Here is a 144,179-nt window from a genome sequence, read left to right as displayed (position 1 = left end):
CTGCTTCCATCTTCAAGTTGCCCTCTCTGCCAACACTGAAACTCCTGCCTCTCTTTTAACAAACACTTATGAGTTTACACTGGGTCTGCCTTGATAATCCATGGTAACTCACTATCCTTAATCTAATGATATCTGCAAAGTCCCTTTTGTCATGTAAGTAATTTACAGGTTCTGGGGATTAGGACATGGACATCTTTTAGGGAAACCATTATTCTTTCTACCATCACCCTATTGCCAGGTTGGACAAAACAGCTTAAAACAGGGGTGGATGGGGGGAGGATCATCTCTCTTACATTACAGGTAGAGTGATTTGAAACTGCGCTGTGCCTGTAGCTGCCCCCAATGGTGTGTGGACCAGTGATTTTCCACTTAGAGGACAACATCCATTAGTAACAGGATCTGTCACTGAGTCATTGGCAATAGCCAAAGGTTAACCAAAGAGGAGATGGTTTCTAGCTAGCCTGTTACTATTCAAGTCTAAGCATCACAAAAATGTAGATAAGGGGCAAAGTACACATAAATAGACACCAAAGAACCTGCATGTTTCCTTTCTATCACTGTCTCTTGGGCTGCTGCTTTGTAAATGGCAAATGAGCCAGAGATAGGAGATGATGGGCTCAAAAAAATTCAGAGGTTATTCTAACTTGTGTCTGTTTTTATTTCAGAACTTTTAAAGTTCCTCAAGTAATACCACATTGGGGAAAAAAAAAACATTTAGAAAATACAGTTAAGCAATAATAAAAAGAGTGTTATTTGTATGTCCCATCTGGTTCTCCAAAGCTAAATACAAAACAACTAGGTGCTAGGGTTTTTTTTTTTTTTTAAGAACTTTTTACTGAGTTGTGGAATTAGAAGATTAAAATTCACTTAAACAACTCAATTAAACTTCAAAGCAATAAAAACTTTTGGTTATGAGCTTAACTATCTCCATACCTACTGCTTTTGTTTTGTTTTAAATGCAAGAGTGTGCTATTTTTTAAAATGTAATTCCACTGAAATTATAGTCAGTTTTCTCCAGATTTGAGCAGACCCCTCTGTCCCCAAGCTTTTCTTTCATAGTCCAGGTCATGTTTTTCTTGCTTTCCTTCGAAACTGATAGATGAAGTAAAATGCCAGCATTCACAAGCCAATGAGACGTTTAATTCCTCTTTGTGGACAATAAAGATATGTGATTCTTTCCTGTCTGTCTCTTCATTTCCTTTAAACCATTTCTTCTCAAGCTATTACCCTGCCTGAAATATTCCAGCCTCCTCCCCACAAGCCTAATATCTGCCCATCTGCTCAGAGTGAAAGTGCTCAGTCATGTCCGACCCTTTCCGACGCTATGGACTATACCTCACCAGGCTCTCCATCAATGGAATTCTCCAGGCCAGAATAGTGGAGTGGGTAGCCATTCCCTTCTCCAGGGGATCCTCCCAACCTGGGGATCAGAACCCAGGTCTCCGGCATTGCAGGCAGACTCTTTACCATCTGAGCCACAAGGGCTTGCCTGGAGCCTGGCATTTTTGTCATCTTCTCCAGCTTACAGGACCTCCTTTCACAGAAGTTAGGTACCTGTTGCCGAGTCTCCTATGATGTTCAGCAACCAACCTAGACACTCCACTCATGTCTCCTGACCCTTTACAGGGCTGGAGCTCTCCTCCACCCTCACTGCCCCTTGTGCCATCATATTCCAAAAATAGACCTTTACATTTGTTGATGGGATTGACCTTTCAGATATGTGTATTCTTTTCACCCTAGAGGCATTATAAACTGCATGAAGGTAGAGATCATACTTATTTATGAAAAAATACAGCAAATGTATACTGAGCTCCTACTCTTTGCCAGGTACTAGGCCAAGGACTAGAAATGCAAGGGTAAATTAAGACAATTTTGTTGTAAATTTCTAAGAGTCTGGTGCAGAACACAGAAGTAAACCAACAATGACATGTTCATGTGAAAAGTGTCCTAAAATAGAAACATGTGGGATTGGCCCAGACAGCCTAGATATCGGGAAAGCCTTTGAAAAGGAAAAATCCTCCGACTGAGGCATGAAATGCAAGGAAAGCAGGAGGGAAGAAAATTGGTATACATTTAGCAGGCACTGAGCGCTTGACATGGACCAGGTGTCACTCTTATATCACTTCACTGGATCCTCACAGCAATCCTAGAAAATATGTGGGGTGGGCAGAAGACATCAGACAGGTATGATTCATTTACTGTCTCATCATCCATCGCTAATAGCAAAGTCCTGGGCAGCACTTCTCATGGTCTTTTTTTTTTTTTTTTTTTTTTGGGTTGTGCCAGGTCTTAGCTGCAGCATGCGAGATTTTCATTGCAGCACACAGAATCTTTAGTTGCAGCATGTGGGATCTAGTTCCCTGACATGGCCCCCTGTATTGGGAACGTGGAGTACCAACCATTAGACCACAAGGGAATTCCCCTATGCAGCACTTTTAATGTGCCAGCACTATTCCAAATACTTAATGTATGTCATTCATTTAATGATTACAATAAATAACTCTGCAAGATAAGTATTATAGTTACTCTTATTTTACAAATTAGCAGAGTAAGCACAGAAAAGTCAAGTAACTCACCCACAGTCACACAGCGAATAGGTGGGCAAGCTGGATTTAAACCAGACACTACAGAAATTCTACCAGACTATTTTTTCATCCCTTGAATATTTTTACCGGTGAAAGTAATGCATATCCCCCATGGTTCAGCAAGTAAAGAATCTGCCTGCAATGCAGGAGACACAAGAGATGCAGGTTTGATCCCTGGGTTGGGAAGATCCCCCAAAGAAGGAAATGGCAACCCACTCCAGTATTCTTGCCTGGGAAATCCCATGGACAGAGGAGCCTGGTGGACTACAGTCCAAAGGCTCACAAAGAGCTGGACATGACTACACATGCATGTATTCTTACTAGAGAGGCCAACAATATAAAGTTGTATAAAATGTAAGTCACTTCTTCACACATCCCCTGATTCCAATGCCAGGTTAAATTGATGAGTTTTGATGCTAGATTAATATTGAAAATTATCCCCATTTGACAGATGGAAAAAGTGAGTCTCATAAATGTTAAATAACTTGTCTGGGGTTACTGAGTTATCAGGTGGACATCTGGGATTCAGCACATTTCTGGGTCCATCTTCTAGGTGAAACTACCAGGCAAACTGGGGAGTCTGGGGAAAAGCCCCTGAGCTGACAACGAACACATGCTTTGTCAGCAAAGTAGAGAAAGGCTGCACCTGCCATGTTGATGAAATTGTTGGTGATGTGCAAAGGAGCACTGGAGTTGGATTACAAAGAAAGCTGAGAACACAAGAATTAATGCTTTCCAATTGTGGTCCTGGAAAAGACTCTTGAGAGTCCCTTGGACTGCAAGGAGATCAAATCAGTTAATTCTAAAGGAAATCAACCCTGAATATTCACTGGAAGGACTGATGCCAAACCTGAAGCTCCAATATTTCAGCCACCTGATGTGAAGCACTGTCTCACTGGAAAAGACCCTGATGCTGGGAAAGATTGAGGGCAGGAAGAGAAGGGGACGATAGAGGATGAGATGTTGGATGGCATCATCGATTCAGTGGACATGAATTTGAGCAAATTCTGAAGACAGTGGAGGACAGAGGAGCCGGGCATGCTGCAGTCCATGAGGTCACAAAGAGTTGGACACAACTTAGTGGCTGAACAACAACAGAGGGGGCACAGAACGCTACTGACCTTTTGGGAAGTTCTCCCAGGGGATGCTGTGGCAGGTGGAACATCAGAAACCAAAACCTGGGATGAAGCAGTTTGTGAGGACTGACACACACTCATGACACTGGTGGGATGGAGCATCACGACAGGAATTCATGACAGATTTGTTGGGGGCAGGAGGGAAAAGGACATTCTGTCATACATCCCTGGCTTCTGGTCTGGGTGATGGGGTGGGGAAGGGGGTGATGGGGTTGGGGAGGAGGTGTTGGGCACCTATGCCATCCCCAGAGGTAGGGAGGAAACTTCTTTCCCATTTGGAATTTGCTTGTGACAGGAAGCTGATGCTTGGTAAAATTTCAACAGTTGCTCAGTCCAGACAAAATGAAACAAAACAAAAAACTTTTGTCTTTGTTATACTGACTGTGGAATGGCTAGAAATTTTACTTTTCTAGACGTAGCCTCTCATTAAGAGTTCTAGAAACTCCTTCAGATAGTGCAGGCATTCTGAAGTTACTCTTCTGCTACTTTCTTTCTCTAGCTCCTCAGGGGAAAACTTTGCCAAGCCTGAAATTTTCCATCCACTGAGATTTCCTATCAACCCATCTCTGAGCAAACAACCTAATTCTAGGATACAGCTGACCAGCTGCATATGGTAATGTCCCATCTCTGGCCAGCAGCACCAACCTCAACAGCTGGACCAGAAAGCAAGGAAGCAGTAAAGAAAAGAGGGGCCATGGGGACTTCCCTTGTGATCCAGTGGTTAAGAATCCACCTTCCAATGCAGAGGACATGGATTTGATCCCTGGTCAGGAAGCTAAGATTCCAAATGCCTTGGGGCAACTAAGCCTGTGTGTCACAACTAGAGAGAAGCCTGCACACTAAGACCCAAAGCAGCCATAAATAAATCGATATATAAATGTTGTTTTAAAATTCAATACTATGTAACCACTTAAATTAAAAAATAGAAAGTGGTCACAGAGTGGGTGTGGAGGTTGATGATCAGTTTACGAGACCACAGCATGGCAAAAGCAAGCGAGTTTGCCACTAGGAGGCCAGGCCTGGGAAAAACTGCAGAAGTAATAGGTATTTGTTTCAGAGGTGAAAATCCTGACCAAGACACAGGACCAGGACAAGGGAACCCACTACAGCAATAATTCTGTAGAACTCTCTGGAACTCAGAGTCAGCAAGCAGACTCACTGCAGCATCTACTCTGTGGTTTCCAGACAATTTTTTCTGGCTTAACAGCTCAGATCTACCCTGCTAAGTCTGAACCTGACAGTTTCCTGGACTTGATGAGAATGCTGATAGGAGCAAAATCCAACAAACGATAAACAAAAGGAAGACAGCTGTTGGTGTTCAGTATAGAAGTCTTTGAGCCCTAAGGAAGTCACTTCAGTGAAAAACTGTAGTGTAGTAAGGGTGATGCCACAAACTATTTTATGTTTAATATTATCATTTTACCTGGCAGTGAAACAAAATGTTTATCCAAAAAATTTCCACCCAGATGCCTAGAAATTCTAATTTGTGTGCTTAATGGATAGATTTCAGGTCCTTGGAAAACTCACTCCTCACCTGCTAGGAATAGATGCTGGGAACTTGTCTATTTACCACTTTCTCCCAGTTCTTTTTCTTTTGGCTATACCCCCACTGTATGTAGAATATCTGTTCCCTGACCAGGGATCCAACCTGCATCCCCTGCATTGGAAGAATGGAGTCTTAACCACTGGACCACTAGTGAAGTTCTTTGTTTTCCTTTTTTTTTCTCTCCCAGTTCTGGCCCAAGGAGAGACCACCCATCTGAAACTGCAGAGAAATGTCCTTAGGGCAGAACAAGACTGTGGACTGGCCCAGGCCCCACCCAATGGCCTGCAGAGGAGAGGCTGGGCTGGAGGAAGTGGGCAGTACCTCCCGTGGTGCCCTGTGCACTCCTTGAGAAACCCAAGGCACTGGAAACTGGGGGTCCACAATCCTGACCCCCACCTGGATAGACACTAGAATATCTCTGCCCTCCCCTTCATCAGACAAGTCTCTGTTTCCTATGATTTCCTTCTGTCCCAAGCCTGCCCCTGGTACTCATTCATCCCATTTCACTGGGATAAATAGCACACAGAGGATGGTTTCTCAGACCTGCCCTTGATTAAAGAGGTAAACCACACCAGGAGTTCCAGACTCATAAGTGTGAAGCAGTCAGCTTCCAGTCAACATTTGGAAGTAGGGACATCCTGTAATCCTGGTCATTTCAGCTCAATGTTTGTTTCTTGGTGTCACCATCCTAGTCAAACAAAATATAGTTGATCCTCACTATTGCAGGATTCTGAATTTGCAAATTTGCCTATTCACTAAAATGTATATGTATTTGTAACCCCTAAAGCAATAACGGGTTCCTTCAGTAGTCACAGGTGAAAAAGTGAGTGTTTGTCACTCAGCCGTGTCTGACCCCATTGACTGTAGCCCACCAGCTGCCTCTGTCCACAGGATTCACCAGGCAAGAATAGTGGCTGCTACTGCTGCTAAGTCGCTTCAGTCATGTCCGACTCTCTGCGATCCCATAGATGGTAGCCCACTGGGCTCCCCTGTCCCTGGGATTCTCCAGGCAAGAACACTGGAGTGGGTTGACGTTTCCTTCTCCAATTCATGAAAGTGAAAAGTGAAAGTGAAGTCGCTCAGTTGTGTCCGACTCCTAGTGACAACATGGACTGGAGCCTACAAGGCTCCTCTGTCCATGGGATTTTCCAGGCAAGAGTACTGGAGTGGGTTGTCATTGCCTTCTCTGAAGAATAGTGGAGTGGGTTGCTATTCCCTTCTCCAGGGGATTTTCCCAACCCAGGGATCAAACCTGGGTCTCCTGCACTGCAGGCAGATTCTTTACCGTTTGAGCCACCAGGGAAGATAGTAGTCACAGGGGATTAGTTCAAAGACATCCCACCAGACACCAAATTCTATGGATGCTCAAATCCCTTTTATAAAATGGTGTAGTGTTTAAATGGAACCTACACACATCTTTCTGTATACTTTACATCATCTCTAGATTACCTATAATACCTAATACAATGAAAATGCTATATAAATAGTTGTCATTCCAAGTAAATTCAACTTTTGCTTTTTGGAACTTTCTGGAATTTTTTTTTTTTTTTGGTATTTTTCAACGACTGTTGGTTGAACCTGCAGATACAGAGGACTGACTGTATGTGCAGCACTTTTATAGTAATTTGTACATAAATGCAGAGTAGTGAGAAATTTGAGTCTCTGGGCACTTAGCTGAGATTAAATAATCTGATATTCTGCCTTCTTGTTTCAGCTCTCACACTGTAAACAGCATTATTTGCACAGGCTATTTAGTGCCACACTTTTCAAAATTTTGAGCTTTTTGTTGGTGACTTTGCTATTTAAGGGGGCTTCTCTGGTGGCTCAGATGGTAAAGAATCTGCCTACAATGCAGAAGACCCAGGTTCGATTCCTGGGTTGGGAAGATACAGTGGAGGACGGCATGGCAACCCACTCCACTATTCTTGCCTGGAGAATTCCCATGGACCGAGGAACCTGGTGGGCTATAATCCATGGGGTTGTGAAGAGTTGGAAATGACTGAGTGACTAACACTTCATACACTTGCTGTTTAAAATGACTCCCAAGCATAATGTTAAAGTGCTGTCTTTTCCTAAACTCAAAATGGCTGTGATGTGTCTTATGGAGAAAATATATCTGTTAGATTAGCTTCATTCGGGCATAAGTTTAGTGCTGCTGGCCATGAGTTCAATGTTAATGAGTCAAAAATATACATTAAGTAAGGTGTCTTCCCTGGTAGCTCAGGTGATAAAGAGTCTGCCTGCAGTGTGGGAGACCCAGGTTCGATCCCTGAGTCCAGCAGGTCCCCTGGAGAAGGAAATGGCAACCCACTCCAGTACTCTTGCCTGAAAAATCCCATAGACAGAGGAGCCTGGCAGGCTACAGTCCATGGGGTCACAAAGAGCAGGACACGACTGAATGACTAACTAGGTGGTTTTGAGTTTAGGAAAAGACAGCACTTCAACATTATGTTCGGGAGTCATTTTAAACAGCAAGTGTATGAAGTGTTAGTCACCAGTCATTTCCAACTCTTCACAACCCCATGGATTATAGCCCACCAGGTTCCTCTGTCCATGGGAATTCTCCAGGCAATTGTGTGGTAGCGAGGTTATGCTCAAAATCCTTCAAGCTAGGCTTCAGCAGCATGTGAACTGAGAACTTTCAGGTGTAGAAGCTGGGTTACGAGGAGGCAGATATCATATTGCCAACAACAATTTTTAATGTACACATACTAAATGCTCTGAAGGAAAAGAGCTTGATGTTCTGACCGCTTAGGACACAAGACCATGACCTGGACAGGGAGTGAGGGGAGGCTCCCCAAAAGGAAAGCTTAAGATAAGCCCTGAAAGACAAGTAAGAGGCAAGCATCCCAATTAGAACATGTACAAAGGCGCTGAGAAGGAAGGGGGCAGGATGCTCATAGAGAGCTGTTAACAAAAGTGTAAAACCTATAGTGTTTTGAGGGGAAATTTGGAAGTTCCTACAATAAATATATATATACTTTAGCCATGCCACTTGGCTTACAGGATCTTAATTACCTGACCAGGAAATAAACCTATGCCCCCTGCAGTAGAAGTGTGAAATCCTAACCACTGTGCTGCCAGGGTATTCCAGGAAGTTGCTATAATATTTTAAATGTGCACACTCCTCAACTCAGCAAACCTATTTGCACAAGTAGCATTAACCTGATGGTGAGGAGAGCCACGCTTGTTATAAAAAAAAACTCTGGAAACAGCCTAAGTTGAAAGTGCCTAGTGCAGTCCACGAGTTAGACAACAGTAAACTAAACTGCAGCCTGGAGTGCTGTAGTCCATGGGGTCACAAAGAGTCAGGCACAACTTAGCAACTGAACAACAAACTAAACAATAGAACATCCATTTCACAAAATTCCAGACAGCAATTAAAAAGAATAAAGTAGTGGAATTCTCTGATAGTCCAGTGGTTAGGACTCTGAGTTCTCAATGCCAAGGGCCCAGGTTCAATATCTACCTGGTAAGGGAACTATGATCCCACAAGCCACACGGCACACCCAAAAAATAAAATACAGTCTAATCTTGTAAAAAATAAATAGGACACATTTTTTTTAAAGGAATGAATTAGGCAAAGATACGGTAGCTTGGGAATACCACTAAAACATTTAGTGGTTAGAGAGAAGAAGATCATTGGCAGCTCTGTTCCAGTAGGTACTCGGCCCCTGAGCAAAGGCAATTGCAAACAAGGGCTAATCCTTCCTTGGCATGTTTTTCAAAAACTAAAGGTAAACTTTCATTGCTTTCATGACACATCAGGAAATCCACGGAGTTATACATTAGGGGAACCTGACATATTTATTTTCTATTAATAAATCTGAGCTTCTCTTGAGGCACCAAGGTAAGCTTGATTAAAGTTCTCTTTCAGATGATTCCCGAGTGGGAGCTTTCTCTCCTGTATTTCAATGTCTAGTGCAGCTCCTTGTCACACGGTTGCCAGGAGATAGCAGAAGAGCCAACTCCCCATCTCCTCTGCTATGGTAACACGCCACTATTTCCTGATCCCTCTTCTTTCAGAGGGAGTCCATATTTCTGAGAGTGGTATGCTACCCTTGATTATTCAGTTAATCTTGCGGAGAGAAAAGAATCCTTCTAACCCTCCTTCTGCACAAAGAAACCTCCTCATGTGGAAGCAGCCTGCCACTGACTGTTCCTTTGGGATCTTGCATTGCAGCTGCCATCATTCTGTCTTATCCTTCCAAGGTTTCCGTGAGACACTTCTGGAAACAGAAATAAACTTTGGACCCTTACAAGTACAGTAACTCACTTAATTGGTGACTTCTCGAATAGAAGGCAAGGTCTTCATAGGTTTTCCCTAACCTACGAGCAGAAAGTATGTTGAACACGGGCTTGATGGAAATGGGGCTCACCAAGTGTCTCAATTTCTTCATCAGCAAGATGGAGATGTAGCCCCTTATAGGCTCCTGTGAGGATTAAATGAATCAGTGTACACGATGCTCCTAGAACAGTGACTGGCACACAGAAGAGGCTCAGGAAACATCAGCTATTATCATCATTATAAGTAAAATGGACTCCCATTTGTTTCGACCAGGAATTTTAATCAAATTTATAGAAAAAAGAACTAAAATATAAATTATTAGGACTGTTTCATTCGTAAGTGACCAAGGCTTCTCTCATTATTGCACTTCACTTTATTGTACTTGGCAGATACTGTGCTTTTAACAAATGGAAGATTTTGTCAACCTGGCATTGTCAGATGATGGTTAGCATTTTTTTAGTAATAAAGTATTACTAAATTTTACTTATTTGTTTCTTTATTTTTGTCTGCCTTGGGTCTTCATTGCTGGCACTAGCTTTCTTTAGTTGTGGCGAGCGGGGGCTGCTCTCTAGTTGTTTTCTCATTGTGGTGGTTTCTCTTGTTCCAAAGCACAGGCTCTAGGCACACGGGTTCAGTAGTTGTGGCACATGGGTTTAGCTGAGCCAAGGTGTATGGAATCATCCCGGACCAGGGATCGAACCTGTGTCCCCTCCATTGGTGGGCAGATTCTTAACCACTGGCATCGAGCGAATCGGCAAGAAGAGTTACTGACTGGAGGAGGGAGAGGAGGTGGGAGATGGTAGAGCCGAAGGATTATCAGCAATAGGAGACAGAGGGCAAGCTGCAATTTCACTCGTGCCTGACACTGACAGCACAGGTTCTGGTTCCTTGTTGGATTCAGTTCTACCTAGCCTCTTGAAACAAACAGTCCAATGATGTCCAGGCAGTAGCTCCTTTTTTCTCATCGCAGATGACACGGTAGCACTGGGTTGCATTCTGAATGGCTGCTGCAACCTTTGTGTACTGTTCTCTGTTTGGGTCCTGTGCCTCCTCAAATAAAGAAAATCCCCTTGCCATTTCCTTGCATCATGCATCTCTTTGGTTCTTCAGTTACTTCTTCCTATTGTCTCTCACTGTCCTTTCTCTGAGCCAGTGCATTTTCCTCATCACTGCTGCTTTTTGCTTGCTTCCAGACGTTCTGGGCTTGATATAAAGATACTGTACTACTGTACTTTATACTGTACTCAGGCTCTTTAGTTCCTCTTCACTTTCTGATATTAGAGTGGTATTATCTGCAATGACTAGATTTGTCAGCCAATATTTGATATTAATTCCTCAACAAACACAGGAAAGAAAAATGATCAAATGAAGACTGCTTGTGAACAGGAGTGTCTAAACCTTGACATGATGCTGACTTTGGTTTCATTGGGCCTGCCATTGTTGTGAAAGGAGTACAACAAGGTTGTATATTGTCACCCTGCTTATTTAACTTCTATACAGAGTATATTATGCAAAATGCCAGGCTGAATAAATCACCATCTGGAATCAAGGTTGCCAGGAGGAATATCAACAACCTCAGATATGCAAATGATATCACTCTAATGGCAAAAAGTGAAAAGGAACTAAAGAGCCTTTTGATGAAGGTGAAAGAGGAGAGTGAAAAAGCTAGCTTATAATTCAACTTTCAAAAAACTAAGATCAGGGCATCTGGTCCCATCACTTCATGGCAGACAGATGCGTAAAAAGTGGAAGCAGTGGCAGATTTTATTTTCTTGGGCTCCAAAATTGCTGCAGACAGTGACTGCAGCCATATAGTCAAAGCTATGGTTCTTCCAGTAGTCATGTACAGATGAGTACATGTACAGAGAGTTGGACCATAAAGTAGGCTGAGCACCAAAGAACTGACGCTTTCTAACTGTGGTGCTGGAGAAGACTCTTGAGAGTCCCTTGGACTGCAAGGAGATCAAACCAGTCAATCCTAAAGGAAATCAGCCCTGAATATTCATTGGAAGGATTGGCTGAAGCTGAAGCTCGAATACTTTGGCTATCTGATGTGAAGAGCTGACTCAGTGGAAAAGACTCTGATGCTAGAAAAGATTGAAAGCAAAAGGAGAGGAGGGCAGCAGAGGATGAAATGGTTAGATAGCATCACTGACTCAAGGGACATGAATCTGAGCAAATTCCGGGAGATACTGAAGGACAGGGAAGCCTGCATGCTGTAGTCCATAAGATTGCAAAGAGTTGGACACAACTTAGGGACTGAACAACAACAGCCCTCCTTGTATGACTGTCTTTGGTTTTGAAGGCTGGACTTACACATTGACCAGAGGACCACTGACAGTGCCAAATCAAAGCTGAGAAGGAATAAATCTGTGTAGGTAGCTGCACACCAATATCAGTGGACAAGATTTGGAGTTTCAGCTTGTCGAAAATATGTAAAGACCTTGATACCCAGTTAAACCCATCAGGCCCCAGCTGAATTCCATTTGTTACTGTAGCTAAATATCCATTGATCCCACTGCCTTTTTTTTTTTTCTAGAGAAGTCAACAACTATTCTTTAATTGAAATACATCCCACTCATATCCTGAGGCCTGGTATGAAATTCTCACTGGCAGACCTGGCATGGGAGGCTAGGCATGGACAGTAGGAGTTTTGACCTTATTATGTTTCCAATTTGATTTTCCCCAAGAGAGTGATAAAAATAAAGGGATGGTCAGAACAAGAATATATTTAGACAATTACTTGCCTGCTAGTTTCTGGGTAAATTGATTATCTGCTCTGTTACCAATGTAGTCAACAACATATTATTTAAATGTATTATCTGAGAAAGTTTGCCCACTGATAATGAAATATAATTTTATTACAGCCTCTTCACTGACCCAAGTATGCCCTGACTTTCTGGGTTAGGGTTATGTTACCTATCTTGCATTATATTGTAATTCCCAAACTTTTTGGCCTCAGGATCTCTTTACATGCTTAAAAATTGTTGAGGACCTCAAGGAGTTTTTAGTTATGTGGGTTAAACCTATGAATATTTACCAATTCACATAGAAACAACAATTCCATATCATGTTAATATAACATTTTCTGAAAAATAAACATCTTTTCCAAAACCACAAGAGAGAGGGAGAGGGAGCGAGAGAGAGTTAATTTTTCAAAAATCTTTAGTACATGGCATAGTACAACACTACAGATTTTACATCTGTTTGTGTGCTAAATAAGTTGTGATGGCTTTGGTTGAAGGATATGAAGATTATCTGGGCTCATAAAGATACAGAGTTGGAAAAGAGAGGGCTGTTATAATAGCCTTTTCAGATAATTTTGGATATTCTTCTTTGATACTACACTAAAATTTGACAATTGGTACTTTCTTAAAAGGTTAGCTGCAGTATAAAATCTGAAATCACATCAATGACTTTTTTTGTACTCTGTGACATTAAAATCCATTGGTTTATCTTGCATTTGGAAAGATTTTGTATCATCATGCGTTCCAATACCCGGAAAATACTGGTTTTCTGAATTACGCAGGTCTCCCAAATGTTGACCCAATTCATTACACAATATTTAAAAAGTAACAGTCACCACCAGCTTCATCAGGAAAGCTGCTGATGGAAAGCTACTGAATTCATGGACATGGATGCAAGTTTTCCAAAGTTCTATTTCTGAAAAGTTTGAAAGCTAGAATTTTATCACTAGCAATAAATACTGCTCATTGTTTACATTAAAGTACCAAATCCATTTTGCTAATTTTCAAGAAACTGTCTGTCAGATATCCAGGTCTCACTAACCACAGATTGCCTGACAGTTATTCTTCCAGGTAAAAATGGCATTTCATAAGGACGGTGGCTAGTTTAGCTAATAACTCAGATAGCCACCTAAGATATGCATCCTTCAGGATATGCAGCCCCAGATCTTTATGAAGATATTTCATTTTGCCACACTGAATATTAAAAAGGTATATAATCAAGAGTTGAGGTGTAATAAAATTAATAACTTCTACAGTTTCACTGATGACATTCTTCAAGTTAAACTGACTTTTTTTTTTTTTTAATGCAAGGGTATAATGATGAAAATAAAATCACTGCTAACATAATTTTGTGCCCTTGCCTTGGTTCTTACTGACGTCTCAGCAGTTCTTCTTGTGATTACTTTGGCACTATCCGTGCATATTAACGGAATTCCTCAGTGTTTGTGTGTTTTAACTTTAGTCCAATCTGTTCTTTGATCCGTGGACTCAGTGACACAAGCTGAGAAAAAAAGTGGGACAGACTTTTTGCATGGACAGACTATCTGCATGTTAAGTTTAAACTGGAAAACTGAAAATCATTTTTTTTTTAGATATGGGCAGATATATTTTCTTCATTGAAAGATAAAACACATTTTGAATAAGTACAGGTTGTTTTACTGATTCACAAAATTTGACAAAATAATGGCTCAATAATTCATGGTGGTCTTTACCACCATTCTCTGTCTAGCAAGACAAGCTTTCTTTCCAAAGAATGGGATACAGATACTCTTTTAAAAAAATAATAATGGCTTTTTTGCATATGCTTTATATTTTTTCTAAGAATTTCATTCACTCTTTCATATATTATAACTTAAATATAATTATAAAATATAAAACAATTATACTGAAGCTCTGCTCAGTGACCACAGTGTCAAGCATAAACAGAGACTAAATAGTTGAACCAAAAGCACCTCCATTCTTACATTCCATTTGGGGAGATTAACAAGGAAACAGCAAATTTATAACTTTCTACAGGTAATTACTCTGTCTTGACTCTCCTGACATCTCCTGCAGTAGGTAACTGTAGTAGGCAGAATAATGCCTCCCCAAAGAAGTCTTAGAGAAGGAAATGGCAACCCACTCCAGTGTTCTTGCCTGGAGAATCCCAGGGATGGCGGAGCCTGGTGGGCTGCCATCTATGGGGTCACACAGAGTCAGACACGACTGAAGCGACTTAGCAGCAGCAAAGAAGTCTATCCTAATCCCCCAAATCTGTGAATATGTTACCTTACATGGCAAACAGTGATTAAGTTAAGGATCCTGAGATATGAAATCATCCTAGATTATCTGAGTGGGCTGAATGTAATAACAAAGGTCCATATAAGAGGGAGACAGAAAAGTTGGAGAAATGTGACAATGGAAGCAGAATTGGGAGTAATGCAGAGCCATGGGCCAAAAAACGTGGGAGCAAATTCTCTCCCATAGCCTCCACAAGGAATGCAATCCAGTCAATAGCTCACTGAGACCCAGCTTGGACTTTTGAGCTCTAGCAACTATAAGATAAGATTTGTGTTGTTCAACTGTAAGATTTGTGTTGTTCAAAGCAATTAAGTTTGTAAAAAACTAAATATAGAACTATCATATGATCCAACAATCTCACTCCTGGACATAATAACCAAAGAAAACCACAATTAGGAAAATACAGGCACCCCAAAGTCCATTGCAACACTATTTATAATAGCCAAGACATGGAAAAATCCTAAATGTCCAAAAAGAAGACGTGGTACATATATACAATGTGTTATTACTCAGCCATATAAAAGAACGAAATGATGCTATTTGCAGCAACATGGATGGACCTAAAGACTGTCATACTGAGTGAAGTAAGTCCGACAGAGAAAGGTAATATCATGATATTTATATGTGGAAACTAAAGAGAAAATGGACTTATTTATAAAACAGAGTCACAGATGTAGAAAACAAACGTGGTTTCCAGCAGGAAAAGGGGGAAGGGATAAATTGGAAGATTTGGATTGATATATACACACTGCTGCTGCTGCTGCTGCTAAGTCGTTTCAGTCTTGTCCGACTCTGTGCGACCCCATAGACGGCAGCCCACCAGGCTCCCCCGTCCCTGGAATTCTCCAGGCAAGAACACAGGAGTGGGGTTCCATTTCCTTCTCCAATGCACGAAAGTAAAAAGTGAAAGTGAAGCCGCTCAGTGGTGTCCGACTCCTCGTGACCCAATGGACTGCAGCCTACGAGGCTCCTCTGTCCATGGGATTTTCCAGGCAAGAGTACTGGAGTGGGGTGCCATTGCCTTCTCCTATATACGCACTACTATATATAAAATAACTAACAAGGACATACTGTATAGCACAAAGAACTCAATACTCTGTAATGATCTATATGGGGAAAGAGTCTAAAAAAGAGTGGATATATGCATATATATATTATATATATATTATACATAATATATATGTATATAACTGATTCACTTTGCTGTATATCTGGAACTAACAAAACATTGTAAATCAAATATACTCCAACAAAAATTATAGAAAAAATCAGCAACTCAGTTTATGGTAAGTTTTTTACAGCAGCAGGAAACTAATACAGTTGGACATCATTACTCGTCCTGTTTGACAGATGAAATAAATGAGTGAAATGTTCACATGACTTAAACCACATACATTGTGGAGAAAGTACAAAATGGTATAACTCCCGTGGAAGACATTTTACTATTATCTATCAAAATTATCAATGCATTTACTCCAGTTTCCTACCTAAGGCAGATATACCTACTTGCATGAAATGGCAAGTGTTCAAGTCCATTTACAGCAGCATCATTCATTAGAGCAAAATATCAGATACAATCCAATTAACAGAATAGAGAGCCCAGAAATAAACCCACACATCTACAGACAATTAATCTTTGACAAAGGAGGCAAAAATAAAGAATGGAGAAAAGACAGTCTCTTCAGCAAGTAATGTTGGGAAAGCTGGACAGACCTCACATCACACACAAAAATAAATTCAAAATGTCCTCTCAGTCTAAGTTCAGTTGCTCAGTCATGTCCGACTCTTTGTGACCCCATGAACAGCAGCACACCAGGCCTCCCTGTCCATCACCAACTCCTGGAGTTTACTCAAACTTATGTCCATTGAGTCAGTGTTGCCATCCAACCATCTCATCCTCTGTCGTCCCCTTCTCCTCTTACCTTCAATCTTTCCAGCATCAGGGTCTTTTCAAATGAGTCAGCTCTTCACATAAGGTGGCCAAATTATTAGAGTTTCAGCTTCATCATCAGTCCTTCGAATGAACACCCAGGACTTTAGGATGGACTGGTTGGGTCTCCTCACAGTCCAAGGGACTGTCAAGAGTCTTCTCCAACACCACAGTTCAAAAGCATCAATTCTTCAGCACTCAGCTTTCTTTACAGTCCAACTCTCACAACGATACATGACTACTGGAAAAACCATAGCCAAGACCTGATTGACCTTTGTTGGCAAACTAATGTCTCTGCTTTTTGATATGCTGTCTAGGTTGGTCATAACGTTTCTTCCAAGGAGTAAGCGTCTTTTAATTTCATGGCCGCAATCACCATCTGCAGTGATTTTGAAGCCCAGAAAAATAAAGTCAGCCACTGTTTTCACTGTTTTCCCACCTATTTGCCATGAAGTGATGGGACCAGATGCCATGATCTTAGTTTTCTGAATGTTGCGCTTTAAGCCAACTTTTTCACTCTCCTCTTTCACTTTCATCAAGAGGCTTTTTAGTTCCTCTTCACTTTCTGCCATCAGGGTGGTGTCATCTGCATATCTGAGGTTATTGATATTTCTCCCGGCAATCTTGATTCCAGCTTGTGCTTCTTGCAGCCCAGCATTTCTTATGATGTACTCTGCATATAAGTTAAATAAGCAGGGTGACAATATACAGCCTTGACGTACTCCTTTTCCTATTTGGAACCAGTCTGTTGTTCTATGTCCAGTTCTAACTGTTGCTTCCTGACCTGCATACAGGTTTCTCAAGAGGCAGGTCAGGTGGTCTGGTATTCCCATCTCTTTCAGAATTTTCCACAGTTTATTGTGATCCACACAGTCAAAGGCTTTGGCATGGTCAATAAAGCAGAAATAGATATTTCTCTGGAACTCTCTTGCTTTTTCCATGATCCAGTGGATGTTGGCAATTTGGTCTCTGGTTCCTCTGCCTTTTATAAAACCAGCTTGAACATCTGGAAGTTCACGGTTCATGTATTGCTGAAGCCTGGCTTGGAGAATTTTGAGCATTACTTTACTAGCATGTGCTGCTGCTGCTGCTGCTGCTGCTAAGTCGCTTCAGTCATGTCTGACTCTGTGGGACCCCATAGACGGCAGCCCACCAGGCTCCCCCATCCCTGGGATTCTCCAGGCAAGAACACAGGAGTGGGTTGCCATTTCCTTCTCCAATGCACGAAAGTGAAAATTGAAAGGGAAGCTGCTCAGTCGTGTCCGACTCTTAGTGACCCCATGGACTGCAGCCCACCAGGCTCCTCTGTCCATGGGATTTTCCAGGGAAGAGTACTGGAGCGGGGTGCCATTGCCGTCTCCGCATGTGAGATGAGTACGATTGTGTGGTAGTTTGAACATTCTTTGGCATTGCCTTTCTTTGGAATTGGAATAAAAACTGACCTTTTCCGGTCCTGTGGCCACTGCTGAGTTTTCCAAATTTGCTGGCATATAGAGTGCAGCACTTTCACAGCATCATCTTTCAGGATTTGAAATAGCTCAACTGGAATTTCATTACCTCCACTAGCTTTGTTCATAGTGATGCTTTCTAAGGCCCACTTGACTTCACATTCCAGGATGTCTGGCTCTAGGTGAGTGATCACACCATTGTGATTATCTGGGTCATGAAGATCTTTTTTGTGTAGTTCTTCTGTGTATTCTTGCCACCTCTTCTTAATATTTTCTGCTTCTGTTAGGTCCCTACCATTTCTGTCCTTTATTGAGCCCATCTTTGCATGAAATGTTCCCTTGGTATCTCTAATTTTCTTGAAGAGATCTCTAGTCTTTCCCATTCTATTGTTTTCCTGTATTTCTTTGCATTGATCACTGAGGAAGGCTTTCTTATCTCTCCTTGCTATTCTTTGGAACACTGCATTCAGATGCTTATATCTTTCCTTTTCTCCTTTGCTTTTCACTTCTCTTCTTTTCACAATTATTTGCAAGGTCTCCCCAGACAGCCATTTTGCTTTTTTGCATTTCTTTTCCATGGGGATGGTCTTGATCCCTGTCTCCTGTACAATGTCATGAACCTCATTCCATAGTTCATCAGGCACTCTATCTATCAGATCTAGGCCCTTAAATCTATTTCTCACTTCCACTGTATAATCATAAGGGATTGGATTTAGGTCATACCTGAGTGGTCTGGCAGTTTTCCCCACGTTCTTCAATTTAAGTCTGAATTTGGCAATAAGGAGTTCATGATCTGAGCCACCGTCAGCTCCTGGTCTTGTTTTTGCTGACTGTATAGAGCTTCTCTGTCTTTGGCTTAACGACTTTAATATAACACAGGACACCATAAAACTCCTAGAAGAGAACATAGACAAAACATTCTCTGACATAAATCATGGCAATGTTTTTCTAGGTCAGTCTCCCAAGGCAATAGCAATAAAAGCAAAAGTAACCAAATGGGACCTAATCAAATTTATAAGCTTTGGCACAGCAAAGGAAAACAAAGAACACTTATGAACTGGGGAAAAATATTTGCAAACGGTGTGACTGACAAAGGCTTAATTTCCAAAATACACAAATAGCTCATACAACTCAATAACAAAAAACAAACAAACAAATGTAAAATAATGAGCAGAAGACCTAAATAGACATTTTTCCAAAGAAAACTTACAGATGGACAATTGACACATGAAAAGAGGCTCATTATCCCTAATTATTTGAGAAATGCAAATAAAACTGTGTTGTGGTACCACTTTACATTGGTCAGAATGGCCATCATTAAAAAGTTTATAAACAATAAATGTTGGAGAGTGTAGCAAAATGTGAACCCTCCTACACTGTTGGTGGGAATGTAAATTGGTGCAGTCACAATGGAAAACATTATGGAGGTTCCTTAAAAACTAACAGTAAAGTTACCATATGATCTAGCAATCCCACTCTTGGGCATATATTTGGAGAAAACTCTTATTCAAAAAGATACAAGTATCCCAATATTCATAGCAGCACTATTTACAATAGCCAAGACATAGAAACAGCTTAAATGTCCATTGACAGATAAGTGGATAAAGATATGGAAAATATATACAATGGAATATTACTCAGCCATAAAAAGAATGAAATAACACCATTTGCAGCAACATGGATAGACCTAGAGATTGTCATATGAGTGAAGTGAGTCATAGAAAGAGAAATATCATATTTCTCTTATATCATATTCCATTTATATGTGGAATCTATGATGGAAATGAATTTATTTACAAAACAGAAATAGACTCACAGACATAGAAAACAAATTCATGGTTACCAAAGAGGAAAGGAGAGTGAGAGATAAATCAGGAGGTTTCAGATTAACAAACTACTATATATGAAACAGATAAACAACAAGGTCCTACTATAGAGCACAGGGAACTATATTTCATATCTTGCAGTAATCTATAATGGAAAAGAATATGAAAAAGCATATATACATAGCTGAATCACTTTGCTATACACCATAAACTAACACACTATAAATCAACTACACTTCAATAAGATTGCTTTTAAAAAGAAACAATCCAGTTGTTTATCTCTAGGGGAGTAAAAAGGCATAGGAACCAGAGATCAAATTGCCAACATCCGTTGGATCATCAAAAAAGCAAGAGAGTTCCAGAAAAACATCTATTTCTGCTTTATTGACTATGCCAAAGCCTTTGATTGTGTGGATCACAACAAACTGTGGGAAATTCTTAAAGAGATGGGAATACCAGACCACCTTATCTGCCTTCTGCAACCTTATCTATCTCCTTAAAAAGCAGAGACATTACTTTGCCAACAAAGGTCCGTCTTGTCAAAGCTATTTTTTTTTTCCAAGTAGTCATGTATGGATGTGAGAGTTGGACTATAAAGAAAGCTGAGCACCGAAGAATTGACGCTTTTGAACTGTGGTGTTGGAGAAGACTCTTGAGAGTCCCTTGGACTGCAAGGAGATCCAACCAGTCCATCCTAAAGGAAATCAGTCCTGAATATTCATTGGAAGGACTGATGCTGAAGCTGAAACTCCAATACTTTGGCCACCTGATACAAAGAGCTGACTCATTGGAAAAGACCCTGATGCTGGAAAAGATTGAAGGAGGGAGGAGAAGGGGACGACAGAGGATGAGATGGTTGGATGGCATCATTGACTCAATGGACCTGAGTCTGAGTAAACTCCGGGAGTTGGTAATGGACAGGGAGGCCTGGTATGTTGCAGTCCATGGGGTTGTAAAGAGTCAGATATGACCAAGCGACTGAACTGAACTGAGGGGAGTAAGGAAATAAACTTCACAGTAGAATAGCATGCAGCTATAGAAAAGAATGAGGAAGCTCTCTACATACTGATATGGAAAGATCTCTAAGATACACTGCTAAGTGAAAAAAATATATAGTGTGCTACCTTTTGTGTATGAAAAGGGAGAAAATAAGAATATATTATTTTTATTTGCTTATTTTTGAATAAAATACTGGAAGGACACACCCACAACTAACACAGAAAATAAGGCTGTGTGAAATGAGGAATGGATGGGGAGAGGGGTGGGGGAAAATTTTTTTCAATATATATATTTTTTTCATATCTGGTTTTAACTATGTGAATGTGCTATCCTATGTTTTTCTAATTAATTTTGAAGTGAGTTTAAATAACTAGCTGGTGGAAGGTTGTGCAATCAATTATAACAATAAAAGCAACAAAAACACAGTGGTACCAGTTACCCCTTACACACCAGGCACATTCAGGTGTGTCTTATTAAACCCTAACTATACCCATGTCAGGCAGGGAGCCTTATTCTATTTATAGACGGAGAAACTGAAGCTCAGAGAGGTTGATACTTGCTTGAGGTCACTCAGCTTGTAAGCAGAAGAGTTGACGTCCCAGCTTGTATCTCTCTGATTCCAAAGCCCACACTTTTGGCCACCAGGCTGCAGTGTCTAGAAACCATGTTTTTTAATTCTAGCACTAGTGCTCTCAATATGACAACATAGCTTGTTGTACACAAATTGTTGACAGATTAAAGTGGCTAAGTGAAATATAAGCATTTACCCTTTTTTTGCCAAGCTCTTTTGCGAGGCTTTGGAGAACCTGATTTGGGGACAACTCATTGTTTCTTAAATCTGTAAAATTTGATAGTCAAAGCAGATTCATCAGTATTTGCACCACAGAATTATACTGACAGGTGCTTCCTTACTGCCCCAGGCCGCGATCTGAGTCCTGACCGCCTGAGTTCTCCACCTGCCCTCCAGATCAGTCTCTAACATTTACAGGGTCTGGGGCAAGGGAATTCCCAGGCGGCGCTAGTATTGAAGAAGCCACCTGCCAATGGAGGAGACAGAGACTCAGGTCTGATCCCTGAGTCGGAAGATCTCCTGCAGCAGGGCACAGCAATCCACTCCAGTATTCTTGCTTGGAGAATCCCAAGGACAGAGGAGCCTGGAGGGCTACAGTCCATGGGGTCACCAAGAGTCAGACATGACTGAAGTGACTTAGCACACACTTAGCACACGGCAAGGATGTAAATGGAGACCTATGTGGATTTCCCTGCTGGTCCAGTGCTAAGACTCCACACTCCCAGTGGTACCCAGGGGGCCCAGTTTCCATCCCTGGTCAGGGAACTAGATCCCACATGCTGAAACTAAGAGTTCACATGCTGCAATTAAAAAAAAAAAAAATGGATTCTGAAAAAAAAAGATCCCATGTGCTGCAACTAAGACACAGTGCAACCTAAATAAATACATACATAAATAATTTTAAAATTAAAAAGATAAATGGAGATCTATGTGCCATAATTATGAATATTTATAAGGAAAACCAACCTAAGAAACTGTGGAATATATTCTATCCTAACTACTTTTACAAATAGACCTTCAGAACCATGTGGAAAGCCAAGTTTGTAGTTAAAATTCTTGGGTTCTTAAAGGTTCTGTGCCCAATCATGATACTGCAGAGAGCCCTGGCCCCAGACCATGAAATATGCCCCTTTCTCTTCTTATCTCTAGGTCCCCTCCTGGTCTCAGACTGCCAGCCCATATGCCCAGGCTCCATTTACACACCTCCAAATAGCCACTCCTTGGTCACACTTTGGGCCTAGAGGTATGCATGCAGTGGCACAATCTGTGCTACCCAAGACCCAAGAGGAGACCCACACAGAGCCTAGAAGCAAGCTCAGAACCCTTGGGAATTTCAGGGCTGTGTCTAAATGGTGAGAAGGAGGCCTACAGCGGGGCATGGCCCCTTGATCTCTGGGAGTCCTCACTCTGTAGGGGTGCTGAGACCAGAGGAGAGACAGGAGCCAAAGTCCATTAAAGCATGGAGCCCAGGGAAGGAAGCCCTCTTTCTTGAGCCCCAAAGAAATACTGCCTGCCCTAGAAGTGTCCACAGAAGCGATCCTAGGACTTGGACCAAATTCAGAACTCAAGCCCAATCAGACATTTACTGAACAGGAGACAGCAGTAAGGAAAAAGAATCACAGGTTTCACGATAAACTCATGTGTTAGACAAGCAAGCAGTGTGGGAAAACTCGGCAGACCCCAAATTTCACTGCAGTGGGGCTGTCTTGGACATGACTAAGCTTGATTTCAAAACATGAGCAGGTGAGCAATGATGAAAACTTACCTCTTTCCTTCTTGTTTTTAACGTTTTCAGAACAGTTAAGCCCTGCACACACATTGTTCACACTGGAAATCATTTACTCCTAGTATGAAAGTTCAATTTGTTTGGACTCTGTAAGTAAAAGGAGCTAGATGTCTGTCAGTTTCCTAAAATAATGGGGGTTTGTTGTAAGGTTTTGTTGGGTCAGATTATTAACGTAAGTGGATCTCTAAACCTTCCTCTCTTCCAACACCACACACGAGTCCAGCTGGGTCTGCTTACACAGATCCCCACCCCTGTATTGCTAAATCAGATTTTGGGGATTTCGAAATGCAGAATGGGGAGAAAAGGAAAAGAAGGGGAAAAAACTAGAAATCCAAAGACTGGATCTGGGGCAGAATTAGAGTTTTATGTAGGAAAAACATTTTTAAAAAAATTAATTGGGAGTTTGGGATTAACATGTACACACTGCTATATTTAAATTAGATAACCAACAAGCACTGGGAATTCTGCTCGATACTCAGCAATAACCTAAATGGGAAAAGAATTTGAAAGAATAGATACATATATACGAATAACTGAATCATTGCCATGCATCTGAAACTAACACAACATTGTTAATCAACTCTATTGCAAAATAAAATGAAAAATTTTTTGAAAAATTGGGATGTTTGTGGGCTTCCCCAGCGGCTCAGTGGTACAGAATCCGCCTGCAAACGCAGGAGATAATAGGTTTGATAACTGGCCTGCGAAGATCCCACAGGCCTCGGAGCAATTAAGCCCGTGTGCCAGAACTATGGAACCTGTGCTCTAGAGCCCAGGAGCCACAGCTACTGACGCTCACGTGCCCTAGAGCCTGTGTTCAAAACAAGAGAAGCCACGGCAATGAGAAGCCCATGCACCACAACTGGAGAGGAGCTCCCGCTCGCCACAACTAGAGAAAAGCCCATGCAGCAGCAAAGACCCAGCCCGGCCACAGATAAATAAATGAAACTATTTTTTAAAAATTAAGATGTTTCATTTTGGTCTACGTGTCCACTCCACAGTGTTTGAGATCTACAAGTTGCAGACTCAAGTCATGTTGAAATTAATTTAATTGCTGGGACACATTCTGTTGGTGGTGACTTGGTTATCTGATGAGACCCTGTGGGAGAAGGCTTTATGAGCTTACAGGTGTCTGTAGGAATAAGCATTTGGGACTCTCACATTGATGTGTGGGAACATCTATATTAATACATCCATGGTTATCAGAACATAATGCAACAATTTTAGAGGTGGTTTAGGATCAAAAGCAGCTTCAATAACTCTCATCAACCACTATATGACTCTATATACCCACATCTTGTCTCTAATCACCCCTGCCACTACCAGCTGACCAGCCAGGGTTTTCCTCAGTCCCTGGCTCTGATGATTTCATGCCTTCTGCATGCTAGTCTCTTTCTGTGTGTATTTTTTTGGTTCCAGCCATTGGTTGATAATTAAAGCAGTTTGCAAATCTTCTAGTTCTCTTCCTTCTAAGAAAATAAGATTGTGTTTACCAGCCCACTAGAAGTTATGTGGGGCCGTATGATTCTCTTTGGCCAGCGCAATTGAGTAGAAGTGACACATGTCAGCTCCAGGGGTAACTTTAAGACTCAGGGTGTGCTTCACCACGCACTCCCTGTGTCCTCTGCTGTGATCATGGCCAGGATGTCCCAGACAGTGGCTGCTCCATCAGGCTGAGTCTCAGAGTGACGAAGCTGACATTGACATTGGAAACTGAGCACCTAGACAACCTACAACAAACACGTGGCCCAAACAAGAAATAAACCTCTGTTTCCTTCAACCATGGAGATCTGGGGCTTGTTCGTTACTGCAGCAGAAGCTAGCCCAATTAGCCCTATAAATTATTCTAACGTTCACTGAAGTCTGAGCACCACTGACCCAACCTTATCCCGTTTGATTCTGCTTCCTTCCATTATCTGGCACTCTGTGTACAGAAATAAAACACAAGAGAGAATCTGTCTGGTCCAATTGAATCACCATCAATCTACTGGGCAGAACTCTTATACCACAATACTTTACAGGCCACTGTCCAGACCATAAACTGATTGTCTTGGGCTGTGTGTCTCCTCCAGGTTCAGCCAGCCCTGTTCCCAGAGGACACAGTTGGAGGGGGCAGAAATGATCAGTGACACAGAGCATGGCTGCACATGCCTACATAAACACCTAGAACTCCCCACTCAGCATCAGTCAAGGGTAGAGTAATCCAGAAGGGCCTGTATGTGTAGCATGAATGTCCTCCTCAGTAAATTATAACAAATATAGAATATGGGACAACAAAACAGAAGACTTCAAAGAAGTCGTGATGGATTCTATGGAGCTGTCTTAGCAATCATTTCCCATCTTCCTCTTTCCTATTTTAGTTTGCCTTCTGCCAACGGTCAGCTTCCAGAGTTTTACAGCTTAAACCTCTTAAGGTTTATTAGCCCAGTGTTTCTGAATCTTGGTGCACATTAGAATCACCTGAGGAACTGTTTAAACTACCAGACCTTTCACTTCTGAATCTTGTTTGGGGATTTGGGAGGAAGGGTATGTGTATGAAAGCTTTATCAAGGAAGAAGACAGGGTGTACAGCTAAATTTGAATTTCAGATAAATAATGAATTTTTTAGTATTAGTATGCCCCATGCAATATTTGAGAAATACCTATACTATAAACATTATAAATTCAAATTTAACTAGACCTCCCTGGACAGGGAAACCAGGGACAAGGGCAGCGGCTGGAGGGAGGTAGAGCAACATTTTTAAAGTTCCCCTAGTGATTACCACTTGGGAATTAAGATTGAGAATCTCTGGTCTTTCTCAATCCATCCTCAACCTCGTGGGATAAAAGTTATTATTTTCTATCATTAGAGCTCTGAGTAAGTCTAGAATGGAATTATTCTTTTTAAAATATACTTTAATGATGGATTTCACATTCATTCACTTCTGCTTCTCCCCTTCATAGCACTGTGAAAGCATGCAATGACTGACAGCCGTAGCCTTGACTTTATGAGTGAATAACACATAATCTCCCATTATGGAAATGCCTACCACCTCATTTCTGAATTAGGCATCAATTATGGCAATTGTGAATGAAGAGAGAGAGGAGAGCTGATCTCTGAGTCAAAGTCACAGTGGGGGAAAAAAAAAAGAATAAAATCCAAGTGTACCACTAGATTTTAGGTTGACACTCAATAAATCTAATTTAGAGTGAGCCAATCATTTTTCCTGACTTCCGTGAGACATAGCTCTCCATGAATGTAGAATCTTACTAGGTTACACTGATCGGGCAAAAGCTAATGTAATCAGAGGAGATCCTGGATTGAATCTTAATTTTTGGTCTCTGCAGTTGATTTGAAAAATAATTCAGGGGGCAACTGGAGTAGAACATACAGCACTGTGGGATTACTGACTCAGCCGTTTAAGGAAACAGGTAAGCTACATGCTAAGGTTATCAAAATGAGATGAAAATATTAGGTGACCTATGATAAAATTCCCTAGCTAGGACAAACCACTGTGATTCACAGAAAAAGATGACATTAGTTATAGTGACTTTTGAGACCACATTATAAATTCCTTTAAAATATATTTTTATAAACCTTTCCAATGATTAGAGTATTATAACTTCATTATGAGATATTTTGAAAATGCAGAAATTAAAAAAACAATTCAGAATTTCACTACTCTAATAGAACCACTTTGTGCATTTATATTTTTTCACCTTGAGGAGTATCTTTATTTGATCTAATGCCTTTTTTTTTTTTTTTTTGGCCATGCCACACGGCTTGTGGAATCTGTTCTCAGACTAGAAACTGAATCTGAGCCCCTAGCAGTAGAAGCTCAGAGTCCTGACCACTGGACCACCAGGGAATTCCCTCTAATGCTTTTTTTAAATCTTTTTTAATTATTTTAAAAGATTTTTATAATAGTTGATTTATGGGCTTCCCAGGTGGTGCTTGGAGAAGGTGATGGCACCTCACTCCAGTACTCTTGCCTGGAAAATCCCATGGACAGAGGAGCTTGGTAGGCTGCAGTCCATGGGGTCGCGAAGAGTCAGACATGACTGAGCAACTTCACTTTCACTTTTTACTTTCATGCATTGGAGAAGGAAATGGCAACCCACTCCAGTGTTCTTGCCTGGAGAATCCCAGGGACGGGGGAGCCTGGTGGGCTGCTGTCTATGGAGTCGCACAGAGTCGAACACGACTGAAGCGACTTAGCAGCAGCAGCAGCAGCAGGTAGTGCTAGTGGTAAAGAACCTGCCTGCTAATGCAGGAGCCACAGGAGATATGGGTTCAATCCCTGGGTCAGGGAGATCCTCTGGTGGAGGGCACAGCAACCCCCTCCATATTCTTGCCTGGATAATCCAGTGGATAGAGGAGTCTGGCGGGTTACAGTCCATAGGGTCCCAAAGAGTTGGAAACAACTGAAGCAGCTTAGCAAGCATGCACACATATTTGATTTTGAATGTTGTGTTAGTTTCTGCTATACAGCAAAGAGAATCAGTTATACCTATACCCACTCTTTTTTAGATCCTTTTCCCATATAGTTCATTACAGAATATTGAGAAGAGTTCCCTGCGCTATGCAGTCAGTTCTTATTAGTTATCTATTTTATATATAGCAGTGTGTATATGTCAATCCCAGTCTCCCAATCTATCCACCCACCTCACTGTGTGCATTTATAGCTGTATTTTCTTCCAGACTAAAAATTCCTTTGTGTGTTTTCAAGCTGTTTTCCATTAAATATTCTGAAGGTCCAACTTCACTATAGCCTCTATGCTGGTGTTCATCCCCTAGCAACAACTCAAATGCCATTTTAAAGCTGTTCCTTTCTTTTCTTTTCAAACTTCCAGCCCTGACTCAGTAGATGATCTCACTTCTCTCTTCAGAAAGACCAGGTATATTAGCAGCCCTTGATGGCTGAGGCTTTGGACATCACAGCCCCATTGTATCCCTTCCTATCTCCCTTCACCCTAAAAAGAAGGGATTCCCCATCTTCAAAGCTAACCCTCTACCTGTACTCTGGTCTTTATTTCTTCCTGTCCTCCTGAGCTAAACTTCCTCCTAAACTTTGATCTCCATTGCTCCAGGCCTCCTCAGGTGGCTGATGTGCTCAGTCACTAAGTTTTGTCTGACTCTTTGCGACCCCATGGACTGTGGCCCACCAGACTCCTCTGTCCATGGGATTTCCCAGGCAAGAATACTGGAGTGGGTTGACATTTCCTTCACCAGGGGATCTTCCTGACCCAGGGATTAAGCCCCTGTCTCCTGCTGCATCTCCTGCATTTCAGGCAGGTTGTTTACTGCTGAGCCACCAGGGAAGCTTGCATCCATTGATAATATGGCCTATAAATCAAGAGATTATCAACCCCATCTTGCATCCCAAAACCTCCCTTCACACATAACACCTGGAATTCTAAGGAGAACTTTCAAAAACTTCATGTGTCATCATATAAATATATGCAAAATGTGAGTTTCTCTACTTTTCTATAATCTCTCTCAGTTGTTAATACAAATCCTAATGCCATCAGATGGCAGAAACTTAATTACAGTTATTTCAGGTTTTCTCTTACCACACATTTTCCTTGAGGTTTTGTCTAAATTCTGAAGGGCTTATGTGATGACAATAATATGACAAATAACAACTAACAATTATATACCACTTATCTATGCTATGGAGAAGGCAATGGCACCCCCCTCCAGAACTCTTGCCTGGAAAATCCCATGGACAGAGGAGCCTGGTAGGCTGCAGTCCATGGGGTCGAGAAAGAGACGGATATGACTGAGCGACTTCACTTCCACTTTTCAATTTCATGCATTGGAGAAGGAAATGGCAACCACTCCAGTGTTCTTGCCTGGAAAATCTCAGGGACAGGGAAGCCTGGTGGGCTGCCGTCTATGGGGTCGCACAGAGTTGGACACGACTGAAGCAACTTAGCAGCAGCAGCAGCATGCTATAGTCCATGCTCTAAACCATTACCCCAGGCTCTCCTTACTCTCTTTTGTTGCCCAAGGCATTAGCAGGCAGAAGAGGTATTACCAAACCAAACTTGGGTCTGCTCACCTGCCAGGCAGAAGAGCCAATGTACTGACACTGGGTTTGGGCAAAGGAAAGTACAGAGTTTACTGTAGGACACCAAGCAAAGAAAATGGGCAGCTAATACTGAAAAGACCCGAACTCCCTGAAGGCTTTCAGGGAAGAATCTGTTGTCAGCCACACTGCGGGGCATGCAGGATCTTAGTTCCCCGACCAGGGACCAAACCTGTGCGCCTGCAGTGGAAACATGGGTGTCCTAACCACTGGACCACCAGGGAAGTCCCAGGGAAGAGTTGTTAAGAGCAAAATTAAGGATCAGGGTTGACTTTCTTCTGACTGATTGGTGGTGAGGTGACAGGGCAATGTTTTAATCATTAAAGTGTTTTAGTCACTTTCTGGTTCCAACCAATCTGGGTTCTATTTGTTTGTGATCAGCAGGCACCTGTGTGCAGTGATGATGGAAGGAATGTGTATCAATATACATTAGCATAAAGAGTGATCCAAATGACTCTTTGGAACTCAGGGGTGGCCTAGGAAGCTGAAGTCTTTTTCTACAAGAAACAGGGGACACAACAGGGGCTTTTGTAACAGGGAGTGCCCCACAGGGTACTCTTTGATACTGTTCAATCCTGAAGGGAACAGGCACAGGATAAGCAGGAGAGTAAAGTTTTGGATAGAGAGGTTAATTATAAACTCAGCAGGGGAACTCAGTTTCAGTGGTATTTCATTTGGGTCACTGTTCATGCTAATGTATATTGAAACATGTTCCATCGTCAGCACCCACAGGCGCCTGCTGACTCATCACCTCCCTCCCCCAGAGCCCCTTCAAGACTGGCTTGCTTTCAGCTACTTCCACCCTCCTCTTTGGTTCATTCTGCAGCTCTCTTGCTTTACGGAGCCTCAGGCACTCTGCTTACCTATATAACGCCTTCTCTGCTCAGCTACAACATTCTACCACATTTTCTTGCCGCCTTCCCAAGCAGTGCCTGGGAATCCCCTCTCCTACCAGATCAAGATCTCACAACCAATCTGAGATTTTTCCTCCTATCCCACTCCCAGGCTTGGCCATGGGAGGCAGGGCAAAGGGATGATCTCCTAAGGGACCCACAGTATCAATACACTCCCTTCTCCTTCTCTGATTCCCCTCTGCCTGCTCTGGGAGGTCTTTATTTCTCGGGGAGGAGGTCTTTATTAAATCAGAGGTGGGTGAAAATTTCATCTCAACCCCAGATCCTCCTAAGTCTATGGTTCAAAGTCAACCATTGAGGCTGAAGCTTTTAAAACTCAAAATCACATACACAAAGAACAGACTGGTGGTTGCCAAGGAGGAGAGGGTTGGGGGAAGGACAGGGTGGGAGGTTGGGGTTAATAGATGTAAGATTCTACATAGGATGGATAAACAACAAAGTCCTACTGTATAGCACAGAGAACCATAATCAATATCCTATGATATACCATAATGGAAAAGAATGTTTATAAAAAGAAAAGAATATATATATATATATATGCATATCTGAATCACTTTGCTGTACAGCAGAAATCAACACAACATTTTAAATCAACTATAATTTAAAGAAAAAGCTCCAAATCCAAGAGTTGGCTTCTGTTTTTACCCTTGAATACCTTCATTTTCCAAAAATAAAAAGTGCCAGAGAATTCACAGAAATACTGGAAATGATATCTGTTGCTGCATGTTATTGAATAAAGGCTGAAACCTTTCACATAACAGTTCATACTCATAACGTGAGGCTCAGACAGTAATGTTCCAGAAAAATACATCTTATCTACCTATTCATGTGTATTTAATTAATGATGAATTAGTTACTCAAATATTTAATGAGACACCTATAAAACACTGTATTTTTTGAGGTTTCTCCAAAGAAACAGAACCAACAAGATGTGTGTGTATGTATATATAGAGAGAGATTTATTTTAAGGAATTAACTTCATGTAATTGTGGAGGTTAGCAAATCCGAAATCTGCAGAGTAGGCCAATCCAATAGGTTAGAGAGCCAATAAAGAGTAGGTGCTGCAGTTCAAGTATGAAAACCATCTACTGGTGGAATTTCTTCCTCATCCAGGGTTGTCAGTCTTTTTATATTAAGGCCATCAAATGATTGGAAGGGCCCACCCCCATTATAGAGGGTACTCTGCTTTACTCAAGGCTATTGGTTCAAATGTTAATCCCATCCAAAAAAAAAAAAGAAACAAAAGAAACAAAACCTTCAAAGAAACTTCTAAAAAAAGTGTTCAATCAAATATTTGGGCACTGTGGCCAATCTGACACATAAAATTAATCATCACATCACCTACTCAGTTGCTTTTCACTGAGGTTGTAATAGAAAAGACAAACATGGTTCCTGACCCTATGGTATTTTCTCAAAAATTCATTAATTCAACAGTTCCACAATGTAGACAAATTCAAACTCAAGTGCAAAAGACTGAAGCCAGATCCTCTTCAAATAGCAAATATTGATAAGAAAGAAAAAGAGGTAAAAACTTCTCTGGGTGCCAGAAGCAAGAGGCTGGGTAAAAGATAGCAGAAAGGGATTCTGTTACCCTTGAAGATGAACTTTAAAACAGCCACAGCTTTATTGGGGTCATTTCTATTCACTCACTCCCTCAACTAACTAAGTCTTCCAGGAGTGGGTAGCCCTCCTTTACCACTTGTGGATTGGAGTAGTCTGGAGAGGCTTCATAGAGGAGTGGTGTTTAAGCTAAAAGTTCAGTGACCGCCAGAGAAGCCATACGTAAAGACAAAAATGGAAATGCATTCCATCTGGGGAGGCATAAAGTGCTCCCTAAGCCTAGGGCACAGAGAGCAGTGGCACAGTATAGGCACAAAAGAGGTAAAAAGTAGATATGGGACCTTGCTTCCATGCACACTTGAACTTAGAGTGAGAAACCATGGAAAACATTCAGCTGGAAGGAAATGAGATCACATAGAACTTTAGAAAGATCACACTGGCCAAGAGTCCCGGGGATGGATTACAGTGGGCCAAGACCGGAGTCAGAGACCATTAGTAGACGATTAAACTGTCCTGGAGAGAGATGATGAGGGCCTGAAAGTGACACTGGAGAGGAAGGAACAAGGTTGGGAGACCCATGGGGTTAGAATAAAAAGAGTTGAAGCCTTATTGATTGTGGGGAAGAGAAAGAGAGAGGCAAAGAGGGAGAAATTCGGTTTGGACAGTGTCATCCACGGAGAGGGGAAACACAAAGAAGAGCTAGTACAGGAAGAAAGAAGAATTCTAATTTGGAGCGGGAGCTTCCAGGAGAAGTCCTTTTCTACCAGTGGAGCTGCCTAACTTCAAGTGGATCACAGGCCTGGCCAAGGAGAAATACAATCAGGACCACCACAGAGAGGGTATTTCCACCCCACAGTCCTGCATCATATAAACCCAGGGTTTTCATATAATCCACCATCAGACTTCCTGTCATTCTGCATATGGTGGATTAAGAAACAATTGGATTACATGTCATCATCTAATTCATAGCTGACAGTTTTGTATTATTCAAGTTAATGCTTAACACAACTTTATGAATCAGTTCTTCTATAGTCACTAAGTCGTGTCCAACTCTTTGTAGCCCCATGGCCTGCAGCACACCAGGGTTCCCTGTCCTTCATTATCTCCCAGAGCTTGCTCAAACTCATGTCCACTGAGTCAGTGATGCCATCCAACCATCTTATGTTCTGTCACCCCCTTCTCCTTCTGCCCTCAATAATTCCCAGCATCAGGGTCTTTTCCAATGAGCCAGCTCTTTGCATCTGGCCAAAGTATTGGAGCTTCAGTTTCAGTATCAGTCTTTGTCATGTATATTCAGGGTTGATTTCCTTTAGGATTGACTGATTTGATCTCCTTGTGGTCCAACAGCTCTCAAGGGTCTTCTCCAGCACCACATTTCGAAAGCATCTACAGAGAGACTAAGTAAATTTCCCCAGTGATATCTGGCTAAAAATCAGTAGAGTCAGGAACTGAACCTTGGTAAGTATTTGAGATGATTCATAGCCATAAGATTAAGGCCAGGAGAAATCAACTACTCAGACTTGGTCTAAGCCATATTTTATTTTTAGACAATGAAACTACTGAATAATTTAAGGATCTCTTGCCTTCTTCCACAAAGTAATGCCAGTATAAAGCTCATCTGATTCATAATTCATTTTCTAGATGTGAGATGAGACGTTATACAATTTTCCTTTTGCTTTTTTTCCTTAGTGTTATAGTAGAAACTGAAAGAGTACTTTCTTTAGTTCATGAGGACACTGTGACCTCCTGCCCTTTTAAGCCAAAATGTTTGCTTGTCTTTATGAGCAGAAGTAAAAGCATTGCTCTTTTCTGAACCCCTGGTGGCCCAGTGGTTAAGAATCCACCTTGCAATGCAGGGGATATAGGTTCGATCCCTGGTCTGGGAAGATCCTACATGCCTTGAGCAACTAAGCCCATGTGCCACAACTACTAAGCCGGAGTGCCCAAAGCCCATGCTCCACAACAAGAGAAGCCTGCTCACTGCAACAAAGAATAGCCCTCATTGCAATGAAGAGTAGCCCCTGCCGCAACCACAGAAAGCCCGGGTACAGCAACAAAGACCCAGTGCAGCCAAAAATTAATTAATTAATTAATTTTAAAAAAATGTGTTGTTCTTTCCTTCTGTTACATGTATGCTGACAGGACTCACTGGATGTATTGCACATGCAATATTTTAAATCTCTTACGTTCCCTTCTGCTTGGGAAAGACTACTGCTTGGTAAAGATACTCTTTCTCCTCCCTCTGGATGAAAACCTAGGCAGTCTCCTTGACATTTCCACTCATTTTTAGCTAATAAAAATTCCTAAAGCCACTTTAAATTGCAAACCCATCCTTAGGTGAAGAAGTGAAAATGTCCAGTACAATATATTAATAATCTCTTCAATCCTTATTGAAAGATTTGCCTTCTCTTCCAGAAAGTGAACACATGGTCTTTTCTACTCCTTCCTAAACTGGCATTTCTGCTTCTCCTTGAGCTTGATCTCTTTGATTGGCAGAGTCAAATCGGAAAGATAAGTGGAAGCCCTCCCCAAACTGCTCTGACAACCCTCTATTTCTCCCAACACTTATACTCTGTACAAGTACCTATAACAATGTATGTATCATTCTAACTCTCATACAGCCTTATATCCTCAGCACACAGTAGTTCTCAATAAAAATTTATTAAACGAATGAATGAATAAATAAAAGAGGACTTCTCTGGTGGTCCAGTGGTTAAGACTCCGTCTTCCAATGCAGAGGACATGGGTTTGATCCCTGGTTGGGGAACTAATATCCCACATGCTACAAGGTGCGACCAAATAAATTAAAAAAAAAAAAAAGCAATGGAGGAAACTACATATACAAAGTATGAAGTTCTTTCTATGATTTAAAAGTAAATTATATTGGCTATACGCCAATAAAATATAAAAAGGGAGAAAAGGGAACCCTCCTACACTGTTGGTGGGAATGCAAACTAGTACAGCCACTTTGGAGAACAGTGTGGAGAGTCCTTAAAAAATTGCAAATAGAACTACCTTATGACCCAGCAATCCCACTGCTGGGCATACACACCGAGGAAACCAGAATTGAAAGAGACACGTGTACCCCAATGTTCATCGCAGCACTGTTTATAATAGCCAGGACACGGAAACAACCTAGATGTCCATCAGCAGATGAATGGATAAGAAAGCTGTGGTATACACAATGGAGTATTACTCAGCCATTAAAAAGAATACATTTGAATCAGTTCTGATGAGATGGATGAAACTGGAGCCGATTATACAGTGTGAAGTAAGCCAGAAAGAAAAACACCAATACAGTATACTAAAACATATATATGGAATTTAGAAAGATGGCAATGACGACCCTGTATGCAAGACAGCAAAAAAGACACAGATGTGTATAACGGACTTTTGGACTCAGAGGGAGAGGGAGAGGGTGGGATGATTTGGGAGAATGGCATTGTAACATGTATACTATCATGTAAGAATCGAATCACCAATCTATGTCCGACGCAGGATACAGCATGCTTGGGGCTGGTGCACGGTGATGACCCAGAGAGATGTTATGGGGAGGGAGGTGGGAGGGGGGTTCATGTTTGGGAACGCATGTACACCCACGGTGGATTCATGTCAAAAAAAAAAAAAAAAAAAGCTAAACAAAAACCCACATAATACACAACTCAAGGACTGGACCCTAATGTAAACTATGGATTTTAGTTAATAAAAATATATCAATATTGACTAATCAAGTATTAAAAAAAAGTAAAGATGAAACTTCCTCCACAACTTTTTGACATCCTAGATTATCATGAACAAGCCAATTGCTAAGTATGATTTAAAGACCTGGAGGTAACTATGGTACAAAAAGCAAAAGCATTACTTGGTTTCTTCTAAGGAATGAAACCAAGAATAAGAACACATGAGTCAGGGATCTATTAGTTTTCTTTAAAAGCCTTCTGATACTTGATTTCTAAATATGTATATCGTTATAAAAATTAAGATATTTAAAAACAAAGATTAGTCAGTTTTAGACCTCCTGTACTCAAAAGCAGCCTGCAAGTATGTTTGACCTCAGAGGCTTTAGTAGTTTGGTTTTTGTTTTTGTTTTTTTTTTCAAATTTTGTGCCCTGAGTCCTGATTACCAAAGAGTTGTTGACCCAAAGCCAAGTAGACAAACAGAGCTGTGGACTTTAAAAAGGCAGTTCCAGTGGCTCTAGACCAGTTAAGCAGGCATACTGAGTGGTGTGGCAGCCGTAAAAAGACTAACTAAATCAATTAACTCGATGGTTTTCATGAAGACCTCTTCATATCAAAACTTCTTTATTTATATGCATCTCCTCTGATCCTGTGGCAATGAAGATTGACATCCACACTCATATTCTACCAAGAGAATGGCCAGACCTAAAAAAGGTAATGGTGATTAATTTGCTGAATTATTTCTAAAGCTTCTCCTAGAATTATTTCTAGGGTTTCTCAATGCCTCTATTACAGAATGATGTCTTCTTTTGGGAATTAGATGTTAAATTTCTCTGCTTTAGGAAGTTTTTAAGTTATTTGGTAGCTCTTATTTCCTAGTTTTTTAGATTTCATATTTACTTTGAAAGAAACTTGATTTTAAAAGTAAATATTCTTTAAAAATCCCTTTTCCCCTCAAATGAAGCATTCTTTAAAACTTCTGGACAATATAAGTCAAGCAGTTTTACTTCCCTTTAAATCACATATTCAGTTGCTAGAAAATAGGTGCCACTTACAGAATTTAAAGTTACAGTTTCAAGTAGGAGACTATTAAAAACTAAATGTGATAGGTTCCCAGGACTTCTAAAACATATTTCCTTTCCAAGATGTTGAAAATAAGTTTTGGAAGCACCAAATAATAGCTTTGTAGAATTTTTTTTTTATCTATTTTAAAACACTGTCTAAAACCTTCCCTTTTTGATCTTTAAGCTGTAAATTCTTGTTATGAACTAGAGACTAGGAGCATAAAAAAAAAAAAAACTAGTGGAAATGACATGAAACCTTTGCACAATGAATGTCTCTCAAGACTTTTCTCTGTGTTTCTCAAAAGATGGCAATTTCCTTTTGCCATTAAAAACTTCTAAGTGAATACTAAAAAAGAAAGTGGAGAACACGAAAGAAATTTAAAATTGGTTTGAGTTTTACTCAGGCTAAGTATCAGATTTTACCCATTCAGCCTTCTCTAGTACTTTTAGATGACTCATAATGTTTCACCTATTTTTATCCCAAGTGAAGAAAAGTGAATGAACCCAAACTCTAATTAAAATGTGGTTTCACTGTTTCATTGTGCAGACAGACGAAACTCTTTTCTTCTCATAGTTGTCTCCTGGGAGAATGGTCATTTTAAGTGTTTCTTTGTCCATTGGTATTTTAGGTAAGATGGATAGTGGACATTATAGATCAAAAAACACAAGTGATGCTAAATCATCTTTGAAAGGTTTTCCTATTACAGTTAATGGTAAGAACTAACCCTATTGGCTCAGCGATAAAGAACTTGCCTGCCAGTGCAGAAGATACAGGTTCAATGCCTGGGTCGGGAAGATCCTCTGGAGAAGGAAATGGCAACTCACTCTAGTATTCTCACCTGGGATCTCCCATGGACAGAGGAGGGTTGCAAAAGAGTTGGACATGACTTAGTGACTAAACAATAACCCTATTGAACTGCTGCTGCTGCTGCTGCTGCTAAGTCGCTTCAGTCGTGTCTGACTCTGTGCGACCCCATAGACGGCAGCCCACCAGGCTCCCTCGTCCCTGGGATTCTCCAGGCAAGAACGCTGGAGTGGGTTGCCATTTCCTTCTCCACCCTATTGAACTAACCCCTCCAAAAGGAGCCTAAGTGCCTACATGGGAACTTGATGTTCTGAATGCTGTTGTCCTCGTTATATTTTATTATTAAAGTGTAGACATTGTTCACAATGTTAGTGATGATCAATTGTTAGTAGCCTAAAAAGGTACCTCTTTTTGCTGAGGGTAGAAAACTTTCTGCCTAGTATCCCATGTCATAACCCCACCTCCCATGACCTGCCTCCCACCAGAAGACTGCCTCCAGTTTCAGCCGAGAAGGCCCTGAAGGCACCGCCAAAACTGCTCCGGAAGCGCCAGGACGCAGAGCATGGAGAGGCTATAAGCACAAATGCATGCGCTGTAGGCTCCCCACACACAAGTTCCACTGTCTCTTGATGTTATGCCTTCCTATCTTCCAGTTATGCTTCAGAAGAGGGGAGGGGCGTTCTATACCCATAAACCAGGATTTTATCTAGCAGTCTTACATCCTGCAAGCAGATAACTGATGCACTTTTTAAAAAGTTACTGAAGTACAGTTGATTTACTAGGTGTTCATAGAGTTCAACAGTTCTAGCAGATTTTCCTTTGTCTTCAAATAGTTTCTTGTAGGTAAAATGTTATTTCAGAGCATCAATCTCTGATCTTTCCTTAGCATTTTTTCAAGCTTTCCAATAAAGAATGAAAAAAATAAGCCAGCCCTAGTTTCATTTTAGAAGATGAAGCCCCTCTGGAAGAACGGATATCTCTTTTCAAATCTGCCTTTTCTTGTTAAATATTAATAGACACGCTTCAAATACCTTGACCTCCTTAGTCAGTGAAGAAATAGAAAAGCAGAATCAAACGCTTGGCTTGACGATTAACCAATGATTACAAAGGACTAGGATTTGAGAACTTTTTTCATTTTCACTTTCTAATAATGAGTGTAGTCAGAGTTAGAGTTAAGATCCTTGGCGGGGGTGGTGGGTGGAATCCGAGGTGGAGAGAGAGCAGATTCAGGAGGGCGCACTTGATTAAATTGTTCCTGATGAATCAGGGACCACACTCTGGCCCAAGAAACCTGTGTAAAAGTTATTTGGGGTTGATGCACAATGATATTATTCCTAACAACAAGAAGGATAATAAGATTTCAGCTTTTTCCTTCAGCAAGGCTTTACTGCCCACCTACTCTGTGCCTGACAGTAGGGCTTGCAAAGATTCTTTTAATTTTAAGGGGGCCTTTACTTAAAAATTACATATTTACATCTGCTTTCATTAGTAATGATTCAATTGCACTCAATCACTGTAATGTTTTTAGGAGAGAAAATCCCAGACAAAACTTGACTTTTAAATATCTCCTCTGAGAAAATAGAGATCATCACCCGGGAATTCATTAGTCACCTCATGAGTGTGAGGTTCCCCAAGACATTAAAAGTGTCATTCAGTTCACCAGCCTCTGATTCACATCTAGCCACTTCAGAAACACAATTCTTGTATATAGAACTTAATTTCCTTGAATTTAAATTTTTTTTTTTTTGTCATGGCCATAAATGCCCATGGGACATTGTTCAGACTCAACATTTTCAGATGGTACATGCCTCCTTGTCATTTGCTCTGACAAAAACTACTCCCAAGGTCATAAATTTCAACTTTAGCCTCTTTCAACCTAGGATGAGACTTGGGGGATTGTGTGCAGCCCAGATTTGGAACAGATAAAGTTGCCCCAAGTAGATTAGGCCTTTGTAAAGTTCAAGGGAAGTATAAAGTGTTCCAAGTGCTTTCCAAGACAGGGAAGGGAGGAACGCAGAGTGACAAAGGGCTCCTTCTTTCCCTCCTTAGTGGAGAGTGTGCCTTATTTCAGAACCTCAGGATGGAACAGGCTGCCACCACGCCACCCCCACTGCCATCGTCGCCTGTCACCACCACCACCATCATCACTGGTGCCACCACTGCTACCAAATTCACCTCCACAACCATCACCACTGCCGTGCCATGCCTCCAGTACCGCCATGCCTGCCGTGACCACTGCCACGACCTCTGCCTCCCCCTGCCACCACCACGGTTGCCGCCATTATCATTGTCGCCATCATTATCACTGTTAGCATCGATGAGGCCCTTTCTATAAGCCAGGTCTGGTGTCGATAGCTTTCTCTGAATTGTTTCAGTTACTTCCCATAAAACCTTATGTCACTAAGACTCCCGTTAGCCTCATTTTACATCTAAGAAAACAGTGACTTCAAGACGGTAAGTTGCTCCAAGAAAGTAAAGGATCTTGTAAGAGGAGGGTTGCATGTGTGACAAGGTCCCCCCATTCTGCCTCTGCCTGCCATTCTGCCCTTCCCCAATGCAATGTCTCTCTCACCTGTGAACTAACGGGTTAACATTTCACAGGGAATGAAGGAAAAGTAAGAGAGTGAGGAAGGAGGGAAAAAAGGAAGGAAAGAAAGAAGGAAATAAAATCTTTTCTTTCACATTAAAGTAAGCTTTCAATGGCAAATTTCCAGTTCCAGAGTGTATTTAAGTTTACTCTAAAGTGTAACTGATTGAGGCCATTCCAGCCCTTCCTCCAACACATTCTGGGCAGCTTTATCCAAGACAGAAGTAAAACACAAGGGGACCAAATGCATGAACAGAGTGGGAATGCACCACAAAGGAGAAACGGGGTGCAGGAAGGAGACATGCAAGGGGTCCAAGGTAGACAGGGCCCCTTGTATGCCCAGCCTACTAAGCCAGCTCCTCCTGTGGCACTTGGGAAGCAGCAGGTAGATTTCCACAGCTAATGTGATTATTTGGAGCTAAAATTCAAGAACAGACCTTCTACCCAGGTAGAATAAAGTTGGTAGAGAATTGACCAAATCTGAAGTCTCCTGGGGAAGAATCCAGGGACAGACTCAGAAACACATGAATGCCTCTGTGCTTCAAGCCCAGACCTCCCCTCTCAGTCTGGAGGTGAGAGGGAAGCCAGGAAGGAAGAGATCTGTCAAAACCTGGCTCCCTCTGTACACAACCTCCCTGCACCCTGACATAAGAACCAAACTATCGTCACCAGTTCTCATCCAACTACAGCAAGCTAGGATCCTTGTGGAGTTCATTAACTCTGCCCGTTTTTGCTGACAGGAGCTGTTGACTAAGCCCTTTACATCATGGTCGCTGGCCTCCATGCCCTCCCTGTGACCTCACTCTTTGGGAACCATTGCGTTAGAGCATGGAGATACTGCACACTGGAGGTTACACTCCAATCCAATCCCAGATTTCCTTTCCAGGCCCCCTCCCATGACACTGCCTGACCCAGGCTGAGTGTTAGCATTCTCCTCCAGGCTCCCAGGGCACTTGTGTGTCGCTCTGGTACTGCAGGTCTCACACATGATGAGGCTCTTCAGTCATCCGCCCAGCCCACCCCAGCCCAGTGTTGGCCTCTCAAGACTGTGTTCCCTTCTGTTTTATTTTCTCTGCCCTAGAAAGGCTGGTCATGGTGGGACTCCATGAGGGTTTGACGAATGAATGAATGAATGAACACACAGAATGAGATTTTAAAACATATCATTAACATGAGTCATATATACCTATGTTCTTAGGCAAAGTTTTTCAGATTTTTTTTATTCATGACCCCCAAGAAAAAATATATTTCATATTGTGACTCAGTACAAAGATTCATATACATAATGGAAATAAGAGTTTCCAAAACTAATAGGCATAGAAGGCATTCTATCCTATCCTATTTTATCCTATTCTGTGCTATTGTATCCTACTTTATTCTATTCTATTTCATTATATTCCACTGTTTACTATCTTAGCTTGAGTTTTCCAAGAAGCAGACCTTGAGATAAGGGTTTAAATGCAGTTAGTTTACTTTGGAGGTGATCCCAGGAAACACCAGTAGAGTGGGGAGATGAGACAGAGAAAGCAACATAGCTCATGAAAGTGTAGAATGTGTGCCTCATCTCAGAGCCACCCTGCCCAAGGGGCTGAGAAACAGTGTATGCTGTTTATATACAGATGCCCTCAGTCATGACTGAGGGATCTGGGGGACAGGCAAGAAAGTGGTCACTAATTTCCTAGTATTTCTGATCCTCTAGAAGTTGGTTAATCAAAGTTGGCTCCAATGGCAAAAGGAAAAATCTTGTCCAAAAAATGTGAGTGCTTTTGCTTGAAAGAGGGCTGGTGTTCATAGAAGCACTACAGGGAAGGAATATGGGTAGGACACCAGTGGCATCTGTTACACATACTGTTTCATGTTTTCAGAACATCTGGGTTATTAACCACTAAATTGATTTCATGAGCTACTCACAGATTGCATCCCACAGTTTGAAGAGCAGGATTAATGTTCTAAGATGGTATTTCCTGAAGAGTGGTCCTTCCAGCCTGTACTGCTAGTGGTCTGAAAAGGATTTTAGATGGTACACAAGCAAATATTTTTTAATGTTCATCCTTATTCAGAAATTGCAGGGACTTCCCTGGTGGTCCAGTGGTTAAGACTCCACATTTCTACTGCAGGGGGCATGGGTATGATCCCTGATTGAGTAACTAAAATCCCACATGCCGCATGGCCAAAAAAATAAAATAATGTGTATAGACCAACCTAGATAGCATATTCAAAAGCAGAGACATTACTTTGCCGACTAAGGTCCGTCTAGTCAAGGCTATGGTTTTCCAGGAGTCATGTATGGATGTGAGAGTTGGACTGTGAAGAAGGCTGAGTGCCGAAGAATTGATGCTTTTGAACGGTGGTGTTGGAGAAGACTCTTGAGAGTTCCTTGGACTGCAAGGAGATCCAACCAGTCCATTCTGAAGGAGATCAACCCTGGGATTTCTTTGGAAGGAATGATGCTGAAGCTGAAACTCCAGTACTTTGCCCACTTCATGCGAGGTGACTCATTGGAAAAGACTTTGATGCTGGGAGTGATTGGGGGCAGGAGAAGAAGGGGACGACCAAGGATGAGATGGCTGCATGGCATCATGGACTCAATGGATGTCAATCTGAGTGAACTCTGGGAGTTGGTGATGGACAGGGAGACCTGGCGTGCTGCAATTCATGGGGTTGCAAAGAGTCGGACATGACTGAGCGACTGAACTGAACTGAACTGAACTGATAGATGAATTAAAATTTTTAACAAATAAAACTAATTTTTAACATGCTGTAACATGCATTAGGGGAAAAAAATAAAACTAGCACTTCTGTGATAAGGGATTTTCTTCCTGAAAATTTCAGGAAACAATCACCTGATCTGAATATAAACATGGAATAAGTGGTCATGGGCATGGGGAAGGAAACGGGAAGTTGTTTGGAAGGATGGCACTTGGATGCTCTGGCCCAGGGACTCCGCTCTCTTGCAGGCCTCTCTGCTGTGGTCTTCTAGTCTGATTGTTCTCCCCTTTCCCCACAGAGATTCGGTTATGGAGGCTGGGTGCAGCTCCAACACCATGGCAAGGTGAGTGTCTCCCAAAGAACCACTGTGCCTCAGACCCCTGGACAAACTGAGTCTGAGACCTTCTTGCACTCAGTCCTCCAGGGACCCCCAACTCTTTTGCCCTCCGACTGAGCTTTATAGTAGGCAGCACTGAGGTTTCCCAAAGTATTTTGAAAAATGGGTGTAACTTCAAAGTGCAGCATTTAGAAAGACAAAATTGAAATTGGAGAAGCCATGAAGAAATCTCCCTCTCTCTCTTTTCTTTTTTAATTTTTTGCCCTGGAACCAATTTTAGCATTGCTCTGCCTCAAGTAAGCGACCTAGCTCTCTCCACAGTTATGACAGTATATTAAGGCCGACCAAATAAATGGAAGAGTTTAGGTTTGAGCACAGGTGGAGAAATTAAACATGGAGACAAAAGCAAGAAGAAGCCACTGTTATTAAGGGTGGAGTTTAGCCTGAGGAAAGAGCAAGAGGAGGAAGGCTTGGGGCAAAACATTTAGCACATAATGAGGCCTGAGAGTGAGCTGCCAACTAGGGGTCCAGGCCAACTTCATTCTCAGAGGCATCACATGCCCTCGTGGAGGGCAGGGGAAACCTTCCTGAGCTTCCGACAAAGCACAAACTTGACTAAGTCAGCCCTGAAGGACTGCAGGTATGGGAAGACCAGGGGTAAGGCGCTGTGACAAGATAAGGATCAGGTACTGGAGGATATAGATTTGGGCACCAAAGATTTGGAGAAGGCCTCCTGGAAGAAGTGATGCTCTTTCTGAGTCTGGAAGCAGAGGTGAAGATTTGCCAAAGGAATAAAGGGAAAAAGAAAACAAAGACAGGGAGCAAAGGCATAGGGATATTAAACATCTGTAAGCTCAGAACTCAAGCACTTGGCTAGGGCTGGTATCAGCATTTCTCAAAGTATGGGCTGCAGTCCAGCAAATGTGTCACCTGGGAACTTGGGAGAAAGGCCAGTTCTTGGGCCTCATCTCAGACCTACAAAATCAGGAGGGCTGAGGATTGGGCCAGCAATTTGTATTTCAACAAGTCTCCAGGTGATTCTGATATTCACTCAAGCTTGAAAACCACTGGCTCTATCCACTCATTCACTGATTTTTATTGACACCTATTTGATGCCAGGCCCACCAGGTTAGACACGTGGAATATGCTGGTGAACAAGACAGACATGCTCCCTGCTCAAATTCTAGGGGCAGCAAACAAACATAATCGCTTCAGCGGATGGAATAAAAAGCAGTGCTGGAACAAAGGGTGACTGGGAGATTTATCTGGACTGGCTGGTTGGGGAGGTAGCAAAGACTTAAGATGATGAGAAGGAAAACCCTGGAAGAGTGTCCCTGGATGAGGAAATAGCAGTTGCAAAGGCTGCCATGTGAGGAAGGGCTGTATTCAAAGAACAAAAAGGAGGGCAGTTTGGCTAAGATGTAGTGCAAGGGGGAAATGGCAGGAAAAGAGGCAGGCAGGGACCAGATCATGGACAGACTTGAAGCGCATGCTAAGGAGGCCAGATTTTCGTCTCAAGGCAATGCAAATTCCTTGAAAGTTCTTAATGGCTTAAACAGGTCCCCTGGGGACTTCCCTGGTGGTCCAGAGGCTAAGACTCTGCACTTCCAATATGGGGAGTGCAGGTTCGATCCCTGGTCAGGGAACTAAGATCCCTCATGCCATGCAACATGGCCAAAAAAAGAAAAGCATTAAAAGGCCACCTAGTGTACTCTGTAGGGGTCAGATAGAGTCATATAAGAGTTTGGGGTGCAAGGTGGTAGGAAGAAGCTGGAGAGGTAGGCAGAAGCCTCATCAAACAGGGCCTTGGGGGATGGGCTAAGGCCTTTGTACTTGATCCTGAAGGCAGTGAGGAATCATTAAAGAGTTTTTTGTACATCAGAATCTCTGGGGCAGCTCATTCTCACCTTCATCAAAGACTGCCCACTAAGTGCCAGTTTAGACACCAGACTGCACTTCTCCCATGAAAAGTGCCAGTTCCTAGCCTGGGAGCTGGTGATCTAAGCTGGCTTTCTGCTCATGCTCAGTCATCAAGTCATGTCCAGCTCTTTGCAACCCAATAAACTATAGCCACTAGTCTCCTCTGTCCATGGGATTTTCCAGACAAGAATACTGGAGTGGGTTTTCATTTCTTCCTCAAGGGGATCTTCTCAACTTAGGGATGGAACCTGTGTCTCCAGCATCTCCTACATTGGCAGGTGGATTCTTTACCACTGAGCCACCCGAGAAGCCCTAAGCTGGATCTCAAGTCTGCCCAAAAGAGAAAATAAGCTGAGTGGAGATGATGACAAGGCCACTAGGAAGCCCCAAGTGAAGGATGAGCAGCCTGTAACTTATTTTTTTTTCACTCCATGTCCCAGGCTGCAGTTTCTACCCTTCATAACTAGATCTGAATGGCCTTCATTTCGTTTTTGTGTCAAGAAAAGTTTAGTAAACATAACAGCAAATCTCAAAACAAAAACAAACAAAAAAACCTCAAACAAACAACAAGAAACCCAAGAATGAAAATATTTCAAATCAAATCTTCCACTTGCATAGTTCCAGCAAAATCTGATACAACAGTAGTCTAATCAAAGTGATATTCTCCTTTCCTCCATTTCAAAAACAAAACAAATCAAACCAAAGCAGAATTAAATTGGTATTTTTTTTTATAATTACAGTGGTCAGGGATCACAGTCACTGGAAAATAACATATAAATACATACAAATTGCAAATTCAGCTTAGAGCAATTCCTTTTTATTTGCCTACATTCCTTTTGTGAATAATATTTTCTGTCCCCCATCCCATGACTGATTTACCTCAGAGATTCCTATTTCCTGAAAGGTATTTCCCAAACACATCTTTGGGCTGCCCTATTTGTTTCTCTTCTTAACCTTTGATTTTTCAATGCTTTTGGAATGAATCAAGGGGTATTGTTTGCCATGGTAAAGCCTTGTTCAGAACTGAAAAAACATCATTTGTCCTTGGGTTGAAATATTTGGTTGAAAATTTCTAAAACTATGCACACCCTCCTCTCAGGAGCAGCATGGGGCAGGGTAGAATTAAGTGCTGATGGCAGGAACACCCCGCAGCGTTTCAGGGAGGCCAGATCCACGGCCCAGTTCAAATACATGGGCCATCAATGTCTGAGCGTTTTTCAGGCCCTTGAAATACAAACACACACACCATTGCGACCACACTTAGTATTTTCACCCACACTATTCTGTGTGATCTTCAATCATCAGGTTCCTGCTCTCAAAATGATTTCCCTCTCACTGGGGAGCCAAGAAGACACTCAAATGAATAAAGAACATACATACAGACAGTGACAATATTGTGCTGTGTAAAAGAGTGAGGGAATTCAGGGGTGGGAAGGGCAAGACAGCGGGCAACTTTCATGAAGATTAAAAAACCATAGGACTGTAGGCCTAGGGATCGTCTAGTCCAGTGTTTAACGGGTTGCAACCCAACAATGAATAATAATATGAATTCAGTGGGTTAGGACAGCTTTTAAAATAAAATACATTACAAAAGAAAATAGCAGAATGTATTGTTCACGGTGAGGGTAAGTGTTGTTTCACTTTTGTCTCAAGTTTGTATCTTTATAAATAGATATATACAGATGTACTGGGTCACTTTGGAAAATATATTCCTTATAATATGGGGTTCTCAGCTAAAATCGACTGAAAGCCATTCATTTTTCCCAATGTCCTTATTTCATGTTTTTATTTTTAAGGTTAATTTTCCATTACAAAAGTAGAATCTGAGTAATTTCTCCTTCTTAAATTTAAGCTGTTGAAGATAAAGCTATAGTTTTGTTGGATCACCATTCCCCATCCTCAAAAGTAATTCCTATTAACAGTTTGGTGGGTATCTTTCCAGACATTTTCCTATGATTTTACTTATATATATATGCATCTATATAAAAGGACATAGGATTATTTAATATGTTTACATATATATATTTTAGCTAAGTCAATCAGGTTCCAAACAGAAAACAAACAAAATACTTAGGGTATTTTGAATGGAGTTAACAAAGAGCCTATTTATAAAGGTGTAGACACATGATTAAGTTGTGGGGACAAGCAGGGGTTAGATGATGAACCTACTTAGGTCAGGTTAAGGGCTTTGCGTTTTATCTTCAGGACAATAGAAATCCATTCAAGAGTTTCCAGTGGGGAACTAGGAAGATCTGATTTAGGGTGTTAAGAGTTTATTCTGCTGCTTTGTGGAGACTGGGTTAGAGAGGAACAAGAGTGAAAGCAGAAAGAGATCAGGCCTGAGGCTGCAGAGTCATTCAGATGAGAGAAGATAGGGCTTGGACCAAGGCTGGAGCAGTGGAGATGGAGAAATGTGGATCACTGCAGGGTCTGTTTTGGAGACGTATTGGGAAATGGATGGGATGGTGATATGTCAAGCAGAGGGAAGTGAAAAACATGATGTGGTCTCAGAGGGGTGAGAAAGATAATGCTGACATCAAGGAGAGATGCAACAGAGCCAGGAGGACAAGCAGATCTGAGCAAGAGGTGAGCAGCAGCAGGTTGAGTGAATACAGCTGGAAGTGGTTGTAACATAGCTTCCCATGGAGCTGCCCTTCAGAAACTTTAAAGGGACAGCTGCAGTGATTACGGAGGCTGCTTCCCGGTGACACTGTCTGGGTTATTTCTGCCAGCTCTGCACCTCAAGCCCAACCAGTCTAGCAGCCTGCATGGTCTACAGGTAGAGCTTGAGTGGGCACCTGGGGAAGCGGGAAGAGAATGGAAATCTGTTGATAAAAGACTGAATTTTAAAATACATATGTGTTTCTTTTTTCCCCTGTGCTAATATTTTCCTTCTTGTCCACTGATTCTATAGGTAATAGTTTGCAGCTCCTAAACCCAAACTCCCAGGCCATCCCTCCTCCATTGTCCTCCCCCTTGGCAACCACCAGTCTGATCTCTATGTCTTTTAGTGTGTTTCTGTTTCATACGTAGGTTCGTTGGTGCCAAATCTTAGATTCCACATATAAATTATATTATATGGTATTTCTCACTCTCTTTCTTACTGTACCTAGTATGATAATCTCTAGTTGAATGCATGCTGCTGCAAATGGCATGATCTCATTCTTTTCATGACCGAGTAGTATTTCGTTGTACTACATCTTCTTTATCCATTCATCTGTCAATGAACATTTAGGCTGTTTCTATGTCTTGGCTATTGTGGGTAGTGCTGCTATGAACATAGGGGTGCTTGTATCATTTTGAATTGAAGTTTTGTCTGGATATGCGCCCAGGAGTGGGATTGCTGGATAACATGGTCATTCTTTAAAATACACTTTTTAGTGATACACAATACCAGACATTTGAAATATCAGCTATATTTGGACTCATTTGTAGACAGTATTACAACTAGAACTTAAGAATCAGAAGCATCACAGGTGAGGTTCTGAGGTTCCTTGGGAATCAGACTCTGAGATGGAGATGAACATGCAGAAGGCTTAATAGGAAGTGCTCTCAGAATGGACATCAGCAGAACGGGAAAGGAGGAAGTAGGATAAAACAGGGCAATGTTGAGCTGTGATGTTTTCAACAGAGGTCTAAGCTGACCCTATAAGAAGCTCTAGAGCCAACCTCCACAGGGGTCCCAAGTTGGGGCTGGGGGACAAAGAAGAGGGGCCTTTTGCTCCATAGTAATCAGTATTTGGAAATGGGCTTCCCTGGAAATGAGGCAGGACTTTGAGGGAAGCGGTTCTCTTCACCCAAGGCTATCTTCCTATTTTCCCCATAGGGACTGACAACTGAGAGCTGTCTGCCTGCAATACTCCCTGGCAATTCTCAGAAGCTAGGAGAAGAAATCTTCTTTTTTTTTTTGGCCATGTTGCACAACTTGAGGGATCTTAGTTCCCTAACCAGGGATTGAACCCAGACCCCCGCAGTGAAAACAGAGTCCTAGCCACTGGACCACCAGGGAACTCCCAAATCCTCCATTCTTGAAGGAGGATCTTCGTGGCACATTATACCATCTTGGGAAGGATAGCTGAATCACTTTGCTGTATAGTAGAAATTAATAAACACTGTAAATCAACTATATTTCAATAAAACACATTTTTAAATAATAAACTACTAATATCTACAAAAATAGTAGGCTTATGGAACCTCTGCCCAATCAACTCAAGTAGTCTGTTCTTCGTCTCCATGGGTGGGAATCTGTGCCTTAATTTCTTCCTTTTCTCAATCCTTCCAGTCTCCATGCTTATAACCTAAATTTTAGTGGTAGATTATTAACTTGTCTTTTTTCCTCAACTGTATAAACATGTTTTATAATGAAAAAAAGAGCAAACAAACAATAAAAAAAAGAGCAAACTGAGGTTCAAAAATGTTTAACTTGCTTATGGCTACACAACAAATTGCAGAATAATGATTTGAACCTGAGCAGTCTGATTTTAGGGACCTGATCAGAACTTTTCCCTTTCTTTAGGAATCAGCAACCCGAAGCTCAATTTAGAGCCTACTGCCATACTTTGAGAAGCCATTTAGTTTGGCCCCCCTTCCCTGAGTATTAAAAGGTAGTGTACAAGGTAGGCATGATGCCTGGGAGAAGCAGCAGCTCAGCACCAAACTTCACATGCGCTTCTAGACTGAGTCACCGCATGGCCTGCCTCCCCCTGCAGGTGCTGACATCAGCGGGCCCTGCTCTGCCAGACAAATTATTTCCTCTCACTATCCATCTGTTGCTCCTTTATAAAACAAGAAGTTGGGGCTTCCCTGATGGTCCAGTGGTTAAGAATCCACCTGCCAATGCAGCGGACATGGGTTCAATCCCTGCTCTGGGAAATCCTACACACGATGGAGCAACTAAGCCCATGTGCCACAGCTTCTGAGCCTGCACGCCTAGAGCCCGTGCTCTGCAACGAGAGGCCACTGCAATAAGAAGAGTCACTCCCACTCACTGCAACTAGAGAAAACCTGAGCGCAGCAACAAAGCCCCAACACAGCCAAAAATAAATCCGTGAATAAATATTATTTAAAAAAACAGGGTTGGACAACATGGCCTATCTCAGAGGTCCTTACCAGTTCTAAAATGTTATAAATCTAGAGTTTTCCAGATCCTGGGCCATCCTCTCAGCTTTTGGAGCCAGCAGTTTAGAATGGCAAGGTAACTAACCTACACAATCCTCAGTTGTATAGTCCCAAAAGGTCAAGACCACGACCTGGTTCTCTCTGTATCCAGCCTCTGACACCCACAGAGCACACCCCTTCAAATCCAAGTCAATATTAAGGCAGGGGGAAAACAAGTTGAGTTCTGCTAAACAAACAGATTTGTACTTCTTCAAGGATTAAGGAAAAATGCCTAGAAAGATTAGGGGAGAACCACATTCCCAAGCATACAAGGAAGAATTAATCTAAGTAAGCTTGTGTATGTGCGTGTGTGTGTTAGTCGCTCAGTCATGTCTGACTCTTTACAACCCCATGGACTGTAGCCCACCACGCTTCTCTGTCCATGGGATTCTCCAGGTAAGAATACTGGAGTGGATTACCGTTCCCTTCTCCAGCTAAGTAAGCTTAGGTCACCTTTTGCTGATGTGAGTTTTCTGTCCTAGGGAGAAGCAAAGATGCTGAAAGATGGGAAGGTCTTCAGAGTGGTCCAAGAGAACTGCTGGGATCTAGAAGCTCGTCTTAGAGAAATGGACCAAGCAGGTATTTACAATGAGAAAAGGTATTAATGTTTTCATCTGATGTTAGAGGCAAGACTTCCCTTTGATTACCTTACATGTTTTATGTGATGGCACCCCCGATCCCATTTTCTCCACTGTTCCAGCTTCACTGGGGGACGGATGGCACCCCCCACTATAATGTTTTTGGAGTGTGGATTTAAAATTTAGGTATGTGTGTGCTCAGTTATGTTTGACTCTTTGAGGCCCCATGGACTGTAGCCCACCAGGCTCCCCTGTCCATGGGATTTCCCAGGCAAGAATATTGAAGAGGGTAGCCATTTCCTTCTCCAGAGGAATCTTCCCAATCCAGGGATTGAACCCAGGTCTCCTGCATTGCAGGCAGATTCTTTACCATATGAGCCACCAGGGAAGCCCCCAAATTAGGTACACTTGTTTTAAAGTAGAATGCTGTGTTATAGGGGCTTTCTAGGTGGTGCTAGTGGTAAGAACCCTCTTGCACAATACAGAAGACATAAGAGACTCAGGTTCAATCCCAGGGTCGGGAAGATCCCCTGGAGGCAGGCATGGCAACCCATTACAGTATTCTTGCCTGGAAAATCCCATGGACAGAGGAGCCTGGAGGGCTGCCATCTACATGGTCGCAAAGAGTCAGACACGACTGAAGCAATGTAGCACACATGCTATATTATCGAAAAGATAAAAGTAGTATTTTATTCTTTTAAAAATTTTAAATTCAAATGCATAGTATTTACTTATAGAGCCAATTAAAACAGTAAGAATTAGGGATTTCCCTGGTTACCCAGTGGCTAGGACTCTGGGTTTCCAGTGCAGGGGTCCTGGGTTCCATTCCTGGTCAGGGAATTAAGATCCCACATGATATGGCATGGCCACACACACACACAAACAAAAACAATAAATATTAGAATTCACAGATTAAAGATGCCAACTGCTTTCTTAGTTAGAGTCAGGATCCAACTTGTTTCTGCAGTTTGCTTTAGCACAGTACACAGAACATCCCCACGGACACACAGAGGGTGGAAACAGGAGCAGCTACCAAAAAGTAATCATATAGTCCCACTATACTCTACAATAAAACCAGTCCAGACATTTGAAAGGGGAGAGTTAGGAAATTTTTATTTCCTAGCTAAATCAATAACAATTTCTAATAACTGCTTGCATTCCTTATCTTATATTTAAAAATCAAACAAAAATCCCCCCAGTTTAAAAGAATTGCGAAAGCCTGTCTAAAATATGACATGATGGACAGGGATGAAGAATAAATAAAATTTAATTTTTTAAGTATGGTATGACAGCCACATTGTGCTTTCACTTGTTATTACCTGGCTGGCTGTGCCACCAAGGAGAGCATGCTCCAACAAGGGCACCCAGCCTTCTGGACACCCATGGGCCATGCCCAGGGGCTGTGATGAGGAACCCCCACAATAACACTGTCAGGCCTAAATTTTAACATTAGTGGTCTAGATTTAATCCAGAAAACAAACAGTTCATACACACAAACCAAAGAGTTTGTATCTACCACCTTTATAACCAAAGACAAATGCATGAGAAGTTCAAATATGTACACAGAGATAGCAAGAGATATTTTATTCTAAGGTCTACACAAATTGAGTTGAACTATCAGCCCCCAAATGAGCAGGCGGTCTCTGGCAACTCTAAGCTAGATGGGCTTCCCCGGTGGCGCTAGTGGTAAAGCACTCATCTGCCAATGCAGGAGACATAAGAGATCCCTGGTTTGGGAAGATCTCCTGGAGGAAGGCATGGCAACCCACTCCAGTGTTCTTGCCTGGAGAATCTCATGGACAGGGGAGCTTGGCAGGCTACAGTTCATTGGGTTGCAAAGCACACAACTAAAGCAACTTAGCATGCACACACACAGGCACGCACTCTAGGCCAGATATTGCTTTATAGTTTTTTTAAATAATTTAAAGTATGTCTAAATTGCACTGACATTGAACTTTGTGGAAAGCCTGAAGCACCTCTATAGGCCATTCCAGAGAAAATGGTACATATGCCCCTGTTCTAGAACAGGGATGGGAGGGGCACTGGAGAGAGAACTGGCTTCCCAGACTGATAGCAGAGCCCAAGCTGAGCCAGAGCTCCCACCTCTCAAGGGGAAAACTATTGGAAATGATGACTAGTGTCAGAACCATTGTTTAAGACTGCAGTTTAGATAAAGAATGTCCTCTTTGGCTTTGGGTGTGTGTTTCATTCCATGGCTATCCTTAAGAGAACAGTCATGGCTAACCCTTGCTGAGCATTTATTTTGTTTCCAGGCATTGTTCTCAGCACTCAACATGTATTAAGTCAATTTCTATAACAACCATAGGAGGTAGCAACTATTATTATACCCATTTTACAGATGAAGAAACTTAGGGACAGAGGTTAAGCAATCTGTCCAAGATTACATAACTTATAGGGGGCAAAACAGGGATTTGAACCCAGGCAGTCTGGCCATAAGGGCTTAACAGTGTATCCTTCTGCCTCCACCAAGGTAAGAAAATACGATGATAAAGACACAACACAGAAGATTTCAGCATACCATGCCATTTTCACAAGGAATTGAAATTGGTAGCTCCTGGGTTACTTCATCACATTATGTGGCAGGCATTATTGTACCTAATCCCACCTGAGGGATGCAAGGAGTTTAAATGACTTGCTTTGGAACACACAACAGTAAATGGTAGAGCTGGGACTGCACTTGGGACTGTCTCTCTTTCCATCACTCTTCCAAGAGAGCTTTTCCCAAGCCTCCCTCAGGATAAGAATTGCCTGGGGTGCTTACTAGGAATTTTTTTCAGGCCCCATCCACTGAGTCAGATTTTCTAAGGGAAGGCCTCTGAATTTGTTTTTATGATGTCACTTCTCTCCACCCCTGGCCTCTGCCCACTTTACTCAAGCTAAAGTGGTAAATTTGGGGAACACTTGGCAACCCACTCCAGTGTTCTTGCCTGGAGAATCCCAGGGACGGGGGAGCCTGGTGGGCTGCTGTCTATGGGGTCACACAGAGTCGGACACAACTGAAGCAACTTAGCAGCAGTAGCAGTGCTATGCCAAACTATGTTTTTTAAATATCAGCTCTAATTGCTTTTTCCCCTCTCAATTCCCAGAGACTAAAGAATAGCTATCCAAATAAACCAGCACATAAATAATGCAACTTACTATGTTAATATGAAATACAGAGACAAGTGATGGCCACTGGGGTGTAGGGAAGGAGCCAAGCTGGACAGGAGCCTCATCCCACCACTGGCAGGCCATGTGACCTTAGATCCAATCTATAAAGTGGAGAAATTAAACAGAATAATGTAAGCAAAAGCATTTGTGTAAAATGTGAAGATTTTACAGTTGAAAGGGACTTGTCTGTTGCAAACTAATCAATGGACACAAATCCTGATCTGTGGCAATGTTTAACAATACTCTGTAATCAAAAGCTGTAGGGTCTAGTCCTCACTAAACAATGATTTATTTTTTCATATATGGGTATGTTCAACACGCCAGGCACTATTCTGGACGCTAGGAATGGGATATAGACAGACAGGCTCATGTGGTGTTTATGATCAAGTAAGGAATGGCACAGAATAAACAACTAACTACAGTCATGACAGACTATAATAAGTAGCAGAACATTAAAAGAACAGAACGGTGAGAGAGAGAATGCATGGAGTTAGGGAAAGCCTCTCCAAGGATCTGATGCTTGAACGGAGATCTTGGGGTGAAAAGGTGAAAAGGAGCGCATCCTGTGATGAGCCAAAAGAAGAGCATTCCAGGCAGATGGAATAGCCGTGCAAAGCCCCTGGGGCAGGAAAGAGCTCCAAAGAACAGGCAGGAGGCAAATGAAGCTCAGTGTGAGCAGGAAAGACTGTGTGGAGCCTTATACCATGTTCAAGTCTGGATTTTACTCTAAGTGTGATTACTCTAAAAGTACTTGGAAGTTTTGAATAATAGAGTGACTTGATCTAAGTTTTAACACTTACTCTGGCTTCCAAGTGGAGAACAAACTGTAAGAGGACAAGAGTGATGGTAGGAGACCAGCTTGGAGGCTTCTGCAGCAGTCCCCATAGGAAATGCTGGTGGCTTGGACCAGGCAGTGGCAAGAGATGGGGAGAGGTGAGTGCATAAAAGGAACTGGAGCAGAGCAAACAGGACTTGCTGTTGGGTTGGAAGTGGGTATGAGGGAAAGAGGGCCCATCCTTGGCTTGGCAGCATCTCTCCCAATACCGCAGCTCCAGGAGTGTGACTATCAGACAGTTTAGGCTTGCTGGATGCTGGAATCTGGAACCACACTCAGGGCCTCATTCTGGGCATTCCAGACAGTGGGACTCTACCCAGACTCACTTAGATGAATTATAGGGCCAGGAAGGTGACTGAGAAATATACTCTGTCATGCATGACCTAAGATGAAACACCTTAAAAAAACTGATGGGGAAATGCCTTGCTTAAATACAACTTCACAGTTGCTGAAATATCCTTTGAAAAATGGGCATTTTAGTTTTTCTTCAATGATCTCATTTTTGTCCAGCCTTTCCTCCTCCTCTTAGAACTGAGGCTGAGGGATGAGGGAAGCCTAGGCCAGAGGCCCTGAGAGAAGGAGACAGGGAAGACACAGTGAGGGAGGGGAGAGCAGAAGGAAGCTGGGACGGAGACTTGCTTGGCTCCAAGGCCCTGGGAAATGCAGAGGTGCCTGGGTCATTCTTCTCACCGGCTTTGCTTTTTCTGTGTCTAGGAGTGACTGTGCAAGCCCTTTCCACGGTTCCCGTCATGTTTAGCTACTGGGTGAGTGTGAAATCTCAATCCATCTCCTTGGTGAGCAAAGGCTCACATCCAGTTCCCTAGCAAGTAGACAGATGCCTCGTCTTGACATTGCCCACCCAACCCTCCTTTAGAGATCAGCAAGGCGCCTCACACTCGCACTGTTCTCTCCCAGGCCTGTCTTCCTAGTCACGTCCTTGCTCTAGGACTCCATAGTCCAGTATGGTAGCCAATAGCTGCATGTTACCATGTAATTGAATTGTATTTCCACTCGACAGCACAGTTCTAGACTCAATCTTAATCTCCATCAGAATGACCTATTGACTCATTCCTGCCAAGCGAGGCTCAGTAACTGACAAGACAGTCTATTCTAAAGTGATAAAGATTTTGAGGTGATAGGAGTGATGGTGATGGCCTAATATGTTGCCTCTCCCATGGAAATATACACAATTCGAAACAGGATTCCTTGAGTTGAATGTCTTTCTCCAAGTGATTAAATCTTGAGTGCTAAAAGTTTCAGGCATGATGGCAAGCCTGCAAAAGGACACTTTTGTAAGTAGTTGGAGGTACACCAAGTACCCACTCAACCAAATATATATTCAAGCATGTGGTGATTTAAGGAACATTGGAAATACCACCTATTCTCACCTCCTCCACCTATGCTCATAATTCCAATATTAGTGATTCAATACTTATCTGTTCCTATGATGAAATTTACTGCTTAAAATAAAAATACCCTAAGACCTCAAGATACCTGAATTTACCTGATTGGGTGCTGTTCTAACTGGACAATTGGCATTGCTGGAGAGTACCAAATTCTTAGCAGTGGGGTGGGATGTTGAAAAGAAAGACAGAAAGGAAGGAGGGAGAGTTAGGAGAACAGACAGCAAACTTTGTCTGCATCAGCATCTTGCTAATAAGGTAACTGTTTGAGTGTCACCGCCAACAGGAAGGACAAGGAGAAAGACAGGGACAAGAGAGGTTCATGAGCAGCCTGACATCCCCAAGGAGGTGTGACAAGGAGGTGCCCTGATATCCGGCTCAGTTCCTGGTGTGGGTAGGGGGGAGCCCTGCAGGCTCCTATCTGGGTTGCTGGATGGTCTGCCCTCATTCTATGTCTAGTGTAGGATTCCAGGCCCTGATTACATCAGTTTTCTAATTAATCAGCAATATCCTAGCAGTTTTCTTTACCTTGGTAATGACTGGCCTCTGGGTCTTCTGTGGCCAAGTGCCTGTCTCAAACTGTGCTTCAGGTTTACGAGGTGTAAAGCCACTGGGAGGGACAAGTGACTGAGCCTAGAGGAGGTGCTGAGCAGAGTAGATATCTAAAGTAGGTTTTGAACCATGTGCTTTCCCTTGCCTGTCTCCACCAGGCCAAACCTCAGGACACTTTAGACCTGTGCCAGCTCCTGAACAACGATCTAGCTGCCACCATTGCGAGCCACCCCAGGAGGTTTGTGGGTCTGGGGACATTGCCCATGCAGGCCCCTGAGCTGGCGGTTAAGGAGATGGAGCGCTGTGTGAAGAAGTTGGGCTTTCCTGGGGTTCAGATCGGCTCTCACATCAACGAGTGGGACCTGAACGCACGCGAACTCTTCCCAGTGTACGCGGTGAGTACGAGGTGCCCACTCAGCCAGCGTGGAGCAGGCACCGTGCTGGGTGTCCCTGGGTTGGAGAAATGCCTGATGACTTGCTGGATGCAGGGGGACTGTGGAAAGAGCTCCCCGCCAGGAAGGGCCATCCTACTAGAAAAGGGACAAGCGCAAATGCTTCCCAGGTCAGCCTTAAGTTAACTCAGTGAAATCTCTCTTCTTTTGAGCCCTCTTGCTCTCCTTTTAAAGTTTAATTTGGAAATAAAATAGATAACCAACAAGGACCTACTATAAAGCACAGGGAACTCTGCTCAATATTCTGTAATAACCCAAATGGGGAAAGAATTTGAAAAAGAATAGACACAAGTATATTTGTAAACAAATCACTTTGCTATACACTTGAAATACAACATAGTTAATCAACTGTGCTCCAATAGAAAATAAAAATTTTTTTTTAATTTAAATAAAGAGGTTTCATTTGGAAGCCAAATTATTATCCACATCACAGCCACTGTGCAAAAGGATCGGGTTAATGACAGGCCCCAAAGTATTCACTTTTGCTTTGGAAAAAAATTCTTATCATTTTTCAAAATTATGAAGTAATCCAATTGTGGAAAATATAAAAAAGCATAAGGAGAAAAATAGCTATACATAAAATTTAAAAAGCAACAAGGATTTACTGTACAGCACAGGGAATTAAACCCAATACCTTGTAATAACCCATAATGGAATATAATCTGCAAAAAAAAAAAAAAATCACTATGCTGTACATCTGAAACTAACACAATATTGTGAATCAACTATATTTTAACTAAAGAGGAAAACAAAAATAACCCATAATTCTGCCACCCAAAGATGATTAACCATGGTTAATAGTACATTTATCTTTTCATATGCATACATCTGCATATTTTATATTTTAATGGAATTGGAATTCTATTATACATGTGATTTTATATTCTAATTGAGAATTTCTAACCTAAGTGAAAATTCTTTCAATGCGTGACTTAAAATAACTGCATAGTATTGCAATATGTCTTGTTTTATTTAACCGACTCGCAGTTAAGATACTTTTAAAACCATTTTTTTAAATGTAGTGTAATAAAAATATGCAACAAAAATATACCATCACAATGTTAATATTTGATGATACTAGATAGTAAATGTATAGCTGTTCATTGTACTATTGTTTATAACTTTCTATACTTGAAACACTGCATAATAAAATATATTTTCAAAAATGCAGTGCCAGTCATTTCTGAAATATACAGCAGAAGAGTCCACAATCCCACGGTCCTCTCTACCTTGGGAGGTTCTTTCTGTACCTAAATCTGCTTTCCTTAATTCCAGAATTCAAGATGTGTAATTCTTTATTCCATTGCATTTTTTAAAAATGTCTTCTCTCCTAGAATTATAATAGTATCATTTTTGGTTATTTTCATTGTAAATGCAAAATCTTCAGTAATGAATTAAGTAGATGTTGGTGGCCCCATCAGGTACTATAATCACTGATAATTTATTTCACTTATTATTTATTAAGCTCTGACTACATGTAGGATGTTTTCCATGTCTGTGCCTATGGACACTGCCCACCAGTTGGGGGACTGCCTGTTAAACTGCCTCCTAATAACCTGAAAGATTTAATGCTCCTCTAAATACTGACCTCCCAGAAGATTATTGGCTGCAGTGGCTGAACTGATCCAGCAAATGTTTTCTAGAAACTTTAATGAGCTCTGAAAAGAGGATTTATTTACTTGTGTATAAAATTGTTTCAGCACAGTGTGAGCAAGCCTTCAGCTATAAGTCATTTTATTATTCATTGGACTTAGCTTTATGAATTACTAAGGTGCTCAGAAAGCAACAGCAGCCAGTTGGGGTCCAAATACATATTTTCATTTATGTGATCAGTTCAATTAATCATTCTAACTAGGCTGTTTTGGGGTCTGCCAGTCTCTGTGGGGATTCAAGAAAGCATCCTGGCCCCATTTGACTTGTGATGTCCTGGGGTTGACAGCACGTTTGTTTGGTTAGCAAGACTTGCCAGCCTCACCACTAACTTGCTGAAACGAATGAGAGGAGTTTCTGTGAGCCAAATTGGCTTTGTCATTGCGAGGTCAGCCAGAGCTCCAGAGCACCTGGTTGTCCCCCTAATCTCCTAGACCTCTATTCTCAGTGAAGGAACCCAACAACATGCTCATATCAGTTTTCAGGTATAAAAATGACTTTGTTGTATGAAGCAGAGTGGCAGTGGAAAACTGCCTACCATTTATTAGCCAGAAGACCTCAGTAACTTACTTAGCCTCTATCTGCCTTAGTTTCCCTCTCTGTAGAATGAGAATAATAAAAAGTACTCATCTCCTAAAGGATTAAACTAGTTAACAATTGTGAAATTGATATATATATAATACCTACATATATGCATGTGTGATAAGTCATATCAGTCATGTCCGACTCTATGCGACCCTATCGACTATAGCCCACCAGGCTCCTCTGTCCATGGGATTCTCCAGGCAAGAATACTGGAGTGGGTAGCCATTCCCTTTTCCAGGGGATATTCCCAACCCAGAGATCAAACCCACGTCTCTTACGACTCCTGCCTTGGCAGGCGGGTTCTTTACCACTAGCGCCACCTGGAAGCCCATATATAATATATATTATATACATCTACATATACATAACAGCTTTGGCACACAGTCAGTCAGTTCAGTCGCTCAGTTGTGTCCGACTCTTTGTGACCCGATGAACCACAGCAAGCCAGGCCTCCCCATCCATCACCAACTCCCGGAGTCCACCCAAACTCATGTCCATCGAGTCGGTGATGCCATCCAACCATCTCATCTTCTGTTGTCCCCTTCTCCTCCTACCCTCAATCTTTCCCAGCATCAGTGTCTTTTCAAATGAGTCAGCTCTTCACATAAGGTGGCCAAATTATTAGAGTTTCAGCTTCATCATTAGTCCTTCGAATGAACACCCAGGACTTTAGGATGGACTGGTTGGATCTCCTTGCAGTCCAAGGGACTCTCAAGAGTCTTCTCCAACACCACAGTTCAAAAGCATCAATTCTTCGGTGCTCAGCTTTCTTTACAGTCCAACTCTCACATCCATACATGACCACTGGAAAAACCATAGCCTTGACTAGACAGACCTTTGTTGACAATATAATGTCTCTGCTTTTTAATATGCTGTCTAGGTTGGTTATAACTTGCCTTCCAAGGAGTAAGTGTCTTAATTTCATGGCTGCAATCACCATCTGCAGTGATTTTGGAGCCCAGAAAAATAAAGTCTGACACTATTTCCATTGTTTCTCCATCTATTTGCCATGAAGTGATGGGACCAGATGCCATGATCTTCGTTTTCTGAATGTTGAGCTTTAAGCCAACTTTTTCACTCTCCTCTTTCACTTTCATCAAGAGACTCTTTAGTTCCTCTTCACTTTCTGCCATAAGGGTGGTGTCATCTGCATATCTGAGGTTATTGATATTTCTCCTGGCAATCTTGATTCCAGCTTGTGCTTCCTCCAGCCCCACGTTTCTCATGATGTACTCTGCATAGAAGTTAAATAAGCAGGGTGACAATATACAGCCTTGACGTACTCCTTTTCCTATTTGGAACCAGTCTGTTGTTCTGTGTCCAGTTCTAACTGTTGCTTCGTGACCTGCATACAGGTTTCTCAAGAGGCAGGTCAAGTGGTCTGATATTCCCATCTCTTTCAGAATTTTCCAGTTTCTTGTGATCCATTAGCACACAGTAAGTGCTCAATAAATTTAGAGTTATCATGATTTTGAAGGTGTGACTTATTTTCATATTCTCTACAATATCTCATATACCAAAGGTGATCAAAAATATTTGTTAATTTTAACTGAAATGAGCCATCACAATTACACAAAATGAAGTTTTATCCTCATGAAGAGTGAAATCCCACCAAGATACCATGATCATGTGCCTCTATCAAGCACAAACCATCCCAAGAAGTTGATACTCTCCAGCCTGCATCCACTAGTAAAAACCAACTAGCTCCTCTCCCTTCAAAAGATTTATATCTCTTCCACTCTCTGGAACCTGTTGAATTAGAAGTCCTTTCTTCAATCTATACTTTGCCTGCCACTTTCAGAATCACCTGTTGTCCCAGGACTATTTCTCCATTTTGAAAATGCTTATGCACACAAGTCACATTGCATCAGCCTGGTTGGCCCAAATGTTTATATGTAGACATAGGATGAATCATCCCAGCACCTTAATATATTTGGAAAAGAAATGCTCCAAGGAAATTTGTTTTGAACCATGACAAGCCACTAATATAAAAAAACCTGTTGAGAGGACTTTTTCTAATTAAACATTGTGTTAAGTAAAGGTCATGCCCTCCAGATGGTATTTCCAGTTCCCAAAAGGTCCTGGAGCAGTTGTGCTCATGACATTCTTTTCAGTACCTGCTTCGCTGCAGCACTGAGAGCTCTTCCCTTTCTCAAGTCATCTTGCTCACAGCAGCTCAGCTGTGGTCCTGAGGCCTTGTGAGTGCCTGTAGAGCCCATAAATTCCCACCTAATGTCAGACTCAGAGAGGCCAGATGATATAGGTCAGGCCAACTTGCTCCAGGACAGTCATGAGCCCCTGGCTCCCAGCCCATCAATTCCTTACTTTCCACATCATTGGGTTTCCAGGAGGGGCAGAGGAGGGAACACGCCAACTATGACTCCAATGACACACTCTGAGCAATCCTTCTGAAAGAGTGGACCAAACAGGAACCAGCAGGTGAAATTTCCTTTGCATTTGAGGTGTGAGATCAATCCCTGAGCATTTTGCCAATGCTATTTTTGATTCTAACCAACACCCTTGTTAATTCTAAGTGTTCTTTTTTAGTTAGTTTTTCAATGATTCTGTTATATAGATCAGATAAAACTTCAAAAATAGTTCATTTATTCACATCAATATAGACCCAGAGAAAAGCAATACCCTAAAAGAGTACCCTATATTTGCTGGCTCATCCCAATAACCCCCTCACCCTCTGATTGCTTCTTTGAAGGAGGCTGAAAGGCTGAACTGTTCCCTATTTGTGCACCCCTGGGACATGCAGATGGATGGACGGATGGCCAAATACTGGTTCCCTTGGCTCATAGGTTTGTGTCAGCTTGTGATCTGGAAAAGAGAGTCAAGCCTTGGTGTTTTCCAATTATCTATGGATGCTATTATGTCAAAGAGAGAAAATATGAATAATTGACAGGATTGTGAGTTATTGAGTTCTTATTGCTGTATGTATTATCTCATTTAATTTTTTAAAATTGAAGTACAGTTGATTTATAATGTTCCAAGTACACAGCAGAGTGATTTAGTTAGGTTACTTCATTTAATTTTAATCTTATTCACACAAAACTTTATGAGGTTGACATTATAATAGCCTTTTTTTGCCATGCCACATAGCTTGAGGGATCTTAGTTCCCCAACCAGGGATCAAACTCATGCTCCTTGCAGTGGAAACTCAGGATCCTAACCACTGAACCACCAGAGAATTCCCTAAAATATCTGTTTTAAAGATGAAGAAACTGAAGTGGTTAGGTAAGCTGTGCAAGTCACATGGTTAAAAAGCGAAAAGCAAATCTGTCTGACTCCCAAGCTACCTCACTACACGGACTCCCAGAAAGTCTCTGAAGAAAAGTAGCCACGCCTATCTAATAGATTTTTTAGAAGCCAGTGATAGCATCAGCCTTTACAAATGAGAACCCTGGAACTGTGAGTAGAAGGTCAACTTCCCGCATCGAAGGACCAGGCTTTCAAGTTCCCTGTTACATGCTCTTCCCCACCTGCACTGTTCACCCATGGTTCCACCTGAGGATAAGAGGAGAGACCACTACTAGGAAAAGGAGGTGAGATCTCTACTAGGCCTACCAGACTCAGAATAAGAGTTGGTCTGGATTCTCTTTCTGCCCTGACATTTTATGCCCCTGTTACTGCTTTTGGAGACCAACGAATTTAGTAAGGCAGCTTCCTCCCCATCCCCTACCAAATTCTTGAGCAGCAGTTAGAAGAGATAACCTAAGACGCCCCAGTGCTCTGCAGCTTCAAAGAAAATCTCTTCGCAATTCACACAACACACTTTGACAAGTCCCACAAACATATTTGTATTGCAACTTCCCACAGGAAAAACAAAGGAAAGCATTTACACAGAGGATCATCTCATAACTTATTTTGCAACACAAATATATATTGATCCTTTCCAGCATGTCAGGCCCTGTATCTGGCACTAAGGATATACCAGGCATGGACAAAGCCTCTGCCCTTCTGAAGCCAGAGGTGACAAACAAGTCCACAGATCATAAACAAGCAGACTACTTTCAGTATTTTATTCTGGATGTAAAGGCAGTCTTTAACAGATTGGAGAATTCCCAGCAGGGGAGGGTCATGATCCAATTCACATTATAAATATTCCACTTTGGCTCCTATATGGACAATGTACATGGGGTTACTGCCCACTTATGATGCTACTCATCCCCCCACTGGAGGGAAACTCTGCCCACAAACCACTCCCAAATAGAGATGAATAACATCATACTTCCAGAATTCTCAAGAGGCTAAGGATTGAGGGAGCCAGAGGCCTCTCTGTCCATGGAACAGTGATAGACCTAAGGCAGGATGAGCAACCAGTAATGCCCCATTCGGCAGCCAGAGTCAGCTTTTCCAGAAGGCCCAGGGCTCATTCACGGAGCCCCCAGAGAGCCCTTTCTTTTTTTTTTTTTTTTACATGAAACATGCTCTTTACTAATGATCCCATAGACTGTAGCCTACCAGGCTCCTCTGTCCATGGGATTTTCCAAGCAAGAACACTGGAGTGGGTTGCCATTTACTTCTACACCCCAGAGAGTTCTTAATCACAGACTGAAAAACAGTCATCTGGAAATATTGCCCAGATTGACTCCATGGAGAGGAAAGCATCAGGTGTGGACCAGCTGCCTCTTCTAGAAGCACAAAGCACTTGAAATCACTCATTTTAATCCAGTTACTTTCAACCTCAGCTCTAAGGGGGCAGCAAAGATTTGGCAGGAATATTAATATTAGTTGATACTTTCTGAGCACTCACTAACTGGCAAGAACTAACCATTATGATCCCCATTTTACAGATGAGGAAAACTGAAACACAGGGAGGCAATTCATATTTGTTGAGCACCTGTCATGTGAAGTTCTGGCCAAGAACTGCCCCAATATCATCTTTGCAAGGCCTTGCATACCCTTGCAAGATGGGCAGTACTGTCCCCATTTCACAGGTGAAGAACCCTAGACTCAAGGGCATTATATCAGTTTCAAAGGCCAAGAAGCAAAAAAAGTGAAAAAAGAAGGGTTTAGCCTAGACTCATTCTACTCTACATGACCCACTGAATCCAAAATGGAAGCTGGAAGAATCAGGACAAAAGCCAGGTCCTCTCGCTCCTTGACTGTTCTAGCCATTAGATGACTTCACTTGCAAGTGGCAAATAGGGAGTGTCCCACGGTTTCTGCTTGCCAAAGTCAGGCCTGCATAAAACCAAGCCATGCTGGGGCACAGGGAAACTGTGTTTCTCAGCACTGACAATTACAGTAAGGTGTTATTCCCCTGCCATTAGCATCACTGAACTTCTTGCTTGTGGTGACAATCCCTATACATCATGACTGCTTCCTCTTCCAGGAATGCCAGCTGAGACCACTGCAGCCATCTGTTCCATGATCATGGGTGGAGTGTTTGAGAAGTTTCCTAAACTGAAAGTGTGCTTTGCACATGGAGGTAAGACCCTATCTGTATTGGTCAGCTTGGGCTGCCAGAACAAAATACGACCACAGTCTAGGCAGCTTAAACCACAGAAATGTGTTTTCTCAGAGTTGTGGATTTCCAGGATCATGGTGCCAGCACAGTTAGTTTTTGGTGAGATCCTTTTCCTGGATTATAGAAGGCTGCCTTACTGTGTCCTCACCTGTCCTTTTCTGTGTGTGTTCACAGGAAGAGAGAGAGAGAGAGTTTAGGTGTGTCTTCCTCTTCTTATGAGGACCAGTCCAAGCTTATGACCTCATTTAACCTTAATTATCTCAGTAAAGGCCTTATCTACAGATACAGTCACACTGGGGATCAGGGACAAAATTTTGGAGGGATACAATTTGGTCCTTCTAGTCACTCGTCTAGTTATAAAATATATGATGTTTCAAGGACCAAATCCCACTTTTGCAGACAAATTTAGTTTGACTGGCACAGTTTACTTGATTTTGCTTTGGTTTTTATTTAAATGTCTGTTAGACCATAAGCTCTCCAGTTTGCAATAGTCTTTACCATTCACTATTGTTTAGAAATAGGCCTGTTTCATTCCTTTACATTTCCTGCTTGGTCCCTATAGGTAAATGAGTTTGGAACTCTTGGTTACATACACACAATATCCAACTGTACATGCTGTTCTCTAATCTGTTTTTCCTTCTCATCAGCATATAGAGACACCTTTCAATGTCAGTGAGTACAGACCATCATCATTTTTGATGGTTGTATGTATAGCACTATGTTTTATGGATATGCCATCATTATTTAAATAATATTTCCCAACTGATAGGTTGCCTCTGTGTTTTTCTATCATAAGACACTTCATTTTTAAAATCTTGACCACATATCTTTACACACTTGGCTTCTCTCCCTAGGATGCATTCCTTAAATCTGAATTTCTAGATGAGTTAACTTCATTCTATATTCTCGCTCCTTTATTCTGGGTCATCTCTCAGCATTTGGAACCCAGTAGTTCTTCTGTAAATACAGTTAACTAACTGGGCTATAGGAACTTCTCCTTGCATACAACATGAGGATTGAAAAGAATCCTTTTCAAGTAACACTAGCCTCTCAGGAATGCGTTTTACTTGCAGGTGGTTCCTTCCCCTTCACAGTTGGAAGAATCTCCCATGGATTCAGCATGCGTCCTGATTTGTGTGCACAGGACAATCCAACCAACCCAAAGAAATACCTTGGTTCCTTTTATACAGACTCCTTGGTTCATGATCCTCTGGCCCTCAAGCTGTTAACAGATGTCATAGGAAAGGTAAGCCAGAACTGCTATTCAGATAACTTATGGGGAGTAGAGTGCAGGATCAGCAACCAGTTGCCTGGTCTCTCTCCATAAAAGGGGTATGGGAGAAGAGGCATTAGAAGAAAAAAAGGGACATTAAAGTATGGAATTAAGTTTGCTCACACGGGGTATCCTATCCAGAATCTCCTTCAACACAGACCATGTGTCACCAGAAAACCATCATGGATGTATGCCAGGGAAAGCCCAGATAACCCACATGGCTAATAGCTCCCATGTGAGTTCCTCTTCCTACGGTCACCTGTGCAGGGGTCCTGAGCAAGTGACACATCATGATGAGGTAAGCAGGAAAAAGCCACCAGTTTGAAGTCAAATACACCTGAATTAAAATCCTGGCTCCACGTCTTACGAATTAGGTAAAGTGTGACTCTGCCAGGTGGTGCTGATGGTAAGGAATCCTCATGCTAATTCAGGAAACATAAGAGATGTGGGTTCAGTCTCTGGGTTGGGAAGATCCCCTGCAGGAGGGCATGGCAACCCACTCCAATATTCTTGCCTGGAGAATCCCATGGAGAGAGGGATCTGGCAGGCTACAAGTCCACGGGGTCGCAAAGAGTCAGACATGACTGAAGTGACTTAGCATTCATGCAGAGGACTCTTAACTGTCCTCATCCGCTAAATGAAGGAAACTGGAACATTAAAGGGAGGGGATGGCACTGGTCAGGGAGGCAAGGGAAGATGCTGAAGGGTCTTAGGCACTATTTGAAATGTTTCTCTGGCCTTTGTTTTGAAAATAATTCTCTCATTTGGCCAAAAAGATCAGCAAGGTAGTGCTTTACATCTCACAAGAGAAAGTCCTTCCTCTGTTGTGGTCTGCTAGCAGCTCTCCTGTTGAGAGCATCTACATATTTGAAGGCTGGCAATGTGGTACTTGGATTGAGAGTAGATTCCGAGGCATTTACAATCTTGTTTAGCAGAGAAAGAGGTCCACTATTTGAAAGTTGCAAGTAGTGTTCTATCTCCAGAATGGAGACTACATCTCACTTTAAAGCTGACTGTTTCTCTGGCTTGAGAAGCTCACTAGAATAAAAATGTTGAACATTCTGGTTTGGGAATAAATTATGTGACTGAGCTCTGTTTCTGAGCCTTCTGGCTTTTGCGTTGCCCCTTCTGAAATGGAAACTTAGCTAGTTGTGACTTCTGATTATTACTGGTTTGGACAAAGGGGCTATGGACAGGTGTATAAGTAGGAAATTACAGGAGAAACTGAAAGATAATGTGAGCTCTGAACTTCAGGCAACAAAGGACAGGGACTAGGAAATTGATGCGGAATTGGGGAAAGGGTCATTCTCACTACCTCCCATCAAGTGTAGTATCCCTGGTATTCCTGACAATGGCAACGTCAGGAAAAAACACCCTCAGCAAATATTAATACAACAACCATCTTATGAGTAATATCATTAGCACCTTTAAACAGAATTCAGGGCAATATACATTGGCCAGGAGGTCACAGCAGAAGAGGAAGAATATGGAAAGTGCCTTGTGGTAACCAGTGGATAGACTAGTTAGTAAGTACATCCCTTTTATGGACTCTTAGAAAAACTCATAGGGGACTTTGCAAAACTGCAAAGGTGCATTCACACTGTGAAGACTTGAGCCACAGAAATGTGGGCGTCAAAAGCAAATGTGACCTCATTTTATGTGACTTCACATGCTGGTGAATCTAGGACACAGAGGCAGTGTATATTAATAATTTAGGATTCTCTTTAAAATATTAATGTTTCTTCATTTTGGTTATATTCACATTATCAAAATCTTTCAAAAACAATCCCCAAACCAGAACAGCTAAGGAAAGTCTTAGCATGACAGCCAGTCTAGACAGAAACTGTCCAAATTAGAGCTAGAGGAGGGAGGTTAGAGCTATCGAGCTGTGGAGGGAGGTCCAGGACAGATAAAATGAAATGGATGGATTATTTGACATGTTTGAATTTGAAACAATGATCACCAGCCAGGCATTCAACAGATCTATTTATGCATTAGGAACAAACAAGCTGTACGTATATAGAAAATATAGCAGTTGAAACAAAAGGAAAGAATGGATGGATTATTTGACATGTTTGAATTTGAAACAATGATCATCAGCCAGGCATTCAACAGATCTATTAATGCATTAGGAACAAACAAGCTGTACATATATAAAAAATATAGCAAATGAAACAAAGGAAATAACTCCAAGAAAACAAACATCCATACAAAGAGAGATAATCACTGCATACTACTTGACTCAACAGGGAACAATATTTGTATTTCTAGTGTAAATATTAAGCATTAACTTAACTGAAAATTGTAATTCTGCTAGGAAAATGGAGGAGGGAAGTTGGGGTAAGAAATTCTCCACGATCATAACAGGAAGTCAGTAAATACTCTCTAAAGCTAATAAACCAAGAAACAATATTATAATCTTATTATCTGGGTCTATGAGGGTGATTATCAGAAGATTCATGTTAAAAGGTAAAAGAGGCTGCTTTCAGCAACAAGAGCTGGGAAAGTGGACCCAGGACTGTATTTTATAAGAAAGACATTAGTAATAGTTAATTGTTTAACTATGTATTAAACATAGTTAAAAAACCTTCTTTGGTGGCTCAGACAATAAAGAATCTGCCTGCAATGCAGGAGACCCAGGTTCGATTCCTGGGTCCAGAAGATCCCCTTGAGAAGGAAATGGCAACCCACTCCAGTATTCTTGCCTGGAAAATCCCATGGACAGAGAAGCCTGGCGGACTACAGTCCAGGGAGTCGAAAAGAATGAGACATGACTGAGCGACTAATACTTTCACTTTCACTTAACTATGTATAGGTGTTATTTTGATAAATCAAAATTCTAAATAATACCTTAAAGATAAATAGATATATGTCATATATACACCAAAACCATTTATTGCACCCCAAAGGAAATGGCAACCCACTCCAGTGTTCTTGCCTGGAGAATCCCAGGGACGGGGGAGCCTGGTGGGCTGCCATCTATGGGGTCACACAGAGTCAGACATGACTGAAGCGACTTAGCAGCAGCAGCAGCAACTACTTCTAAAGTTCCCTCCAAACAGAAGACTTAAATTATATAATCTCTTAGCTTCCTCCCATCTCTAAAATTCTTTGCTTTTTCTCTGTCTACTTATTTTTAAAGACAGATGCAAAGAATACTGGTTACATTTTACTGGTCTATCACTGTGAAAAATATGAAAAAAATTATTGCTTCCCAGTTTTATCATGATCAGGGCTTCCCTTGTGGCTCAGCTGGTAAAGAATCTGCCTGCAATGTGGAAGACCTGGGTTCAATCCCCGGGTTGGGAAGATCCCCTGGAGAAGGGAACAGCTACCCACTCCAGTATTCTGGCCTGGTGAACTCCATGGTCTGTATAGTCTATGCGGTAGCAAAGAGTCAGACACGACTGAGCGACTTTCACTTTCACTTTAACATAATCATAGAAAATTCACTTTATATATTTAGGTAGATAGATTTTGAGAGGTCTGTTATCCTCCCCTTATGATTGCATCATAATTTTGGCTAGATCCAGTGCTAAGCTCTTTGCTGCAAAAGAAATTGCCCCAACTCAGTGGATCAAAACAACAGTAAACATTTACTATCTCATAAGGTCTCTCTGTGTCTGGCATTTAGGAACAGCTGAGCAGTCTCAGAATTTCTCACAAGGTTGCAGGCAAGTTGTCAGTCAGAGCTGCAGTCACCTGAAGGCTCAACTGGGGATGACAGATTTATTTTCTAGGTGACTTTTATACATTACTGGCACATGGGTGCTGGACTTTGGCAAGAGGCCTCACTTCCTCCTCATCTGGGTCCCTCTAACTCTCCTTAAGTATCCTCACAACGTGGCACCTGACTTTCCTAAAGAATGAATGATCTAAGAGAGAAACGGGTATAGGACAGGAAAAGAGAGCAAGAGAGACATATGTACCAGGCAGAAGCTGCCCTTTTATGACCTACCCTCAGAAGCAAGTCACTAAATCTGGCCCACATTCAAAGGGAGTGGAATTCAGCTCCACCTTTTGAAGGGAGGAGTAGCAAAGAATTTGAAGACATATTTTTAAACTACCACACTATACACTCTGGTGACAAATTATTTACGAACTAAGTAATTCCTCCTAAATGCAAAATATCTTTAGTCTTCCCACAACCACCTCAAAGTCTCATCCGTTTATAGCATAAGCTTAAACTGTAGTATCTCAGCATTTAAAGTAACTTGTGGATGGCACTCCTCATGTGGAGTTTCTCTCAGTCTGAGAGTACAGAGCTAACTTCTTTGCCAGCACATACTCAACTATAAAATGGTGAGACAGGCGAAGGGTAGGTGCTTCACACCCTCCTTTCCAAAAGGGGGAAATCAGGAGATTTAGAGGAGTTACTCGTCACCAGCAAATCTGAAATCTATCAGGCATGTGTTGACAATTCCTTGATTAGAACTCAGAGGGTAGAATGATTCTCCAGTCTTGGTTCTACTCTCTGAGTCATCCCTCCTTTTCCATGAAAGGTAGCCCATGTTTGTGGCTGAGTAGTTTCTACAGACTGCTTTATGCTCTCCACAACTTTTGAGGCCCAAAGGCTTCATTTAGTTCTAGCTGTTCCTTTAAATCCAAGTTGGTGGTGTTTCTGCAAATACAGTTCTCTTTGCAGGTCTTTTATGAATCTTATTAGGCTTCAGGTGTGTGTGTGTTAGTCACTCAGTCATGTCTGATTCTTTGCAATCTCATGGACTATAGCCCACCAGGCTCTTCTGTCCATGGGAATATCCCAGCAAGAATACTGGAATGGGTTGCCATTTCCTTTTCCAACATTAAGCTTCATACCATTGCGCAAAAGCCTTACCCACAAATTTCTGAGAAAAGCCTTTCTCTACATTTTCTGCAAAGGCTGCTGAAGGACAACACTCTTAAGCTACGTAGAAGCCTTTATTGTCTGATGGTTGTTCTTTGAGGCACTGTCTTAAATCTTTTGAAGTCATAACAAACATATTGTAGTTACATCTTGGCTTCATTTTTAGACTCTATCTTTCAGATTGCACCCTGCTCTTAATGTTTGCTGGAAAGCTACCTCTAATTTTAGCATCATTTGCCATCAGAGGGGCTGAGAAATTTCAAACCCAACAATTCCTTTATAATGGTGTTGGTTTAGTTGCTAAGTCATGTCTGACTCTTGTGACTCCCTGGACTGTAGCCCTCCAAACTACTGTCCATAGGATTTTCCAGGCAAGAATACTGGAGTGGGTTGCCACTTCCTTCTCCAGGGGATCTTCCCAACCAGGGATCACCTGCACTGCAGACAGATTCTTTACTGACTGAGCTATCATTCCTTCCTTTAAGGCACTCCGCTTTGCATTTTACTATAGGCAGCGAGAAGCAGGCATGCAGCACTTCCAGCACTGTCTGGAAATTTCGTTTGTAATGTCACCCAGTTGATAAATATAATTTCTACTTTGCATATTACTGTTGGTAACAATATTGCTTTTTTTTTTTTTTTTGGCCACAACATAACAAGGATTCCTTTCCTCTAGTTTCCAATAACATTTTCCTTATTCTCCCAAAATCCCTGCTGGTAACTTTCTCACAAGTTATCACGCTTTTAATAACAGTCTTAACAAGAGTCTTCAGTCTTTTCACTATCTCAAGATCTTTACAACTTCCTCCGACCAATCTGTTCCAAAACCACTCCCATGTTTTTAAGTTTTCATTATGGCAATGGCCTACTTCCAGGTACCAAAATCTATAGTTATCTATTGCTACATACTACATTAACCTAAAACTTAGATTAGGTTTGGGGCTTCCCTGTTGGCACAGTGATAAAGAATCCACCTGCCAATGCAGGCGATGCAGGAAATGTCAGTTTGATTCCTGGGTAGGGAAGATGCCCAGGAGAAGGAAATGACAACCCATTCCAGTATTCATGCCTGGAAAATTCCATGGACAGAGGAGCCTGGTGGGCTACAGTCCATGAGGTCTCAAAGAGTCAGACACAACTGAGTACGCACAACCAACCAACTAGGTCAGGTTTAAAACCACAATGAACATTTATTATCTCATTCATTTCCTCTGAGTCAGGAATCCAGGAATTCCATGGCTGGGCAATTTGGATTCAGGCTTTCTTATGAGGTTCAATGAGACAACTACAGCCCAACAATATCTGTCTTTCATTCTTTTACCTTTTAATTTTTTTTTGCCCACTACTTTTTACACTAAATTAACCCCAAACTCTCCACCAATTTTGTAACTTTCTTCTCAGAACATTTAAACACATTAGATACGGTAAGTCTATTAATTCTTTCTTTTTGGAAAAATATCTCAGGAGTTTCTGACTTGCTCAAATATGGACTGGGTTGCTATTTAGACCTGTTGCTCAGCTGCCATCTTGAGATCCCCCCTTTGCATGCCTCATGTTCTCTCTCTCTCTCTCTCTCTCTCTCTCTCTCTCTCTCTCTCTCTCTCTCTCTCACTGGATTCCCAGCTTCCTGAGACCGACAATTTTCCAATTTCTTGCTCTAGTCCTTCATCTTGGTAGAGAACATCTTCTAATAACTTTCTAAGAAAGAGAGTATGGGAGATAAAATTTTTGAAGCCTTGATTATCTCAATATTTCTTTCTTCTTCCCCTGTTATTCGGTTGCCAAGCCATATCTGACTCTGCAACCCCATGGACTGTAGCACTCCAGGCCTCCCTGTCCCTCACTATCTCCTGGAGTTTGCCCAAGTTCGTGTCCAATGAATTGGTGATACCATCCAACCATCTCATCCTCTGTCACCCTGTTCTCCTTCTGCCTTCAATCTTTCCCAGCATCAGGGTGTTTTTCCAGTGAGTCAGCTGTTTGCACCAGGTCGCCAAAGTGTTGAAGCTTCAGCTTCAGCATCAGTCTTTCCAATGAGTATTTAGGATGGATCGGTTTAATCTCCTTGCTGTCCAAAGGACTCTCAAAAGTCTTCTCCAGCACCACAGCTCGAAAAATCAATTCTTTGACACTCTGTTTTCCTTATGGTCCAACTCTCATATCTGTACATGACTACTGGAAAGACCATAGCCTTCACTATACAGACTTTAGTCAGCAAAGCGATGTCTTTGCTTTTTAATAAACTGTCTAGGTTTGTCATAGCTTTCCTTCCAAGAAGCAATCATCTTCTAATTTCAGGGTTGTAGTCAACATCCACAGTGATTTCTGAGCCCAGGAAGAGAAAATCTGTCACTGCTTCTACTTTTTCTTCTTTCATTTGCCATGAAGTGATGGGGCTCAATGTAAGTTACTCTTCACTTTCTGCTATTAGAATGGTATCATCTGCACATCTGAGGTTATTTCTCCCAGCAATCTTTATTCCAGCTTGTGATGTGCTCTGCATATAAGTTAAATAAACAGGTGACAATATACAGCCTTGTACTCATTTCTCAATTTTGAACCAGTCAGTTGTTCCATATAAGGTTCTAACTCGCTTCTTGATCCGCATACAGGTTTCGCAGCAAACACGTAAGATGGTCTAGTATTCCCACCTCTTTAAGAGTTTTTCACAGTTTGCTGATTCACATAGTCAAAGGCTTTAGCATAGTCAATGAAATGGTAGATGTTTTTATGGAATTCTCTTGCTTTCTCTATGATCCAGCGAATGACAGCAGTTAGATCTCTGCCTTTTCTAAACCCAGCTTGTACATCTGGAAGTTCTTGATTCAGGTACTTGCTGAAGCCTAGTCTCAAGGATTTTGAGCATATTCTTCCCTTACAAAGAGTTAATTGTTTAGCTAAGTATATAATTCTAGCTTGGAACCTGTTTTCCTGATGAATTTTAAATACATTTTCACATTATATTTTGACTTCTAGAGTTGTTATTGAATAATAAAATGCAAGTCTAATCTCTGAAACTTCATATAAAACATACTTCTCTCTCCTTCACTCTCTGTTTCAAAGACTATAAGATTTTCTTTTTGTCCTGAAATTTCTTAGTAATGAACTGTTTCTGCCTATTATGTTAGCCATTTGGTGAGTCCTTTTATTCTGTAAATTTTCTTAATTTACTTCTTTAATGACTTCCTTCCCCCCCTCACCCCACCCCCTGTTTTCTCTTTCTGGAGTTCCTATTCTAAAGTTGAATCTTTTTTTTTTTCCATCTTATATCTCCCCTTTTTGAGCTTTTGTTTTACTTTATGGGAGATTTCCTCAACTTTATTAATAAATCCTTCTATGTAATTGGCTTTTAATGTTTAATTTGCAAGATCTTGATGTTGCTGTTCTTGTTCTGTAAACTTTTTCCAAACATCCTGTTACTGTTGAGTGAGTGCCATACCTTTTAACACTCTAAAAATATTAATAATTTTGGGAAATATACTTCTCCCCACAAGTCTTCCTGCAATTAGTTTTTTGTCTTTTAAGTCTCAGTATTTCATATTAAATGCTTTCCTTAAATGTCCATAATCCCTGGCTATCTACTTATACTTAAGAGTGGTCACTAAAAAGATGATTGGAAGTCTCTGCATATGGATGGCACCTGTCAAGTGGGGCTTTCTCTAGAGTAATCCAACTGGGCCATGTCCTTTGGAAATTCTAGATATTTGGTCTTTCCTTTTTGATTTATCACATTCCCAGAGAAGTTCTTTCAATTTCTTACCTGAATGGTAAAGTCCTCAGTCACTCAGTCATATCCGACTCTTTGCGACCCCATGGACTGTAGCCCATGAGGCTCCTCTGTCCATGGAATTTCCCAGGCAAGAATACTGGAGTGGGTTGTCATGTCCTACTCCAGGCAATCCTGATCTAAGGATTGAACCTACATCTTCTGCATCTCCTGCGTTGAAAGGCAGATTCTTTACCACTAGCGCCACATGGGTTAAAACCAGTAAAGGCCTGGTTGCCAGTATTCTAGGAACTGAGAGGAGAATAAGGGCTGGGATGCTCAATTTTTAATAAACTTTTGCTTTCAGAACATGCCATGCTTTCAACTGTGCCTGGTATCTTCCAATTTAGAGACTCTCTCTTTCACCCCCTTTTGAGACTAACTGACCGATCTTTTGTCAGAATGAGGGGAAAGCAGACACTGGACTAAGCAGTGAGGGAGGTGGTCTAGGGTCTAACTGCTTCTGCAACAGGCTTGCAATGAATCCTCCTGTTGTTAGTTCAGTCTTTGTCTTGACTTCCAGAGGTACCTGATGCTGTCTCTTACAAATATTTGGGGGCTTGCTGATATAAGCCAGATTACTTTTTGGCCGATCTCATACTAGCTAGGAATTTCTCTTTCTTGGTCTTCTAAAGTTAGTTATTGTCCAACAGCTTTCCAGTTTCTGAAATTTTCTTATTTCTTCTGTCTTGTTCTCTTTGTCCTTGTGGGTGTACACTTTTTAAAATCCACTTTACCATCTATTTCATAGGGTTTCAAATTGTGATTCTTAGATCAATTCCAGGCCACAAAGATTTTGTTACCAGTCTATGATAAGAGGAAGAATTTGTGCCAGAATGTAAACTGATTTACTAATGACACAGTTTAGTTTAACTGACTTTTGGTTTTTTTTAATATTTTATTTATTTTTAATTAATTATTATTTATTTTTAACTGCACTGGGGCTTTGTTGCTACACTTGGCTTTCTTTAGTTGTGGTGAGCCAAGGGCTACTCTCTAGTTGTGATGCATGATCTTCTCATTGCAGTGGCTTCTTATTGCAAAGCACAGGCTCTAGGCCAAGTGGGCTTCTGTAGTTGCAGCACTAAGGCTCAGTACTGTGGCTCTTGTGTTCTAGCACACAGGCTCAGCAGTTGTGGTACATGGGATTAGCTGCCCTGCAGCATGTGGGATCTTCCTGGACCAGGGATACAAACAGTAACCCCTGCGTTACAAGGCAGATTCTTAACCACTGGACCATTAGGGAAGTCCTGATTTTGTTTCTAACAGCAAGACTTTTTCAGTAAAGGAAGTGGTGCATTGATTTACATTCTAGGGTAAGTGCCTTATGTCATCATGCACAAGTGGAAGACCAGTTTGGATACATGTAATAATACTAGTCTTGAGCTTTCCTCCTTTTCTCTAACGAAATTTATCTTACCTATATCTCATCCTCCTATGGCCCAGCTTCCAGTTCTCTGAAGTCATATTCATGGTTACATGCAGTAATAGGTTAGCAGAAACTACAGTTATAGAAAGAGTCTGGCCAGATTTTCAGAATTTAAAGAATATTCTAGTACTCTCTCTGGCTTAGATTGAAGGTAGAAGGAAGAAAGATGATATGCCTCTTTCTGAAGTAATGATGTAAAATAAGGCTTGGATCTTCTCTGGCAACATCATCAAAAATGAAGAGGGAACAAGATAAAAATAAGGAAGAACCTAGAAAGTCAAGCACATGCCCAGAGCAGGATGCTTTCTCAGAAAAGACACAATAGGGCCCTATGCTTTAATCTCCCCCTGATCTTTAGGTTCAGCATCAGCAGCAAGTAAATGCCAAGGCGAGGTTGTAAATGGCCTGGCCAGGTTTTCAAGGAAGGCCCATCACGGAGCCAATCTACAAAGACCGGGAGAGGTTTTTTCCTTGTCTTTTTTTCATTCTCTTTTTGTTCTGGGAATTTAAATAACTCTTTGTCCAAACATGAGCTGACACAAGCTTAAGTAACAGAGACTTCAGAGAGCATATATAACAAAGAATGTCTTTCAAAATAGTTTGAAAAGTCACTAACTAAACAATACAAAGCACACAAAGAAACAACAATGAACCCTGAGAAGAAGGAAGAATCTGCTTACCAAAGTTACCATATCACGATATTCAGAATGTCTAGTTTTCAGCAAAAAAATTAAGAGGCATGCAAAGAAAAAAGAAATTGTGGCCCATTCCTGTGGGGAAAAAAAAGAAACTAACAAACTGTCATTGGAGAAACATTGGACTTACTAGACAATGATTTTAAATCAACATCCTTAAATATGATCAAGAAATAAAGAAAAATCATAGACCAAGAACTAAAGAAAACCAGGAGACTAATGTCTGAACAAAAAGAGACTAACAATAAATATATAAAAATTATGAAAAGAAAACAAACAGAAATTTTGAACCTGAAAAGTACAATAATTTTAACGAAAAACTCACACAAAGGTCATACACCCAACAAGAGACTTGTATTCAAATATATAATAATCTCATATATCTCAAATTCAAATATCCCATAATTCAATAATAAAAAGGCACATCACTCAATTAAATTGAGCAAAGGATCTGAATAAATATTTCTCAAAAAAAGATATTAGTATCTAAATGGCTAACAAGCACTGGTAAAGATGTTCAACATTACTGGTTATTCAGTTCAGTTCAGTTCAGTCACTCAGTCGTGTCCAACTCTTTGTGACCCCATGAATCACAGCACGCCAGGCATCCTTGTCCATAACCAACTCCCAGAGTTCACTCACACTCATGTCCATTGAATCAGTGATGCTATCCAGCCATCTCATCCTCTGTCATCCCCTTCTCCTCCTGCCCCTAATCCCTCCCGGCATCAGAGTCTTTTCCAATGAGTCAACTCTTCTCATGAGGTGGCCAAAGTATCGGAGTTTCAGCCTTAGCATCATTCCTTCCAAAGAACACCCAAGACTGATCTTCTTTAGAATGGACTGGTTGGAATCTCCTTGCAGTCCAAGGGACTCTCAAGAGTCTTCTCCAACACCACAGTTCAAAAGCCTCAATTCTTCGGCACTTAGCTTTCTTCACAGTCCAACTCTCACATCCATACCTGACCACTGGAAAAACCATAGCCTTGACTAGATGGACCTTTGTTATTAGGGAAAGGCAAATCAAAACATAATGAGATAACCTTCATCCTCATCAAAATTATGGTCATTTTTTTGAAATGAAAAATATTGACAAGAATGTGAAGACATTGCACACTGATGGTTGGAAGATAAAATGGTTATCTTCCATAAGCTGCTGTGGAAAACAGTTTTGTAGGTCTACAGAAAGTTAACCATAGAATTAGTATGCCCCAACAATGCCATTCCTGGGTAGATATTGAAAAAGACTTGAGACCAAGTATTCAAACAAATTCTTGTATACAAATGTTGGTAGTAGCATTATTACAAGAGCCAAGAGGTAGAAACAAATGTCCATTGACAAATGAATGAATAAACAAAATGTTGTATATCCATACAATGGGATATTATATTCAGCCATAAAAAGAAATGAATTACCGATATAAGCTACAACATGGATCTTGAAAACATGCTAAGTGAAAGAAGTCAGACGCAGAGGTCATGTATTGTATGATTCCATTTCTTTGAAGAATCTAGGATAGATAAACCCACAGAGACAGAAAGCAGAATAGTGGTTGCCAGGGGGTGGGTAGGAATGGAGAGTGACTTCTTAATATGTACAAGGTCTCCTTTGAGGGTGTAAAAATATCTTAGCACAGGATAGAGATGGTGGTTGTACATCACAAGAAAACATCAGAGTGGAAACGTACTAGATATGAATGTACTAGATGTCATCACAGTATACACTTTAAAATGGTTAATTCTATGTTTGCAAAGTTCCCCTCAATTTTTTTTTTTATGAAGAGGACTCTGTCTGCAAGAGAGACTTTCAATCACCCAAACTAAAGCATCTATTTATATGTTATTTTGTATATTTTTAAAAGAGAAACGAGAAACACCTGTTCTGCAAAATAGAAAGTATTTTATCTGACAGCAAAATAAATGGCTCATTTATAGAAATAAAATGTTATTTGGGGGCATTTTACAGACCAGTTTTTACAGTGAGTATACGTGTGATCTTGTCTTGGGCATTTGAATCTATGGGTTAAAAAATGGACCTAAAACTAGAGACCAGTCAGGTGCAAAAGCCAAAGCTTTTTCTTCATTCATTTTCTAGGTCTTCTGACTAACATTCGGCACTGCTCCATTTTAGGATTCTAAAGCAATGAGAAGGTCCTGTATCACCAAAGATGTGATTATATCCATTGTAGGTGGTGGAGTACACCATATGTATTAGAAATGTTTCCACTCTGACTTGAAAATTAACTGTATTTTAATACTTCTGTCTGTAAGTATTCTGGATAAGTGATGTTTTCTTGTGCACTGCAGTCCTCAGTAGAGTGGAACCCTTTTTGATGCCTGTAAGCTTCCCAAGAACAAGAGTATAACTTACTACCTTCTCAAGAAGTTATGGTAAGTGAGAGACAGTTCAAGTCCTGGCTCTACTGCATGTTAGCTGGGTGAACTTCAGTATCAGGTCACTGATTGCCCTCAACCTCAGTTTCCTCAACTGTAAAACACAGATGATAGCCAGACAGAGTTGATGTGAGGAGCTAATATAACACAATGCCAAAGGACTCTCCAAATGTCAGTGCTTTTTTTGCACAGTGGGTATAAAGTTAATATTTGTTTAACTGAGTTGTGTAATGATCTTGTGGATATAATCTTGCTTTGCACTGATTGAATTAAATCAGGCCATTTCTCTAGGAAATTATGTCTCAGGAAACAAAGTGAATCCTTGATAAACTAGGATTTTTGTAATAAGCTATGTCGTAATAGAGGTGTGTTGTAATTACCGCAAATGCTACTAATGAAATACGTTAATGAGAAGAGAGTTAATTGTTCCTTTTCCAGAAGACAAATGAATTCTCTTCCACTATTTGAGTTTCTTTAGTAAGTCACATCTTTCAGTGTTCACAGCATTCCCTGAGAATGTGAAAAGTTAATGCATCCCAGCAGGTGAGCAGTTTATTTCTTTTCCCTGGCAGGAATATTAATCACTATTATTATCGCTCAGTAAGTCTTTGACTTCATAGGGAACATGTGCCACTAACTTTGGGGAGGGCAATTATGTTGGGGCAGTGTTGGTGTGGAGAAATCAATCAGGATTAGCCACTGCTTTCCTGCCTAATAAAGAAAGCCAGTACCTGTTGAGAAGGTTTAATTTTAGAATCCTAGAAGAGTTAGCCACACTACCCAAAATATCAACTATTAGAATTATTCCTTTGAGTTTAGTAGAGTCTTTAGAAAGGGCCCACTAAAATGTAGATGTTAATAAACATTACTGTAGCAAATATCACAGATATCCTTAAAAAAATGGTTCATAATTATGGCCAGTCCCAAAGAACTAGAAGTCTAGATCACAGACAAGAAGGAAAAAGAAAGAACAAAGTTCTAGCTTTTGGAAGGCTAGGACCAGGTATGTTACTTGCAAGCCTGAGATATCACGAGAACCTTGGATATCCCACAGAGCTTATATCAATGGGAAACAAGGCAACAGTCATCCAAGACCATATCCTATGCTTCCTTAACCAGACTGTGCATCCATTTAGAACACAATCAATTTGCGGTTTTAGTAGGTGATAGCAATAGCAATAGGGGCTGTCCTGGTGGCTCAGTGGTAATGAAAGTGCCTGCCAATGCAGGAGACGTGGGTTCAATACCTGGGTCAGGAAAATCCCCTGGAGAAGGAAATGGCAACCCACTCCATTATTCTTGCCTGGGAAATCCCACGGATGAAGGAGCCTGGAGGACTAGAGCCCACAGGGTCATAGAAGAGTTGGACACAACTTAGGGAACAAAACAAGAAATAGCAATACAAAAACTATTTTTAACTCAATAAGTATTTATTAAGCATCTATCAAGCAGAGACTGGTATCAAGCAATGGAGCAAGTGACCTTCATCCTACAGGACCATTTGACTCTGAAGGAATCTCTTCTCCCCATCTCTTCCCTGTACTATCCCTTCTCTGAATAAGAAATCCAATTAACAAGAACTTTACCTCCAGTTTTTTTATGCCTACTTCCCTCTCCCTTAAGAAATCACTAACAAGTTAGAAATGGTCAAAAGTTTATCAGAAGGTATCAATAAAAGGTGTTTAAATGGATAATAAGTATGAAACATTTACAAACTAGATTATCACAAATGGATAATTAATCACCTATAGAGAGGAATTGTGAGCAATAGCTATTAAATAATAATTAAATACTGCCAAACCATAAGTTATACCTTCCCTGGTGACTCACACAGTAAAGAATCTGCCTGCAATATGGGAGACTCAGGTTCGATCCCTGGGTCAGGAAGATTTCCTGGAGAAGGGAAAGGCTACCCACTCCAGTATTCTTGCCTGGAGAATTCCACAGCCAGAAGAGCCTGGCAGGCTTCAATCCATGAGTCTCAAAGAGTCAAGACACGATTGAGCGACTAACACAGCAAACCGTAAGTCTGGTGTTCTGCAACAGGCTTCCAAAATCAAGTTAGGCAGGAGAACAAAGAAGTGCCTTAACCAGGAAGAATGAATTGTAGAGGAGTGATTCATTTCTGCTTTAAAATCATTTGCTTCCTTTGCCATAGAACAGAACAGACTCCTCCGTGCTTAAACCATATTTATATCTGAGAAGGCCGTAATACTTGGAATGGAAGAATTCCTGACTAGAATGAAAAATCATTCTCTAGGTTTCAATTTCATGTTAATGTGGTTGACAAATGTAATATAAGCATGGGACTTTTTAAAATTATGTTATGTTTTGCAATTGTAAACAACTTTAGCAAAAGGAGTAGAGATAAGGATGAATGAACCTCCAGTGAATACCAAGCTGGCAGTTCAGAACAAGATCAGCTGTTGGCACAGATGTGAGGAGACATAGCTTTGGGTCTTTAGGGTTTCTACCAGCAGGTGTATTTATTTGCTTGGTTTTATATAGTACATGAATACAGGAATCTAGAGATAGAATTGTGAGTCTATCAAGGCCTTCCTCTAAACTTTAGTATATACTTCTCCACATTATTTCATGTAAATGTAATCATAAAACCTAGGAAAATCTTTTTTCTGGTAGAAATCAAAGTGTCATTTATCCTCACAATAACTCAACGTGAGAGTACTTAAAATACATTTAATATATTCTGTATGAATAGTGGTGGACAGATGTCACGACATTTTTGTCAAAACCCACAGAATGTACAACACAAAGAGTGAGCCTTAAAAAAAAAAAAAAGAGTGAGCCTTACTGTAGAGTACAGACTTTAGTTAATATTAATAATAATATTTAACTATGGACTCATGGGAAAAACACATTTAATATTTAGGCCTTGTAACAATCTGACTTCCCTCTTTCATATATTCAAGCCTTCATCCCTTCAACACACAAAACCACTCTCAAGACTGATTATAAGCATAGGTCAGAGTTTTATTTCAAATGAAGAGGTTTTCTGAAAACCCCAATTCAAAGATTCTATCTTGGCAGAGTCATTTTATAGGGGAAAAATGGTTAGACAGTTATTATTAGACTATATTTTAAAAATGGAGATGATTATCTAGTTAAGGACAATTAGCCTCTTTGCCTCTTTTTATTGGTTAAAGTTCTTAGATTAGTTTCAAGACTAATAGTCATCTGAATGGATTTCCTAGCAGGGGATTTTGGCTTCTTTGGTGGCTCAGTGGTAAAGAATCTGCCTGCCAGTGCAGAAGACCCGGGTTCAATCCCTGGGTCAGGAAAATCCCCTGGAGAAGAAATAGCAAACCACTCTAGTATTCTTGCCTGGAAAATCCCATTGACAGAGGAGCCTAGAGGGCTATAGTCTATGGGGTCACAAAAGAGTCAGACACAAATTCACAATTAAACAGCAGCAAACAGCAGCAGGAGGGGCTTTTAAGCTAGATAAAGTCTATCAGAAAATTGCTCAAGTAGTTTATCAAGAATACTAAACTATATATGTAGAAAAAGCACTCAACAAACTCCAACAGTCTTTCATGAAGAATACACTCAAAAACTGGTAGAAAGGAAGTTCCACTATCTGATAAAGGACATCTATGAAAAATCCACAACTGACATCATCAGTTCAGTTGCTCAGTCGTGTCTGACTCTTTGTGACCCCATGAACGGCAGCACGCCAGGCCTCCCTGTCTATTACCAACTCCCAGAGTTCACTCAGACTCACGTCCATCGAGTCAGTGATGTGATGCCATCCAGCCATCTCATCCTCTGTCGTCCCCTTCTCCTCCTGCCCCCAATCCCTCCCAGCATCTGAGTCTTTTCCAATGAGTCAACTCTTAGCATGAGGTGGCCAAAGTATTGGAGTTTCAGCTTCAGCATCATTCTCTCCAAAGAAATCCCAGGGCTGATCTCCTTCAGAATGGATTGGTTGGATCTCCTTGCCATCCAAGGGACTCTCAAGAGTCTTCTCCAACACCACAGTTCAAAAGCATCAATTCTTCGGTGCTCAGCTTTCTTCACAGTCCAATTCTCACATCCATACATGACCACTAGTAAAACCATAGCCTTGACTAGATGGACCTTTGTTGGCAAAGTAATGTCTCTGCTTTTGAATATGCTATCTAGGTTGGTCATAACTTTCCTTCCAAGGAGAAAGCGTCTTTTAATTTCATGGCTGCAGTCACCATCTGCAGTAATTTTGGAGCCCCCAAAAATAAAGTCTGACACTGTTTCCACTGTTTCCCCATCTATTTCCCATGAAGTGATGGGACAAGATGCCATGATCTTAGTTTTATGAATGTTGAGCTTTAAGCCAACTTTTTCACTCTCCTCTTTCACTTTCATCAAGAGGCTTTTTAGTTCCTCTTCACTTTCTGCCATAAGGGTGGGTTCATCTGCATATCTCAGGTTATTGATATTTCTCCCAGCAATCTTGATTCCAGCTTGTGCTTCCTCCAGCCCAGTGTTTCTCATGATGTACTCTGCATAGTAGTTAAATAAGCAGGGTGACAATATACAGCCTTGACGTACTCCTTTTCCTATTTGGAACCAGTCTGTTGTTCCATGTCCAGTTGTAACTGTTGCTTCCTGACCTGCATATACGTTTCTCAAGAGACAGGTCAGGTGGTCTGGTATTCCCATCTCTTTCAGAATTTTCCACAGTTTATTGTGATCCACACGGTCAAAGGAGAAGCTGAAGCTGAATGGTTCTATGAAGACCTACAAGACCTTTTAGAACTAACACCCAAAAAAGATGTCCTTTTCATTATAGGGGACTGGAATGCAAAAGTAGGAAGTCAAGAAACACCTGGAGTAACAGGCAAATTTGGCCTTGGAATGCAGAATGAAGCAGGGCAAAGACTAATAGAGTTTTGCCAAGAGAATGCACTGGTCATAGCAAACACCCTCTTCCAACAACACAAGAGAAGACTCTACACATGGACATCACCAGATGGTCAACACTGAAATCAGATTGATTATATTCTTTGCAGCCAAAGATGGAGAAGCTCTATACAGTCAAGAAAAAAAAGACCAGGAGCTGACTGTGGCTCAGATCATGAACTCCTTATTGCCAAATTCAGACTTAAATGAAAGAAAGTAGGGAAAACCACTAGACCATTCAGGTATGACCTAAATCAAATCTCTTATGATTATACAGTGGAAGTGAGAAATAGATTTGAGGGCCTAGATCTGATAGATAGAGTGCCTGATGAATTATGGATGGAGGTTCGTGACACTGTACAAGAGACAGGGATCAAGACCATCCCCATGGAAAACAAATGCAAGAAAGCAAAATGGCTGTCTGAGGAGGCCTTACAAATAGCTGTGAAAAGAAGAAAAGCGAAAAACTAACATCATACTTAATGGCAAAAGATTGAAAAGTTCTGCTCTCACCACTTCCATTCAACATTGTACTAGAGATTGTAGCCAGGGAAATTAGGCAAGAAAAATAAATAAAAGGCATAAAAATTGGAAAGAAAGAAGCAAAATTGTTTGCAGATGACATGACTTTGTATATACAAAATCTAGAGAACCCATAAATAAAGCATCAGGGCTAATAAAGAGATTCAGCAAGGTTCCAGAATAAATACATAAAATATATACAAATATATAAGATAAATATACAAAAATTACCCACGTTTCTAAATACTAGCATTGAATAATCCATAAATGAAATTGAGGAGACAATTCCATTTACAATAGTATCAATAAGAATAAAAATACTTAGCAGTAAATTCAACTAAAGAAGTGAAGACTCGGACACTAAATTACAAAATACTGTTGAAGAAAATTATAGAAGACCTAAATAAATGAAAAGACATCCCATGTTCATCTGTTGGAAAACTTAATGGTAAACGACCATACTCCTCACATTGATCTACAGATTGAATGCAATCCCTATCAAAAATCCAGGGTTTGTTTTGTTTGTCTTCACAGGAATTGACAAGTTGATGCTAAAATTCATACAAGGGACCCAGAATGGACAAAATGATTTTAAAAAAGAACAGAACTGGAGGACTCACACTCTCAATTTCAAAAGTTTCTACATAGATATATAGGATAATCAAAACTGAGTGATGGTGGCTTAAAAACAGACATAAAGATAACTTATTCTGAACAAAAGTTCAGATACAATACAAGTCAATAAAGAAAGAATAGTATTTTCAATATATTGTAGTGGCATAATGGAATAACCACATGCATAAAAAGAATAAGTTGGATCTCTTCTTCACACTCAAAATACACAAAAGTTAACTCAAAATGGACCAAAGTCCTAGAGGGAAGAGCTAAAACTACAAGCTCTTAAAAGAAAACTTAGTTGCAAATCTTCATGATGTTTAGGCAATAATTTCTTGACTATGACACCAAAAACAAAAGCAACCAAAGAAAATAATTAAATTCATCACAATTCTAAAATTTGGGCTTCAAAAGATACAACCAATGAAGTGAAAAGACAAGCCACAGAATGAAGAAAATATCTGTAAATCATACATCTGGTAAATCTCTAGTATTTAGAAAATATAAAGAACTCTGGCAACTCAACAATAAAAAGGAAACACGTGGGCTTGAATAGACACAAAGGACATATAGATATTCCTTCAAAGACATACAAATGGCCAATGAGCACATGGAAAGTTGTTCAACATAATTTGTCGTTCAGTTCAGTTCAGTTCAGTCGCTCAGTTGTGTCCGACTCTTTGTGACCCCATGAATCACAGCATGCCAGGCCTCCCTGTCCATCACTAACTCCCGGAGTTCACTCAGACTCACGTCCATCAAGTCAGTGATGCCATCCAGCCATCTCATCCTCTGTCATCCCCTTCTCCTCATGCCCCTAATCCTTTCCAGCATCGGAGTCTTTTCCAATGAGTCAACTCTTCACATGAGGTGGCCAAAGTACTGGAGTTTCAGCTTCAGCATCATTCCCTTCAAAGAAATCCCAAAGATGGGCTCAATAAAGGACAGAAATGGTATGGACCTAACAGAAGCAGAAGATATTAAGAGGTGGCAAGAATACACAGAAGAACTATACAAAAAAGATCTTCACGACCAAGATAATCATGATGATGTGATCACTAATCTAGAGCCAGACATCCTGGAATGTGAAGTCAAGTGCGCCTTAGAAAGCAACACTACGAACAAAGCTAGTGGAGGTGATGGAATTCCAGTTGAGCTATTTCAAATCCTGAAAGATGATGCTGTGAAAGTGCTGCACTCAATATGCCAGAAAATTTGGAAAACTCAGCAGTGGCCACAAGACTGGAAAAGGTCAGTTTTTATTCCAATCCCAAAGAAAGGCAATGCCGAAGAATGCTCAAACTACCGCACAATTGCACTCATCTCACACACTAGTAAAGTAATTTGTCGTTACAGAAATGCAAATTGAAACCACAGTGAGATATCACTTTACACCTACCATGATAGCTATAGTTAAAAAAAAATGGACAATAACAAGCGTTGGTAAGGATTTGGAGAAATTGGGACCTTAACGCATTGCTGTTGAGAATGTCGAATGCTGCAGCCACTGCGAAAAACCATTTCTCTAAATGTTAAATATGGACTTATCATATGATCCAGCAACTCCACTCTAGGTATACCCAGGAGAAGGAAAAAGGTTTTCATATGAAAACACTTGTTCAGAGAAGCATTACCATAATGGCCAAAAAGTAGAAACCACCACATATCCATCATCTGATGAATGGATAAACACAATGTGGTATATCTATTCAATGGAATATTATTTGGCCCAAAACAGAATGAAGTACTGATTCAGGCTATAGCATGGATGAATCTTGAAAATGATATTCTAAATGAAGGTGACATACCGCATGATTCTATTTACATGAAATGTCAGAAGAAGCAATTCCATAGACACAGAAGATAAATTAGTGTTTACAGGGGCTAGAAGCAGGAGGTAACAAGGAGTGCCTGCTAATGAGTATGCAGATTACTTTAAGGTAATAAAAATGTTCTGAAATTAGTGGAAATGAGAACACAAATTCGTGAATATACTAAAACACACTGAACTGTACAGTTTTAAAGAGTGAATTTTGTGGTATGTGAATTATATCCCCAAAAGAGAAAAAGGGGCATCTCCTACAGCCCTGAGTCCTAGTCTTCATTTGTGGAGACACCTAATATTAGTTGTTTTTTGGCTGCTGTTGCTGTTGTTGTTCAGTTGCCCAGTCATGTCCAACTCTTTGTGACCCCGTGAACTGTAGCACAGCAGGCATCCTTGTTCCTCACCATCTTGTTTCTCAAGAAACTATCTTGTTTCTTGGCTACCATTTGTGAAATAGACTTTACCATACAAATATATTTGTGTTTCTATAGGTTCCTTATTAGAAACAGAAATATGAGTATAGCAAATACATTGTCCTAGACTTTGTTTTCCCCTCTTTATAACTTTCTCTTTTTTCTTATTAATTATTTTTATAGGAGTATAGTTGCTTTACAATGTTATGTTAGTTTCCACTGTATATTAAGTGAATCATATTTCATCATATACATATACATTATTCATCATACATATACCTATATCCATTCTTTTCTAGATTCTGTTCCCATATAGGTCATTACAATACAGAGTAATGAAAGGAGTTTTCATTCCAATCCCAAAGAAAGTCAATGCCAAAGAATGTTCAAACTACTGCATAAATGCACTCACACACTAGCAAAGTAATGCTCAAAATTCTCCAAGCTAGGCTTCAACAGTACGTGAACCATGAGCTTCCAGATGTTCAAGCTGGATTTGGAAAAGGCAAGGAACCAGAGATCAAACTGCCAACATCTGTTGAATCACTGACAAAGCAAGAGAGTTCCAGAAAAACATCTACTTTTGCTTTACTGACTATGCCAACTGACTATATGGATCACAACAAACTGGAAAATTCTTCAAGAGATGGGAATACCAGACCACCAGACCTGCCTCCTGAGAAATCTGTATGCAGGTTAGGAAGCAACAGTTAGAACTGTACATGGAACAAGATTGGTTCCAAATCGGGAAAGGAGTACATCAAGGCTATATATTGTTACCCTGCTTGTTTAACTTTTATGGAGAGTACATCATGTGATATGCTGAGCTGCATGAAGCACAAGCTGCAATCAAGATTGCTGGGAGAAATACCAATAACCTCAGATATGCAGATGACACCACCCTTATGGCAGAAAGCAAAGAACTAAAGAGCCTCTTGATGAAACTCAACATTCTAAAAACTAAGATCATGGCATCTGGTCCCATCACTTCATGGCAAATAGACAGGGAAACAATGGAAACAGTGAGAGACTTTTGGTTTTTTGAGCTCCAAAATCACTGCAGATGGTGACTGCAGACATGAAATTAAAAGATACTTGCTCCTTGGAAGAAAAGCTATGACAAACCTAGACAGCATATTAAAAAGTAGACATTACTTTGCCAACAAAGGTCTCTATAGTCAAAGCTATGGTTTTTCCGGTAGTCATGTACAGATGTGAGAGTTGGACTATAAAGAAAGCTGAGCCCCAAAGAATTGATGCTTTTGAACTGTGGTGTTGGAGAAGACTCTTGAGAGTCTCTTGGACTGCAAGAAGATCCAACCAGTCAATCCTAAAGTAAATCCGTCCTGAATATTCCCTGGGAGGACTGATGCTGAAGCTGAAACTCCAATACTTTGGCCACCCGATCCAAAGAACTGACTCATTTGAAAAGACCCTGATGCTGGGAAAGATTGAAGGTGGGAAAAGAGGATGACAGAGGATGATATGGTTGGATGGCATGACCAACTTGATGGACATGAGTTTGAGTAAGCTCCCGGAGTTGGTGATAGACAGGGAAGCCTGGCATGCTTCAGTCCATGGGGTCGCAGAGTTGGACACGACTGAGAGACTGAACTGAATGGAATGTGTATATGCCAATCCCAATCTCCTTGTCTTCTACATCTGTGACTCAATTTCTGTTTTGTAAAAAGGTTCATTTGTACCATTTAGATTACACATATAAGTGGTATCATATGATATTTGAATTAACTTTAGTAAATTCCATTTGACAGCTATTACACTGTATTTTCTCATTACAAGATTCATTCACAATGTAGTGTTAAGTGTCTGCTGTGAAGATCGTTCCTCTTTACAATATAACTTGGTGATTATTTCATTTCAGCATATGCAATTATCCTTCATTCCTTTTTATTTTGGGATATGCTATAATTTAATTTGATAGTGTTTTGCTACTACAATAATCTTGCAATTAATTTCCTTGAAATATTTCTATTACATGCATATGAGTGGGATACTTACCAGAAGTAAAATTTCTAGTTGAAAATATGTTCCTCTTATTTTATTTCAATAGATGGATTTGTTATTGATTATTAATTTAGTGTCTCTCTTACTAGATCATGAGGTTTCTGAGGAGAGGGATTATTTCTGTCTTTTTCTCCAAAATTTGTTCATTGAACACTGTATACTATGCCATTACACAAATATATCATATTCTTATCCATTGTATTTTTAAAAATTAAACTACAGTTGACTTACAATGCTATATTCATCTCAGGAATACCTTTCATCACTTTAATTACATCATGCCATTCTTTTCCGGCCTGCAGATTTTCTGCTGAAAAATCAGCTGATAGCCTTATGGGATCCCCATGTATGTGACTAATTGATTTCCTTTTGTTGCCCTCAAAATTCTTTCTTAACTTTTGCCATTTTAATTATGTCTTGGTATGGATTTCTTTGGGTTCATCTTGTTTTGGACTCTTTATGTTACCTGGAAAATCCCATGGATGGAGGAGCCTGGTAGGCTGCAGTCCCTGGAGTCACTAAGAGTCGGACACGACTGAGTGACTTCACTTTCACTTTTCACGTTCATGCATTGGAGAAGAAAATGGCAACCCACTCCAGTATTCTTGCCTAGAGAATCCCAGGGACGGGGGAGCCTGGTGGGCTGCTGTCTATGGGGTCGCACAGAGTCGGACATGACTGAAGCGACTTAGCAGCAACAGCAGCAGCATGTTACCTGGACCTGGATGCTTGTTCCCTTCTTAGGGAAGTTTACAGCTATTATTTCTTCAAATGCTACTTCTATCCTTTCTCTCTTCTCCTTCTGGGACACCTATAATGCAAATGTTAGTACACTTCATGTTGTCCCAAACGTCCCTTAAACTATCCTCATTTTTTTAAATTATTTTTATTTTTCCTGTTTGGCTTAGGTGATTATTACTACTCTGTCTTCCATATCACTTACCCATTCTTCAGTATCATCTACTCTACCAGTGACTCCCTCCAATGTATACTTCATTGCTGTTATTGTATTCTTCAACTCTTATTGGTTCCTTTTTATAATTTCTAACTCTTTGTTCAAGTTCTCATTTGTTCATCCATTCTTAGCCTGAGTTTGGTAAGCATCTTTACAATCATTACCTTAAACTCTTTCTCGGGTAGATTGCTTATCTTCATTTCATTTAGGTCTTTTTCTTCAGTTTTGTCATGTTCTTTTGTTTGAAACATACTCCTCTGTCTCCTGAATTTGCCTAAATCTCTAAGTTTATTCCTATGTATTATGTAGTTGGTTACAACTCCCAATCTTGGAGAAGTGACTTGTCCTAAGGAAGCCCAGCAGCATGTTCCCCTTTGATCACCAGGGTCAGATTCTCCAAGAGTGTCCCCTATATGGGCTACATGAGCCCTTTTATTGTAGCAAGGCTGGGTGTTGCAGATGTGCCGGTACTTGGGGCTAACCCGCTAACAGGCTAGAGGGAGAATTCCAAAAAAGCAACCACCAGGGCCAGCGTCAGCATGGTAGAGAGAGATAATGAAAACAGCTGCCACAAGCATGTGAGTTCCCAAGGGGAGTCCCAGCTGCCCCCTGTTTCTCCACAAGACTCTCTAAGATCAGCAAGTATGTCTGACCCAGACTCCTTTCAAACTGCAGCTTCTGCATAGGGACTTGGAGCAAGTAAGTTTTTGCACATGCCCTTTAAGGATGGCCCTCCAGCCTCTAGTTCTAAACATAGGCCCCACTGGTTTTCAAAGCCAGACATTCTGGGTGCTCATCTTCCCAGTGCAGGACCAGGCTGGTGACCTCAGTGTGGGACTTGGACACCTGGCTCCTCAGGTAGGACCTCCACACTTGATTTTCCTCCTGCTTGTGAGTCACCATGCCAAGAATGTGAATCCTGACAGCCAGTGTCTCCACCCTTCTACCTGTCAAGTTGTGGTTCTTTATGTCTTTTCTACTAGCCTTCAGGTCATTCTCAGAGATAGTTGCCCTGTTCAGCAGTGTAATTCAGGTGTGACAGGGGGTGAACTCAGGATCTTCCTATTCTGCCATCTTGATCCCTCTCTGTCCCCATTTCTGTTTTGTTGACCAGGGCAATCTAGATTTTAGCACATTACTTGACATACTGCTTTATGTATTTGTAGACAGACAAGCCTGTGTGCTTTCTCATACAAAGTATCAAATAGAACTTCAAAGCTACATCATTAAAAAACACAATCTAGTTTACAGAGATAGTAATTGTTTGGGGGAGGGTGGGAACTGGTTAGTTTTTGTTTCTTTTCTTTTCATTCATTTCATCCAGTTATTAGTTTTTTATGTTTTCCTTTCTAACCCTAGCATATTTTCAAGAATTGTGGAGTCAATTGCAATGCATCATTTTAAGAAACATAGAATCATTAATTTCATCTGAAGACATTAGCATGTTTTATTAAATAAATGCCTGCTTCTTAGATTTGAGTATTCTGCAATTCAGTTCCTTAGGAAAAACAGGGAGGATAGAGGTTTATTTGCAGTTTTAAGAGACCTAATAACGCCACCTGCTGGACAAAATGTCAGAATACGATTTGAAGCCGTTAAATCCTAAAGCTTCAAAATCAATTTGCTTCCATTAATCAGGGAAAATTTTGTTATTTTACCATAGGAGTGTTTGTAAATATAATTAAGTTTATAAGAGGTTCTTTGATGCTTTTAAAAAAAAGTAGGGATAAAATTTTTCTTTTTTTAGGATAAAGTCATTTTGGGAACTGATTACCCCTTCCCACTAGGTGAGTTGGAACCTGGGAAACTGATAGAATCCATGGGAGAATTTGATGCAGAAACCAAGGTATGTGCCTTTTACTTCATGATCTTATTCCTGAATTTTCCTGATCTAACTGTGTTTGGTTTCAGAGCACTTTGATACAGAATAGCAAAGGACAGAGAAATTGTTGCACTTAGTATTTCTAGAACTGTTGCTTGATCTTTAGAATCGGCTGATCTATTAAAGAACAAAGGAAAGTTAAAAAGCTGAAAGTGAACCTAGTACAATTAAATTCATAAAGACAAGAAAGAAAACGGTAAAGAAGCATATTATAATAATATATTTAGATTTGCATGTTAGATGAATAAGAAAACATGTTTCTATTATAAATCTACCAATCTCCAAAGTTGTAATGATTCTAGTAATTTGGATATCTAGACTCAAGTCTTGATTAACAGGACTCAATCATGCAGAACCCTCAAGCAACTGGATTTTGTTTTTCTTTCAGCATGTGACTTTTAGGGTGGCTAAATGTGTCTTAATGCTGATACTTCCTATTCTGCCCCTTAGGTTCCTGAAACAAAATGAGCTTAAAATGAGGCACTGTGTCCCCAAATTTCCTCTCTTTTGCCATCCCCTTCACATCCCATGGGCTTCTCTGGTGGCTCAGACGGTAAAGAGCCCACCTTCAATGCTGGTTTGATCCCTGGGTCAGGAAGAACCTCTGAAGAAGGAAATTTCTACCCACTCCAGTATTCTTGTCTGGAGAATTCCATGGATGGAGGAGCCTAGCAGGCTACAATCCATGGAGTTGCAAAGAGTCACACATGAGTGAGCAACTAACATTTTGACTTTCCCATCCTACAGTGGTAAAGAATCCACCTGCCAATGCAGGAGACAAAGGAGACAAGAATCAGACCGACTGAGTGACTGAGCATGCAAATTCCATTCCACACCCGCTCACAATGAAACAAGTTCTTCCTAAGACTTCACCACTAGGGGCCAGGGATGCCAAAATGAAAACACGGAGATGTAAATTCTTAAAAAATTTTACAAAAGTCTCAGTCATAACCCTTTTGTATGAGATTTGACTCTCTTCTAAACTAGGATCCAAAAGTTCTCTTCATCTCTAATTCTCTACTCTAATTGTTGGGATACAGCTCATCACATCTTCTTAGACACTTGAAGCACATTAACAGATGCCAAGAAGAGTACATTTTGATATATACTAGTCACAAGTTATTAACTGGGAAACCTTGGACTGCTTTAAACAGGAAGTGTCTCCTTTGGCACTTACCCACCTTAAGGAACTAAAAATCCTGAATTGTTAAATGGTAGTGGTGGTTTAGTCACTAAGTCGTGTCCTACTCTTGCAACCCCATGGACTGTAGCCCGCCAGGCTCCTCTGTCCATGGGATTCTCCAGGCAAGAATACTGGAATGGGTTGCCATTTCCTTCTCCAGGGGATCTTCCTGACCCAGGAAATTAACCCAGGTCTCCTGCATTGCAGGCAGATTCTTTACTGACTGAGCTCATATAATTGTTAAATATATACTTATTAAAGTAGAAAGCAATACTAAGATTTTCTCTACTTTTTATATCAAAAGTTGAAAATGAAAAACTTCCTATAACATTAATGAAAATTAAACTAAAACCAGACTACCCCAAGTGTCCTGTTGTTATTGTTCAGTTGCAAAGTCGTGTCCGACTCTGCGACCCATGAACTGCAGCATGCCAGGCTTCCCTGTCCTTCACTATTTCACAGAGTTTACTCAAACTCCATGTCAAATATCCTGATTAAGACTTTAGTGGAATAATAATAATTACTATTATATGCCTTTTGTTATTTAATTTTATGTCTATCACTTTCAAGTTTTCAGAAAATCTTGAATAAAAATTTTATGCAGTCATAAATACACGATATTCTGTAACATTACATGTTACTCATCATAACATTGTAATAAAGACTAAAAACAACCTACAGGGGAATAGTTAAATAAATAATAGTATGTCTATACAATGGAGTCTATATAGCCATTCAGTTCAGTTCAGTTCAGTTACTCAGTCGTGTCTGACTCTTTGCGACCCCATGAATAGCAGCACGCCAGGCCTCCCTGTCCATCACCAACTCCTGGAGTTTACTCAAACTCATGTCCATCAGGTCGGTATAGCCATTAAAAAGTATTAAAAATCAATTTCTAAGATATATTAAGAAAGGTACCAAAAATGCACATACTTTCATTTGTAAATAGCTCACTATCCATTTGTGAAAAAAAATTATAAACCTACATATAAGAATTTGCTTATATATGAATAAAATATCTCTGGAAGAACAGATAAGAAACTGATAAGTCTGGGAAGAAAAAGTAGCAGTTGGGCAGTACTAGTAAAAGGAAATATACATTTCTTATCTTTTGAATTTTGAGCCACATGAAGGTAAAATTTCACTTAAAAATTTTTTTAATGAAAGAAATAAATCCATTTGATGAGCAAAACAACACTGGGAGATAGGCAAATGCATTCCACCAGGCAGATGCAGAGGAGGAAAATGAGACTTGGGTGTTAAGTGATTTGCCAAAGGGATATAATTGCTGGATTATAGCACATAAACTCAACTCCAAATCTCCTAACTCCAGGATCAGGTCTCTAGCCAATACACCAAAATGTATCACCTTCAAAGGATACTTGGTACCAACATATTTTAAAAAGTAAAGCAAATAGTTTTTCAGAGCAGCAGCCATTATTTCTGAAGTCTTCCTTTACAGAAGGATGACCCAGGGTGAATCACAGAAGAACCCCAAGTAAGAGCTCCTTGCCTCAAATTACCCGCTCTGCAAGCCTATGTGAGAACCCTGACGTGGTCATGATACACAGATAGACATTAATGGTATGGATGTTACACAACCCCATACATGTTTCCTTCCACTCTCAGCTGCATGCCTGTCCTTTGCAAGCTAGACATATATCAATTAGGGTATCACAAAGTTAACTCTCAAATCACAGCTTTTTCTGTGGAGCAGATCTAATCTATAGCTGGGGAGAAGGTGAAAAAAACTTGGCAGTCTTTTTCTCATGTGAAATTTATCAATGTACATAGTTGTACAATATTCTGAGACTCTTATTCAGGGTCATGTGAAAGGACAACACATATATGGAGAAGGTAGTGGTACCTAAGCTGTACCTTTTCTCTGTATTTGACTCCAAGTAATTCTTAAAACTCATTGAAGGGTCCTGTAGAAGTTACCAAAGAAGTCATTTTCCTAGGAGGGTTTTCCTTGTTAAAAGTCTCCTCCCCTCCTTCTACAACCAAATTTCAAAGTTAGATTTCAAATAAAGGGACAAAGGGGGAATTAGAGAAGGCAGTCAAAAGGTACGCATTTCCAGTTACAAGATAAATAAGTACTAGGATTGTAATCTTCTTATGCTCATTCAGTCGTGTCCGACTCTTTTGTGACCTCATGTACTGCAGCCCACCAGGCTCCTCTGCCCATGGGATTTCCCAGGCAAGAATACAAGAGTGGGTCGCCATTTCCTTCTTCAGTGGCTCTTCCAAATCCAGGGATCGAACCCATATATTCTGCATTGACAGGCAAATTCTCTACCACTGAGCCACCAGGACTGTAATGTACAACAGGATAAATATAATTAACACTGTTATATGTTACATATGAAAGTTATTAAGAGACTAAATACTAAGACTTCTTATCCCAAGAGAAAAAATATTTTTTCTATTTCTTTCATGTTGTGTCCATATGAGATGATGGATACCCACTAAACTTATTATGGTATTCATTTCATGATGTATACAAGTCAGATCATTATGTTGTACTTTTTTTTTTTACTTTTATGTTATTTTATTTTTAAACCTTTGTCATAATTTTTAAAATTTATTTTTTAATTGAAGGATAACTTGTACATCTTAAACTTATATAGTGTTGTATATTAATCATATCTCAATAAAACCAAAAGAAAAAAAGAACATTCCTTTAGGGGGCTGAATATTCCATTTATGTGTATACTGCGTTTAAAAGCCTACTCATCTGTTGATGTATACTTGTGCTGTTTCTTTCAGCTGCTATGCAGAGTACTATTATGAACACTCCCTTTCAAGTATCTATTTGATACTTTAAAAATTCTGTTGGATATATTTAGGAGTGGAATTGTTGGGTCATCCCATAATTCTGTTTATAATATGCTTAAACTTATCATTGTACTTACTATTTAATATAAAATGCATTTGCAGAAATATTTCATTAGAAACTGCTACTATTAAAAAATATCAAATTATACATTTTCTACATTAGCTATAATGTAAATAATACATTATTTACATGTTCAAAAATTTAAAACCTCTACCATGTTTTGTCTATGATTGTCAACATATTTGAGAAGTAGAGGAAATAATTAAAGCACAAATATACCACCCATCATTCATTTTTTGCTTTTAAAATATTGTTCAATACAAATATATGAGTATAATTTTTAAAATAGTGTGGCAAAACATGGGTCAAGAGATCATTGTTTAAACACCTAGTATTCTTCTCTCACATTGGGGAACTGAGTTTTTAAAAACCTGAAGACAGTTAGTAAGTACTTTAAAACAGCCATTAAATAATGCTTTAAAGTAAAACCTTTTCTTTTCTTTTTCAGGATAAACTCAAAGCTGGCAATGCCCTAGAATTTTTGGGTCTTGAAAAGAAACAATTTGAATGACTGAATTTATTACAAAGGCAAATTTCAAGAAGACATTTTACTTTTGCTTTTAAATACGTATCACATATGCATTATTGAAATCCTATTTTGAACTCTTTTATCCAGAAATAGAATATATCCAAATACCCTAAACTATTCATAACAAAAAAGATTCTCATGTTTTTATTCTGAAAAACAGTACATTATTTCATGTGCAAATCAAACATTATTTTCCTACAGCCTTTAAAATTAATGGCAGAAATAAAAAGCAAAATGCCATTAATGATTCATATGAAAAAAATAACAGATTCATCCTAGAGGGTTCATGTAGGTTCTCTACCTTGAGCAAATATTTGTTCAGTTCAGTTCAGTTCAGTCGCTCAGTCGTGTCCGACTCTTTGCGACCCCATGAATCCCAGCACTCCAGGCCTCCCTATCCATCACCAACTCCCAGAGTTCAACTCTCAGACTCACGTCCATCGAGTCGGTGATGCCATCCAGCCGTCTCATCCTCGGTCGACCCCTTCTTCTCCTGCCCCCAATCCCTCCCAGCATCTGAGTCTTTTCCAATGAGTCAACTCTTCACATGAGGTGGCCAAAGTACTGGAGTTTCAGCTTTAGCATCATTCCTTCCAAAGAAATCCCAGGGCTGATCTTCTTCAGAATGGACTGGTTAATAGGTCCCAAATAACCTATTTTTATTCACTTTAAATACCTTCCATTAGCTCAGAAGTGGGCTGGGAATGCTTTAGAGTCCAAAAAATACATATATATATACACATTTTCCATAATCTCTAGGAACTTACAGCCCTATTAAGGAGGCAAAATACATGTTTGTGGAATAATTACTAAGCAATAAAAAACGCATGTCACAGAATTTCAGTTAAGAAAAATTCATTTGATTCCAACTTTGGGCACATCTTCACAGAAGCTGGAACTCGAGATGAGTCAATAAAAATGAATAAACCATGTTAAGAGTTGGAAGATGGTAAATAGGAAGGCAAAACAATGGGAACATAGTTTCCATATGAATAAGAACTTATCTATTCTGGAGAGAAGTTTCAGTATGTAATTTATTTTTACCAGAAACTCTTTCCATTTGAAATGCTGAGCAGACTGTGTAAAGCAAGCTGTGGAGGTTGAGCAGGGCAATACCAGGGTAGCCTGTTACACTGACTGCATTTCTATTCGTTCCACCTGGTCTGCTGAAGATGAACTTGGTTCTGGGAGGGGTGATGAACATCTGTGGTTCATGTACCTCTGGCTGAATTCTAAAACATAATTTTTCAAAACTACCCGCTTGCTCTAATTGTGGTTTTCTGGCTTGTTTTTTGTTTTTGTGTGGGGTTGTTTGGCCTCGCCATGGCATGGGGGATCTTAGTTTCCTGACAAGGGGTTGAATCCATGCCCCGTGCAGTGGAAACACAGTCTTAACCACTGGACCAGCAGGGAAGTCCCATCCTGTTGATTCATTCATACTTCTTTTCCCTCCTATTAGTCAAGAGTTGAGTATGACATGTAAGTTGTACTGATTTAATCTTTGCTAACCTACACTCATCTTATTATTTTCTTTATTTTAGCCTATAACTCGATCTCCTTCTTGCTTCTCCTGTTGCTTTCTAAGACTTTACCCACCCAACACTTTGCTTGTTACTCCAGTCTGCTTTAAAAGAAAAAGTTGAGTCAAACAGCAACATGAAGCATATGTTATTATTTTTTACTTCCCCATTCTTTAGGGGAAAATGTCTTCTTTTTAAATATTCTGTATTTGAGCACTTTAAACATAGTGTTTGATGACTGCTTTATTATGAAAAGCAACCATAAATACATAGTTTAAATAGATTTGGGGTATATTCATATTCACAGAGTATTTATGTGATATGCCAGGGTTGTAAGGCAGTTCCACACACTGGGGACATAGAAAGTTAACAAAAAGGATAAAATCTGTTCTCTGATGAAACCTACAACCTGTAGGTAAGAAACTGTAAATAAATAAAGGAGGGAGGACAAAGAAAGGAGAAATGGAGAGCAAGAGGGAAGGAGGAGGGAGGGAAGGAAAGGAGGAAGGGAGGAAACTTTTCTTATACTGATAAACATTATGCAGAAATTAAAACAAGAAGATGTATAGAATGACTCGGGGAAGGATGGGAGATAAAACATTAAGTTGTAGGGCCAGAGAATACCTGTTTAAAGAGGACTTTGAACTAAGACTTGAGTAACAGAAAGAAATGGCCATGGAGAGAGTATTCTGGGGAAGGGCTAGAGCAGCAAAGGCTCTGAGGCAGAAAAGAGCTGGGGCAGAGCTTGTGAGCAAGGGAGAAACAGGGATGAAACTGAAAAGCTGGCCAGAGAAGTAAGCTGTGGTCGAGAGTTTAGATTTTCATATTAAGTTTTTTAGTAAGCCAGTGGAGTTTTTAAAATAGGTTTGTGACATGCTCTGTCTTATGTTTTTGGAAAATCCCATGGATGGAGGAGCCTGGTAGGCTGCAGTCCATGGGGTCGCTAAGAGTCGGACACGACTGAGCGACTTCACTTTCACTTTTCACTTTCATGCATTGGAGAAGGACATGGCAACCCACTCCAGTGTTCTTGCCTGGAGAATCCCAGGGACGGGGGAGCCTGGTGGGCTGCCGTCTATGGGGTCGCACAGAGTCGGACACGACTGAAGCGACTTAGGAGCAGCAGCAGCAGCAGAGAATAATTTTAAGGTGTCAAGAAACGATGGTGACTTGGGCAAGAGTAGTAGAACAGGGACAGTGACATGGGGTTGTAGGGAGAAGTAACAGCACTTGATAAATGTGAGGACAAGGGCAAATGGGAAGAAAAAAATCAAGGCTGATTCCCAGATGTCTGTGTGTGTGTGCACCATAGTTTGTTCAGTCTCTTACATTTGAACATTATATGTAATTTCCAATATTTTGCAATTACAAATAATGCTGCAATAAAATTAGGTACATTTGTCATATCGCACATAAGGATAACTCCAACATAGATCCGATCAAAGATTTAACTCTAAGATAAGGTGAAACTATGCAGACACTAGAAAAGATGAGAAACTTCCTCTTGAAACCAAATATAAAGAAGGGCTTTCTAATGATGTCCTTTCTGTGCAGTAATTCTAGGGACATTTAGCCTCTGTGATGTAGCCAAGGCTATTAAACTCATCCATACTTTAGACAGGTGCCTTGACTCCTAGTTTTTTTCACTTGAGCATCTGGGTTGATTTCTTTTACCATCGTGAGAAAGACTGACAAAAACAGGTTTGGGAAGAAAGAGAATCAATAGCTCTGCTGTTGGCTGCTGCTGCTGCTGCTGCTAAGTCACTTCAGTCGTGTCCGACTCTGTGTGACCCCATAGACGGCAGCCCACCAGGCTCCCCCGTCCCTGGGATTCTCCAGGCAAGAACACTGGAGTGGGTTGCCATCCTTCTCCAATGCATGAAAGTGAAAAGTGAAACGGAAGTCGCTCAGTCATGTCTGACTCTTCACGACCCCATGGACCGCAGCCTACCAGGCTCCTCTGTCCATGGGATTTTCCAGGCAAGAGCACTGGAGTCGGGTGCCATCGCCTTCTCCGTCTGCTGTTGGACTTACTATATTTCAGGTGTGTCTTAGACATTTGAGTAGGAATGTCCATAAGCAGTTAGGTACACTATTTTGGGGAGTTAAAGAGGGAAGTTGGGAAAAGGGTATCAGTGTATAGAAAGTATTTAAAGAAATGAGACTGGATGAAATCACCAGGAGAAAAAGTAAAGCAGAGAACCAAAAGAACCTAAGACTAATTACTAGGATTCACCAGCACTGGAAACTAAGTAGTGCTCAGTGAAGTAGGAAGAAAACCAGAAAAAAATGTATTCAGAAGTAAGGGGGAGACAATGTTTCAAGAAGGCCTAATAGCTTTAGGCATTAAAAAAGAAAAAATATAAAATACTATGGTACTTGGCTTCTTTGGTGGTACAGGAGCTAAGAATCTACCTTGCAATGCAGGGGACACAGGTTGGATACCTAGTCTGGAAAGATCTCAATGCTTCAGAGCAACTAAGCCCACGAGTCACAACTACTGAAGCCCTTGCACCTTAGAGCCCATGCTCCACAACAAGAGAAGTCACTACAATGAGAAGACCATGCACCACAGCAAAGAGTAGCCCCCGCTCGCCACAACTAGAGAAAGCCCATGCACAACAATGAAGACCCAGTGCAGCCAAAACTAAGGTTTTAAAAAAATCTTTTCACTACTTGGTACTTCGTACTTGGGGGCAGAATCATACGCTCTCAGTATAACTCAATCCCTTTATCTCAAAATAGTTCCAGTTCCTATAGTCCCAATACTGATCAGTGGCATCACCCAGTCACTTAAATTTTCTCCTTCACCCATATCAAACTTGACATTAAGTCTGATAGATTCTGCCATTTTTATCTTTCACTTCTTATCTATTCTGTCTTCCCTAATGCTTCCAACTAGATTCAGGTCCTCAACTCTCATCAAGATTATTGATATTATCTCTTATGTATATTCCTGTTTCTTGGCTTAGTCTGGCATAATCCACTTTCCACCCTATGGCCAGAAAAAAATTTCCAAGTATGTATCTGATAGCATTGCTCTTTCTCTAGCTATCTTTAAAATTCCTCAGGACCTAGAATGATGGTTTTCTAGGCTTTGAGATGTCATTAATCAGTATCATCCACTTTTAAAAGTTGTACTGATATTGCTAATAGCAGACACTTCTCAATTTGAATTGCATTTGCTATCTTCCCACTAGACTGGAACTTTCTTGAGAGCAGAAACTATGACCTAATTTATTTGCATTCAATAGTATTTACTGAGGGTGCACTATGTACACTAGCTGCTGGGATAATGTAAGTAAAAACAAACATGGTTCCTGCCCTCAACTGCGCTTATAATCTAGTTAGGGAGACAGGTATCAAAAAAGCCACAAATTAATGTAAAATTGCTACTGTGACAAGAGCTAGGAAGGAGACACACATAGTGTATAGAGAGCTTAAAATACGGGACATGAGCCCATTAGAGCTAGGGAGAGAATTTTCAGAACTGTTGCTTCAGCTGGGTTCTGAAGACCAGACAACAGCTGAAAAGTAGAGAGGCAAAGAGGAAAGGGAAGAGCAGGGAAGGAAGAGCATAGATGAAAGCCTTGTGGCAGGAGAGAGCACAGCAGGAAAGGATACCCCTGGGGCTGGAGGTGAGAAAGCAAGCCCTTCTTGATACAAAGAGACAAGATCACATGGGGCCATACACTGGTTTGAGGAATTTGATCTATCAAAAGGCTGTGAGGTTTTTAATTAGGATATGTCAGGGAAAGTTTAACAGTAGGATTCCTGTGTGCTGTTTCCTGTCTCTCTTGAGCCCTCTGTTCCTTATCCGTTCCTGTCAGGAACAAGCGGAGTGGCAAGCCGCTCCCAGGACTGAGATCAAAGAGATGGGATGCTTGCATAGGATTTCCTTCATTAGCTTTTCCATATGGCAAAAGGGATGATTTATGATCCTCTTTTGATATGGACTGTCTTTTGGCTTTATGGCCTCTGTTACTCCTTGTTCCCTTGGTAACTTGTAAAGTCTGGTCTTTTGATCTTTATCTGAAGAAGCTACCTTGTAATAAGGTATATATACTCACACAGAGTTCAATAAAGGACCCTTGTTCCACTAGAGACTTGGGTCCCCGTGTCCTTCTTTATCTCTTTCTCTTTCTCTGTCTCTCTTTCTGGCTGATTCTCTGGAGCGTGGAGCCTGCCAAGCTCATTTTCCTGCCCGGGCTTTCAAGACCTCTCAAGACCTTTTGAGAGGGTGCCCTGTGCCTATGTGAACAGTACAAGCCTTGTCCTAGGGTTTTATTGGCTTTCTGCATAACCCAGGGAATATTAGCCTCTTTCTTTCTTTTACTTTCTTATCATTGACTCCAGACCACCAGGTTCCGGTCCATTAAAGGACCGCAACAAGAATATAACTAGTTGAAATTTGAAAAGACCCTCCTGGTCCTAAAATGGCACTTCAGTTCAGTTCAGTTGCTCAGTCGTGTCCGACTCTCTGCGACCCCATGAACTGCAGCACGCCAGGCCTCCCTCAGTTCAGTTCAGTTCAGTCGCTCAGTAGTGTCCAACTCTTTACAACCCCATAGGCAGCACGCCAGGCCTCCCTGTCTATCACCAACTCCGGGAGTTCACTCAGACTCACATCCATCGAGTCAGTGATGCCATCCAGCCATCTCATCCTCTGTCGTCCCTTTCTCCTCCTGCCCCCAATCCCTCCCAGCATCAGAGTCTTTTCCAAAGAGTCAACTCTTCGCATGAGGTGGCCAAAGTACTGGAGTTTCAGCTTCAGCATCATTCCCTCCAAAGAAATCCCAGGGCTGATCTCCTTCAGAATGGATTGGTTTGATCTCCTTGCAGTCCAAGGGACTCTCAAGAGTCTTCTCCAACACCACAGTGCAAAAGCATCAATTCTTCGGCACTTATCACACCCAAAATCTCAAAAATCTCTCAAGTAAATCCCCCTTTTAGGCTTTTATCTCCCTTCTTATCTAGTATATGTACTTCGCCAAAACATACCCATGGAGGGAAAAAAAAAATCCCACCACCATCAGATTCCAAAGGACAACTCTTCATAGTCATCCAACTATTTCTCTTCCTTGGACTGGACCCTTCTCCAAATTTTCTATCTCCCCTATAAAGGAAGCCAGTTCTAATTCAACCCAATATTTATTACCCAACCAGCAAACTTACACCTATATTCATCGAAAAGAATTACACAAATGATTTTACAAAACAGAAACTCACAGACCTAGAAAACAAACTTATGGTTACCAAAGGGGAGAGGGATAGGTTGGGAGATCGGGGCTGACACATACACACTACTGTATACTAAACAGATAACCAACAAAGACCTACTGTATAGCACAGGAAACTATATTCAATATTTTGTAATACTCTATAAGGGAAAATAATATGAAAATGAATATATAAATAAAATATTATATATAAATAAAATGTTGTTGTTTAGTTGCAACATTGTATTTTACTTAGGACTCTTTTGCAGCCCCATGGACTGTAGCCTGCCAGTCTCCTCTGTCCATGTGATTTCCCAGGCAAGAATACTGGAGTGGGTTGCCATGCCCTTCTCCAGAGGATCTTCCTGACCCAGGGATCAAACCCCTGTCTCCTGCATTGGCAGGCACATTCTTTACCCGGGAGGCCCAAAATAAATACATACAAACATAAATAAATATTTATTTATTTAAATGTGATTGGGTAGACCAAAGTTTGTTCAGGTTTTTCCATAACATCTTATGGGAAAATCTGAACAAATATTTTGGCCAACCCAATATATAGCTGAATCACTGTGATGGACACTTGAAACTAATCAACTAACTAATCAGCTATAGTTGATATCATAAATCAACTATACTTCCATTTAAAATATATATATTCAATTACTTAAGATGAATTTAATTAAAATCAATACCAACTTCATATTTGCTTAGCTTACAACAATTCTGAGACTTTTTCCAAATCAAAATTGAACAAAAGTGAATAGGTTTCCATTTCTGAATGTAAAACACTGCTCACTTTTATCAGATACCTAATAAAGAATTTTAAGTTCATTTTTGAGAAGTCAATCCACAAACATGGTAGAAGAGTCCAAAAGCATTAAATTCAATGTATGTCACCCAGAGGGAGCCAATTTTATCTGTTGCCTGTATATATGTATTCTCATAAAGGTAATCTATAATTATACAAGTACTGACTATGCCAAAGCCTTTGACTGTGTGGATCACAATAAACTGGGGAAAATTCTGAAAGAGATGGGAATACCAGACCACTTGACCTGCCTCTTGAGAAACCTGTATGCAGGTCAGGAAGCAACAGTTAGAACTGGACATGCAACAACACACTGGTTCCAAATAGGAAAAGGAGTACATCAAGGCTGTATATTGTCATCCTGCTTATTTAACTTATATGCAGAGAACATCATGAGAAACGATGGGCTGGAAGAAATACAAGCTGGAATCAGGATTGCCAGGAGAAATATCAATAACCTCAGATATGCAGATGACACCACCCTTATGGCAGAAAGTAAAGAGGAACTAAAAAGCCTCTTGATGAAAATGAAAGAGGAGAGTGAAAAAGTTGGCTTAAAGCTCAACATTCAGAAAACTAAGATCATGGCATCTGGTTCCATCACTTCATGGGAAATAGATGGGGAAACAGTGTCAGACTTTATTTTTCTGGGCTCCAAAATCACTGCAAATGGTGACTGCAGCCATGAAATTAAAAGACGCTTACTCCTTGGAAGGAAAGAGTAACCCAGTAAGTAGTAAGTTATGACCAACCTAGATAGCATATTCAAAAGCAGAGACATTACTTTGCCAACAAAGGTCTGTCTAGTCAAGGCTATGGTTTTTCCAGTGGTCATGTATGGATGTTAGAGGTGGACTGTGAAGAAAGCTGAGCACTGAAGAATTGATGCTTTTGAACTGTGGTGTTGGAGAAGACTCTTGAGAGTCCCTTGGACTGCAAGAAGATCCAACCAGTCCATCCTAAAGGAGATCAGTCCTGGGTGTTCATTGGAAGGACTGATGCTAAAGCTGAAACTCCAATACTTGGGCCACCTCATGCGAAGAGTTGACTCGCTGGAAAAGACCCTGATGCTGGGAGGGATTGGGGGCAGGAGGAGAAGGGGACAACAGAGGATGAGATGGCTGGATGGTATCACTGACTCGATGGACATGAGTTTGGGTAAACTCCAGGAGTTGGTGACGGACAGGGAGGCCTGGAGTGCTGCGATTCATGGGGTCGTAAAGAGTCGGACACAACTGAGCAACTGAACTGAACTGAACTGAACTGAAGCTAGCTTAGGGCTTCCCAGATGGCGCTAGTGGTAAAGAACCCATCTGTAAATGCAAGAGACTTAAAAAGTGTGGGTTCAATCACTAGGTTGGGAAGATTCTCTGGAGGAGGGCGTGTTAGCAACCCACTCTAGTATTCTTGCATGGAGAATCCCATGGACACAGGAGCCTGGAGGGCTCCAGTCTGGTCCACAGGGTCACAAAGAATTGGATATGACTTCAGTGACTTAGCAAGCAAGCGAACTTCAGTTTGGATGCATTATAAAACTCTGTAGTTATATTCCCTTCCCCACCGATGTTGTATGTTTTTGATGTCACAATTTACATATTTTTATCTTGCATGTCTCTTAACAAGTTTTTGTAGTTATAGTTATTTTTACTACTTTGTCTTTTAATCTTCAAACTTTGAAAGTAATTAACCTATCACTTTTAAAACTTTATTCTGATTTTTCCTACATAACTTACCAGTGGTATTTATCCTCTTTTCCTGCAGCCAATTAACACTCTTTTGTTTCAGCCTAAAGAAGTCCTTTTAACATTTCCTGTAAGGCCAGTCTAGTGGGAATGAACTCCATTACCTTTTGCTTGTCTGGAAAACTCTCTCCTTCAACTCCTAAGGATGGATTTTCTGGTAGAGTATTCTTGATTGGCAGCTTTTCTTCTTTCAGCATTTGATACCTTCTTTTTAATAGGGGACTAGTATTTCATTATTTAGATATATCAAACTATTCAATCCTCAAATCATGAATGGTCAGTCTTTTAAAATTGCAAACTACTACTTAAATGATGTTGAAGTGAAGTGAAGTTGCTCAGTTGTGTCCGACTCTTTGCGACCCCACGGACTGTAACCGACCAGGCTCCTCTGTCCATGGGATTTTCCAGGCAATAGTACTGGAGTGGATTGCCATTTCCTTCTCCAGGGGATCTTCCCAACCCAGGGATCAAACCCGGGTCTCCTGCATTGTAGATAGACGCTTTACTGTCTGAGCCACCAGGGAAGTCCTTAAATGATGTTGAACATCTTTTCAAATGTTTATTTGCCATCTGTATCACTTCTTTGTTAAGTATCTGTTCAGATCCTTTGCTCTTTTTTTTTTTTTTTAAGCCACTTAGCATGTGGGATCCTAGTTACCTGATGAGAAATGGCACTCATGTCCTCCTGCATTGGAAGTGCAGAGTCTTAACCACTGGACCACCAGGGAAGACCCCTCCTCCCTTTGCCCGTTTAAAAATTGGGTTCTTTGTTTCCTTATTGAGCTTTAAGAGTTATTTGCATATTTGGAACACAAGTTCTTTATTAGAAAGTGTTTTGCAAAGACGTTTTCCTTGTATTTTCACTCTCTTAACTGTCTTTCATAGAGCAGAAGTCTTTAATTTTAAAAGTCCAACTTAAATTTTTTCTTTCATGGATCATCTTTTGGTGTTATATCTAAAAACTCACTGCCAAACAAGGTCACCTAGGTTTCCTCCTGTTATATTCCAGAATTTTAAAGCTTTGCATTTGACATTTAGGGATAGGATTTATTTAAAATTAATTTTTGTTAAAAGTGAGGTTTTTGAGATTTTGCGGGATTTGTGGGGTTTTTTTTGCCAGATGGATGTCCCATTGTTTCAGCGCTAGCGCTATTTGTTGAAAAGATGATCTTTTCTCAATTTAAGTGCCTTTGCTCCTTTGTCAAAGATCAGTTGACCATATTTCTACAGGTCTATTTCTGGACTCCCTATTCTGCTCCACTGATGTAGGTCTATTATTTTGCCAATATACACTGTCTTTCATACTGTAGCTTTGAGGTTAGGTAGAGAAGGAAATGGCACCCCACTCCAGTACTCTTGCCTGGAAAATCCCATGGACGGGGAGCCTGGTAGGCTGCAGTCCATGAGGTCACTAAGAGTTGGACACGACTGAGCGACTTCACTTTGTCTTTTCACTTTCACGTATTAGAGAAGGAAATGGCAACCCACTTCAGTATTCTTGCCTGGAGAATCCCAGGGAAGGGGGAGCCAGGTGGGCTGCCATCTATGGGGTCGCACAGAGTTGGACACGACTGAAGAGACTTAGTAGTAGTAGTAGTAGTAGTAGTAGTAGTAGTAGTAGAGCCCATTCCACTTCTTTGGTATTGTGTAAGCTACTTTGGGTCTTTTGTCTTTCCATATAAACTTTAGAATCAATTAGTACTTATCTATAAAGAACTTGATAAATTTTTTATTGAGATTGCATTGAATTTACAAATGAAGTTGGGAAGAACTGACATCTACTGATGTTAATTCTTGGAATCCATGAATTCACAATATCCTTCCACTCATATCTACTTTTTTAATCATAGCTTTATAGTTTTCTATAAACAGATCCCGTACATATTTTAGATTCACATCTAAGTTTTATTTTTTATAAACGATATTGTGTTTTTAGCTTCAAATATCAATTATACATGGGTGGTACACAGGAAAGCAACTGACTCTTGTATATTATAATCCTGCTATAGTCACTTACTAGTTCCAGGTTTTTTTAATACTCTAAGATTTTCTACATGAACAATTATGCTACTAGGAACAAAGTCAGTTTTCTTTCTTTCTTCCTGATCTGCTTACTTTGATTTCCTTTTCTTACAGGACTTCTATCTAGGACAACTTTGAAAGGAGTGATGAGATGGGAGTCATGCTTTAGTAGGAAAGTTTCTCACCATTAAGTATGATGCTAGCTCTAAGGCTGTATCAACTTGACTAAGTCGCAGTTCTCTTACATTCCTAGTTTGTTAGAGCTTTTATCATGAATGAGCGTTCAAGGTAGACACTTTTTAAGTGTTGCTTTCAGTCAATCTGCCCTGGAACTTCTAAGCAAGGTAGGTAAGAAAGTAAGTTATTTAGACAACCGTTCACACCAGGTGACTACCAAAATACCTCAATACTGTGTGTGACAGGGGGCCGGCAAAGCCAAGATAGATCAGTACACTGGGCATCGGAGCCCAAAAACGATGACAAAAGCCTGGAGATTTAATCAAGAACTCAATGAAAGTACCAGTTGCCTTTAGAAGTATGTCTTCCTGTGCTCTAATCTTTGGCAAATAGGAGCCTGGTGGGGTTACCGTTCAAGAGGTCACCAAAGTCGGACAGGACTTAACAACAAAAATTTAAAACTTAGAAAATTATTCACACACAGTAGGCGTTGGCTCAAAGGCAGAGACGCACCCACTCCCAGAGTGGAGCTCTGCGGAATTTTCTTGCAGGGACAGGAGAAAGGGTTAATGAATAGTGTTACCATATTTAACACTGATAATTTTTTTCCTCAGCTGTTTTTACATCTGCTTCTCTTCAAACTTCTCTTTAAAATCACAGATTTTAAAAAACCACTACCGAAACGTACTGGAAACCTAGTTTGGAAATCAAGATACTCTGATTGCTAATTGGATAACCTTTGGCAGGCAATTAAACCCTCGGCCTGCGGAGTCGTGGAATTCAAACAAGATAATGTAGAGGAAAAGCACTGAAGTGCAGCACAAACGTGGAGCGTCATTTCTTCTGCACCCTTTCTCAGGTAGGTCCCTGCCAGAGCCACCCGTTGAACTAAGGCTGTCCACCTACCACTTGAGAGTAGGGAGCCTACGATATTGCGCAGACCGATGCTGTGAAAAATAGAGGATGTGCCGCACGACTGCGACACAGGAAGGTTTTTTTTTTTTTTTTTAAGCGCTGCCAGACTCCAGATTCCAGCATCGCTGGGATTTGAGAGTTCACGCCCAGGACACATGGCGCAGCCGCGTGCCCGCCTCTCTCGTCACCCGACCCGAAACCAGTCTCTCCCTTCCTCTCCACCACGCCCTTAGCCCAGCCAATCCTAGACCCGGCATGCACTGCGCCGACCTTTTCCTTCCAGCCGACCCCCACCTCTGGGCGCCTCCAAATGACAAGGGGCGCGGAGCATTGTGGTCCCGTGCGCGAGAGCGAGGATGGAGGCAGGAAAGAGAAAGCAAAAGGCTGGACGAGCCGATAGAGCGGTCCCCGCGCACGCGCACGCACGGCGACGGAGGTGAAAAGAGGCGGTGCCTGGTCTACGGCGAGCGGAGTGGGGCGGGGTCGCGCGGCCTTGGCTGGGAGTCCGCGAGCCCGGAGGGGCGGGGGGTGGGTGAGGGAGCGGGCGGAGGAGGAAGTGTCATGGCGTCGGGCCGTGGAGCTTCTTCTCGCTGGTTCTTTACTCGGGAACAGCTGGAGAACACGCCGAGCCGTCGCTGCGGAGTGGAGGCGGATAAAGAGCTCTCGTACCGCCAGCAGGCGGCCAACCTCATCCAGGAAATGGGACAGCGTCTCAATGTGTATCCTTTCTTATTCTTGGCCTTCCGCCGCTCACGCCCTGTCCCTCTCACTACTCGCCCGGTCGCCGGGCCTGGTGCCGCACGAACATGGCGCCGTCGCCTCGGCCTTTGCTGGGCCTCGGCCGTGCCGTAAGGGAAGGCAGGTTCGGGTTCGGAAGGCCGCGAGCGACCGGCGGAGAGGTGGAGGAGGAGGGGAGACCGGGAATGCGGGCCGGGAGGCTGCGTTGTGTAATCTGTTTGGGGCCGCGCGTGGTGGCGGCGGGGGATGGGAGTGCCGCCCAGACGAGAGAGGACTTTTAGGGATTATGGCAGAAAAGAGGCGGTTGCTTCGACTTCTCGTCCGAGAAGGGCTTGCGAGCTAGCTCTCAGCAAATTTGATGGCGGTTTTCTCGTACCTGGGGAGCGCACGGGAGGTCTTTATATTGACAAGGTTTTGTATGGGTGTGCGCTCGCCTGTTTCAACTCTGATTTGGGGTTTAGTCAGCCGTAGCCATTGATCAATTCTTCCTGGGCTCGCTTAATTTCAATATTAGAGCGAAATGCTCGGCATTTGTTGTTACTGTTAGTATTACCATTTCGGTCTGGAGCCTTTTATAACCGCCAGCCCCCACCCCACCATCCTGTGGGTATTTATTTATTTATTTACTTATTATTACAGTTTGGGGATAGGTTTTGAGTGAACGGGTGGCGTTGGAAAAGGACCGTATATCGGATATTTTCCTTCAAAATTGTTTTGGAAAGAGATCTTGTTTTTCTCCAGTATTTCCTAAATGTTACGTTCCAGCTCTCAGCTTACAATAAACACTGCGATTGTTTATATGCACAGGTTTTACATGCACCATTCTTTCACCAAATTCAGTAGATACGTAAGTACTATTTTATTGCACTATTTGATTGTTTGTTTTTGCTGCAACCAAATTTTAAGGTACAATCGATACGTAGAAAGGAGTTGGTCGTGGATTTTACTACTGTATTTAGTGTTCCAAGTTAACAGTGAAGGTGAATGGCTTGATGAACATTTTGCTTCAAATGCGCGGTTTCTGGTTCGTTGGTTTGTTAGTTTTTTAATTTGGGATGACAAGCTGCCAGGCTCTGTGTCAGACTCTGCCGGCTCTTTTGAGCTGAGAGATAAATCAGAAGCATTTCTTTTCTCAAACAGTGTTTATTAAATTTGTATGAATTTAAGTTTTATGTTCGACGTTTAAACAATTTCAGGTAGTAATGTACAATGTGATGGGGAGACGCGGTCATCTGGACGCATATTGTTTCAAATAGTGGGAATTGGGCTTAGTTTAATTGCAACGTTGTTTTGTAAGAATCCTTTGAGAGAACTATTTTGCTTTTTAGAAAAAGTATTTCACTTGTTAACACAATTTAAGTTGTCAAACGTTATTTATCATAGTTTAGCATTAGTTGTCTACTTAAATTTTTGGTGATTTGAATTGTATCTTGCTTCAGACAAAACTATGTCGTGTGTGTGTATAATTAGTTTGAAGTACATCTTACCTTGCAATACTAAGGTACTGATTTGGAACATATGCTGTAAATCTGTGTGTCACAAATTGAGTAGTGGCTTTTAGTTGCAATTTTAAATTATGAAACAGGGCAGTTGGATGTGTGCTCTTTTCAGCGAAATAAGCGTACTGTGTTGTACCTGTTAACAAAGAAAACTACATATCATTTAGAAATACTTAACTCTAAGGTAAATATTTTACCTTATTTCTCACCATGTTTTTTGCTCACAGCTATTATTTTAGAATGTTACTCTGAAAGGTATGTGGAAAAATTGACCATGGAAGACTTCACGCATGGATTGTTATTAGACCTTTTAAGAAAGCAGTTTTTGAAAAGGTTCTTTTTTTGAGTTGGAAGAAAGGAAAAGCTTCATAGTTTGGATTGATTCCTATATTAATCTCTTCTGATCGTAAATCTGACTTGGTTTATCATATTGGCATATAGGTTTATCTTAGAAACAATATACATTTCTTATATACATTTTGGTCTCCTGCAGTCTCCATAGCTTCTACTTCTACTTCTCCATCTTTTAAATCTGTGTGATTCTTGTTCTGTTTTTATTTCCCTAGTTATTTCTTGTGCATAGAACTTAGATCGGTGATAGTGTTGGGAAGAGAGAGGAAACCTTTTTGATAGTAATATTTAGATTGAGAGAAATAGCATTTTTATTTAAATTGTCTTCTAAGGCAGTAGTGAACTGATAAATACTAATATGAATATGACTTAAGTAGCCCTGGAAAATACTGGTAGGAGTCACAAATGAAAATAGTTCTGGAAATTCTCTGTGTGGCTGCAGATGCCCATTTGCTTGCTTTTCTACTTCAGTAATGATTTCACTACAAGACTACACTTCTCATTTTGAACCGTCCCTCTCTCATAATTTGTCTCTATGGCCTGTTTGGTATGCTTTAAAGCAAATGCTTACAGCCAAAATTCACAGCTGTAACTTTAAATTGACTGGTGAAGCCCAGGTCGCTGGCATTCTAACTCTTGTTAATTTATTTAAATGCCATCATTTAATAAGAAAGCCAAAGTACTCATTTTTATTACTCTACTTTCTGTCTTATGTGTGTGTAAAGGCAAACCTCAATGTTGTACAGAGTTGTTATTAGAATAATTGAAATCTGATGTTTCTGTTTTGAGAAGTAAATTGCACTCTTCATTTCTAACCATTGTCTTTTTTACCTTTGCTATTGTATCAAAAGTGGTTTTAATATTTGTGTTGGTGCACTTGCAACAATTGCACAGCCTCACTCTTTTATCTTTTTTCCTATTCTTTTAGGGTGAAGGGGGTGGTCTCAAATTGAATGTGAGTCACTTTTAAATTCATATTCTGCCACATTATTGGGAAAAGTTTTCTTATAAGGCTATAATGGAATGTCATAGTAAACTTTAAGTCATTACAAAGTAAAACACCATTTGGTAAATTAAACCAGAACAAGCTTAAATTTAAAGATGTTGGTGATAAAATATATCCGATTTTATAATAAATATGCCTTCATTATATTAAAATATTTATGTGGCTTTATTTTTTCTCACATTGACAAATTTAAAAGTAAAAAATCCCCTAAAGGTCAGGTTGCTCTTGTGTTAAAAATCAGTGTCAACAGAGCTGTCTTTTATCATTATCAGTTTCTCTTTTTAGAAGGTTGGCTTGCTATCAGCAGGAAATGAGTTTTTTACGTAACCTAATTACATAAATCTATCTTTTGCTCACTGGATGCAGTAAAATTTATGTAATTAAGATTAGTAATTGAAGAATGGCCTTGCTGGATCAAGCTCAAGATGAATCTAGTAAAGTGTATTAAAGCTCTGGAGCCAACAGTGCCTCCAAAGTATATCCTGTGGGAGAGCATTGTCCCGTGTCAGTCATTGAGCACATATTGACTCAGCTTCTCCTAGAAACTCTGTTCATTAGTTTGTTTGGTTAGTCAAGCTTACAATGCACTTGTTTCTTGTATTAATTCCAAATCTTATGAGTTGTCTTAAGATGCAGTTGTAAAGAGCACATTCTTAGTATTTTTATTGGTCATTGTCTAGTTTCCTAGCATTTCTCCAGTTCATGGGGTCATTTTAATCTTCTCTTTACTTTCTTTGGATATGTTGCCTCTTTCTTGAACTTCAGCAATTGAAACATTTATGCCAAACTTAAATGTATTTTATTAGTTTAAGGTATCAAATACATGGTTGGTTAAGGGCAGTATTCAGAACTAGTGATTTTTGACTTCTAAGAGTGCATCATCAATGTCATATCTGAGTTTCACTAAATACATCTAAAATTAGTCAGCTGATAAGCATAAAAGACCTTGTATTTGCTTGTGCTGAAAAATGATTACCACTTTTTGCCTTCAGTGTTAATGATTCTCAGTTGACTTGGCTCTTGACAATTGATAGCATTTGAAAATTTAGAGATGTTCTTTTAGCATTCTTTTCCTTCTCTGTAAAGACGTAAATGATTTAAAGGAAATCCATTCTTATATCTATCTAGAAAGTTGCCCATAGTCCCAGTTGTTTGTCCTATAATAAAGCATTCTCCCATTCTGATTTTTAATAATTTTGCATCAAAATTTACTCAAGATGGCAGGGCAGGGCTGTCGCATGCAGAATCTTAGTTCTCAGACCAGGGATCAAATCTGGGCCCTCTATTGGCTGCTAGAGGCAACCACTGGACCACCAGGCAAGTCTGGTGCAAGTTTTTTTTAACAGTAGATTTCATCCAATTTACAGCAACTGTTGCTTACTTATACTAAAATTGCTCATAAAATCACCATAAAAAAATGACATTTGTGAAAGAAAACCAACATTTTGGTAGAATTGGTTAGCTAAGGATTTTGTTTAAATTTTTATTGTGAAAGCTGTAAATTTCTGTCAAGCATAGGAATATAAATAAGGTTAAATGTAAAAATTCACCATTACCACCCCTCAGCATTCAGGCTAGAAGGTGAGCACCATAAGGACAAGGGCTGTTTGTTTATCTCTTTTCTTTTTTGGTTATATTCACCGTTACCTCACATGAACTAGATATTCACCAATGGTTTGTAAACAGAATGGATCAAATCTTGCTGTTTCACAGGTGTGTTGAATGAATTCTGCATTTTCTTCTGTATACATTCTCCCTATGTAGATAAATTTAAAGTGTTTTATTATTTGAAAATTAACAGACACGTGCTAAATGAAAATGGTAGAAACGGGGATATGATAAACCTCCCTTCCAGCTAAGTGCCTAAGCCCCATGCCCTACACCATTTGCTGTTCATTGTTTTTGTGTGCCCTTTCAGAAATACTTTTTGCTTGTGCAAACATTTGTGTGTATCTTTATCTGCAGAGGAAAGGGTTTTTGTTTGTTTTTTCACAGGCTTTGGATCCAGCAATAGCAGCAAATATAAAAACATACAGAATTGGACTGATCCCAGTTGGGGACAGATGTGGCTGTTTCTGGAAAAGTAATTTTTAGGGTAGCACTAGAAAAGGATGGTGTAGATTTACCTAGTGGTTCTCAGCCAGAGGCAATTTTGCCCACCACCCATTTAACAATGTTTGGAAACATTTTGGTTGTCACAACAAGGGGAAGGGGTACTACTGATACATAGTGAATAATAGAAGCCAGACATGCTGCTAAACATCTTACAGTGCACAGGGCTGCCCGCTAAAGCCAAGAGGTACCTGGTACAAAACGTCAGCAGTGCTAAGGTTGAGAAAACCATGGGTTAACCTAAAGAGTTAAGGAGACTAAAGCTGTGTTATCCTTACTAGATTAATTTTGAGTGTTTGGTGAATTTTATATGTTCTAGTAAGAAATTGCCTATTCATCTTAATTCCTCAAGGACCTTAAGAACAAAGATGAATTTGTGATCTTTTTCTAATTTAGGGCTTAAGGGAAACATTTTTGATATTCCTAAAATTTAAAGTTTAAATTTAGTTTGCCTTTCTGTGAAGTACTAATGTGTTCCTTAGCCTCTTATTTGAGCTTTTTGTGAATTCCTTGTCAAATTAGCAAATATTTTAGTAGTTTGTCTTCTAATTTTGTTTATGGTGGTTTTTGACATAATTTTTTTTTGTTATTCAAACTTACCAGCCTTTAATTTTGCTTTATTTCATTACTTTTATCTGGAGATAAGTGTCTACTATATTCATTTACTGGTTTCATGGGAAGAGTTTCTTGGGCTTCTGTGTTTTGTTTTTCCTCCTTAGGTTAATTTTGGTGTGTTGTTCTTAAATATTTATCTGAAGTTGGTTATCCTCTTATTGCAAATAAGGAAGAAAAGAATCATAAAGGTTAAACACTTTGTCTGAAGTCACACAGCAACAGAGTGACAGAAGCAAAAATCTCACCCAGATCTAGACTCCATTGTTCATGCAGTTATCACTATTTCTGCCTCAAGTATCTGTTGTTAGGAATCTTTTCATAGCCTTGAAGTTTATCACTGAAAGCAGTATATATAAAGCTTTTGCATTGTGCCAGTAGTGATTCACCAGCTTCGTGCATGAGAATTACCGAAATGTTCCTTTAAAATATGCTTTAGTGAACTATATCTTAAACCTGTGTAATCAGGATACTTGTGGTGAGACCTGGGATCCTCTCTCTTACTGTTAAGGTAACACTGACATCTGCTAAAGTTGAAGATTGTTCATTTTAATTTTGATTTCTCCTCTGTGTCTCATAGTCCATTATACAGTCAGCCCTCTGCATCTGTGGGTTCAACCAACCGCGGATTGAAACTATTTGGGAAAAATTCAACATTTCCAAAAAGCAAAACTTGTGTTTACCCCACACCAGCAGCTCTTAATATTTACATAGGAGTTGTGTTATATTAGGTATTATAAGTAATCTGAAAGTGATTTTAAAAACAGAGAAGGATGTAGATAGGATATATGCCAATACTACACCATTTTATATAAGACCTGAGCATCCATGGGTTTTGGAATCTGTGGAAGGGTCCTGGAACCAGTCACTCCTGTGGCTACTGAGCAGTAACTGTACAGTGGCCATATATTCTAGGCTCTAAATCAGCATGTATTTCAATTCCTTTAGCTGCTAGAACAAAATGTCTTTGAAATCTGAGTGGTTGTTTATATTATAGCTCACTTCTACTTCTGCCTTTAAATTTTGTTTTGTAAGATTTATTTCCTTGGGTGCACCGAGTCTTAGTTGCAGTACTTGGGACTTTTTTTTTTTTTTGCTGTGTGTGGGATCTTTAGTTCTGGCATGTGAACCCTTAGTTGCAGCATGTAAGATCTAGTTCCCTGACCAGGGATCGAACCCTGCGCCCCCTGCATTGGAAGCAAAGAGTCTTCACCACTGGACTACCAGGGACATCCCTGCCTTTTAATTTAATAAGCAGTTAGTCCAAGAATAATCTTACGTTCAAAATCCACTAATACTACTGGGAAAGATCTCACTGTATAATATGCACTTCACTTAGGGCAGCTGAAATATTACCCTTCTGAAGAAACAGATGTGGTTACTAAGTTACTTGTCCAGAAAGAAAGCAGCCATTGTGTGATCGGCATTTGAACTCAGACCTTTTGCCTAATCCCATGCTGTTCTCACTTTTGTCTAAAACGTTTAAGAAATGTCCCTAATGTGTTTAAGAACTAGGGTGCAGTAACTATTGATGCTGATGATTTCTAAGGAGATGAGTATACAAGTGAATAACGAAAATACTCAGATTTTTATTTACTTATCGTGTTGTACAAAATCCAGTGAAATCCTCTTTTGAACTAGGTGGGACATTCTTCTTTCAGCCATACATCAGTCTTGGGGTTTACGCATTGCACATCCCTGCTTTCCCATGTGGTGCATTCCCTTCACTTTTCATGCGGTCCTGACCTGTCAGGTTGCGCGACCAGGCTAAAGTTCCAACTCTGTAAAAACATTCCCCGGATAACGCTGCTCTTTTTTCATTCTCTGACCTTATCCTTTGGGTCTTATTCACATCCTGTTGCATTTTACCTATTTGATGTCATTTAGTTCTGTAGCATAACTGCATATATGGAATGAAGTGAGTTTCTGTTTTGTTTTGGGGGTCGGTTTTGGCCACATGGCACTTGGGATCTTAGTTCAACCAGGGATCAAACAACTTGTGTCTCCCCCACCCCCCAGAGGAAGCAGGGAGAAAGTGGGTTTTAAAACAATTAAAAATTGTTATAAAATGAAACACAAACATATAAAAGCACTAAATATATAGCTTAGTGAATTATTATAAGGCAGACAACTTTGTAACTATTACTCAAGCAAGGGAGCTTTGATAGTTAGCCCAGAATTGCCTTCATGTGCCCTATCCCAGGGTCAGCCCTTTCCCTCCCTACACAAAGGGACAGAAACTCTACAGTCCTTGACTATTATTAAAGATTTGACAGGTTTCCTGTCTCAAAGTACAGATTTCCCCTCGATCCCTTTCTTTTATTTGAATTTTGTCTGTTGAAGGACCTAGGACATTTAACCTATAGAGTCTCCACCTGTCTGAATCTTGCTTATTGTATGCTCATAGTACAGTTTATCGTTTTCCTTTGTTCTTGTTGTTCAGTTGCTCAGTCATGTCCAACTCTGTGCGACCCCATGGACTGGAGCATGCCAGGCTTTCCTGTCCTTCAGTGTCTCCCGGAGCTTGCTCAAATTCATGTCCATGGAGTCGGTGATGCCATCCAACCATCTCATCCTCTGTCATCCCCTTCTCTTTCTGCCTTCAATCTTTGCCAGCATTAGGGTCTTCTCCTGTGAGTCGGCTCTTCACATCAGGAGACCAAAGTATTGGAGCTTCAGCTTCAGCATTAGTCTTTCCAATGAATATTCAAGGTTAAATTCCTCTAGGATTGACTGGTTGGATCTCCTTGCAGTCCAAGGGACTCTCAAGAGCCTTCTCCAGCACCACAGTTCGAAAGCATCAATTCTTTGGCACTCAGCCTTCTTTATAGTACATGACTACTGGAAAAGCCATAGCTTTAACTACAGTGACCTTTGTCGGCAAAGTGTTGTCTCTGCTTTTTAATATGCTGTCTAGGTTTGTCAAGATCTTCCCTGTAGCTCAGATGGTAAAGAATCTGCCTGCAATGCAGGAGACCTGGGTTCAATCCCTGGGTCAGGAAGATGCTCTGAAGAGGGGAACGGCAATCTACTCCAGTATTCTTGCCTGGAGAATCCCATGGATAGAGGAGCCTGACAGGCTACAGTACATGGGGTTGCAAAGAGTTGTACACGGCTGAGCGACTAACACACACACACAAGGTTTGTCATAGCTTTTCTTCCAAGGATCAAGCATCTTTTAATTTCATGGCTGCAGTCACCATCTGCAGTGAGTTTGGAGCCCAAGAAAATAGTCTGTCTCTGTTAGCAATATTTCACCATCTATTTGCCGTGAAGTCATGGGACCGGATGCCATGATCTTAGATTTTTGAATGTTTAGTTTTAAGCCAGCTTTTTCACTCTCCTCTTTCACCTTCTTCAGGAGGCTCTTTAGTTCCTCTTCGCCTTCTGCCATAAGGGTGGTGTCGTGTGCATATCTGAGGTTATTGATATTTCCCCTGGCAATGTTGATTCCAGCTTGTGCTTCATCCTGCCCGGTATTTCACTTGATGTACTTTGTTCTTGTATTCGCTGAAAATTGCCAGTCGGGTCCAGAAATTTGATCAGACTCATTTAGATCCCTTTGGCAAGACTACCAGTGCTGTTACATTCTTCAATCAGCACACTCCTAATATCTGGTTTCTTTTTGTGGTGTTGATATTCAGTGCCTCGATCCTTTAATTCATTGATACTCTTAACTCTTCATTTCTTCATTTTTAAGTTGTAATATTTTTTATAATGAAATGCTGTGATTCATGTACTATTTGGACACTTGCTGGTACAAGTTTATATGGGAAAGGTAGGATAAATACTTGATTCTTGCCCCGTGTTTACCGCCTTTGTTGAGATAAAATCCCCACACTGTGCTTCACCTTTTGAAAGTGTACAGTTCAGTGGGTTTTGTGTACGTTCATGAAGTTGTGTGCATCAATTTAAGAAATTGTTATTACCCCAAAAAGAAACCCCACATCCTTTAGCCATCTCTTCCCATTCTTCCCCCAGGCCTATTGGACAGCCTCTATAAATGGAATCATTCAGTCTGTGATCCCTTGTGACCTCTTTTACTTAGTACATGATGTTTTCAGGGTTCATCTGTGTTGTACTGTGTATCAGTACTTAATTTATTTTTCATGCTGAACTACCATTATACTACATTTTGTATGTATATTCATCAGCTGATGGACATTTGTGCTGTTTCTGCTTTTTGGCTGTTTTATTACCACTATGAACGTTTATGTGTGTTTTGTGTTTCCACATAAATGTTTTGAAACCAGAACCATGTTTTGGTTGCCCTTGTATTTTCCCAGGAGTAGAATTGCCAGAGTGTATATAATTCCATACCCATATAATCTGGGATAGTTTCCTCAAATATTTTATTATAACAAGATATTTCAGGTTCATCTTGTACTCTTCCTTTTAATCTTCATTCATGCTTAGTTCTGCAGGTAACTTTATTTGTATTGTTCACTTGAAAGTGAAAGTATTGGTCGCTCACTCCAACCCTCTGCAACCTCAATAGCCCGTCCAGGCTCCTCTGTCCATGGAATTCTCCAGACAAGAATACTGGAGCAGGTAGCCATTCCCTTCTCCAGGGGGTCTTCCCAGCCTAGAGATTGAACCCAGGTCTCCCGTATTGCAGGGAGATTCTTTACCATCTGAGCCACCAGGGAAGTATTGTTCACTGAGAGCTGAAAATATTAGTCACTCACTTGGGTCCTACTCTGCGACCCCATGGACTGTAGCCTGCCGGGCTCGTTTGTCCACGGGACTTTACAGGCGGGAATGCTGGAGTGGGTTGCTGTTTCCTCCTCCAGGGGATCTTCCTGACCCAGGGATCGAACCCAGGTCTCCTGCATTGCATGCGGGTTCTTTACTGTCTGAGCCTCTGGTTGCTTATGTTGAAATCTCTGAGTCATTTGTTTAAAGTTCTCTTAAATATCATGGAAACAGTATTGTCTGAATTCTTGCATGATAATAGTTTGTGCCCTTTATACCCATGGTCAATTTGGGGATGTAAAATACTTGGCTCTTGCTTTCTTTTCTTGAGTATCTTAAATTTATGTAAACTTTTTCCTTTCCTGGTATAAAGCATTGCTGGCAGTTTGGGTGGTGATCTAATTTTCTTTCTTTCTTTTTTTTTTTTTTTTTTGCCTAAGTAGCCCAGGAGTTTATTTTTCCCTTTAAAATCAGTAATCTCAGTACAGTGTGTTTTTGTGTTGGTTGTTCTAGGTTGATATGATCAGGTGTGTGATGTGCTCTTTGAATATGTGATTTCATATCCTTTTTACTTAGATTTTATGTTACGAATTGATTTTTTACTGTCTGTCTGGAGGTGAGTTAGCTTTTTGGTGTTTTTTAATTGTGGTAAAATATAGCACAAATGTGACATTTAAGCCATTTTTAAACTGTATTAGTTCGGTGGCATTAAGTACATTCACATTGTTGTGTAGCCATCACCACCATCCATCCATCTCTAGAACTTTATTATCTTCACAAACTGAAACCATTCATTAATCAAACTTCACATGTCTTCTTTCCCTCAGCAACCACCATTCTACTTTGTCTATGAATTTCACTCTTTTTGGTACCTCTTATAAGTGGCCTCTTAAAATATTTGAACTTTTGTGTCTGGCTTATTTCACTTTACATAATGTTTTCAAGATTTGTCTTTCTTGTAGCATGTGTCAGAATTCCCTTCCTTTGCTAAAGCTGAGTATGTACCACAAATTGTATTACAATTTGTTGATCCATTTTAATCTGTTAATGGGCAGATGTATAGCTATTATAAACATGAGTGTACAAATTACTTGATTCCTTACTATCAGGACTTTGGGGTATGTACCCAGATACACAATTACTGAATCACATTATAATTGTTTCAGTGTTTTGAGAAACTGCCATCCTGTTTTCCCCAGCACCAGCACCATCTCATGTTCTAGCTAGTAATGCACACAGATGCTAGCTTCACATCCTCTAAGGCTTACCCTTGTCTGGTTTTCTGATAATAACCATCCTCATGGGTGTGAAGTGATTGAAGTTTTGATTTACAATTTTCTGGTGACTACTGACATTGGACACCTTTTCATGTGTTTATTGGCCATTTATATGTATTCTTTGGGGAAACATCTATTCAAGTCCTTTGTCCATATTTTAGTTGGGTGTTGTTACTGTATATGAGTTCTTCATATACTCTGAATATTAATCCATTATCAGATATATGATTTGCAAGTATTTTCTCCTGTAGGCCAACTTCTCTTGTTTTCCTGATGCACAAAAGTCTTTAACTTTGATGATGTGCAGATTACCTATTTTTCTTTTGTTGCTTGTGCTTTTGGTATCATACCCAAGTAATCATTGCCAAATCCAGAATTATGAAATAATTCCCTTCATCTTCTAAGTTTTAGTTCTTATATTTAGGTCTTTGGTCCATTGTGAGTTAATTTTTGTGTATAGTATAAGGTAAAGGTCTCATTTTTTCATGCAAGTATTCCATTTTCTTAAATTGTTTTGTTGCTGTTTTGGCCGCCCTGGGTCTTCATTGCTTTTGTGGAAGTTTCTCTTGTTGGAGAGCACAGGCTCTAGATGCGTGGGTTTCAGTAGTTGCAGCTGCTGCTGCTGCTAAGTAGCTTCAGTCCTGTCCGACTCTGTGCGACCCCACGGACTGCAGCCTCCCAGGCTCCTCCGTCCATGGGATTTTTCAGGCAAGAGGACTGGAGTGGGGTGCCATTGCCTTCTCCGAGTCGCAGCACGAGGGCTCAGTAGTTGTAGTGCTTAGCTGCTGCAGGGCATGTGAAGTCCTTCCAGACCAGGGATCGAACCCATGTCCCCTGCGTTGGCAAGTGGATTCTTACCCACTGTGCCATGAGGGAAGTCCCTGAAGCACTTATTTCTAGCATGATTTTTGACGCTACGGGACAACTCTTATAGTTTTTTTCTTACAATGTCTTTGTATGACCTAGATAATTTTTATCGAACTCTTGAGAGCTTTAATAAGTAGATGTGCTTCAGGGGAGCTTTTCTAACTTCACTGTCCTTTGTATAGTATTCAGAAATGTAGCAGGTTTCTTTTTCTGTTCTGGAATCCTTTTTCTGTGAGTCTTTGCTGAAGCTGCACCATTACCATTTTTCCTTAACTATAGACATAGTCCCAAATTATAAGCTGCAATACCTAGAACTAGTTGGATATTTATTAATGAAGCATCTTCAAGGCACAGAAAATAGTTAATTCTAGTCTTAGGGGACAGGGAGTGTTGGGGCAGTTAAGGGATATGGGAGAAATAGCCTCACCAGCCTGTGGGACCTAAAGATGAAACCTAAAAGTATATTAGAACAAGCTTGTTGATAATGTATTAACAAATAGAAAACAGACTTGGAGTTCTTTGCTTCTGTTAGGGCTTTTTTTGGATTAGGAGATTGAAGAGTAACAAAATGACCATGGCTCTTTCTTAAATACAAATGTATGCACAAAGTTTATGCAGTAAATTAATTACTTAAAGAATAAAGACAAAAATGATTTATTTGAAACTGATGGTGATATAACCATTTTTGGTGACTTAACAATCACCTAAGCTTTTTGTTAATGCAGACTGACCTTGCCTCAACTATCAAGGATGAAGCCAGCAATGAGAGTGAGGAATGTCAGCAGCGAGAGCATCATGAGCAGGCGGGGGAGACAGTGGCCAGGAATGGGCTGGAGGAGGATAGAGAAGGGAGGGAGTCAGACTGAGAGGGAGAAATCAAAACATACAAAGGAATAGAAAAAGAGAAGTGTGGAAAAACAATTGGAGCGAGAAGAGAAAAGAGTTACAAGTGTAATCATTAAAGTAAAACCAGGTGTCATCATTTCAGTATTTGAATCTGTTTATTATAATCGTTAAATAGTTAGGACTGCAGTGATCCCTTTAAAGAACTGAGTTTGTACAAGGAAGAAGATGAGCAAGAAAGGAGGGAATTTTAAAGAGCATGTTAAATCACTTTTTAAATTTAAAATCAACAGTAAAAATACACAACTGTTTTATTTTGCAACATAGTACACTTAATCTTAGCCAAAAGGCCTAGAAGCAATATAGTAATAATAATATTTGAGGCTTAATACACAGCTGTGGTTTTATTTTGCAACATAGTACACTCAATCTTAGCCAAAAGGCTGAGAAGGGGTGTAGTAATAATATTTGAGTCATATTAACTGTGAGGCAGTATTCCAAGTGCTTTACATATATTGATTCCTTTCATCCTCAGCACAACTTTATAAGCAGATACTGTTTCTCCATTTTACAGATGCAGAAACTGAACCACAAAGAAAATAAGTAATTTTCCTAGGCTAGTCAGATAACAGAGCCAGGATTCCACTGAGACAGTCTGACTACTATGCGACAGCTGGCGTCATCACCTCCACCTTCCCCTCTCCATCATTTGTATGGTATATTTCTGTAGAAATTTGTCTTGTTTTGAGAATGTAATATCCCCGTGAAATAGTTGTACATCTGCTAGAGTGACAAACTCTGGACACTATTGAAAGATCAATTTTTATTACCTTTAGTTAGAGTACCTTGAGAAAGTTTATTAAACTAGGTACCAGAGCACAAAAGATGGATAGTACATGGTCCCTGTCCCCAGTAAACTGAATCTCAGTGTGTAATTGGTCATGTGAACCAGCCAAGTGTCTACTCCAATATTGGTATAAATTCTTTGACTTTGAACCAAGTTTGGTAATGAATGTTTGTTGCCTTCAGAAGTGTGTTCACCGTTAAAAGCCACAGACCAACTAGAAATATTATTACTTAAACTTTTGGAGTTATTTTCATTTTAGTAAGCCATACAACAAAATCAGCTTTTCATACGAAAAGCAGTAGTACCTAGTGTAATTACCTTCCTTAGTCATCCTTAAAGCCTCACATGGATATTCACTAAGTATTTATCTACAAAGGTGTTTTGTTTTGTTTTGTTTTTATGGCCCTGATGGAGTAAGATGTTTGCAGGCAGTAGAGGAGGAAATCTAAGTGGAGTTAGTGGATTTTACCAGAAACTTTGAAAGAGTGTTGGGTATTAGTGTTGCTTGAAGGAGAATGAGACTTGAACGCTATTTAGAGGGAGAACAAAAAGACTTCTGTTAGGCATGTGGGTAAATAAACAAGGAACCTACCCTGAAGATCAATGTTAAGCTCCTCAAATGCTTTTTTTATTTTTGTAGAATTTTAGAATCATTCACTAGTATGCGTATTGTGATTCCATTGAGACTATCTTCTAAGGTGAAGAGCTGTGTGACTTGAAAGTTCTTCTTGATACCAAGGTTTACAAAAAGTCTGAAGAGGATGGAGCTGTTACTAGGAGTCCTAAGAGAGTTTTACCAAGAAAAACTCACTGGAGATTTTCAGAAGTGCCTTTTAGGAAAGTTAAGAGAAATTATCTGGCAGTTAGGCAAACAGTTTATTAAGTTCAGCCTAATTTGACTTTTCACTTGAGGCTCTATGCTTCATTCTTCGACAGATAGTTCTGACATTTGAATTTTGGTGTAGCCATTCCCCTTTTAGACATGAATGAGATAATAAATGAGAGATTGTGGGAAAGTGAAAGTATATTCACTTTATTGTTTCTTGCATTTCATACCTTGGCATTGGCTCTTAGATTTTTATTATGACATTTGGAATACTGTGAACTTAATGTTGGTGTCTTTATGTGGATTTTCCACATGTCATTAAGTGTTGTGAACAGCAGCTGCACAATGCTAGATAATGGGAACACAAATGAATAATTTAGTCTCTGTGTTCAAGCTGCTTCTAGACTGGTAGGGCAGGCAAATATAATAAATCAGAAGTTAGAATACAGTATAAGTACAATGGCAGAGGAATATACTGTTTCCTTTTGAATAAAGAAGAGCATTTCGCTCTGATTCCAGAAGTTGGGAGGATGTGATCTTTTGAGGTAAGCTGTTAAATAGCAAAGGAATTAATCAAACTAGGTAACAGTGGTAAGAAATTTTCAGTATGTAGAAAAAATGACAGAACAGATGGAAGATAATTGTCTACTTTCAGTTATCTTATACTTTTTACAATTTAGAAAACCCCCTGCCCTGGATCACTGCTATATAACTGATATTTCAAGAATACTGACTAATTTTGATATTGCTTGACTAAATCAGCATTCTCAAGTTTTTAAGCCTGCCTTGTCGTTTTAATTTTAAATGACTGAAATAAATTGAAAGTCCAAGGTGGAATTATTCAGTCTATTTAAGGTAACATTATTTTTGGTTGTTTAGAGCCAAACTCACTTAATTTTAGTTCTGTTTTAAAGATTTTTATGTGGAAGACAACTTCATGAAGTCTTTTTTACTCCATTTACTTATCTGCAAATGCAGTTGGATTAGAGAAGGCCCCTGTCAAAGCCAAAATCCAAGGATTAAGTTTTATGTCTTAGGAGTGATATTTGTAAGTTGTTTGAAGAGCTGTCAGAAGAAAGGGTCCATCTTCCCTATATCAAGTTTTCTCTTTATTTTGACTACCCAAAACATGTAATGGGATTTATGCCCTCCTTTCTCCTCACGTCCTTCTGTTGGTATTGTTTCTGTGTAGGGATTGATTACCCGTCTCCACACAATTAGATGTTCATCTCTTAAAAAATAATGTACCTAAATCTTGACATTTAGAAATGATCCTTTCATGACCGATTTCTTGTATGGAATCTTAGAATGTTACTTCTAGTAACATTTAACATATGCCAGTTTTCTGACTCAGCAATTATTTGGTTTAGTACTAACTTTTTAGATAAATAATTGCTCAAAATGGTGTTCTCTTAGTCAATATCTCTATAGTGCTATGTTCTTACATTTCTGTTTGCAGTAGATAACTTACTAAAGGTAAAACAAATTGATGATTTCTTCGTCTCCAATTGGCAAGGTTTCTACGCTATTGGTTTGTCTTACATGAATTTTCAAGGTATTTTTAATATTGCTTTATTGAAGTTACGGAGAAATTAAGTAGCAGTTCCATGTTCAGAATCCTATAATTTTGTCTAGGAGATTTCTTTTTCTCTCTTAAGTAAGAGGGTATAGCTCTTAACCAAACAATGACGCATTGATTAAAAGAGTACCAGTGAGTGGTGACTGCCTCAAAAGAGGGAAAAATCTGACTATACTTTACCACTTTTTTTTTCTTTACTTTCTTCCTTCCTTTCTTTTTAAAGAGGTTTGGCTTTATTATTTTGCTTTAGTTTTTTCCTCTGCCTCCCCAGTGTGCATTGTTATTTAAACTTTCTTTTAAAGTGTAAGTCTTTTCCTTTTAGATTTCTACTTGCAAAGCAAGTAAAACAGATTTTATAGACTGAAGTAACAAGTTATATCTAATGAATAACTTTCTAAAAACTTACATCAATCTTGTCATAGCCCAGCTTCAGTTCATACTGTAAATATTACATTCCTTTTTTGCATCCCCCTCTTAGAAAGTAGAAGGTGTTCCCAAAATGTGTGTTTTTAAATCACCAAATTTTGTCTTCTCTGCAGATGATATCACCTACTGCATTATTCTTGGCTGCAAAAGTAGAAGAACAGGCTCGAAAACTTGAACATGTTATCAAAGTAGCACATGCTTGTCTTCATCCCCTAGAGCCACTGCTGGATACTAAATGTGATGTATGTAAAAATTCGTTGTTTTGAGTTCTCTTTGTAAATTTGAAACCTTTTCATCGTTTAGACCTAATAAAAATGTAATTCAATTAGTGTTGCTGCCCCGTGCTGCTTATTTCTGTTATCACTTAGGAAGGTAAATACCAGGAAGTGATCTGACAGAAACACATTTCATGTTATGTTTGTGAGGTTTTTGTCTTTCTGAATCATTTAAGTCCTTGATTCACAGGTACTCTTAAGTGTTTCATTTTCTGTTTATTCTCACAGCAAATCAATGATACACGTAGAAGGGACATCATCTCATCTTTGGATGTCTTAAATACATCTATAAGACCATAGATAGATTTTTTTTTAAATTGTCAGCAAATGTAGGAATAGAAAAATCTCTGGATTTATCTCTAGACCAGTAATTAGTCTTTTTACAAAAGTGTTCTATTATCAATACATATATGCTGCTGCTGCTTTTCTCTGATACATAAAGATGCATTTTACTATGCTTACATGAGTGGCATTTCAAAAATATTTTTATTTTCCTAAAATAGTCTGGAGGGGGGGAAAAAAAAGTAATACTAGTTTCCAAACAGCTTGTTCCTCATCAACATTTCAATAGGTCTAGTTTCAAATCCCCATTTTTAAGTCTTCTGATGTCTTAAAACAGAAGCTATAGCATTCTGGGCTTTTGAAATCCTTTTTCTAGCACTCCTATGTAATTGAATTGCTTTATCAAGAACTTTTAACTATTGAATGACTACCAGTATTCAGTTCGATTTGGATCAAGTTTAAGGTCCAGATTAAATATATCTGATTCTATTAGTGACAAGTATTTATCCTACATGTTGGATTTAAGAGACTAAAATATTAATGTGGCCATTCAGTATAGTGAATATGAGATTATTTAAAATTATTTCTTGTAGTTTCTATTAACTTTACGAACTCAGAATTATTTCTTGTGATTACTTAGGGTATTGTTTAAATAATAGAAAAGACTGTTTTAAAATGAAACTCAGTGATCTTCTCAAAGTGGGCATTAATAAAATTAAAGGTGCTTTCACTCTGAGTTTAGCAGTATGTCCTTACATAAATGAATATTTATATATAATATGGTTTTCTTATCACCCTAGTCATTTGTCATGATGTAAAAATGAGATGGCAGAAAATTTTTCATACCTTTTCTTCCCTGAGTGATTACACTTGAATGATTTAGTGAAGCTGAGGAAAAAGAGTCTCTATTTTTGTCCCCGCAGGTGTTCAGTACATTGTTTCTGTGTTTTATAGCTTAAAAAAAAATTTTTTTTTTAATCTAAGGGTATGAGGGTTTGTTTTGATTTTGTCTTTTCTGAAGAGAAAAAGTTATTCTAAAAAATAACTCACTGACCAACTGTGGAAGTCAAGGAATTAATACATGAAGTATCCTGTAGTGAGCTGATGAGCCTTTTGTTTAAAGGCCAGTTTGAATTTGATCTTTCTTGAGTTGGTGCTTCCTATCCTTAATGGGACTCGAAGTGCCAATGCCTAGGTAAAGTTTTACCTTACAGACTGGAGATCTCTTTGTTTTCAGTTAATCTACCCTCTTTTGTATTATTAGCCTTAGATTGGTTTTGTTTTGTTTTGCTTTAACATTTCTTATAATAGAAGTAACTGAATCTGTTTATCACAGAAATAGGTTTTATCTGTCACCCTCAGTTCATCTTCATATTTCCGAAAGATTTTGTTGGAGTTTGTAATGGATCTGTGATTTAATCTTAAGAGACTTAACATTACTGTGGTCTAGCTATGTTATGTTTATTAAACTTTTTGATGTTATTTTTACCTGGCAGACTTATCTTCAACAGACTCAAGAACTGGTTTTACTTGAAACCATAATGCTACAAACCCTAGGTATGTACTTACGTCAAGTATTGTTTGTGTATGTGTTGATCAGTGCAATATTCTAAATAAAGGAACAGATTTCTGAAATAATTTTATCATTGAAGAAAGTTTCAATTTTATCATTGAAGAAAATACAGCTTGGAGCCAGAGTAGTAGTGCTTGGTTCTGAGGAAACCATTTTTAAAATTTTAATTTCATTTAGCATTTAATTGAATGGTCAACATAGCTTTCAGTGTGATTTCTCATATTTTCAGATAGTTAAAAGACTCTGGTTCATTCTGGATTTGCATTGGGTAATAAAATGGTCCTTTAGGGCTGTCGCATATGATTATAATGTTATAAACATCCGAGGCAGTCCTGCTATGCTAGAGCTTATGAATATATCACATCATTTTAAATATGACAGTAATTTGAGTGTCCATCATCCTTGTCTAAAAGTTAATCGTCTATAAGATTTGTGCAACTTAAATCATCTCTGAAGATCATTTATTCTAATCTTTTACTTTACTCATGAGGAGATTGAGCTTTAAGCAGGTATGGACTGTGTAAAGTCATGTATTACTTCTGGAAGGACCTAGCAGAGTGTCATGGGAAGAATATAGGCTTTATTGAGATCTGCACTTAAATATATACTCTTTATTTACTTTGTAAACTTGGTCATAGTTCCTTTACTTTTATCCTGTGTGTGCAAGGTGGAATAATAATTCTGCTTTAACACTGTGAATTTGAAGATGGAAGATATTTTTAATTGCCACATAGTGTTTCATAAATAATCATTGTTTATTATTAGTTGTTTTTATCTTATTTATACTCAATTCCCAGATGTTGAATAGAAGTCATAATTGTAGCTTTCCATTATGACAGATTTTTTTTTTATTACATAAGTAGGTTGTTTGAAACACATATAACTTCTTGAAGGTTTTTATAATATAAAAAGAAAAATGAAAGTGAGAATCTGGATGCAATTAAACAAGAAAAATAAAAGTGAAAATCTTTTTATTCTCTCCAAATCTAGTGATTTAGCATGTTACTGTTACTATATAAATCTGAGATTTGACAAATATTCATATAATGAAAGTTGAAGGGGAAAACATTTTTAAAAGTTATTTTATCATAAAATCCATCATATTCACATTACTGATGACAGATTTCTTAAACAGAATGAACAGCATTATTTTAAGGGGAACATTAGAATTTACAAGATACAACTCATGGCTAAAGTGTAATTTTTGCAAGTTTAATAACAAATATGAATAGACCACACAATAACTTTGAAAATCGAGATTACCTGCTTATTGCAATATTATTCCTTTACTACTTCTCATGGCACTATACAACGACCTCCACTTCTAAGAAAGGAAAAGGAGAAACTATGCCCTACCTACAGGGTTCACTTGCCTTAACAGTTTTTTTATTATTAATAATAAGATGTAATTACAAGCTAACTGATTGAAACTCTTTTATCTAAGGTACACTGAGAAAATAAGAGGACTGTATCATTTAAAAGATCACCTCTCCCACTGTGGCCCAAAGATTATATTTATGAAAAATGTTCTTCTCACATCTTCTGAAAGAAGGAGTTGGAATATACTTAAGAAATATGTTACATAGTTGAATTCCCTGCTTAAATTGTGGGGCTGCTTTAATAATTGTCATGATTGTAGTTTGTAACTTAAGGATAATCTCAAACTAATTGTAATTCAGAATTTTGAATAAATACTATTTATCTCTAAGTAACTTTTTCAGTTTTCGTAATTGGAATGCTTTTCGAGATATTACTTCTATGATTGAAGGTATAATAAGCATGTCAGTGATGAGAAACTAACTTTTGATTTTTTTTAATAATGAAAAATTCATAATTACAGTTGTGTGATGAGTGGGATTTCTCAGGCAAGTATTGTACTGGTATAAGTGATTGGGAAAAAGAGTGCTTTTCATTTCAGGTTTTGAGATCACCATTGAACACCCACACACAGATGTGGTGAAATGTACCCAGTTAGTAAGAGGTAAGTGATCTTTGAAACTTTTAAATTACCAATGCTGCTTCTTGTCTATATTTGAAATGACTGCTGTTTTGTTCTCCTAGCTTTTGGGGGGTTTTATTATAAAATGACAAGAAATGTCAGTTTGAAGCATTATGTTTCAGTGTTCTACACCTGCCTGTTCATCTGCTTCTGTATTTGGTCCTTACTGGTGAATTAACTTCCTTTAAATTTAGGTGAGAGTCTCTTTTCACTAAAAAAATAATAATTAGAGAGCTTCCAAATACTAGAACTCTTTATTTTGGGCTATACTCATCCCATTTCAGTTAATATTTTAAGATGTGGGCCATTTAACATATAGGTGGAGGAGATAGTATTAATTTCCAATTTATATCAAACTTCATTGACTTCTTGAAAACCGATTACAGTTTTTGAATTTGGAGGTCACCTTCACATCTTTCAGATAAAAATTGCCTTTAGATTTGTCATTTTAGGGAATGTTAAGGCCTGTGTTTATTTGGCCAAAATTGATTTAAGTTCTTTAGCCTTACTAAAAGTGGCTTCCTTTTTGTGTATAATACATAACAGCATGTGATATACCTATTAAACAGTTTATAAACAAGAGTACAAAGTTTTGTACTGTTTCTTTACTCCTTATAAAGCATGTGGTGTATGTTTTTCTACTCTTGTTAATGAATCCTATATATCATTGTATCTCTAGAAATAAGTTTTCACACAGATGCATGCTGTACTACTTTTCCTTTCCTGTTTACCGTTTGAAGTGGTATGCACTTGTCACTTGGAACTTTTAGTGTGCCTTTTTCTGTTACTTCTTTTTGAAAATGAAATTTTGCGATTTTATTCCTTTACCACTAGACTTCTTTAGGTTTGTTCTAAACAAAATGGGTAAGACTTTTGAAAGCCTTGTTTCTAGTGTTTACCTGAATGTTCTCTTATTTTATTCATTCTAAATTGAATTCATTTTATCCCTAGGTAGGATTTTATTTTGTTAATGGCTACATTTAAAAAAAAAAAAAACTATTGTCTGATAACTGAGTTGTCATTGTTAAGAAATGGACTTGGATTTTTTTTTTAATCTAAGAGCAGATGTTACTTATATTTAATTATGGTTCCTATTCATGGTTATATGTTTTGTAGCACTTTCTCATCCTTAGTATTACAGCATAGTATAGAATTGTATGGATAAACTAGTGTAGACATGGAATTAAGAAATAAAGCTTTAGAGAAGTTTTGTTTCCCTGGAAACTTGAAAGGTTGAGCTGTTTTGTTTGAATAATGGAGAGGCACTTAATTTGCCCTAAGTTGAGCTTAGCAAAGAAAGATGTTGAAGAAAGATATTAAATATAGATTAAGAAATATACACACACACTTAGTAGAAAATGAAACTGAATTTTCAGCCTGGTATTGTGAAATTTGAGTCAGCTTCTCTTAAATCCTGTCTAAAGAAGCTAGAGAGATTAAAGTCCATTTATTTTGCAGAACTGAATAGTAATATATAAACATTCACAAAATCTGTAAATTGGATATATCATCCAAAGCAAAATATTTAAATGATTTTTTTGTTACTGTTATTAATGTTTAAAATGTGACGAATTCTTAAATTTTTGTAAAAATCTCGTTTAATGTCATTTTTGTCTGACATTTACAAGTAACTATAATTTGCGTCTTTAGTCCATTTTTAAAATGTTCTTTCATGTTTGGTATATAATTTTTTCCTTTGCCCTAAAACCACTATAAGCTAACAAAAGAACATTTTTCTCTGTCGAAATGACTTTTAATAGGTTACTGAATTTACATATATTCTGAGGTGAAGAGTGCAATGGCAATTTAAAATTATTTTTACTTATCTATATATTTTGATTCTTTTGTGGGGTGGGGGTGGGGGTGGGGGTAAATTGTTTGATTTCTCTGAAGTTCTCCCATACCCCCCATATCTGGAGATGAGAAAGTTATTATGCTCTTTGCTGCAAAATTGGCTAATGTCATTTTACAGGGACCTTTCATTTCTGTGATTTCTCCTTCCCTCTCCACCAGGAAAGAATGCCTTACTTAAGTCACAATGCCTCCAAGACATCCGATGCTTTGACACTTCCTTAGCACAGCTCTGCTAAGCCCAAATCCCTTTTGTAAACCTTTATGTTGATGATCCATGGGGCAGCGGGGAATTACACGTGCCACGAATAAAACTAGGAGAGGGCAAGGAACTTGAGTCCTGTTAGAGTGGGGTGAGTGGAGGTGAATTAATCGTAGGTGAGAAGAGGGGAAAGGTATGTCAGTGATAATGAATGTAACTGGGGGAGAAAGGGAAACTGTAGCAAAGGCATCCCTGTTGGGAAGAATAAGAAGTAGAAGAAGGGAGATGGGGGCTGTTTTCAATGCCAGTGTCTTAAGAAACTGGTTCTTAAAAATTGCTTTTCTGTTGAGGACCAATATTGAAGTATCCTGATTCCCTCTAAAGTACTTATATCTTTTCTAAAGTTATCATTAATTGGATTATATAATTTAAAAATGATTACAGTGGTTTCTCTACATCCTTGTGATGTTTTTAGGTTGTTTATTCTGTTGATGCTTAGTAACATGATGAAAAACTGAGCAGGTTGTCCTCTCTGAGTTTGGGGGTTGGGGGTTTATTTTTGATTTTTGTTTTTTGTTTTGTTTTTTTGGTGGAAGTACTTAAACCAACTTAAATGTGATGACTGAGGATTAAGTCTGGCAGGCAACTCTTTGTATTTTGTATTAGACTTCAAAATCTTTTCTTCTTCTTCTTCTTTTTTTTTTTTTAAATCCAGGAGAATGCTTTATTGCAACTTTTAGCTGACTAGATGCTTAACTTAGTAACAAGTTTAGCCCTTGTAACTGGCTAGCTAAAAGCAAATCGGCTTGTTTCTCAGATCTTTGGGGGATAGCAAGAAACATTTGAGTGAATGTTGTTGAAGATTTTCAGTAGTATAGAAAATGATGGCGCTCTTGTGATATTTGTAAGTAGTAAGTAAAATTTACTTTTTGTGTACAAATCTTTGAAGTTTTTGTTGTGTTGAGAACTTTTTGATGGTAGCATGTTAAAGCTGATAGTATTGTCTTCGTTTTTTTTTTTCTTTTCTTACAGCAAGCAAGGATTTGGCACAGACATCCTATTTCATGGCTACCAACAGGTTGTTATCCTGACCCTCTTTGTTGCACTGTTGTAGCACACTATAGCTTCCTTTAATGCAGGGCCCCCTCAATGTGTCTCTCACCCTTGTTGCAGCAGGAGACTGGACCATCTACTGTGGTGGTACCTTCCTGTCTGCTTGCGGTGTATTGTACAAGGGACTTTTGGCACAGAGGGGTTAAATGCACAATGTGAAGTGTAGTGGTGCTTTCTGGTGACATATTCTCGATTTGTGAGTGCATAAGTCTAAAATTGGTAGCCTGAATAGCAGCTAAAGATTACAAAGAGCTAAACTTAACCTAGAAATTCGAGCAACTTGGTAAGTATAAAGCTATTTCTAGTTTACAATTATAGTTAAATGACAATTTTTAAAAATTTCACTTTGATCCTATATTAACTTTAATCATTAAAGTTTTTTAATAAATAAAATTTATATAACTTGGGTTTTTTTTTTCCAGATAATACCCACCAGTAGTAGATTAGTAGTAGTCACATCCTATCAGTGCCTTGATTTGCATAAGTGTAATTTTTACTTAAACGTTCAGTACTTTCTCTAAAGAACAGTATGGGTTTGTGCTTGACCAGTAGACATTTTCATCAGTTCTGAAATTGAACTGGAAGAATAGTTTTAAAAGCCTTTCATATCTAATATATAATTTTGTTCTGGATTGATTATAATAATGATTTAAATTTGTTTTTTTTAATGAGTCATTGGGGAGGAGTGGACTAAACCAGCTTTATGTGGTCCTTAATTTCTTGTGATACTGTTATGTTTTGTTTAAAACTTTGAATTGCCAAAAAAGCCAGTATATTTTCTTAGGTATATATTGTTGGGATTTAACCTCTGTCCCTAGAAATACTGAACAACAAGGCAAGAACCACTTAAATTTAAAATTTGGGTTAGAAAAAGCTAGCTGTGACATGTTGCAAGTGCAGTGTTTGGCATGTCATGGAAGGAGAGAGGTAGTATTTTTGTAGATTTAGCAGCATTGGGCCTTGAAGCTATTCAGCAAAAGGTAAGTTTTCTCTGTGGCTTTGCTGAGAAGATAGTTTTACCTAAATAAGTGTTAAATATATGAGTTACTTCAGAATGAATGAATGTTAAGCCACATGGAATGGTAGAATCCCTGATTATAATTATAATGTGGTATTGAAATTACCTTGTCAGTTGTACAGTTTTCTGCTTTTTTCTTTATTCTACCATGACATTACAAAAGAAACAAAAATACCACCGAAAAAAGTTTTAAGTCATTTTACTTACGTATAATAATTACTGGAAATGTACTGTCTTCCTCTACTTTTATAAAGAAATAGTTGTAATTTAGATGTAAAAACAAAGTTTAGAAATACTGATATATTAGTATTAGTAATATTAATAATATACTCTGGGAAGTAAGAGTATGAAAACATTGATAATCTATATGGGTTTTTAGTGTTTGAGTTTTTGTGACTGTAGTCATAAAAAGTATCATAATGTTAGCTTTTAATTTTATAAAATAAGGTTTTGTACTCTAGACTTAAAAAAGAAAACTTAAATAATTTTGTTTTTCCTCTAATCTTATTGGTAAATGTTTTTCTTTGTTTTACATATTTGAATTTCTATGACTCTTCGTTCCAAATCTGCTCTACAACAGTCTGCATCTTACAACCTTCTGTCTTCAGTATAAACCAACAGTGATAGCATGTGTATGCATTCATTTGGCTTGCAAATGGTCGAATTGGGAGATTCCTGTGTCAACTGATGGAAAACATTGGTGGGAATATGTGGATCCTACAGTTACTCTGGAATTACTAGATGGTAAGTGGAGAAAATCTTTTTGTTACAACAGAATATTTTCTTACTTTTTATCATGGATTAAACATTCTGTCTGCTTCTGTATAGGTTTTAAAAAATATTGAGTTCCCATATATTCATGGTCAGTTGAACAGTTTTGGCCAGTCCAGGATCCTCCTTCACCCTGTAGTTACTTGATGCCAATCCCAGGTATCATTTCATCTACTGGTATTTCCTCTTTTGAAAAGATAAAAAATCTTTTAAAACATAGTTCTAACAATTTGGCAATAGGATTTAAAAGTACAGTTACATGATCACATGAAGAGGATGAGAATAAATTCATTAGCCTAAAGGGGGGAAAAATGAACATATTATTAACCACTACTCAATATCTAAAACCCTTTCATGACTTTTCAAAGAAATATGATTTAATATAATGCTGCAGGTTGATAATACAGGCATACATAATTTTAAAGTATACTAATTTTGTCGGGTTTAAAATGTATAAACACAAAGTCATGTATTAACTTACTGTAGAAGATGTGAAGCAGTAAGCTAATGGTATTTTCATGGTAATATTCCTTGTTCTGTTGTTCTGCTGGTGATAAAGTGCGTCATTGTTGCCATGCATTAATAAGTATGAATTGACAAGGAAAAATTGGGAGTATAAGTTCTATAAATTATGAATCTGGCATTTGGGGGTCTCCTGAAAGGAAATTTTTCTGGCAGGCCAGAGGTAGAATATCTTTGCAGATTAAGACATTTTAACCAGGGACTATAGATTACAGAAAGGAAATAGATAACACTTCTTAGATCTAAACTGATATGTTAGGTTTTCAGCTTCTTTTTGTGTGCTTTCCCCAGCTTCCTTTACAAAATTGAAACTGATGAGAAAACTGGATTTATAGGACATCTGTTACGTAAAAGTGAGAGACCCCTAAGGCTTTGGAATGTGGTTTTCCATTAATATCTCAGATGCTTCTTCAAGGTAGAAATTTATTTAAGGGTCTGCACCCTTTTCTGTGAAGGGCCAAGTAGTAACTGTTTTAGGGTTTGTGGGCTATACTGTCTGTGCAACAAGACAACTCTGCCACCAGAGCTAGAAAGCAACCACAGGCAACTATTTATTTTCCCATTTGTGACTTGAAATTATCTGTGCCACCATCTTATTTTAGCAGTCAACAGGTAAGATAAAATAGTTGTCTTATCTATTGATAGATATGATAAGATATAAATAAGATTAAAACTTAATAGAAATAGTTTCTATACGTGTCTCTAAAATAAAGTTTATAGAAAGCAAATAATCTGCCTTTTATCCTGCTCTTAAATTGTAGGTAAAGTCTTTTTTGACACAACACGAGCCATCTAAATATCTCTTTGCTTCTATTCTGAAAAAGCTCAAGTTCACATTCATTTGAATATTGAATAGGAATCTTGGACACTTAACACATTGAAAATTTCAACATATTATGTAGCAGCCTTTTCTCTATTTTGATTACATTAAAAAGTAACAAAATTTCAGATGTTAAGAGTATCTGAATTTTACATTTAATGACTGTCACCAGAACAACATTGATTGTGTTTGGCCTACCTATAAGAGGGTTGTGGCGGGGCGGTTATTGATTAATAACAAACCCTCATGTGTTTTTTATAATGTGAATTTTCCTGAAGCTGAATCAGAATGATTTATTGTTAATTTTGGACCCAGGGGGATTATGTATCTGCTAGATTTACTACTATGTCCAAGTAGAAAAGTGGTCTTTTTTTTTTTTTTTAATGAAGAAGTGGTAGTATAGGCATTAGATCTTTTTTTCATCTAAACTGAATCAAAAAGCTCCTGAGACTTTAGCAGGAACTAGTTGTCACAGATTATGAGCACATAATGATGCCAAATTTTTATCAGTCTCTTTATACTAAATTGGCATTAATAATACTACATGACATTCTCATTTGATATTATTAATACTTGTGTTGAGAGTGGCCAGTAACTTTATTAATAACACTATTTTTCTATGGAGTTGAAAACTAGAATTCATCTTAACCATACCACTTTGGAAAAGTGAATCATCTCTTATTTCATTATAATCCTAAATTTAAGAAGAAAGATCATAGAAATGTGACCAGGGTGGTTTACTGAAATGTTAATAATGTGTTGATTGCTAGGAAGTTACAAGTATAGGTAAAGAAGTTTTTTCATTTTAACTTTGAAATGGTTTTAAATTTAAAGAAACTGTGAAATGGTACAAAGTCTGTGCTGTTATACCCTGTACCCAGTTTCTCTAATATTAGCATCTTACAGAATAATAACATCTAAGATCCCATGTTCCATTTAGTTGCCATGCCCCCCTTTAATCTCTTCCAATCTGTGGTAATTTTTCAATCTTTTCTTTCATGTCCTTAACACTTTGAAGAATAATAGTCAGTTATTTTATAAAATGTTCCTCAATTAGAGTTTGTCTGATGTTTTCCCATTGTTAAATTGAGGTTTTACATTTTGGGCAAGAATACCACAGAAATGAGTTGTCCTACTCAGTGCATTTCATCAAGGTATATCAAGTTGATATGTTTTATTGCTGGTAATGCTAGTCATGATCACTTGGTTAGGGTCGTAAAGTTACTAATTTTCTCTTTGTAATTAATATCTTGATTATACAGATACTCTCTTTTTTCCTTAAACTTTTGGGCACTGATTGTAAAGAATCTAATGATGGACCTTCCCCACCACAATTATTCCTGATGTTTGCCTGATAGCAGTTTTCTGTTTGGGAGCAATTTTTTAAATGTGACTAAATTTTTCAGAGATTCTAAGTAAGCATTTAAAATCAGGGAGATGTGGGAGGAGGGGTTTTTGTTTGATTATTTTTGTTTGTTTGTTTTGGTTTTTTTTTTTTAATCAAAAAAATTTTTTTTAAGATTCTTCTTTGAAAATACCAGTTCACAAGCTGTGTGTACTTCTGTATGTGCTGATGGTTGAATTAGGAAGGTGGTCATGAAGTAGATGAACTCTTGTGCTTTCTTTTTAATATTGCCCACTTGAGAGAATTCTAAATCTAAAGGCACCTTCTAAGTTTTAAATTTAAATTTTATTTTTAGAGCTAACACATGAGTTTCTACAAATATTGGAGAAAACGCCTAGTAGGTTGAAGAAGATTCGATACTGGAGGGTAAGAGAATTGACAGGGTTTATCAGAACATCAATTTGCTAATAATTTGAATTTTTATGGTTAAATATTCTTATTTCTAATATTTGAAGTAATTACAGTGTATCATAAGCTATATGCACTCATAATTTATCCAACTACTGTGTCCAGTAGACTTTGCTATAAATATGGATTTCTTATTCTCATAGTGATTACTGTGGAAATAGTATCCTCACTTTACAAGAAGGGGAATTAAAGCTAGACAAGTTAAATTCCTCTCTCAGATGCTGGGCTGGAATTTATTCAGTATCTAATTTAAAGCCAGTGCTTTCACTATATATAGTCTTATTTTATGGCTCTAAATAAGATGTTTGTTTACTGGCAATAAAGTCCAACCCCAGGTGATTTTATTTTCATAGATTTAATATAGAATTTTTATAAGCAAATAAATTTCTATTAAATTCCTTTGCTGTCATTGTTTCTTTTGTGTTTTATTTAAATAGGCTAACCAGGCAGCTGGGAAACCAAAAGTAGATGGACAAGTATCAGAAACGCCTCTTCTGGGTTCATCTTTGGTCCAGAATTCCATGTTAGTAGATAGTGTTACTGGTGTGCCTACCAAACCAAGTTTTCAGAAACCATCTACATCAGCTTTCCCTGCACCAGTACCTCTAAATTCAGGAAATATTTCTGTTCAAGACAGCCATGCATCTGATAATTTGTCAATGCTAGCAACAGGAATGCCAAGTACCTCATATGGTTTGTCATCACACCAAGAATGGCCTCAGCATCAAGAGTCGGCAAGGACAGAACAGATATATTCACAGAAACAGGAAACATCTTTGTCTGGTAGCCAGTACAACATCAACTTCAAGCAGGGACCTTCTGTATCATTGCATTCAGGATTACATCACAGACCTGACAAAATTTCTGATCATTCTTCTGTTAAGCAAGATTATACTCATAAAGCAGGGAGCAGTAAACACCACGGGCCAATTTCTGCTACTCCTGGAGTAATTCCTCAGAAAATGTCTTTAGATAAATATAGAGAAAAACGTAAGCTAGAAAGCCTTGATCTGGATGCAAGGGATCATTATATAGCTGCCCAGGTAGAACAGCAACACAAACATGTACAGTCTCAGGCAGCCAGCAGCAGTTCTGTGACTTCTCCCATTAAAATGAAAATTCCCATTACAAATGCTGAAAAACCTGAAAAATACATGGCAGAGAAGAAGGAAAAGAGTGGATCATTAAAATTACGGATTCCAATACCACCCACTGATAAAAGTGTCAGTAAAGAAGAACTGAAAATGAAAATAAAAGTTTCTTCCTCAGAAAGACACAGCTCTTCTGATGAAGGCAGTGGGAAGAGCAAGCATTCCAGCCCACATATTAGCAGGGACCATAAGGAGAAGCACAAGGAGCATCCTTCCAACCGCCACCACCCCAGCAGTCACAAGCATTCCCACTCATACAGTGGCAGCAGCAGTGGTGGCAGTAAACACAGTGCTGACGGGATACCGCCCACTGTTCTGAGGAGTCCTGTTGGCCTGAGCAGTGATGGCATTTCCTCTAGTTCCAGCTCTTCAAGGAAGAAGCTGCATATCAATGATGCATCTCACAACCATCACTCCAAAATGAGCAAAAGTTCCAAAAGTTCAGGTAGTTCATCTAGTTCTTCCTCCTCTGTTAAGCAGTATATATCCTCTCACAACTCTGTTTTTAACCATCCCTTACCCCCTCCTCCCCCTGTCACATACCAGGTGGGCTACGGACATCTCAGCACCCTCGTGAAACTGGACAAGAAGCCAGTGGAGACCAACGGTCCTGATGTCAATCACGAGTACAGTACAAACAGCCAGCATATGGACTACAAAGACACATTCGACATGCTGGACTCGCTGTTAAGTGCCCAAGGAATGAACATGTAATCATTTCTTTAGGTCAATTTTTCCTTTTCTTTTTTAAGTTAAAAATTGTTAGAATGAAAAACTTCCTCCTGATCTAGCAGTGGTAACACCTGCTGTTACTACCACTGCTTCAGTATTTGTAAGTGCTGCTTTATTCTTCATTCTGAAAAGAAGAGATTATAGTAAACAAGTCTTTATCTCCACATATGATAGTGTTATAAATACTGCAAAAGCATGGAAGGTGCAAAACTCAGTATTTCTACAGTTGCAGCTAAGAACATTAGGGTGAATGGCTGGCTGCTTCTAGGAATATAAGATGCCTCAAGCATTCGTTTATTTATAATTTGAATACTGTAGCTATTTTTTGTTGTTGCTTGGCTTTTGAATGAGTGTAAATTGTTTTCTTTTGTGTATTTATACTTGTATGTATGATTTGCATGTTTCACTGATAAAGGGATAAAACAGTATACTGACAACTGTTTACAAGAAGGTGGAGAAAAATGTACATACATTTTTGTATGTTTAGATATTACCATAAATACTCAGGATTGGAGCTGCTTGTAAGTATAACAATATACAGAATAACTTTATTTTATCTTGTCAGAGTCCATCACTAATCTAAAACAAAGGTGGCACTTTTTCATGTTAACCTTAAACTCTAGGCCTTACTGGAAGCCACTGAAGGGGGACACTTCACTACCGGATGGGTATGCAGTGCCACAGATGGTTGTTTTCTCCATGAGGCACTGATTCTGCCTTCAGAGGTTCTGACCAGACTGGCTGCTGAAAGAGCCCCTGAATTTCTGAAGGCTTGAAGAGGAAAAAATAAAGTTTACATACTCTTGATGTGAAGTGCATTTAAGTGTTTGTTGGCTTGTTGCAGTACTATAAACACAGAGATGTTAATAATGGTTATGTAGATTACTGTGATTTGAAAACTAAATTCACAAAAACTTACATTAGTGCAGAATTAGTAAGTTTTTTTCTTAAATAAAGAACTTTAACACTACATATTTTAACCATAAACAGAATCGCTTTTCCTTTGGCATTCAGAATGACACCATGTTCTTAAACATACCCCTCCCTTGAAGTGTGTTTGTGTGTGATGCCATATTTCTTTTTCAGGTAAATGCAGTCTTCCTTATAAAAATGAAATTAAACCTATTGCTCTCTCAGTTGTTTTATATTCTAACAATAAATAAACAAAAAAGGTCACTGACTGTGCATTGTACCTGTATTTATATCTTACGGTTGTTAACAGGAAGCTCTCTGAGGGGAAGAAAAAAGGTAAGCCTCCAGATAAAACAGCTAGTGGAGGTTTTCCATTTGTTTGCACATCTCAGTATATTCCTGTTGAGGTCAAGTTTGCACAGTCTTCTGACTTCTGAGCAAATGATAGACTTTAACTTGTTTAAAATTTGTCTTAAATGCCAGTAACGTGGCTCCGGTTTATCAGCTAATCTTCAATTCTGTGGTAAATCTTTGAGCTGTTGAGTATCTTTGAGATGGGTTGAATTCAACTTCTGTTGAACTGAAAACTGTCTTAATTTTTTCCTCTATGTATATGAATTATTTTTGTTACAAAGCCACTGATATGTGCACAATTGTAATTTTACTCAAGTATGTTGCAGTTGTAAATATTAGAGTTTAATCTTGTGCTCTACTTTTATTTAGCAATTACCTGATTTGCCAATAGCTTTATAATTTTTTTTAAGATAATTATTCATTATTTCGTCAATGTTATTTGAATTTAGGATACTAAGAGTCTCTTTCTAGGGACTTTGCTTAGCTAGCATGTCCTAACTTTGTTCTTGTCTTGCATAACTTTAGTAATCTTTGTCATTACATGTAACTTTGTTGCTCTGTATGGCATATTATTGTATCCATAAACATGGTAATTTTGATGCAGTTATACTTTTACAGTGGTACATAATCCAAGGACTAGTATAGAATTAAGAGTGCAAGATGAGGGAGGGAAGGGTTTTTTTTGTTCTTGGTAATTTAGATGTGAAACCTCTACGGAGCTATCATGTGAAATGATACTGGGTGGTTGTGCTACTGTATAATGGGGATGATAATACCAGGAATTTTAATAAGATTTTGTAAAGAATATCCAGAAAAGTAGTGAACTTATTTTCAGTATGACATAGAAAACAATGTGAATATTTAAGGTCTGTGACTATACTTAAACTTCACTAAGAATTTGCAGAATTGTTTTGAGATGTGAGAATAAAGGTAATTTTGTTGAATTTTTTGGTGCTAATGATGGACAGTTAAAAAGGTAGCTAGTGTATATTGTTATGGGGAAGTACTTATTAGTTACTTCCAAAATTGATAATGCTATGTATTCACTTTTCACTCTGTAAATGTAATTCTTTACAATGACTTTATTTATTAAAGGGCAGACAGTTGTAATTTTTACAGGGTTGTGTGAGCTATTCAAACTCTAACTTCTAAACAGGATATTAGCTTCTAAAACCACAGTGGGGATAAAATATGGAAATTCTTTTAAGTTTCATTTCCATTAAATGAGAACCCTTATAATTCATATTGCCATGAATTTGACCATCTCGTTTGCATAAAATAGTTCATCAGCCTGGTCCCAGTAGGCTCAACCAAAGAAAAAGACTCCAATGAATGGACATTATTACTGAGTCTTCTTGTAAGTAGCCATAAATAAACCAAAATAGTATCAAATTTAGGTATGAAATTCCACATGTGCAAAGTACTGTTAAGGTGATACATTTTTGATGAGATTTTTTAAAATATTTGAACTATTAAAAACCGTTATCTTTAAACATCCTATAAAAGAGTGATTCATTTTGCAGTTGTGTTTTCCTTAGATCAGAGATCATTGATTTGTTACCTTTATGCAGAAGCACATTACATAGAAAGGCTTTACTTCTACCTCTTTGAACTAATTTTTTGATGCTGAGCTGTGCCCCTAAATATTTGCCTTAGCTGTTTTAAAATACACTGTTTTCAGAACCAAAGCAAAGGAATGGTTTTTTCACAGAAACATTCTCAGAGGCAGACATTATCCCAGAAAACCGGTCGTAGCATCTTTTAGTGGTAAGACCTTGCAAAGTGTCCTAGTTCCTTTTTTTTTTTTCTTTAATAAATGCTGAGGTTCATTTTTTGTTGCAGGTATTTAAATACTGAAAAGTCATGTAGTCACCCCAAGGTTTATCTTTGAAAACAGTACAAGTGCATCTA

General features: G+C 39.6%; 2 protein-coding genes across 11 annotated transcripts; both read left to right on the top strand.

Moving 5' to 3' along the window:
* Nucleotides 1-35,913: 35,913 nt before the first annotated feature.
* ACMSD (aminocarboxymuconate semialdehyde decarboxylase) lies at nt 35,914-98,251 on the top strand. 7 transcript variants are annotated; one of them, XR_011144659.1, is made up of 11 exons: nt 35,914-36,079; nt 42,829-42,873; nt 50,427-50,523; nt 55,243-55,292; nt 56,642-56,878; nt 61,881-61,974; nt 64,512-64,607; nt 65,720-65,892; nt 78,963-79,046; nt 80,884-81,072; nt 92,051-92,149. XR_011144659.1 is itself a non-coding variant. In XM_068967871.1 (10 exons), the coding sequence occupies exons 1-9, from the start codon at nt 36,023-36,025 to the stop codon at nt 92,112-92,114; spliced, it is 873 nt and encodes a 290-aa protein (XP_068823972.1). In that variant the 5' UTR covers nt 35,914-36,022; the 3' UTR covers nt 92,115-92,149; nt 96,716-98,251. The 7 variants fall into 7 exon arrangements, 4 of the variants coding, with proteins under 4 accessions (XP_068823972.1, XP_068823970.1, XP_068823971.1 ...); XR_011144660.1 differs by lacking the exon at nt 80,884-81,072 and having other exon boundaries at nt 92,051-92,150; XR_011144661.1 differs by lacking the exon at nt 80,884-81,072 and having other exon boundaries at nt 92,091-92,120.
* Nucleotides 98,252-109,763: 11,512 nt separating this feature from the next.
* Nucleotides 109,764-143,746, top strand: CCNT2 (cyclin T2). 4 transcript variants are annotated; one of them, XM_068967211.1, is made up of 10 exons: nt 109,764-109,921; nt 110,706-110,787; nt 126,994-127,122; nt 128,934-128,994; nt 130,929-130,991; nt 134,095-134,140; nt 135,774-135,937; nt 139,007-139,077; nt 139,557-140,715; nt 140,817-140,981. In XM_068967211.1, the coding sequence occupies exons 1-10, from the start codon at nt 109,764-109,766 to the stop codon at nt 140,882-140,884; spliced, it is 2,001 nt and encodes a 666-aa protein (XP_068823312.1). In that variant the 3' UTR covers nt 140,885-140,981. The 4 variants fall into 4 exon arrangements, with proteins under 4 accessions (XP_068823312.1, XP_068823310.1, XP_068823311.1 ...); XM_068967209.1 differs by having other exon boundaries at nt 139,557-143,746; XM_068967210.1 differs by having other exon boundaries at nt 109,890-109,921; nt 110,713-110,787; nt 139,557-143,746.
* Nucleotides 143,747-144,179: the final 433 nt, after the last annotated feature.

The sequence above is a fragment of the Capricornis sumatraensis genome, chromosome 3 (genome assembly GCF_032405125.1).
Source record: "Capricornis sumatraensis isolate serow.1 chromosome 3, serow.2, whole genome shotgun sequence".
Lineage (NCBI taxonomy): Eukaryota > Metazoa > Chordata > Mammalia > Artiodactyla > Bovidae > Capricornis > Capricornis sumatraensis.
Note: the sequence above shows the minus strand (reverse complement) of the source record. Positions and strands in the feature narration are given on the sequence as shown.

Coding starts and splice junctions, on each gene's coding strand:
- CCNT2 (XM_068967209.1), top strand. CDS start 109,764: ATGGCGTCGGGCCGTGGAGCTTCTTCTCGCTGGTTCTTTACTCGGGAA. Junction 128,995..130,928: donor CATAATGCTACAAACCCTAG/GTATGTACTTAC, acceptor TTTTCATTTCAG/GTTTTGAGATCACCATTGAA. Junction 135,938..139,006: donor TACTCTGGAATTACTAGATG/GTAAGTGGAGAA, acceptor TTTTATTTTTAG/AGCTAACACATGAGTTTCTA.
- ACMSD (XM_068967869.1), top strand. CDS start 36,023: ATGAAGATTGACATCCACACTCATATTCTACCAAGAGAATGGCCAGAC. Junction 36,080..42,828: donor AATGGCCAGACCTAAAAAAG/GTAATGGTGATT, acceptor CTTTCCCCACAG/AGATTCGGTTATGGAGGCTG. Junction 50,524..55,242: donor TAGAGAAATGGACCAAGCAG/GTATTTACAATG, acceptor TTCTGTGTCTAG/GAGTGACTGTGCAAGCCCTT.